This window comes from Cydia fagiglandana, chromosome 2 (genome assembly GCF_963556715.1).
Source record: "Cydia fagiglandana chromosome 2, ilCydFagi1.1, whole genome shotgun sequence".
NCBI lineage: Eukaryota > Metazoa > Arthropoda > Insecta > Lepidoptera > Tortricidae > Cydia > Cydia fagiglandana.
The window spans coordinates 4,597,794-4,723,804 of record NC_085933.1 but is presented as its reverse complement, the minus strand read 5'-3'; the positions used below and the strand labels follow the sequence as shown (position 1 = coordinate 4,723,804).

Genomic DNA, 126,011 nt, shown 5'->3' with positions numbered 1-126,011 from the left:
CGCGGGCAACCCCATTTCCCGCCGAGGTATGTATAGTGCTTTTCTCAAACATGCAATGAAATAAATAAAATAAAAAATCCACGAAACCCAAGTTTTATTTATAGAAAAAACTAAAAGTAAACTACACCCAAAATATAACCAACACGTACCTATATCATTATCACGCGTATGTTTTACACGAGTCGTGTATTTTTACTACCCGTATATATTTTCATATATCTTTTTAGTGTTCCGTACAAAACTTTGTTTACGGAACACTTATGGGATCACTTCGGTCTTGCAAATCAGTTAAATACGTTTTTCTCAGAGACCGTTTGACATAGATACCTAAAATTTGGAACAGTTATAGCAATTACCACCACTCATATTGTAAATAAGTCAAAACTGCTTATTTCTTATTAAAGGGGGAAATTTAGGGGGTTGAGAGGGTTAGGCTGAAACTTTTTTCATTTGTAAGAATCGTGTGGGGTACCATTAGAAAGCTTGCAAAAAATTGAGTCGATGGACTGATTTTGACTTCATTTTAGACTGCTTATTATCAGCTGCTTATCAGCTTAACTTTATCTTCATTCGTTTTTCAACTGCAGCTTGACCTTTGGTTGCTTAGGGCTAGCTAACTGATGCTTACACTGGTCAATTCATATTTAGCGAGAAACATCCTTAGTTAAAACTTTGGCATTGAAATTTATGACTTATGTCTTTGACACAAAGTTTAATCCTGCTTGCTTATTTTTGTGGGATATTTAATTTTATCTCAATAGCCTACTATAAGTATGAGAGACATCTACAAAATACGACCTTATTATATTGCAAATAAGTTTCAATTTCGAACGGGCTTTCCAACCAATGGACTAGGCATCTCAAAAATCTGAAAAATTCAAATTAAGAATTCCGTTCTTGACTGTCGTTGTGTTTTTTTTTCCGCAATAGGACACATAGAGTTAGTAAGGCGTATAGAGATAATAAAGTCATTTAATATTTATGAACAGCTTTGGCCTCATGTATAGATTTTATTGAGAGTATCTGATTCGTCGAAACAATATACACAATATTCCTTTTCATTAAGTACCATTACATTTCTGTATTAATTGTATAAATTATAATATCTATTAATTATATTCAGTACTTATGTACGTATATATTTTTGAACGGATCGGTGAGCAACAAGATTCAGGGCTATAACCGCGAAAATAGAAGTTCGCAAATTGCGAGCATTTTTCTCTGTCACTCTAATTACGCCTTCATTGGAGTAAAAGAGAAAGATCCCCGCAAATTGCGAATTTCGGTTTTCGCGGTAGCCCCTCAGTCCTGTTACGAGAAAATAATTTTGGAAGACATTAATAGTATATGACAGTTAAATATCACAGTTTTTAGAAACAAAGGTATAATTGACGAAATATTTAAAGTAAGCCGATCTTGTTTTTTAGCAGTTCTAAATAATATTAAAGTCTATATATGGCATAAAAAAATAATGAGTTCTAAATTCAAATTGAAGGAGTACCTATACATTTAAGGTAATGAGTTCTTAATTCAAATTGAAGGAGTATACATGTAAGGTATTATAGGCCAAGCGCGCACCACGATTTTAATTTTTGCGACACGATTTTAGAATCGCGCTGTAATATATCGCAGAAAATTCACTGCGCGCACTGCGATGAAAAACTCGACGATTTGTTCATTCTCAACATGGATTTCGTACCAGTCGCTTGTCATGAAACGTGTCTTTAATTTGCGATCGCTGTATGACTTTGAGCATTTATAGCAAAGGTGATCCCCGTCTATTTCCATAATTAAATGGTCAACATCTAGCGCCTCATTTTGAGACTCCATTTGAGATGCAGGTGCCGAGATGTTGGGTTTTGGAGAGCGAAATGCCGGCTGAGGTCCGGCCGGGGTGTGATTTTATTATCATAGTGCGCGCGGGGCCATACAACTCCGCATGCTGCAATTCACTTTGTGACAATCGCGTCGCGAACAATCGCGGAAAAATGTGACAAATCACAATTTTAAAATCGCAGCGATTTTTTTGTCGCATATGCGCGCACTAACATATAAACACATACGTTGCATTTCTGCGACAAAATTAACGCAGGACAAAAAATCGTGGTGCGCGCTTGGCCTTACTCTAAATTATTATAATACATCAAGCATTCGGGAGATGCTCGACTTCGGTATTCAAACACAAAGCAATAGTACAAGAATCTAACTAAATGCAAAGGCCGAAGGAGCGATTCGAAGATCCGAAGCGTCCGACAGAGTATTTTTAAGTACAAGTGTCTAAGTCGCAAGATCCAAAGGCTGAAGTCGCATTGGGCCGAAAGCCCGAAGCATCCAGGAGGTCAGTTCTAAACGCAGGTAATTAATACAAGTGTCTAAATGCGAAGGCCGGAGGCCCAAATCCTGCAAGATGTAAGTGGTTAAACACAGAACTGACAGCCTGGACGCTTCGGGCCTTCGGCCCTACGCGGAGCTCCGGCTTCGGCCTTCGCATTTAGATACTTATACTATTGTTCTGTGTTTAAGTACTAACATCCTGGACGCTTCGGGCCTTCGGCCCTACGCGGAGCTCGGCCTTCGGCTTTCGCATTTAGACACTTGTACTATTGCTCTGTGCTAAAGCGATGACATTTTGCTAATGCTCGGCCTTCGGCCTTCGCACTTAGACACTTTGTACTATTATTCTGTGTGTATAGTTGAATACGGTATCCTAAAAACAGGCAAACAACCTCTGTAAAATGTAACGATGCGAGCGGTACGGCTACCATCAGTTTGGCATTGACATAAACGTTACCGTGGGCGTGAACGTAATTTACTTTCTATGCATCTCGCTCGTACTGACATATTAGTGCGAAAGAGATATACCTATAGGAAGTAAATTACGTTCACGATATCGTTTATGTCAATGCCAAACTGATGGTAGCCGTACGGAACACTAAATGCCTCGAGCTATCTCGGGCTTGGCCAAATTATTTCGCCTTGTATCCGTCTGACTGTCGTTTTCGTCACATAAGTTTACATAGTCTTTCATGTTGATATCATGTTTCACATACATCTTTGCTTTATGCATGGAGTAAATAAGTATAATTTCCACAGTGTTGACGAATTTGTAGTTAAATTCATTTAAAATATGCCACAAAACTGTTTCTAATAAACTGTAAGCCATTTTTCTTCGTTTCTCAAATAATAAAATTGCCATAAGTAACCATATACATACTTCGTCTTTGTCTTGGCGGCAGAGGCAGCAAGTTATTTAAAATCAATTCTGCTTACGCTGCCAATTCCATCACCTACGATTACAATTAATATTAATTTCATTATTTCGTCGGAACTCATATTAAAGTACAAAAATGAACAACGCACCATAAATCCAATAAAACAGAATTAAATTTTTTCATCTTTATGATCTTTACCTCCATAACAATTTAAAAAAAAATAACTACGCGTGTTTGAGTAGACCTTTTTACCGCTAACGTTTAGATGAAATATTTTAAATGTTTTTATTTGTGTAGTTAAATTTATAATTTTAAATTATAGAATTTGGTTAATAATGTATTATTTATTAAGTTCATGTTGATTTCATACAAATAAAACTGCAAATTATAGCAAACATTGTTTTTTGTTTTTTTTTTTATTGGCGTAGGTGGCAGAGTGTCGACTTGTATGAAATTCCATTAACGACCTTTTGTCCTAGCCGCACCTGAAACGTCATACTTCGCACCCTATTATAAGGAACATAACATCAATATTTCATTGCATGTTTGAGAAATAGTACATTACTACAGAGGCCGGGACGAAAGGGGTTGCCGGCCGAAGACATATAGACGGCCGAGCGAAGCGAGGCCGATAGGTCTGAGCGCGGGCAACCCCATTTCCCGCCGAGGTATGTATAGTGCTTTTCTCAAACATGCAATGAAATAAATAAAATAAAAAATCCACGAAACCCAAGTTTTATTTATAGAAAAAACTAAAAGTAAACTACACCCAAAATATAACTAAACACGTACCTATATCTTTATCACGCGTATGTTTTACACGAGTCGTGTATTTTTACTACCCGTATATTTTCATGTATCTTTGATTTTTTCGCCTTGTATCCGTCTGACTGTCGTTTTCGTCACATAAGTTTACATAGTCTTTCATGTTGATATCATGTTTCACATACATCGTTGCTTTATGCATGGAGTAAATAAGTATAATTTTTACAGTGTTGACGAATTTGTAGTTACATTCATTTAAAATATGCCACAAAACTGTTTCTAATAAACTGTAAGCCATTTTTCTTAGTTTCTCAAATAGGTAATAAAATTGCCATAAGCAACCATATACATACTTCGTCTTTGACTTGGCGGCAGAGGCAACAAGTTATTTAAAATCAATTCTGCTTACGCTGCCAATTCCAACACCTACGATTACAATTAATATTAATTTCATTATTTCGTCGGAACTCATATTAAAGTCAAAAAATCAACAACGCACCATAAATCCAATAAAACAGAATGAATATTTTTCAACTTTACCTCCATAACAATTTAAAAAATATAACTACGCGTGTTTGAGTAGACCTTTTTACCGCTAACGTTTAGATGAAATATTTTAAATGTTTTTATTTGTGTAGTTAAATTTATAATTTAAAATTATAAAATTATAGAATGTATTATTTATTAAGTTCATGTTGATTTTATACAAATAAAACTGCAAATTATAGCAAACATTGTTTTTTGTTTTTTTTTATAGGCGTAGTGGCAGAGTGTCATTACGAACCATAAAGCAAATACTGCCTCTATGAATGCCACGATGCCGTGTCACAAATATCTGTGAAATGAAAATTAAAAAACCGGGCAAGTGCGAGTCGGACTCGCGCACGAAGGGTTCCGTACCATAATGCAAAAAAAAAACAAAACAAAAGCAAAAAAAAAAAAAACGGTCACCCATCCAAGTACTGACCCCTCCCGACGTTGCTTAACTTTGGTCAAAAATCACGTTTGTTGTATGGGAGCCCCATTTAAATCTTTATTTTATTCTGTTTTTAGTATTTGTTGTTATAGCGGCAACAGAAATACATCATCTGTGAAAATTTCAACTGTCTAGCTATCACGGTTCGTGAGATACAGCCTGGTGACAGACGGACGGACGGACGGACGGACGGACGGACAGCGAAGTCTTAGTAATAGGGTCCCCTTTGGGTACGGAACCCTAAAAAGAGGACTTTGCCGGCCTAGGCCTGCAAGATGTGTATGAATAGTACATTGTGTATTAAGGGCGGGAAATAAGAAATTACGAACGAGTGTCAATTTTAAGCCCGACGCGAAGCGAGGGCTTAAAATGTTCACGAGTTCGGAATTTCTTTACCGCCCGTGGCACACACAATGTTTTTCATCACACTTGTAAGGAAAAAAAGGAGAATTAATAAAAACAAACTTCTGTATAAAACACTTTTCCGCCCTAGGGCGAAAATTTCAATTTCCCGCCCGCAAGCCCTACGTGTAAATAAGTGTTTTTCATCACACTTGCTCGGAAAAGATTTTTTCCGCCCTAGGGCGAAAATTTCAATTTCCCGCCCGCAAGCCCTACGTGTAAATACATCTTTTCCGAGCAAGTGTGATGAAAATTCCATTAACGACCTTTTGTCCTAGCCGCACCTGAAACGTCATACTTCGCAGCCTATTAGGTATGTTCCTTCAATATTTCATTGCATGTTTGAGAAATAGTGAATTACGTTCACGCCCATGGTAGCGTCAACGCCAAACTGATGGTAGCCGTACCGCTCGCATCGTAAGACCGAAGTGATCCCATAAGTGTTCCGTGAACAAAGTTTTGTACGGAACACTAAAAATAAGCAGTATCTATATATATTACATATATATTATATTATATATATATAAATGCAAGTGTCCTGACCTCGGAGTAATTAACAACGGAGACGCCATTGCTAAAATTTTCGGTACAAAATAGTCTGCCGTTTTTTGCGGGGGAGGGGCACATCAAATGTATAGGTACGTCATGTCAGATAAACGTCAGTCCATACATATGGTTGACCATTGGCCGCCTATTTTTGACAGAGGGGAATGCCTGTTAATGGCGGCACCATTGTTAATTACTCCGAGGTCCTGACTGACTGACTGATTCATCAACGCAGAGCCGAAACTACAAAAGCCAGAAAGTTGAAATTTACACACCAGATTGCATTTATAAAGTGTACAGGAGATAAGAAGCGATTTTGAGAAATTCAACCCCTAAGGGGGTTAAAAAGGGGATGAAAGTTTGTATGGGGTGAAAGTTTTCTTTTAAGCTAGGAATTTATAACTTCGTAAAAAGATATATTCTTAAAATACAAGAAAACAAATTTCAGCGTTTTTGAAAATTCATCCCTTAAGGTGGTGAAAAAGGGGTTGAAAGTTTGTATGGATATCAAAAAATTTTTCGAGTGGTGGACTTGAATCTTTGTATTTAGGAATATTATTAGAAGACACGAAAAACAATTTCAGCGTTTTGTAAAATTCATCCCCTAACAGGGTTAAAAAGGGGTTGAAAATTTTAATCCATTATGCCTTTCTAAGAAGTTTCAAAGCATTTATGCTTTGAAACTTCTTAGAAAAGCATAATAGCCGATTACAAAAAAAAAAGTGATTGTTACGTTTTTGGAAATTCAACCCCTAAGGGGGTTAAAAAGGGGATGAAAGTTCGTCTTCGGGTGCAAATTTTATTTTAAGCTAGGAACTTGAAACTTTGTAAAAAAGAATCAAATTCAAATATAAGAAAACTAATTTCAGCGTTTTAGAAAATTCATCCCCCAAGGTGGTGAAAAAGGGGTTGAAAATTTGTATGGAAATCAAAATTTTATTCGAGCGCGGGACTTGAATCTTTGTATTTGGGGATATTATTAGAAGACAATAAAAGTAATTTCAGCGTTTTGTAAAATTCATTCCCTAACAGGGTTAAAAAGGGGATGAAAGTTTGTATGGGGTTAAAGTTTTCTTTTAAGCTAGGAATTTGAAACTTCGTTAAAAGATATATTATTAAAATACAAGAAAACTGATTTCAGCGTTTTTGAAAATTCATCCCCTAAGGTGGTGAAAAAGGGGTTGAAAGTTTGTATGGATATTAAACATTTTTTCGAGTGTGGGACTTGAATCTTTGTATTTAGAAATATTATTAGAAGACAGGAAAAGTAATTTCAGCGTTTTGTAAATTTTATCCCCTAACAGGGTTAAAATGGGGTTGAAAGTTTGAATCCATTACAAATGGTTTTGAAACTACTTAGAAAGACATAATAGCCGATTACAAAAAAAAGTAATTGCTGCGTTTTTGGAAATTCAATCCCTAAGGGGGTTAAAAAGGGGATGAAAGTTCGTCTTGGGGTGTAAATTAAATTTTAAGCTAGGAACTTGAACTTTTTGCAAAAAAAAGGTATTAAATTAAAAAACATGATAACTAATTCAAGCATTTTTGAAAATCATCCCCCAAGGTGGTGAGAAAGGGGTTGAAAGTTTGTATGGAGATCAGATATTTTGTGAGTGCGGAACTTAAATCTTTGTATAAGGGCATACGAGTAGGTACCTGTTATGAGAATACAAGAAAAGTAATTTCAGCAACCAACATCAAAATCCACTTGACTTAAAACTTCATATTACTTGCTAAAAAAGAAAAGTACTTAATTTCAACATTGCTTGGATATGAAAATTATAGAAAATTATAGGTACCTACTAAAGATGTAAAATGTTGAAGATAAAATTCCACGCGGACGAAGTCGTGGGCAACTAGTTTACAATATGAGTGGTGGTAATTGCTATAACTGTTCCAAATTTTAGGTATCTATGTCAAACGGTCTCTGAGAAAAACGTATTTAACTGATTTGCAAGACCGAAGTGATCCCCATGGCCATAAGTGTTCCGTAAACAAAGTTTATCTATACACATGTCATTTCATTAGTCAAGGCCCCTACGCTTTCTGTTCTCTTTGACGGCGCAGCAACTAGTATAATTTCTCTCTCCTCGCTATTTTAAAAATGCCATTTGTCAAAAAAGGACAACCATACTGTTGACAAGGTGAACTTCAAATCAAGTGTTGCCTTTTTTGATGCATCCAGGCTGTGTATGTGTGCGTAAAAACGTGTATGTGTGCTCTTTTAGGGATGTGAAAAGTCGATTTTAATCATGTTATATATCGATAAACGCTACACAGCGGAACGAAATAGCTATTAATTGAAGCTTCAATATCTACGTTAAACATATACATAATTGAAATGCTAATGAATAATAAATATATTAGAATATAATAAAATATTTCAATGATTGCGGAACACATATTTTAGTAGGTATTTATGTATTTTAATTAAATATCTGAACTTTCCCTTGGTTCCCTGCTGGGGCGTGACGATAAAATTGTGATCTGATAACCACAATAAAGAATAAAAGCATTTTTGTTCATTTTAGATATCGTCAAACCTTTGAAGTAAAATTAAAATTGTAAGAAATGTCGATAGTTTATCGATATGACTTTATCGACATGGCTACAGCAAGGTGGTGTTAAATTGTTAATCGTACACTAAACAAAAGTGGCAACAGTGACAGCTCGCTGTGACACCGTCTTTATATAATAAGTCTATGTCATTAGTGCTCTATTGCGTTCAGAAACCGTAGGAAATGACAAGCTTAATGACAACCAATTTTACTATGAGAACTTTTTTATCTGTGGTAGTAGGAAAATTTGTACTGTACATAACGTTACAGATTTTTGTAGGTTATGAGTTTAAATTTGGAACATCAGTCAAAACTCAAGTAGGTCTCTATTCTAGTATCCATAGATATTAAAACCGTTATCGATACGAAACGTCAATTTAGTGTTTTTTTAATATAAACCGCACGACATTTGATCTCGAGTGACATGAGAATAGGGACTTTATTCTTTTGTCTAGGAATTTAAAAAAAACTACGGATGTGTGACATGCGTGAAAAAAGTTTTCATTCACCGCCATTTGACGTACAGTTTATCTTTTTCTCTCTCTCTCTCAAACTCTTATTTCTTTGCTTTATTGGATGCCTATAACAATTGCTGTTATTTAAAAAAAATGCGAGATCTTAAAGCAGGTTAGATTTGACTTGGCCAGTTTTCATTACATCAGTCATTTTATAAAGTTATTCAACATATATATTTTGTAATTCTGATAAAAACTGGCCAAGCCAAATCTAACCTACTTTAAGATCTCACATTTTTTTTAAATAACAGCAATTGTTATAGGCATCCAATAAAGCAAAGAAATAGAGTTTAATAGTTGTTTATAATGTTATTTTGTTCCTATGAATACATATTTGGATTTTGCATAGAACTTGGCACTCATTTAGATCTCCATTCTTTTTGCGGCGAACCCCACAGTCAAGCATAATTTTTGTATTGAACTTGGCTCTCCTTTTTTACATTTATGTTTTTGATGGGATATCAATACTTTTTGTAAAGAAAACTAGGCAGGTATTGAGATTTAATGTTTTTTCTTGTGTTTCCGCTGCATGTTTTTTACTTCTGTTCTTTGTATTAATTATGTGGTGCCGCGCGCCGCCAACGACACACCGTTGGCCGGTTGTTTAGCGCGTATTACTGGTTTTTTGTATGGGGACCCCCCTATTTTTTAACTTTTTTTATTTTTAGATTTTTTCCTACGCTTACACACAATTACCGAGCTGGATTCCAAATTTCATCCTTCTAGGTCATCTGGAAGTAGGTTAGGTTTAGGTACTATATGTCAGTCACAATAAAAAAGAAATTTGTATGGGGACCCCCCCTATTTATTAACTTTTTTTTGTTTTTAGAGTTTTTCTTACGCTTACACATAATAACCGAGCTGGATTCCAAATTTCATCCTTCTAGGTCATCTGGAAGTAGGTTAGGTTTAGGTACTTATATGTCAGTCACAATAAAAAATGTTTTTTTTTGTATGGGGACCCCCCTATTTTATAACTTTTTTTTATTTTTAGATTTTTTCCTACGCTCTCACATAATAACTGAGCTGGATTCCAAATTTCATCCTTCTAGGTCATCTGGAAGTAGGTTAGGTTTAGGTACTTATATGTCAGTCACAATAAAAAATGTTTTTTTTGTATGGGGACCCCCCCCTATTTTATAACTTTTTATTATTTTTAGATTTTTTCCTACGCTTTCACATAATAACTGAGCTGGATTCCAAATTTCATCTTTCTAGGTCATCTGGAAGTAGGTTAGGTTTAGGTACTATAAGTCTGTCAGTCAGTCTTAAAATTTACGACTTATTGACCTTCATATCTTTATAACCGTTTGAGCTAGCTTCGTGAAATTTGGGCTTCTAGATGTCCTTATGGATATAATTAAACACACGTAGTTTTATGTGTTTACGTTAAAGATGTTTTGAGTTATAGAAGGGTCAAAAGTGGCACCAAGTGGTTCGTGTAATATTACACTTGGCGCTGGCTAGCCAGTTCCTTTGCTTGAACTTGGCTTGACACGCTGCCGCGTGTCTAGATAATGCGTTCAGAAACCGTAGGAAATGACAAGCTTAATGACAACCAATTTTACTATGAGAACTTTTTTATCTGTGGTAGTAGGAAAATTTGTACTTTAATGTACATAACGTTACAGATTTTTGTAGGTTATGAGTTTAAATTTGGAACATCAGTCAAAACTCAAGTAGGTCTCTATTCTAGTATCCATAGATATTAAAACCGTTATCGATACGAAACGTCAATTTAGTGTTTTTTTAATATAAACCGCACGACATTTGATCTCGAGTGACATGAGAATAGGGACTTTATTCTTTTGTCTAGGAATTTAAAAAAAACTACGGATGTGTGACATGCGTGAAAAAAGTTTTCATTCACCGCCATTTGACGTACAGTTTATCTTTTAGTTAGTTTTAAGTATGTGTTTAGATAAAGTAGTGTATGTAACTGTACATAATTAGGCATTAAAACACTCGTGTGATCCTATTAAGAAACTGACTAACGTTCGTTTCTTAAACCCACACTCGTATTTTAATGCCTCTCATTATGTAGCAGTCACATAAACTACTATTTGTACGGAACACTAAAAAACTATTTCCATTCCATACCACATTTTTTTTCAACATAATTTTCCCCAAAGAATTAATTTTATTTTATGTAGCAACATTATTGTGGAATATAAATGCATTCTAATTTGAACGTTACATCCATAAACACAAAGACTATTTTGTAACAAAGCAACTGTAAAGACCTTCTAACCTATAGCTATCTCAAGTTTGCGGCGTCAAACGCTGATGGTGGTTTAAATAATGTTTTTAGTCAACATTTTATTTCGTGTATGAAGTTTATTTATTTTTGGATTGCGCTTAATTGCTACCTTAGGAAAATATATGATTATGTAGCATGAAAAATAGCTTTACTGAGTGAAAAATCCATGTAGTGTCTCAATTATTATTGACAATTATTTAATTGTTTTATTTTCAATTAAGTTTTTTAATTGATTATCCCATACATATTTGACAAAATATAACTTGTTAGTGTTAGAAATGTTCACCTTTATTAATTTTGTATTCGTTTTATCATGGTGAGAAAAAAACAATTTGTTTAATAAGCCTCATTTCAATGAAAAATAAACAGAGTGCACAATAATTTTGGTAATTATTTTTATACGTCACTTTATAGATTTTTTTGTATGTTTTCTAAGGTCTCTCAGCCATATTCAATTTAAGGAATTTTTGTTTAACCTCGTCATCTCGGCGTTATATTAATTTAATAAGTTCCTGTATGAAAACCAATGTAAATGATTCATAATTAATCCATAATTAATAAAGTATTACTATTTACGAACTATAATCTTGAAAAATATAAATTCCTAAAAAAATACTTGTACCTCGTCCGGCTACAACCTTTAATCAAATGGCAGCGTTACATTATTTTATTTCAGGCTTTTTCTGTAGATTAAATTGTCTTATTTTATGTGGAAATTGATGTTATAACTATTGCACTACTTTGTATTAAATTTTAATTTGTATTTTAGCAAATTTCGATCAATTTCGTTTTCATCCCATATTGTGGAATCTCCCCACTCCTGTGACGACACAGTATACGTCGCGTTTGCGTCATCATACCGTGAACAGCGCTCAAACGGGGAGGACGTGGGATGAACAAGTGTGCAGTGCATTATTAGAAACATTGTTTTATTTTTTTCAAATGTTTCTAATATCGGAATTATAAAGTACAAAGTATTAGGATAGGTAAATGTCCATTATTTTTAAGTGAAGTTGCAGTTTGATTGCGTTGCGTCATAGTGGATTTGTTTGAAGTGATTTTGTATTAAATATTTTATTATTTGTTTCAGGGTTCAAGAAATAAACGTCGCCATCATGGCGTCGGACGAACAATTTTCATTATGTTGGAACAATTTCCACGCAAATATGTCAGCAGGCTTTCATGGCCTGCTGTCGCGTGGAGATTTAGTAGATGTCACATTAGCTGCCGAAGGCAGGCTATTGCAGGCACACAAATTAGTTCTATCAGTATGTTCTCCCTACTTCCAGGAGATGTTCAAAATGAACCCAACTCAGCATCCAATAGGTAAGGATTTTCTATTATTTGCCAATATTGTTTCAAGTGTTTTTTACCGGGACAATGTACTAATAATGTTTTTCTTTGTTTCAGTATTTTTAAAAGATGTTAGTCATTCAGCGTTAAGGGACTTATTACAGTTTATGTACCAAGGTGAAGTTAATGTTAAGCAAGAAGAGTTAGCGTCGTTTATTAGTACCGCGGAACAGCTTCAAGTGAAAGGTTTAACCGGTAATCAAAATGAAGAAAGTTCCACGCCATCCAAACCAAAGCCGACCTCAAGGCCAGGCCCGAGGTCGTCACAACAAAGGCAATCTGTTATGACTAAGTTAGAGACTGATTTAGATTCTAAGCCCTCCTCAACTCCAGTAGCAATTAAGCGACCAAATAGGCCATCAATAGCATCAAACAATTCGTCATCTTCACAATCTGGACCTGTGAAACGAAAATGTGTGGACCCATTAGAAGCCGGACCATCTGGATCAGCAAAAGAAGAATTTGTTACGATACCCGATGAAGATGAAAACAACGCTGTGGCACCCAAAATGGAACCCGAATTTGTTAACGAAAGTATGTGGGATGATGACGATGATGGGACGAATAATGATGAAACAAATTTCGGCGAAGATGACTCTAATATGGAAATGACTGGTAAATATTCTACTTTTATTATTCAATTTTATGATAAATTGGGGCATAATGTTAACTTCTTTTTATTGTTGCAGGATTCGATGGCTCAACGACTGGCGATGGCAATTTGACTGGTGGTGCGGAAGGTGGAGCAGTAGGTGATGCGCAAGGTAGGTTTGCACACTCCGGTTAAACTGGTCGGGCAGGGCATACTATCTTGCGGGCATCGTATGTCGCGTCCGATCGGCCTAGATATGATAAACCTATTCATCACTTGCCATTTTGATACCGTTAAATTTGCTCAAGGTTTATCATGTCTCTAGACGTAGAAATGAAATTTGTAAGTTAGCTTAAGTAGTTGTAGTTAGTAACGTAAATTGCCTGTTGCAGATTTATTTCCTATTTTTCAACTATTCTTCAATGTGTTATTGAACAATAGTTCGTATGGGTACGTGATATGGTAATCTGGTAACTTTTTGGTAATTATGTATTTGGTAAAAAGGTAAATGGTATTGGTATGGTCAACTTGTTCGCTGGAGTTCTGGTAACGAGGTTGGTATACTAGAAATGGTCAATTGGTTATTGTAAATTTGAGGAATCTCACGAGAGTTCGTTTCTCTTAGATTGAAAATGAGCCCTTTTGAAACTAAATTTTAATGGTAGTTTGATTTATACATCTAAACTTAATGTATAGATCAAATGGTTTCTAATCTTACTAAATTCAGCCAATGGAAAGTATTGGGGCTGATATGGACTGCATCTTGTATGAGGATGCTGACGTAGAAGCGGTCTGTATTTACCCTAAATTTGGTAACCTGCGAGCGGGACGGCTATATAGTGATGTTCCTCTCGCGGACTGGAGCAGTGGATGTTTACGGGTTATTTACTACGATGGCCCGGCGCCGGCTACCAAGGGCGCAGTCGTGCGGTAGTAAGAGCAATATCACTTGCTACATCTAACGCTTGGTTGCGTCCTTGGGAGTGGCCGGCGCTGGGCCATCGTGTAAAAGGAACCACTATATATGCAGCGCCGATTTCCGACGAAAATTTGTATACAACTGTTTTTACCAACGACTATAGGAACGTTCGCAAAGAAAATGCTTTCAGATCAACGCGCGAAGGGGTTCTGTGGACAACTTGCCGTTGCAGTTTGGAATGTAATTTGAATAACAGGTTTGTAACGGCGAAAAAGTACGCTATTGGCATCGCGTAGAAAATCTTTCGGAAAAGTGAAGAATGGCTCTAAACAATCGCGACACGGTCAATTAATATAGCTTTTGGACGGCAATGACCGATATGCACGTAGGTCTGTTGCTCTGAGCCTACCGCGAACCACGTTCGACGTGTTGCGTCTTTGTCGCACTTGAAAATTCGTACGTAAGTGTGACAAGGAGGCAACATGTCGGACGTGGTTCGCGGTAGGCCCTCTGTGGTCTGTGACAGATTAATCGGTCTTTGGCGTTGAACCTGCGGTGCGGACATATCGGTCATAGGCGTCCCAAAAGTTAATCGTGGTCCCACTTTGTACAACAGTGGGTTCACGGGTATGGTCCCGCCGCACTGTTTTCCAGAAACATTTCCTTCACAAAGCGCGCACTACGATTTTTTTGTCGCAGAAATGCAACGTGTTTGTCGGTGCGCGCACATGCGACAAGAAAATATGTATTACAGCGCGATTTTAAACTCGCAAAAATTAAAATCGCAGTGCGCGCAGGCTCTAAGGGCCCCCCCACATCTGGCGTCTTTCGAGCGTCGGCGTATGTCGGCGTCGGTCCAACGCTATGGAAAATGACGTCGCTGCGCAGTTGCGTCGACGCTGCGTCGACGTTTAGACGACGTCGGCCATAGAATTGTAGACGCCGACGCTCGAAAGACGCCAGATGTGGGGGGGCCCTTAAATTAACCATAACAGTGGTACTGCAAAAAATCGCTGTCATGGTTAAAAAAACCGGGCAAGTGCGAGTCGGACTCGCGCACGAATGGTTCCATACCATAAAGCAAAAAAAAACGGGAAAAAATGCAAAAAGAAAACGGTCACCCATCCAAGTACTGACCACGCCCGACGTTGCTTAACTTTGGTCAAAAATCACGTTTGCTGTATGGGAGCCCCACTTAAATATTTATTTTATTCTGTTTTTAGTATTTGTTGTTATAGCGGCAACAGAAATACATCATCTGTGAAAATGTCAACTGTCTAGCTATCACGGTTCGTGAGATACAGCCTGGTGACAGACAGACGGACGGACAGCGAAGTCTTAGTAATAGGGTCCCGTTTTACCCTTTGGGTACGGAACCCTAAAAATACTGTTTTTTTAAATTCCTCTTCACGCTTAAACTGCTGAACCAATTTAGTTAAAATTTGGCACAGAGATAGTTTGAGTCCCGGGGAATAACATAGCAAACATTTAATCTCAAAAATCGTCCCTTAAGGGTGTGAAAAGGGAGGAGGAAATTTGTATGGGGATTCAATAACCGCTGAACCGATTTAGATAAAATTTGGTATAGAGATAGTTTGAGTCCCGAGGAAGAAAATAGGATAGTTTTTATTCCGAAAAAAATACCAAATGAAAGGTAAGGTGTAGGATTGTATGGGAAATCAATGAACGCTGAACCGATTTCGATGAAATATATGTCTACATCTTTGATTTAGTTGAAAATGATACTAAACTTGACTTAGAACCTAAACTTAAATAATTATTAACCTCGGACGTCGCAGACGCTTAAAAACCCCCCCACCGGACCTGCAGCAAAAATCTGGGTGGCTCCACTTCTTAATTCCATCCTTGGGTCCTAAGGACCAATCCTGCCAAAGAAAATCTCTTGTTCATGCAACGCCGTGGTTGACCTTTTTATGCTCTGAGCAAACAACTATATTAAATATGGCATTTTGATTAGTTAATGACGGCCGTTCAAAGGATTGTTAATATGTAAAGGTAAAATAAATGAAATAAATAAAAATCGGAATTGTGAAAATTAGGCAAAATAACAAATATGTGATAACAGTTACAGCACATTACTTGAAATACTAAGATTTTCAACAGATGGCGACAGTGGTACCATACTGAGCCAAGTTATATGTTAAGCAATAAAAGTTACTATGTATTTGGGTATTAGAATAGGATATGATAAACATCACATAATTTATCATAAATTCATTATTTGTTTAATATTATACATATTGTAAGTTGGAATAAAATCAAATACTGCCCTGGAACGATTACCACGTTAAGCAATAGATGGCGTCAGTAGTTTCATAACTGGACTATGCACATAAATAATGTATTCTGTATTTTACTATAGGTAGTTCGTTTTTTAGCATTAGAAAGAACTTTCAAGAAGTTAAGCGACCTAGACATGTCTTTAAATTGAAAAACGCTTTGTAAAAATCAAAAACTTATGAAAGCAGAAGAATATAATATAAATGATCGTACGAGATTCATAATTGTTACATGTTTGCCGTAACTTATTTTTAAAATGTGTTTTTCATTTAAAAGGCACATCAAAATTGTTTACCTTATTTCTAATGCTAAAAAAACGAACTATAGTCCTGTGTATGGGAAATTAAGTATTTTAATATTAATGAACAAAATGTACTTATCCTTCTTAAGGTATATCGTGGGTTCGTGGGTGGTGGTAACTGCACCGTGTGAAAGGTACGTAAGTCTTGATGTCTGTATGTGTTATTACTTTGATTAAATACATGCATGTTTATGCTAATATACTATTGTTTCATTTTGAACCGCCTGTAATAGGTTCTCTGTATCAAATCAAGCTAACGACTTCGTCAGCGTGGAATGATGATGATGATGATGATTGATTGATTAAAACTACTATGCTCTTTCCCAGGCCTCAAACTACATCCCAAATTTCATCATCTAAATCCGTTCAGGGTTTTGGTTGTATACAGCTAACAGACGGTAGACGGTTACTTTCGCATTTGTAATATAGTAGGGATACAACTAGATGGCGCTACTAGTCTCATTCACAAATCACGTCTCTGTACAATCGGGGACAATCCCGGTGAACCACTTGAAAATTTTACCTCGATTCTTACGAGCGAGTTAAACTCCGCCTCCCATAGAGTTAACCAATTAAGGACTGTATCGTTTATTATAAATACAGATAAAACCTGGTCTAACCGTTGACGTGTGTAATATTTTGTATTACTATGTTCTTAAGGTATAATCTGGGGGTATTTTTAAGCCATATCTGATATAAGAAGGTTTTACATTTATTTTATTTTAGGGACTTTATGATGATTTTAATACCGTCTAGCAAATGTAATTTGGACAAGCCTATCGAGCTTAATTTGAGACTATTTCACCGATTCCTTGGTACGATTTAAAGAAACAAAAGGTTAATATGCTGCCAAAATATGCCATCTAAGTGTCCTTTTCATTATTGCTCAATTGAACATCAACAGAATAAATGTGGTGAATTTTTATCTTTACATGAAAACGACTTTTTATGCAACATTTTGGATTCCTGTCAATTTCTGACACCAGCGAAATGAGGGAAACAGCTAAAAGAATCTACCGAAATCCAAAGCCTAACGGACATTCATGGCGTTGAACCATGGCTAGAACAGGTCGATAGAAACACTCCATGATGGTTATATTGTATACCAAAGTCGGGGTTGTCGTAAGTAACATGCCATATTCTCTAAAAGGCCACCAAGCACAGATCCAAAACTTTTTTTTCCTACTAAAAGAAATTATTAGACTATGCCCAGATGTTTCGCTTTACGAATCATATGTAATTGCTGTTTACTTAGTACGATTTTTTTTGTGTAATATCTCGTCTTGTTCGCAAACCGTAAATTTTCTTGTAGTATTTGTCCAAAATCGTTGTAGTTACTCGGGAGGATTGGGTAAATATTGTCTAAACCATATGCTTTACGTGATCTCCCAGGACGAAATGTTACTTATTATTAAAGCACTAATTAAACTATATGTGTATTTTTTTAATAAAAATATAATACCAGAAAAAACGGCTAAGTAAAGTTGTATTCATAATAAACGATACAGTCCTTACACTGCATTTAGGATTATTTATCTTAATAATGAAACCAAACAGGTAGGTAATGAGACAAACAATAGGTAGTAAGGATCAGTGGCGGATTTCCCATAAGGCACAGTAGGCCCGGGCCTAGGGCGGCGAAATATTAGGGGCCGCAAATTCTGACAAAAAATTCGCTGATGATAACAAGAAATACCTAATTCAAAATTAGGCCAGGCAACGAATTCTCAAAAAAAGGCATAGAGAGAAATGCTTGGAATACAATTTTTGAATTCGTAACTTTGATTGAACTAGTTAGGAGGTGAACATATCAAAAGTCCCCGGCAGTAGCCCTAAGGCCGGGGGAAGGGAGGAGTTTGAGATTCCGTTTTTCGATTTTTTCACTTATATCTCGGAAACTATGCGTTCTAACGGCATGATCATTATACAAAATCGAAGCTGATTAAATTTGCTCCAAGTTTTACTCAGTCAAGTTTTTCGATATCTTGGTGATTTCGCAGTTTAGTTCGCGCCAAGATGGCTGAAAAGCATCAGCTGATCAGCGAACTAAACTGCGAAATCACCGTGAAGTTTGCGAGTGCGGAGTTAACGTCAAAGTTGAAAGGACATAGGTCTTTAAATATGATTAGTAATAAATAAAACTACCCAATAAACAATTAAAATCTTTCGGGTTCCTTTCCTCGTAAGCACCGTGAATATTATTGTAGGAAATGTAATGCAAAATTACAGACGTTCAAGACCGAATATCTCAAAAACTACACAAGCTAGGTACTTACTTACCGGTCTAAAAACTCGACTGTATCAAACTTGTAGCAAATTTAATCAGCTTTCATTTTGTATAGTGATCATGTGACAAGGACGCATAGTTTCTGAGATATTATAAGCGAAAAACCGAAAAATGGGACCACCAAACCCCCAACCGCCGCCCGCTCAAGGGCCTACGAGTCCAAACAAAGTTACGAAGTTAAAAATGTGTCCCAAGCATTTCCCTCTATACCTATTTGCTGCCTGACCTAAATGTAGTCAATATGCTGGGATTGATGGGTGCTGATGCTGAGAAAGGGGGGCGGCTACAGGGCTTGGGGCCTAGGGCGGCAAAGACTGCAAATCCGCCACTGGTAAGGACAGTTTATTAGTTGTTGTTTAGGCTAAGCTTCGCTTCCCCATAAATAACCAATTTTATGCATTTTAGATTATTTATCTTAATTTACAAATACTGGCCGTAACTTTAGCTTTACCTGAGCTAACGTCTGTTTCCATCACCTACATTTTTAAGTGCCATGCTATTGGTCATCACTTTTTTGATATCGCCTGACCGTCTGCAAGACGTAAACGATTTTTGCCCTTAAGGTGGTTCACCGCGAATGTCCCCGATTGTACCTCATATCGGATCAAGTTGTACCTACATATATGAATTATGGCCATTACGGGGTATGTATTTAAAACAAATGAGGCGGTAAGTGATAACCGGAAACTAAACATACTTAAGCTTAAAATTAGTTCTTGGAAAGTACAGTCGCCATCAGATATAGCGGAACGGTCAAGGCGCTCACAAATATCTGAACACACCTCTATTGTGAAGACGTTAGAGTGCGTGTTCAGATATTTTTAAGCAGCTCGGCCGTTCCGAATATCTGATGGTGACTGAACAAGGCTGATTTGGAGAAAGAAATGTTTTTAATGGATTTTCTGAAAAATATTTGTTTATGGCCTTAGGGCCAAGTTTTTGTCAACTAAATGGCAATATTTTATAGTTATCATTGGTGATTTTGACATTTTTAGAATCATTTTCTCTGTCTCCTAAATCGGACCTTGTGATTTTCTAGAACAGAAGCTTTTATATAGTTATTAGTTACCCTACTTTGAGAAAATCAGCGGTTGGGACTTCAAAAAATGTTGTGCTAATAGATCTGTCTAGATATTACTTAATGTAGCACAAGCGTCTGTACGGATTTGGTTGAAAGGCACACAAGATTTTATAATTGAGAAAGACAACAATAGGTACAATTAATTATATAAGAATTAATATTCTTATAAAGGGTTGAAATGGAGGTTACGAGTAATAATGATAATTTGTATGGAAACGGTGTGTAAGCCACTCGAGATTTAAGCTACTTATACAATTTATTATATACAGCTAACAATAAAAAAAACTTTAGACGGTGCTATCGGTGTAAGGGGTCATCCATTAATTACGTCACACGAATTTCTAGGTTCTTTGACCCCTCCCCCCCTTGTCACACTTGGTCAGATTTGGCAAACCCCTCCCCCCTAGTGTGACGTCACATTTTTTCTACGAAATCGCCAAATCGAATTAAGTAAGTACTTAAGTATTATTAATATTTTATCAAAATATTTTTGACGCTATAAATATTAGTAATTTTATAACCCAAAACTGCTTAGGAAAGAAAATTAAACGAATAAAAACGATTATCGTTTTAAAAACTTGTTATTTAAATGTACAGCGAATAAAATAATGTAAATAAATTTTCGGTTACTGATGAAGTTAAAGTGACGTCACAAAGTTTGTGTCTCCCCCCTCCCCCATGTCACAATATGTCACATTTTCTTGACCCCTCCCTCCCCCTAAACGTGTGATGTAATTAATGGATGACCCCTAAGTATATAGGCAATCCTTGGTCACTGTTAAGTATCAGTGGTCAGTGAGGGACGTGAAGCAAATTAGAAAATCTGCAAAAATATCAAGCATAAAAAAAACACCAGCTATATAAAATATGTATATATTCAGATTTTACAATATCATACAAAGAAACGTACAAGACACTAAAAAGGTGGTAAGTGATTATGCTGAAAAGCCACTGATGCAATCCGCCTGATCTGATGATCGAGATTATTTCCCGATTCACTGGATTCTTGTTTAAATAAATATTTATTTATATTAATGCAATAAGACCGGTCAGGCAAAGAAAGCGTTCGGATATAGTTTTTTATTATACTAAGTAATGCCACATTGTTTTTGTTGTTGCGCAATAGGACATTTTCTGTAACGGGGCTGTCCATAAATTACGTCATCGATTTTTGACCCCCCTTACTAAAATCATCCAAAAATCATGCCTCGAATGACCCTGTTTCCTCCTACCTCATGCTACCATCATCCGATGTCCAGACTCCCCCCCCCCCCCCCCCTAATTTGAAATGACGTAATCTATGAATAGCCCTAACTGAGAAATTCGGCAGAATTAAGAATCCGGCGAATCGGGAACTAATTAAGTATAATTATGACGGAGATCCGAGGTGCCATAGATTTAAAAGTACAGTTGGCGATAAAAAGTATTAAGAAAGACGAAAGACATGTTTAGAAGTAGAGACCCACTGGAAGTCAGATACCGTGAATATAGCCAACTTTGCCACCAGGGGAAACTTTGCCCAAAACGACAATTTTAAGCAAATTCGTTAATGTAGAAAAATTTAAAATATTTATGGCCACCCTGCTATTTTTAGCAGTAAATAGGTTAAATTTGGGACAAAACTATACACCAAACATGTGCACAACTTGACTTGGGAATTTTCAGCGAGTTGTCAAATATAGGGTATATTTCGGCGGGCAAAAAATTGTTAAAAAATGAATGCATGTAGAATTGAGAACCCTTTGACAAATATTTCCGGGTTTCAGTTATAAAACATGACGCACAGATTACGTCCATTGAGTTTTAATCTAAAAAGTCCTAAAGACACAAAAGTTTTGGCGGTGGGCAATGTAATCCGGTAATTTACAGACCTATGGATGCCAACATTGCCCACCACCAAAAACGACTTAGGGTTGTCACTTTTGACAAATTTACCCAACTTCGCAAGTAAAAGAAGGTTATGTTTGTACACTAAAGTAAATTTATAAATATATACTGTATTTGATTGGCCTTATTATCACTTATTTAGATGTTTTACCCCTTTTACGCATGAAAAATACAACAAAACTCATATTTTAGGCCATTAAACTATTGTAACAGGTTTTCTCTAAAGTGACAACCCTAGCCTTTGTAAAATGCTTCGGTAAGTCTTGTATGGAAAAGGGCAAAAACGGGTAGGCAACATTGCCCACCCGATTTATTCAAAAGTTTATATACTTATCGATAAGTCATTAACAGGGAATGGTAGGATTTCTCAAAAACTTTTTGTGATTCTTAGAAATCATCATAAGAGCTGTATTTCAGCCCCAAATTGACGTGGGCAATGTTGGCCACAACCCCGGATATCTTTGCCCGCCCTCTAAAACGCCAAAAAAGTGAATAAAAATAGGATTTAAAAATTTTTTCTTTAAGTAATCTGACGCGGTTGATTACAATGGACGTGCTGAGCAAAAAAAAGTCATACGATGTCATATATTTTTTTTGAGAAATTCGTGCTTTTTCGAAAAAAGCGGGCAAAGTTGGCTATATTCACGGTACATGATTTTTTTTACGCAGTTCAATGCAATTACGGTGTGTGGGACTTGCTACTTGCCGCTCCTTCCTTCTGCGAAAGGGGGGGGGGAAGATTTGGCCCTACTCACTAAACCCACTCCGGCGTTTCATCCGTTGGCGCACTGGGATCGATAACATTCCACCACGGCAGATATATGGCATGGATCCTGGAATGGGTAGGTATATATAGCAAAATAGATAGTTCACTTAATATTGGACTATGCAACAAGTAAACAGGTAATAATAAAGATTTTGAGTTAATAACATTGATAGCCTCCTGTAGTGAGTTAAATGCAGAGGGCGCCTATGTGCAAAGAGGACCTTGTTCAAGGATGCCCTCTATTAATGTCTAGCAGCTAATTATTGTCTATGCTACGTAAGTCTTATTTCGTGTTACGAAAAGCGTACCTATTATTTACTACTATCACCAAGTATATGAGATGAAAGTCGTCTACCTACTATGACTTTCTACTCAAATATAGCCCCTCTCTTTCCAGCGATAGAAGCTAGGGAATACATACGAGTTATGAGCCCATCAATGTGCACACTAGCGCCACTGCTAAGTAATCGTGGTTTTAACTTTGGACGCATACATACTTACATTGACAAATCCAGCATAAAAACTAGTTTGATGTATTCAAAAGGTACTTTAATATAAGATACGTAGCGGCCTCAATTATTAAATATCTTTCGTTAAATTTAAATAATCACGATTATTTAGCAGTGGCGCTAGTGTGCACGTTGATTTGCTCGTTTTTTTAGCATGAGAAAGAACTTGCAAGAAGGCAAGCGATCTTGACTTGTCTTTTAATTGAAAAACGCTTTTAAAAATCAAAAACTATCACTTATGAAAATAGAAGAATATAAAAGATCGTATTAGATTCATTATTTTTTAATTTTTGCCGTAACTTATTTTTAAAATGTGTTTTTCAATTAAAAGACATATCAAGATTGTTTACCTTATTTCTAATGCTAAAAAAAACGAACTATACCTCTATCTCGGATATCATTTTATTAAAATTATTGTTTCGCTGAAGGAAACATGGTGAGGAAATCTGCCAAAACTCTAGGCCAGTGGTTCTTAACCTTTTCAGTCCGGTCACCCCTATGACTAACTAGGGAACCTGATTTTACCCCTCCTCCCAATGGTAATAAAAAATAAAACGTGTACGTTTGTTGTATTAATATTAGGTTAGTTTATTACCCCCGTAAAATACCAGTTTTACCCCCACGGGGGTAATTACCCCCAGGTTAAGAACCACTGCTCTAGGCCGTTAACTCTTCACCTATTTTTTACACCACGTAGCTGGCAAACGAGCATATGGCTCGCCTGATGGTAAGCAGTCACCGTAGCCTATGGACGCCGACATCTCTAGAGATGTTACATGCGCCTTGCCGACCCGACCCTTTAAAAACCTGTTCATTCTAATCTATTATATAGTGTAGATTAGGTTAAGTTTTGCATAAATATTGTAAATTTTATTTATAATAAACAGTTTAAATTTTTGAAGTGAAAACTTCTTTAGCGGCGCTGCGCTAGGCTGCGCACTTTTTGTTGTGGGGAAAAAAATTTAAACTCGAGACAGCGTAATGCCGGCTACATACGTAACGATAAATCGTTGCGATAAAACTGTGCAGTCCGATTGTGCAGATAAATCGAACCGTGTGTATGACAAATCGTTGTCGAAAATCGTTGATCGGTGGCAGTTGCAAATTATATCAGAAAAATCGTTGTCGATGCGAACTGCACAGTTTTATCGTTACGTGTGGATGGCGATCGGTCATTTCGGCAGTACTTCACGTAGCTTGCTTGTGTGCGCACGTTCGTTCCTCAAGTAAATAATGAAAAATATAAAAATGAATCCATATTTCTCTTGGTCACGTCATCACGCGTGAACGGCTGGATCAATTTCGCTAATTCTTTTTGTCTTAAAGTTGGTCAAGCAAAAAATAAATAAATTTAAATTTAAACTGTTTATTTCAGTAAAATATGCACATCATATAATATCAAGCTTAACTACTAATCTTAACTTTAAAAGATTTTTTGAGTTAAGGAGTCTTATTTTAAATATTTATACATAATTAATATTTTTTATAGGTACATAATAGCATAATAGGTCATATAATTCGGTGATTTCGGTATACTGCCCTCTCATTTTAATTAGGTATTTTTTAATAATATTTCTTGCTTGTCTATTCGTCCGTCCTTCTATAAGTTTTAGTAATTCCTTTGAAAATCTATTCAAGATGCGCGGTAAGATGCAGTTCCACACTCTCTGCCTGTATACATTGTTTGGTTATTGTCAGGAGAAGTTTCTAATGACAGAAAAAAAATAAGAAAGTTGCGCGGAACGTAAGAAAATTTAAGAAAACTAAACTTCCATATTAACTTTGATGACATGGATAACATGTTTCTTGCGTGAGCTTCTGCGGAGAGTGCGGAGAACTGACGATCGACGCCGATATCGGAGGCGTGTGGAGGCACTAGGAACGTTCGATTTATCTGCACAGTCGGACTGCACAGTTTTATCGCTACGATTTATCGTTACGTATGTAGCCGGCATTAGTACAATAATAAAATAACAGACTACCGCACCACACCAAGGTCGCAGCGCGATAACGAGACTAAAACGTTTTACGCAACGTTGGAGGTTCACATGCTTGACACGACTTGTAAAAGCACGAATTTTGAAGAAACATTACTTAAATTGCTAAGTGAGTCAGATCTAGTAATTTAGGTCGAAAAGTTAAAAATTCTATTATGATCTAAATAAAAATCTATGGAATTATTACAAAGATATCTTAGTCCACTGTCCAGATTTATTTAGCATATAATGGAGCAGATAATTATTATGTATTTTCATGGCAATAAATTCTTTTTTTTAAATGCCATATTATATATAAGTTGGTCAAGCAGATCTTGTCAGTAGAAAAAGGCGGCAAATTTGATAAATGTAGGCGCGAAGGGATATCGTCTCATAGAAAATTTGAATTTCGCGCCTTTTTCTACTGACAAGATTTGCTTGACCGTCTATATGTCTGAAAATTAACACATCAAAATGAAATCATCAAGTGATTCGATTTTTAGTTGTCATATATGTTTGACCGAATAAAGCGTACTGCGGAACGACTGCGTTTTGTTGTTGTATCTGTGGTCGTTTACGCCGTGGGATCTATGGTTGCAATTGTGTCACTGGATGATTGTTTACTAATTCAAGAAATATTAATACATAATCCAATAATTGTGAATGATATTATGGTTTATATGACAACGAACAATTAAATCAGTGCCAGTAACTTCAGTGTTCAAAAAATGTTTGCTATTTTCGAGTAGCGTTATCGTTTCAGCCTTGAGCGTGTTTACGTCAAAATGTTTTAAATTATTTAATGTTTTGAAGTGATATTAGTGTGGGAAATGTGAATAATGAAAGTGCAGTGACGATTAATGTGAATTTGGTGTTATCTGTTTGTTTGGTTCAACGCATGAATACGGAGAAAGTCGACAAGTAAGTTAACACGACATGTAAACGATTGCAGGTTGTCATCTCGGCTACCACCGTTAGCTTTCAGTATTATACGAAAATCGAGTTTACGTGCCGTAAAATATTCTAAGGGGTTTACTTTAATTAAAATATCCTCGTTCCATGCCAGGTTCTTCATATATTGCGCGCTTTTTTTGCAGCTTGTAAACATAACCTACAAAATTCCACGGATCCTGTATTTACTTCGACGGAAAAACGACTTGTATTTTGATACTAATTTCTGTCACTGAATCTTAAAAATAATTTATTATTGTTATTTGTACATCTTCTCGTCGAAAACACCAACTAAATCTTTACTACTATGCTTTATTTCACGTAAACATCTCGCAAACTGTATTTAACGAAACGTCAAATAGTTTTTCTTAAATTGTTCGTATATTCATTATAAAATTATAAAATGTAATGTTTTGGGATGAGTACGAAGTACGAGTATCTTATGTAGGTACGTAATATTTTAGGCATATGAATAATTAATTCTAGGTCAGTTATAAATGTTTTCTGTAATATACAAATTTATTAGTATGAGCAATCGACTCACCTTTATGATACCTATACCTGTACAAGAATAATTATTACAATTCATTCATATGTTTTTTACTGACTTTGCATAATAATGAAGCGGTTGTGGAGTTTCGATGTGACTGCGATGTGACCTGCATGCATCTTGGTAGAGTTCTTTCAATGAGTACTTAATCTATTAAATAAATTTCTGTATATGTTTTTCTTTTGTAGGTTGCAATGCGAAGTATATTAGTGATTAGGCTTCCACATTTTTATTTTTGCACATTTTTGTTGTGAGTTAGTATCAAATTTCAATGGGTTTATTTATGTTAAGCTTCCAGGTCGTTTGAGCTGTAACTCAGAATATATAGCTATTGTACGCCCAAATGCAAAAGTGCAAGGCCACAGCTCGCTGTTCAGGAAAGAGTATTAATGGTGCATCAGAGATGAAAGGGGCATCGGATAGCTTGTTTCAAGTACCTGGTCTGATTTTTTGTTATTCTGTGTGCAAGTAAAACTTACACACATGGGCTTTAGCTTCCTACGGTATTAATATTGGTACTAATTAAGTCCGCCACAGACATAGCTATAATATGTATACATTATTATAACAAAATATAGATTATAGTATGTCATCATAGGATATACTTTATAAACGAGTTGACAGAGTCCACACTCACAGCTGTTAAGGTGGGATTCCATCAGTGTGAGGCACTGTGCGGCACAAGCATTTTTGTACTGAATATTTTGGTCTATTCCATGCCTTTTCTGATGTGACATTGTAACCGATATGTCTCTCTCTCCTCTCTAGGACAGCAACAAGCTTTATGATGGCAACAATACATGTTTTGGTATCTTTGTTAGTGTTTGGAGATTAGATTTAATATGTATTTCGTATTTTAGGTATTCAGGTATATTAATATATATTATAGCAACATCTGTGAGCGGCTTAACTTTCAATGAAAATTGAATAATTTTTTATATTAGAAGAATGTGAGTTCTGGATCAGAGTAGCATTTGATTTGGTTCTTCGCAGAGAAATTGTTAATGGGTGTGTATATCAAACTTATTTGGAATTTGTAAGGATGTAACAGATATGAGTTATTGATCACTGAAACTAACCCTACACTTAGTGATACATTGTACCGATTGTATGCTAGGCCTAGTACTATCTGCGGGGTTGTTTTCCAAGTACTAGGTATATTCCTATACATAGGGATGTCAATGACATTGGGCACCATAGATCAAAAGGACTGCGGGGAAGAAGTGGCTCCAGGTTGCACAAGACAGTGACAAATGGCGTAAAATGAAGGAGGCCTACACCCGAAGGGTAGAAAATGGCTAAAGAGAGAGAGGGAGAGAGAGAGTTTACTCTTGGTACTGGTTTAATATACAAAATTAATTCTGAAACTGGGAATTCTTCCATACAAATCCAGTTAGATATACTACATTATTTCCTATTTTTATGTCACATGGTCATTGTGACATAAAAAAAGGGAATAATTATGCATACAGAAACTAGAGTAGAGCCTGGTAACAAGTTGATGATCAGATAGGCATATTCTGGTCAGACTTTCTGGTAATTCCAAATCACATCCAAATTTGGGTCATTTCCAAAAATGGACTCTAAGTGAATAGAATTATGGGCCATTTTTGGAATTAACAGACATTTGGATGTACCCAATAATAACACTTTAGTCAATTTTCCTTCAATATTTTTATTTGTAATATATCATCATCATCATTATTGTGGCCCTTTGGTGAGCCACTCTTGTATGTAGGCCTCTTCCCTCTTCTTCCCCTCTTGTCGATCTTGGCCTGACTCATCATTAAAATAGTTAGGACCAATTTATTTTTTTGCGTGTGGTGTTGGCAACCATATAAATACATCATAAAACAGCTTGGAAAAAATAATAGAATTTCCACCCTTGTATGGAAGTGAAATACATATCTGTTTTAGAAAGATAATATTAATCTGCCACAAAGGCAACATCATTATCACAAAAAAGCAGTTGTCGTGTCATGGCCCATCATACATTTAGATTTTTTTTGTGTCACTGGTGTTACCTATCAAGTTTTCTAATGAATTATGTATGAACCAAATCAATTTTTTTGCAAAAGGGTTTATGTAGACAAGGGCATTTACAGCAGAACAAAATATATCATATAGTCATTCTGTTGCTGTCTGGCAATGAAAATTATATCGACATCACCATCATCAGCCTACATGTACGTCACACTGTCAAGTAGAGGAACAACTTCTCTCATACTTGAGAGGGATTGGTATGCCTATAAAATCCCCACGCTAGCCCTAACTGGGATTGAGGATGTCAAATACACCTTTTGAATATTAACTTGTTAGTTCTTTTTCTAATAGTATTAGTATTTCTATGTATTTCTTTTATTACTTATTACGTTATTAGCTCGCCTTTGCACTAATGATGTAGGTATTTTCCTATTTTATTTTTAAAGTACTTTACTACTACTACTACTATTACATATTTATTATACCACACTTGGTTATGGATCTATGTTTTCAATATATATTTTTAATTTTGGTCTACAAGCTCAAATTAGAACTAGGTTGCTTTGTATAAGATAGTCTGCAAATTTTATAAAATACATTTACTATAGTCTATATTAGTGTTTAGTCATTGGATGTCTGTACAGTCTGTACCACCGCCTAGAAGACATTTCTTGCTGTGCACAATAAGCGGATGAGAGAGATGTCTGAAATGTTACCAGAACCTTAAAAGAGAGGTTAAACCACTTATTAAAGTGAAACATGTTAGAACTGAATGCAAGAAGTGTTCAAAAGCAAATTGTCTGAGACAACTGCATATTTTATTTTTCCATAAGTGCAAACAATACAGTTGCATTTGCATAAATCATTTTTAACTAAGTTTTTAAATTTCAAATTATTATGTTGCTATCAAGTTCTCTTATGAATCTGGTGATCCTGACGTTTTAGTAAAGTACCTATTTATGTAAGTACATAACTATTTATTTACTTATAGCAGCGGTTCTCAAACTTTTTTGGTGACGGAACCCTTTTGGAAAGCGAAATATTTGACGGAACCCCAAATAAAAAATTTTTTTGTCCGTCACTGTGGACCAGATATACCTATAGAAGTGCTGGTTTTTTTCTTATTATTACAAGTTTTTTCGCGGAACCTCAACAGAGGCTTTGCGATTTGCACCCTAGGGTTCCGCGGAACACACTTTGAGAATGGCTGACTTATAGTATACTTATACTATAAATCATCTACTTCTCCTTTGTAAAAGGACTTGTCCAGTTTGAGTTAAGGTATGTCTGTATGAGATTGTCCCAAAAAAAAACACTAAAGTAAGAGGTCAGATACCTATTATGTTATTATTATATTAGCCTAGTTCTAATGCCAGATTAAGACATTTTGATGCCCTGAGCCAGCAATTCGTAACCGGTGGTCATTGGATCGCTGGTAGTCCCTGGGAGCACCAGATTGAAGTGGTCTGCAAACTGGTGGCTTTATTCTACATGAGTATTAAATTCCTAATATGTAGTGTTTAGTGGTCTTTGAAAGGTTAAGAACCACTGCCCTAAAGGTTAGCAGCCTTTAAGGCCCCGTCACACAGGCGCGTTTTGCGCCCGGAAAACGTGCCTGTGTGACGCAGCCTTAAGCATTCCTAGACCATGGTGGCACCCTCTCCCAGTTATTCATCTGATTCCTGAGAAATCCTCTCTAGACATGGTTCCCTCTTAAGATAGCAACTGCTTATTTAGCTTCTTGGTGCTTATGGCATTGCCAAGGTGCCAATTGTTTTTTTTTAGGGTTCCGTACCCAAAGGGTAAAACGGGACCCTATTACTAAGACTTCGCTGTCCGTCCGTCTGTCCGTCTGTCTGTCACCAGGCTGTATCTCACGAACCGTGATAGCTAGACAGTTGAAATTTTCACAGATGATGTATTTCTGTTGCCGCTATAACAACAAATACTAAAAACAGAATAAAATAAAGATTTAAGTGGGGCTCCCATACAGCAAACGTGATTTTTGACCAAAGTTAAGCAACGTCGGGGGTGGTCAGTACTTGGATGGGTGACCGTTTTCTTTTTGCATTTTTTTCCTTTTTTTATTTTTTGCTTTATGGTACGGAACCCTTCGTGCGCGAGTCCGACTCGCACTTGCCCGGTTTTATTTCAATCTTATGTTGAGGAGGATTCAAATTTGAAGGTAATTTTCATGTAAAATTTTACATGGAAACCTATTCATACAGTGTAGTAACGTTGATATTATGATATTAAACGAATAAACGAAACTATTCCCCAAATTATTTTATTTTATTGCTACGCTGTTTTATCCCAGATTATATGACAGTTCAATTGGCCTATCTGATAACAGTGATAATCAATTTATCTGGTTTAAATATAAACTAAAATGATAGTTGTGTTGGGAATGTTTGGGTGGTAGATTAGCCATTTGATCTGTCATTATAGTATGTGGCTTATAAATACAGTTAGTCACCTTTGTGCTCAGGCTCTTTAATTTAACATTACCAACATTAATTTTACTTTTGTTTCTGGAGTCAGTCCAAGCTAACTCTGCAACGACTTGTCAAGTGACAGAAGATGGAACGGCCACCATAATCGTCAAATTTCATCTTTGTCGCTGCCAAATCGGCGCAGAGTTAGCCGAGACGGACTGTGGACATAATTTATTAAAATCATTTTCTCTTTAGTTCTAGGATCAATAAATACCAACATAAAACGTGAACTGCATTTTATTCAAACGAAAAGTGGGCACCTGCAGTTGATACACGAGGCGTATATATTTGTGACAGACAGCGTGCGGAGTGGCAGGACGTTCTGGCGCTGCATGGAGTACGGTAAACGCTGTCGCGCCAGAATCACCTCTAAAAACAACGTCCTAAAGGTCACCAACCCCGTACACAATCACGAAGAGAACCACCTGGAGAAAATAACCCGAAAATATGACCTTGGGGAAGTAGTCACTTGCCCTTCGGTTTAGGCTTGCCAGACTCTAACACTATTTTGTATTTACATATTTTGTTTAATGTTTGCATGAGTAGTAATTATTTTTGAAGTGAGTGCATGTGTGAGGAAATTTTGTAATACTGTAGGAATTTTGTTTTATTGGCAATCATGCGTTTCATGAAATGTTGACGAATAGTAAGAGAGAGCTGAAATTTCACATAGTGATCCAAGGAATTAAGATTCGAAGGGATGCGGGTTTTAAAAACATACCTATTCCAAACTTTGTTATTAAGAAAATGGGCAAAGTCACGCAGTGTGTTTTTCAATATAAAATTTTGTAATTTTAATCAGCATTGTGATCCGTTAGCCTTAAGAGTGTAAGTTAGGACTTAAATAAATAAATTAAGAATTATGTATTTTTTACTTTCCCCTGGGGCGAAATAGCTGTGTATCATTCGATTGAGTCTGTTAAGTGGAATAAGCGTTTGATGAGTTTGTTCCATCGTTTAGAAGGGTTTTCCATCGACATAATAGAGTAGTGTAGTTACCTATGACTCCTATGCGAAAGGAACATAGTGTCAGGTAACGACAGTGATCTACTAGATGTCGATGGTGCGTAACCAACGTGCAATCGTTGACGTTCCGTTGCGAACGAAACGAAACTGTCACTGTCGCACTAATAGGGAAAAGTGATAGAGAGAGATGACTACGTTACGGAGCGTTAACGATTGGCACGTTGGCTGCGCGCCCCGGTCCATAGATATTTAGTTATGACTGATGGTCGTGTAGCGGGAGTATTTTGTTACGCAGTGTCGGAGGTGCGTTACACAGTGACGCGGCGCGGCGCGCCGTCGCTGCTGCTGGACGGGCACGGGTTCGTGGCGCGCAAGCGGCGCGGCACGCGCGTGTACTGGTCGTGCCGCGCACGCGCGCGAGGCTGCGCTGCGCGCGCGCTCACCGCCGACGGCCGCCTGCTGGCGCGCGCCGGCCACCACAACCACCCGCCGCACCCGCCGCAGCTCGACCAGCACGCCACCGTCGAAAGTCTCATTGAAATCGTTGCCACTCAATAAATGCCTCATGTCTATAGAAAAATAACAGTTCATTTGTATAGATTATTCAACAAAATATGCATAGGTGAGCGTTTCTTTTATATTTTGCCATTTTATATATTGTGACCTTTTTTGCCACTATGTTATTTCTAGTAAGGATCGCGAGCCCTTTTCATCCGTATAGGAGAAAAAGAGTGTCCTAAAATTTCCGTACATTTTTCAAACTTTCCTTTTTGTTACCACCATACAAAGTGTATGGGGAAATGGTAACACAATTAGGGAATGCAAATCGGTTATTTTTTGTATGGAAATAACCGCGGTTTCGGTTAAAAACCGATTATTTCCATACAAAAAATAACCGATTTGCATTCCCTAAACACAATAGGAAGAAAACTCAGGGACATTTTTTTATCCCATTAGAATCGAAAGAGCTCGTGATTCTGAGTAGAAGTATCACAAAAGTGGCTAAAAATGTCACAATAAATAAAAATGGCAAAAAATAAAAGAAACGCTCAGGTACTCTATGCCCATAGCCCCCGGCTTAAGTAGGTATTTAGTATCTGAAATATCTGTCTTCAAAACTATTATAATAGACACTATTTGTTTCAGTAAGAATGCCACTAACGGCGGCAGAAAGGCAGAAACGGTATAAACAAAAAATTAAACTTAATCCTGAAATGTACGAAATGTACAAATATAAGCAAAGAACGATTTATCACGCGAAAAAAAGGCTAATTAATGATCTAACTCCCAATGAAAAGTACCATACTCGTGAGCTATGGAGACTTAAGCAACAAATTTTAAGGCGTAAAAAGAAAAAAAAAAATTTCAAATAGACCCTAATATTTAATCAATTGGCAGGGGAGGCAAATAACGTAGGTAGGCAGGTACTAAGAAAATGTGTTATAATTAAAAGTTTGACCAATTCAGTTTTGTTTTATTAACTCCTTACGTTTTTTTTGTAACTTATAGGTGGTACGTTATTGTAGCAAGTAGTGACTAGCAAATAGCGTTCGTAATACGTAAGCATTTCAGTCTGAAATATAAGATATCGTGCTTCGGTGCAATAAGTAGATTCTAATTTTTTTTTACTATAAGGTTAGTTATAGGGGGGTCCATATTGGGTCGCATAATAATTGATTGTCCTAATGTAATATTACGCATAAAACTCATTTCGCATAATTGTTATTGTGCTGGAAATATTAACATTTCTGAAAAATTATAACACAAACCTAACCTAACCTACCCTATTCTACAGAACCTATGCAAAATATTTTCGAAAATACTTTCTGTTTCAGTTGGAGAAAAAATATGCGAAAAGATATTTATGCGTAACTTTACATTATGACAATCAATTATTATGCGATGAGATAGAATCCCGTTATAGGGTCCTCCATGTGCACAAGGAACCTTCTCTGTCGGAAAGCCACATTTAGTTAGAATTAGCGTTTGTATTAGCTTTATCAGTATGTACTTTAGTGAATCCCGTCTTGACTGAGGTTCTTAGGTTTACCCTTAAACATATTTTTCTTTCTACTTCATGCTTCGTTCGTTCATTGCCTGACAATTTTATCATCCATTAATAACTAACATCTAACTCCATTCTGCATGCTAGCATAACATAAGGGCGCAGTTAGTGACGGTGGTGGTATTTTCCAGTTGAGTTCGTGATATCGAACCGCGGGCGGAGGCACATGAAGCTGGGCGGGTTCTCGTTCTACGCGGAGAAGGTGTTCCCGGAGAAGAACAAGGTGCGGTGGCGCTGCACGCGGCGCACGTGCCGCGCGTACGCGCACACGCTGCACGACCGCATCTTCGCGCTCAGCAACGTGCACTCGCACGACCCGCCCCAGCCCTCGAGCGCCAGCGCGGCGCAGAGAGCCCTCGCCCACGCCGCTCTCGCTGCTCAGGCGAAGGCTCTTCTAGACGAATAATTTAACCAATCACGTAGCCTGCTTTCGAGAGTCGAAACTGAGAACCCATTATGTATAGGATTCGTCGCTAATAGTTTAACATTTATAGTAACGTAGTTCAGTTAATTAAATAATCTCATTAACATTGGTGCATGTAGTCCTGGTGCTGGGTTTTGTCTAACAGTTTCACATCTGACGTTGAAGAGAGTATGCGAGGGTGTAGTTGATGCCTTACCAGGGGTGCGAAGCTCCTGACTTCGGCCAAACTCGGCTCCGCTCGGCTCAGCATTGCTCCGAGCAATTATTAGGGTTGGCACCACTTGACTTCCTTTTGCGTGCACGACCACAGATAAGATAATCACTTGAATTTTGACAACCCTAATTAGCCGAAAGGGATAGTGCCATGTATTAGAAAGGGATAGCATGATTCGACCCTGAACCGCTGTCAAACTTCGGTTTTGTAGGAAGCTTCCTTTCTGTACGGTAGTACTATTATTTATTCTGTGGCCTTACCTACCAAAGTACGGCAGAAACGTCTGCTCGCGCATACTCTTATGTCGGGGCCACACTAACGGAAAACGCCGTTGATTATCGCAATAATCCCAGATTGTTTTATGCGATAAACGCGTCGTTGAACCCATTCGATAAACGGAATGTAGGAGAAATAACTTTTTACATGAGATAATGGAATGACACTATATGGGTTTTAAGCTGTAAACGCAGCGGTAAGCCCATTGTTATTTTTCATACATTACCTTATGACATGCCTTCAACGCTGCGTTTATCGCATTAAACAACCGCGCTTTACTTGGTTACTAACGATTAAAGCTGGTTACATCGTTTCAAATAAAGCCCCTGCCAGGATAAGCTAAGTGAGTCTGCCCCCAGCGAGTTTTGGCTTGTAATTTTTTTTATTGATTTGTCTTTCTATTAGTATCGAGTATATCAAATTTCAGCTCCCCAAACTTTATAGTTAAATAATAAAAAACGAAATATGATCTTTCTTCAATATTTTCTTTTCTAGTCAACCTATTTTAACGAGCTATGCCAAGCTCCATAATTATATTATTATATTTTCATTATGTCATAGAAAAAAAATTTAAAAATCCAATTAATCTTTTCAGATTTTTTTTTCTTTTACTTTGACGTTAGAGACCGCTCCAATTTTTTCACTGGTAATACACCCACCAACGTCCTATAATATGTAATTTTTTCCAAATTTTGGCTGAGGGAGAACATGGAGATATCTTTACATGAAATGCTTTAGGTACATTTCCTAGAACCGCTATAATTCAAATCAGAATGATTACAACCTCTTTAGAGAAACGTACATGTTGCATATTAAATACTGGCCACTTACATTTCAGCTTTTTAAAAGCGTTAAAAAAAACAATAAAATGTACCTAAAGCATTTCATGTAAAGATATCTCCATGTTCTCCCTCATCCAAAATTTTGAAAAAAATACATATTATAGGACGTTGGTGGGTGTATTACCAGTGAAAAAATTGGAGCGGTCTCTAACCTGAAAGTAAAAGAAAAAAAAATCTGAGAAGTTTAATTGGATTTTTTTTTCTATGACATAATGAAAATATAATTATGGTCATTTAATCATCTTTATTAAATGTACAATATATGCCAGGCTCGATAAAATAGGTTGACTAGAAAAGAAAATATTGAAGAAAGATCATATTTCGTTTTTTTTTTTATTATTTAACTATAAAGTTTGGGGAGCTGATATTTGGCATACTCGATACTAATAGAAAGACAAATCAATAAAAAAAATTACAAGGCAAAACTCGCTGGGGGCAGACTCACTTGGCTTATCCTGGCAGGGCCTTTAGATTAGTTCGTCAAAGGTAAAGTCACAAGATGACTTTTGAGCAAAAAAAATTTAAACAAGTTACGATCGATCCTATTGTTATTGACTCGTGTGGCGGGGTGCTCTGAAATGTGTCGCTTAGGCGGAGGCGGAACTAAGCGATTCTGGATCTCGTTGTATATACCTAGACATTTTAGGTAATTACGTAGCAAATATTTTTATTAGAGAAATAGGTAAGTGTGAGGATTTCAGTTTCTAGTCAGCTAGCAATAATAATGATAGCACTAAGTATAATTATTATCTGTTTATTAATTAATTTGAAGTTAAAAGAGCTTAATCAGCAATAATAAGCTGTTTATCTACGTCTAGTCAGTACCTATTTACTTGGGACATATTTTTCAATTTTAATTTGATAAGTACTTAGCAATATCAAAAAAGCACAATTATGTAAGCGTTTGAAGGATTTACAATGATCCATGGGTAAAGTACAGATGGACTGAAAGCAATAATGTAGCTAGAATATAATTAGGATGCAAAAATTTTGGAAAAATGGGGGTCAAAATACCGGGTACTATGGTTGTAATTCTGGCGTAATATTATAATGTAAATACATTGTTTGTGTTCAGTGTTTAAAAAAATAACCTCATATCCTATTATAAAGCTTTCATTTAACCTAACTGACAACTATTGCATGTTGCTTTGGGCGTAATATGGGTGAAACATAGGAGAAAAGGAATTTGAACTTGGAAGGAAAAACACATTCACATGAGATGATGGAAGTTACTGCAAGAAGCCTTTTCTCCTTACGTATAACCTATAGAGTTGCATTGCATGTTGTTGGTAGAGTCGAGGAGGAGGAGTAAGAATATGTTTTGTGTGTGTAGAGAAGTACGTGCGGCTGTGCGTGGGTCCGGGCGGGCGGCCGCGGCTGTGGGTCCGCGGGCGCAGCTTCTACGCCGCGCACACCATGCGCTCGGGCGTGGTGCGCTGGCGCTGCACCATGGGCGGCTGCGGCTGCAAGGCCTACACGCAGAAGGGCACGCTGCACAAGCTGGTGGGCGAGCACAACCACGCGGCGCGCTCGGCCCGCCGCCCCGCCAAGCAGGGCGAGCCGCCCGTGCCGCTGCTGCTGCCGCGCCCCCCTCGTTTGGACTTTGACAATTTTGACCCAAACGCTTGGGTTGTCAAATACTAATACTTTTTATTACATTATGTTTTTTAAAATCCTGTAGTGACCGCGTTCCTATTGCAGAGCGATTACTTCAAATTCTCTGAGTAATAAGTCCTTTTTCGTATAAGTTCATATTTTCATATTTTTATGTAAAATGGGTGAAGATAGCTATTTAATTTCTTCATCTTCTCTAAAGTGAGTAGGAATGGTATGTCTAATCGAGAACGTCGTGTGTTTAGTTATAATAGTAAAAGGGATATAAAACTGGTTTACAAATGAAGTCACAAAGTCACTATATTTTTATAGCATAATTTATCTGATATCCGTTACGCGGCGTTGTATCTATCATACCTATGTGGCGAAATGCCGGAAATAGTAGCTCGTCTACTAACGAATAACTAAATCAGTCAGATTTACCTTTGTCCAGTGCCAAATGGAACCTACAATGATTTAATTTGGTTTAGTTGTTAACCTAGTCAATATGCAAAAAGTATTTATTTGTTAATCATGGAAATTAGTGTAGATTTATACAAGGCTCACTGGTGAATGATCTCAATTTTGTAATGTAAAATAGGTGCCAAGTAGCTAATTTGAATTGTTATGTATGGTGTTAGTTAAGTACCAAACAACTTATTTATTTTAAGATTAAATTGGTACAAAGGTAATTTTTTTAATGTCAGTATTAAGTAAGTACCTAGGTGGTTGATAAGATAAGCGTAGGTAGTGTTCATCGAAGTTAGTCTTCCGTTATTTTGCATTGTTTTTTTGTTTTTGTGTTTTGCGTTACGACTTACGTCTCAATAATGCTATTTTATTTATTAATAGAAATCAACTATAACGCCATTTATTTAAGACTTTCATATTTTATACATTGTCTTCCTTTCCCTTAACTCGTGTTTTAGGGTGACGGGTGACATATTTTGTCCCAATGATTTAGGTATTGTGCCAAATATTTATTGCTCATTTAGTATTATTGTCTCATAGAGAATCATAAACTCTTTGCAATTATTTTAAATATTTGTAAAACTATCTAATGTTGAAACCGAGTGTACGTGTTATTTGTGCAAGTGAAATAAATAGGCCAAACCTCGAGGCGTTTTATTTAATCCATTAAAGTAATAAAATATACAATACGAGTATCAATTGATTGTTTTATTCAATATACTAAAATCATTTATCTACAACAATTTTATTACTCAAATTATAATATTAGTTCGCAAAATTATGTAATTAAGGTCAAACGAGTTCTACTCGTTTCACCTTTATGCATGTTAATCCTATTTAAGTACTAGATAACACAGTTGGTAGTTTTACAGGCAATACTAATGAATGAATATTTTTTAGCAAAATTCATCCGCGCGGGCAAGGGGCGGCTGCTGCTGCACCGCGGGTACACGTTCCGGCTGAAGAACAACTTGGCGCACGGCCGCAAGCAGTGGTACTGCTCGTCGCGGCTCACCTCGCGCTGCCTGGCCGACGTCAACACCGAGGGCCCCGAGGGCCACGAGCGTATCGTGCGCTCCCGCTACTCGCACAACCACGCGCCGCCCAACGTGCGCCGCTTCGCCGATGGCCGCTACGTGGTGCGCACGCCGCACCAGAGCGGCCATCGCGCGCCCGCGCCCATCGACCCCCACCACCAGCTGCTTCAGCTGCAGCACGCGCTGGCGCTGTACGCCGCCACCGCACACGCCACCGCCACCGCCACGGCCTCCGCCAACGCCAACGCCGCGGCTAACGCGGCACCCGGCGGCCCGGCGCAGGCCTCGCCCAACTCCCTGGCGCTGCCGGCGCCCCCGCAGCACAACTCGGCCGCCAAGCCGCTGCTGGTCGACACACCTTGCAATGAGGAGGACTAGGCGAGACCTACAAAATTGTACACGACTTTTTCGCTAAATTTAGATGCTTGCTCGTTGTTGAAACTTCGACTTGACTAAAAATCTTTGAGTCATATGATATGAACTATATAAAGTCGTGTATGATTTCATAATTGAAATAAAACTCTTTCTCACGGTAACGCTGATTGTTCAGCTGGCTCACATTGAAGGCGCTGTTCACGAAATTAAAACTATCGAAGTTTCGAAAATTTTCTGACAGCCTATTGGCACACGAAATAGCATAATTTATTTAGACTAGTGATTATATATAAGGGGATAAGGTGTCGTTTGCTTAAATAAGAGCGGTGGCTATTGTCAAGTTACTTAATGTTGGTAATATGGATGTATGTGAAACGTCATTAAGATCATGGTATATGGCTAGGTGTTTCGGAGTTGCGACCAGTGGAAGGATTATACCTGATGGAACCAGTGAAAGGTCATCGTGACGTGTAGGTTAGGATATCTTCGAGATCATTAAGATAGGTGTGGGCTATTTATCGAATCGTTTAGAAAGGCTAAGGGGTGTTAAATGTGTAAGAACTCTGAATGTTAAGTGTCAGCTCGTATGGATGTGAAGCTAAATACGTAGGTTTTTGTCAGGATATGGCCGTTTTTAGCGTTTCGTTTAATGTTGGCTCAATCGATCCGAGCATCATCGTCAAGGAAACAGAAACGCGTTGTAGCGCAGGACGAGGAAGGGGCGTATCAGGTTAGCAGTCAGGATAGTCGTCAAACAGGAACAGGATTAGGAATGGTAGGATAGAAGTCGGCACAGGTGCGAGGCCAGGCCGGCGGCCGCGGCCGTCGGCGACGCGTCGGCGACTGAGACACGTACGAGGTTCGGATTCGGATGAAAGCAATATGTGTCCCCGGACTGAATGTACTTAAGATACTTAATTTATTTTGAGAGTTTATACTTTACAATTTCGTACTTTTATAAGTATAAAAGCTATTGCTACTTAGAAAATTAGACGTCCGCCTCAATGAATATTATCCGGGCGTCCGCAGACGCCCGGGGAGAAGATATTCGCGCGCTCGCGCTCCTCGACACTGAGTAAGTCGATGCAATTGTGCTCTTAAATGGATCGATTTTAAGTACTTAAGCTCAATCAACTACCTCTTCACTTTTTTATACGGGTTATACAGTATATTAGTTTAATTATACAATTTTTATATACATGATTGAATACTCAGAAGCTTTACTCGAGTAAGGTGTGTAGCGTAGGCTAGGGTAAGCTAGGCTAGCGGGCGCGCCGGGACGGGGCCTCGGGCCGCCGCGCAGGGTCCGGCGCGCCCTTCATTTACCTATTATTGAAACTCAAATACCTCTTTACTTAGTTTTAACTTGTACCTACTCGATCGTTAGCTGTTAACGACCTAATATAAATAGACTCTTTTTTGTAACTGTTGTCTAAATATATTTTATTGATTGTTTTTTTAAATGAAATAAATAATTTGTTACTCGTCGAATTATTATTCAATAGGAATATGGCCACTTTTATGTCTACGTCTCCGATTCAAGTACAAATTTTTACTATTTTCTATTGTTATTTAGAAAACTTAGTTGCTATAGGGTCTTGACATGTGAATAAATTATATAGAACGTACTGTAGACTTTAAGGTGACTTCAAGGACGCTTGTATTCATGGGGCGGAGGCGCAGGTTTATGGGCTTCAGGTGACGTGAACGACTTCTCATTTAACTTACCAGTATCAAAGTATTTTGCTTGTGTTTTCGCGGATTCACTCATTTGTGCTATGATTCTAATAAATAAATAATAAATTTTAGATTTTCTCGGAATGCAGATTGATCATTTTAAAAAGTCGTTAGTTTTTACACGCGAATCATGAATGCAAAAGTACCGTTGCACCTGAATCCTATTTCTGCCCACCCCCATATAATAGATCGTCCACTCTACTTCTGTGTACCTGCATATAGCCAAGTGCGGACCACTCTCGCCATTTATTTTAAACAACTATATTTACAATGTTTTATGAATTATTATTACACGGCTCTAATGATTTATTTACACACATTTTATTTACCAGTTTCAATTAAGTTTTGATCAGGTTTGAAGAATTGCGATTGAACAATGATGGAAAAGTATAAACTTGGCTTTCTAATCTGATATCAACTTAATTGTTGCTATTGGAGCTTTAGAATAAGCTAGTGTATTTTAATTTGTATTTTCAATTTAATCGCAACAATCGTGTAAATACCTGGGAGTGGTCGATACCTAAAGGCTTGGCCACACACAGAGCGCGACGCAGCGCCGCGTCCGCGCCGCGTGATGCCGACGCGAAGCCTGGTCAAACAGGGCGCGCGCCGATCGCGCCGGCCTCACGCTCTCAACACGCCCTCAAGGCGCGCGTGAACGCGGCGCGGCCGCGCGGGAACGCGGCGCACCGCTCGCTGCCTAACGTCCGATCCTACTGATGTGACCTTGCGCGACGCGGCGGGCCGCCGCGTTCGCTCGGCGCAGCGCTGCGCACGCGCCGCGCGGACGCAAGGGGCCGCGCGGCTCGGGGCGCGACAGAAGCGGGGCGTGATACCGGCGGGACGCAGTCTGTTTGACGTCGGTAACCTGTTAGCATGTGCCGCGGTCGCGCGGCGTGGACGCGGCGCGGACGCGGCGCTGCGTCGCGCTCTGTGTGTGGCCAAGCCTTAAGACCATTGGTGAACATAATAATAAACTAGACCAAATACTTTAGGCGAATCGTTTGTAATCTAAAGAAGCCGTGGTGACAGTTTATAATAAATAGATTTAGATCTAGATGCTAATTAGGGTTAATTAAAGGTTTAACATTAGGTATACGTCTCTACTCTTTTTGATCACTACCTAATATTCGTCAATTATTTAAATGATATGAACTTAAGTTGGCACTTTCACTAAAATAAGTGTGTGTATTCGAATCAGATCAAATAAAAAAAGAAACCTACATATTTACTTAAACCAGAGTTTACAATAAGCACCAATTTAATGGGTACATGTGAATGTTATTCGTTTTTGATTATCTAATCGTCTTCGCCGTAATAATTTTTAACGTAGCTAGGTGTACTATTTATAATGTGAAATTACTAACATTCGCTTTTTTCGATTTATTAACATTATATTTGTGAATCGATGTAGGTAAAGTAATATTTCTATATAAGTTTTGGTCTGATCGGAGATTGCGGTAAGTGTGTTGAATTGCTCATGTTGTTAAATAATTTATGAATCTCGTAAGTGTATGATGTCGTGTTTTTGTCGCGCCCGCTCCGCTGTCGGACCCTCCGGCACGCTAGCGTTTATCGACGTTGGAAGACTATCTTGCTTTCGTTGCTCTTGACATATACATACACTGATGTAGTGCATAATTAATTTCCATCGTTTTTTCACGGAAACGTACGAACGTTTCTTGCCATGTCAGTCAGTCTCGGTACATAAAGTACTGAGGTTGACTGAAGTAGTATGACGAATACAAACGTTTCCGAGAAAATACGATGGAAAACAACTATGCACTACATCTGTATGTCGCACTGTGTCTTCGTGAGCGTGACAAACACTAGCCTGGTGGTGGGTGAACAAACGGGTGGGACTATACCTTTACCTCACAATTTATCTACCTCATTTTACTGTTAACTACTCGTAAATCTACAATTATTATTAATAGTGTAATTTCATACCTACCATTTTAATGATAAGATTTTTGTTCGTGTACGGGGTATTTTGTGGAATCATATTAAATTGTACTTATCAATAACCGCTAGTTTTATTTTATATCGTTAGCATAAATCCCGTGTGCATAAATAACAAGAAAAAAACATGTTTTATTTAATCTCCTCGTCCTTCTTTTATAGAGAGTTGGGTGGAGGTTGTTTGGTACCATCTAGACATTTTGCATATATTTTGACCGTGGTATGTTTCTCCGCAGGAATTAAATTTCTAAAATCACGGCGAGGGAAGATAATCATGATGGTAAACACGTTTCCGTTCTGCGAGGAGTCGAAGTTGCGGGACAAGGTGATCTGGCGGTGCACGTCAAAGAAGACGAACTGCAAGGCGCGGATCCACATGCTGGGGTCTAGCGTGGTGGCGGTGAAGGGCATGCACAACCACCCGCCGCGCGCGCTCGGCGCGCCCGCCCGCCGCCCCGCGCGCAAGCAGCTGGACGCCCCGCTGCACACGCCCATCGGCGTGAGTCTCGACGCCATGGCCATCATGGACGCCTCGCTCAATGAATAACTTGTTCTAGCTCTACCTGGATTTAAATATTCAGAAGTGTTAAAGTATGATGAGATGTCAATATCTGGACGTTCGGCTCTTTCTGATCACTCGACGAACGCACTGATATTGGACTCATATTAGCCTCTCAAATTAACGAGAATGCAGACTACTACCGAATTTAATACGCTAATACAATCTTTACGCATCGTAAGACAAGTGCGAGTAAGTCTTATTGTCGTATTTGTCGGTTCAGTTAGGACAAGGCCTAAGCTTTACAGAAGACATTATTACTAGGTTACTGTTACACTTAGATATAAACGTTCTTATGAGAGAAGCAATGTAGACAAGTAAACGCTAGTTTTTAGTTTAGAATATTGTGATAGAATGGCGAATTTCGTCTGATTGGTGACGACGTGCCTTACTTTCATATCATGTATAGATTTAAGGCCGAGCCACACCGGCTGCGTGTGCAGCACGTTGCGTGGCGTGCTGCACACGCCACGCAGGCGCACGCTGCAGCTCAGTCATGCGTGCAGTAAAATAAAATACTCCTGCGACAGTACCTATAGTTCGTTTTTTTTTGCATTAGAAAGAACTCCACAGAAGCAAGCGTGCAGTTTTTATCAGGCTCTTTAATTGTTAATAATTATTGAATTATCTAATGTAGCATGGTCAATACATATAATTTACTTCAAATTATTACCGCTAAAAGTGCCGAATTTGGAACCACAAGCTTACTTCTGCGAAGTTCTTTCTAATGCTAAAAAAAACGGACTATACATCATGTTATTATAACTCCCGTTGCAAATGGAAGCTGCTCACCTAATGCCGCCATTGCAATTAGAATATTTGAATCGAGATAGTTGAGAGTACATAATATTGTTCACCGACGCAAAATAGTTCACAATACAACAACCTTTTTTTCCAATAGTATCGTTAATACCTAAAATCGATTCTTTCCCACAGGCCAAATTAATTTTTTTTAAGACGTATTTGTGGTAATCTTTGTGCTATGTTGTAAATATACATTCATATTAACGAAAGATTTTAATTAGTTTTTCTTTTATCACTGAATCCGTATTAAAAACCAGCACGCGCACCGGCCGAGTTGTAAATAAATACAAGTGGCTGCGCGTGTACACGCACAGCACCTATGCAGCACCGAGCTGTGCGCGTCCGAACCTGCTCGGTTCGCCCTCTCATAGGGAACGCAGTTAAACACAACGTCATCACTGCACGCAACAAAGCGACGTTGCCGCTCCGCTGCGTGGACGCGTGCACGCAGCACGCAGCCGGTTTGTCTCGTCGGAGCTGCGTTGCGTGCAAGTCAGGCGTACGCGCACGTCACGCACACGTCACGCAAGCGGTGTGTCCTCTCTTATGAGTTTTCGTATTCTACAACGCAGCGGGACGCGTACGTGCACGCGCACGTCACGCACACGCATCCGGTGTGGCCTGGCCTTTAAGGTTATTTCTGACTCGAGTATTCTGATATCATTCCCCTAGTTGGAGTTGCCTTCTCGATATTGACTTTTAAGTTGTAGGTCGATTTGTCTCGAATGAATCTTTTGAAGATGATATATTATGTTTGCTTGTGTGGTGCCTTTGACCAGAATAAGCGATATAGTAAGCAGTAAACATGAAAAGCTTTATAATAACTACACAAGAATTAATTTTCTTGACAGTAGAGTCATGTATTGATGTGTTCGGGATCTTCTTCTTTTTGTGGATATTAACTATTTGCCACTCCCGACTGAAAATATAATAGGTAGTTGCTTCGATTTTGTTTCGGAGTAAAAGCTTTTAGCTAAAAAAGATCCAATAGCATAGCTCATAGAATAGGTACGTGAACCTTAACTTATACAATTATACTTTGCTTTACAAACATTAATGTAAAATTTCTTTCCCTTGCACACGAGACAAGACGCATTATAATTATACTTTTTAAAAGTACGAGGATAAAAACCAATCCGACCATGTATGTCTCTTGAAAAATTATACAGATAAGAAACTATCTTTATTACAAAACAAATTTTACTGACTTTTATTATGTACTTATCGTATTGTTAAGAATTGTATGAAGTAAGCATATTTATTCCATGTTGGTATTAAGTAGATGTATCGTTAAGAAAAAGTGCCTTTATTGTTAACAATGGGTCCATTATCAATTATAATAATTGATGTACTGAAACATTCCTTCATAAATTTACCTGGGCTTTACAAATTTACATATAAAATATATAAAAATAAAATGAAATTTTGATACCTTTTATATAAATTTAAAAGACATCGTTACATTTATCACGAGTATTACTCCTTATGGTTTAATTAAAGTTAAGTAATGTTTAAATTTAACGACTCGTTTTATTTCTGTAACTCTACAGATATCAGTGTACAGTTTCATTGAGACCCAAGAGGTCATATTCTGGTTATCTACCAACAGGGAGTGCTTTTATCCTGACCTTATCACTAATCTCCGTTACTGTTAACGACTTACAGTTCTACTTATTTATACATTTAGTTAAGAAGCCGAAGTCTTCATTCTGTCTCTCCACGAAAAAAAATGACAAGTACATTGAGGTAGAGTCAGTAGTACCTATTCTAATTCTGCAATAGCGCTTTATTGAAGTACTATTTTTTTTAAAACGGTACATTTAAACTCCAAATTTTTTATCAGTGAAGAAAAATATAGGTACCTGATAACAATAATTAATAATAATCGGTCGATTGTGAGTTTTTATTTTTGCCTCATTCAAGGTTTGATGACACGACAGTGTACTAGTTCTTCTTTGTAATGTTATGATTCCTAGGGCGACGTCGTCATCGTCGGAAGACAGAGAACAAGCCAGAAGACAAGCCAGTTGAGAACAAACCCAACGACAAGAAACCAGAGACAGACAACAATGTCCCGGACCTACAGTTCCGCTTCGGCAGAACCACGCAGCGACAAGATCCCGTCATCTACTCTGGCAAATTCTGCTTCGCCAAAGACAGGGAATTATCCAACGGACGCACTCGATGGAAGTGCACACACTCGTCGGGCTCCTGCCCAGCGAACATATATACTATAGAGAACGATGTTGTCATGCTTTATGATAAACATAACCATGATAGTGATGAAGTTTACGAGGTGTGAATTAGGATTTATGTGTGTATTTAATTCTGATTTTGATTTCTGTGTGTTGTGCTGTAATGACATAACAAACATGGTTTGCATTTATTAAGATTTAGAATTTAGTTTTATAACTTTATGTTCAACAGTCAATAATAAATAATAATACCTATTTAATCAGACGGAATTTGAAGTACCTACTGTTAAGAAATGTTTCTCAATTGGTTTGCTACCGGTACATAAGATTTATTCAACCAGTATTGGTATTTAGTAGTAGTAAGTTAAATTTAACTCCTAGTTCCTAGATTGTTTCAATAGGTTTGGCGTTTGACGCTTATATCATAATGTGCCATTATATAACTTTAACTGTATGTCCATTGTCCAGCGGTGCTGATGCAATGAATTGAAGAATTAAACCAGTATACGCCTACGTGAAATATGTGTTTTATCTTTTAGTTTTGCCCTGCATATTTTCAGAACCCGAACGGCCTAGGTAAAGTAAATTGGCAATGTATAACTTTTAGGTAAAATAACGGCAGCATACATTCCGACCGGGCGCGGCAAGAAACACCTAGTTCTGGAAGGGTTCTCGTTCATCGAGACCCCCCCGACGTACTGGGTGTGCTCGCGGCGCAAGGTGCTCCAGTGCCGCGCCACCGCGCGCACCAACAAGAGAGGGGAGGTCATCCAGTACAACAACGAGCACAATCACGAGAAACCCAAATTCTATCAGAAAACCACTAAAAAGATGATACAGCTGTAGATTAGCGAAGCAGATCTCGTGCATGGCGCCCACGTACACAGAGAGAATGCGTCACTGTCGCGCTACCGCGCTAGCAAGAAGAGCAGAATTATTATGCATATCGAGATTATCGAGCATAATCATATAAATGAAAGATTTATGAGAAAGATACGTACAAAAACTATGACACAGCTGTAGATTACAGTCAGCGTTGTTTTTCAGATTGATTTTTTAAAGGAATGTTTTTTTGCTTTAGGTAATTTTGCAATAAGATGATTTTATACCCAAAAGTTTTTTTTTAATATTTTACCTTAGCCTCAAGATAAAGGTTAACTATATTACGGTGGATTAATAACTGTAAAGTCAGGTCTTCAATTCCTCTACAGTAAAATTTATTATCCCGTTGCGTAGATAAGTTTTTTACGCAGGAGCATTCAATTGTAGAAGAATAAAGGCCTTGTTTTGGTTGTTTTATAACCCGTCCGGTTTTGGTACTGCCAATAATATATAAAATATCTATATTTATTTTCGGTATCGATTCTAAAGTGTTTTACGTTTTCAGAGGCATTTTTCTTACCTTCGCGAGCCGGTAAATCGGTCCTAATCTTCCGGAACAACAAGTTCTGGGTGAACAACCACTACCGGGAGAAGCTGAACTGGGCGTGCCGCGACAAAGACACCAAGGGCTGCCTGTGCCGGGTCCAAACAACCTTGGACGGCCGTTTCGTAAGGATCAAAGGCATGCACAACCATAAGCCAAACTTCACTCCTGAAAATTTTGACTCTCCATCACCTATAGAGAAACCATCCAGCCACCCAGTAGGTGCCTGGCATCAGGCAGTTAAAGTGGAATCATCTAAAGCTGTTTTCTAGCGTTGTCTCAAGTTTGATGGATTTTGTACGAAACCAAAACAATCCGCTAGTTCGTATTCAACCATTCCCGACTTATATTTGTAGGTAAGAAGTTCTAAACCCACTCTAACTTTTGTGGCTGTGATAGACGACATTCGTATTACTGTTCTGTTTTCAAGCATACATTCCGTCGTAAGTTTAGCTTAGTGTTGTATGGAAGTTATCGTTGAAGTTGAAGCGAACTGTGTGTAATTTGTATTTTCTTCGTTTCCAGTATTGTATTGAGACTTAATATTTTTGTATTAAGATCGGTTTTTACCATTAGCTTTTTTATTCTAATATTACCTTACTTTAATGGTGATAATGAGGTCACAAAACGACGAAAGGAATCTCATTTATGTGTCCACAATTCAGGGCTTTAAAGTATTGTGTCATAATGGTTACGATTTTAAAACAGCAAGTTTTATTTACTTTTGTCATTTAATTGTGTGGGTTAATTTTAAGCTAATTTAATTATTGTTATTTTAAGTTACGTAACAATTAACTAATCTTAATTTAAAAAGTAAGCCTTTACAAATATAAAATCAAATTTGACTTAAATATCTGAAGACAATTAATTACTAGAGATAAAAACAAAATCTAAAATCGCGATGTTAATGTTAACGAACTTGGCTGTCATATTTCCTAGAATTTGTTCTAGAGAGATTTGGTATATTAGTCGAAGGTTAGCTCGTGCTTCGGCTAGAAAACAGGAGTACCGCTACACGAGGCAACCTAGCTTGTACAAAAAACGTAAATTATTTCACTAAACATTTAACATACGAAGGTAATTAATATGCTCTACTCGTATAACTCAAGACCTCGATATTAGACGACAAATCGTTGATTCGGATTTCGGTGTTCGGCGTACCTAATTAAGGACTTTGGCATATATGTTCTAAATTTTTTTTAGATAATAATTAAGACACTAATCTTAGGATTTATTTTCGTAAGATCATGACACTATTTTTAAATAACTTTATTTTTGTATTTGAGCCTTTTATTTTACTTTAGATTCTTCATCCCATCCAATTTTTTTTAAATTAATTAATTTAAAGAGTAAAACGAAATAAAATTAATGTACCTACATCTTAAATGAATCATGGTATCACTAAGGCCCACTTGCACCATCTCGCTTACCCGGGGTTAAGCAGTTAAATCGTTAACCTAGTGTCAAATTGTACTGGTAACCATGGTAACTCCAGGTTTAACCGGTTAACTCCGGGTTAGTGGAATGGTGCAAGTGGGCCTAAACGTGATTGTGTTACGATGTATGTCATTAAATGAAAGCTGAATTTCGAGTAAGAAAAAACAAAGGTAGCGTAAAAGTGTGATTTCAGTGGAATGGGGCGTATCTCGGCACGGCAACCCGGTGGTGGTGGTGGACGGGCACCGGTTCCGGCGCTGCGGGCGCCCGGCCGGCGACCGCGCCACCTGGCTGTGCATCAAGTCAGACACGGGCTGCCGCTGCTACGTGGTCACGCTCTGCGACAGGGTCGTCGCGATGGGCTTCTCGCATATGCACAACGTCAAAAAGAGGAGGGCGAGGCTGCCTAAGATTCCAAAGGCTAGGAGGCAATCCCTGTCCCTTGATACCTTTTTTCAAGGATTGTTTTCCTAATTTTTTCGTCTACTTCATATAGAGCAGGCTCTACTATTGCGTTAATACCTATATTCTTTAATTATTTATGGAAGTGATCATTCGGTGCGTCTAACAGGTTCAATATGGTACCTATCGCCTGTAACAAAAAAAAAGCTTACCTTCTTATATTTTTTGTCGTTGACTGTTTGGAAAATTTTGTTATTCGACTGATGGTTCTTGGTTAATAGATTGTGATATTAGTTAAAATTAAACTTATAGGTACGTACGTAGTCAGGTAAAAATTTTGGTTAAAAAGTTCCTTGTTCCAAAAGCGAGGCTTGCCAATGGACGGGCTTGGTCCTATGCCAAATTTTAAAACTTCATTGCGGTGTCGAAATGCTCGACAGTAAAAAGTTTGTGCAATAAAATTTAGGAAATATACATAAAATATTAAACTTTTCGATTTATTTTATGTTTACACATGTAGTGCATAATCATTTTCCATCGTATTTTCACGGAAACTTACGAACGCGTCTTGTTATTTCAGTTAGTTTCGGTACAAAAAGTACCAACTTCAACTGACTGAACTAGCATGAGAAATACCTACGAACTGAGAAAATACGATGGAAAACAATTATGCATTACATCTGTACAAAGTATGTGCCTATGATTAGTTACATATGTGTGACAATTTGGGACATCACTGGTTGTCATATTTTGTTTCACTCACGTGGAAGTGAGAGAGAAATAGGCTTGGTGAGGATACGGCAAATTTAGTATATCCGAATCACATTCTATATTATTTACTTTTTTACTATTAGGGTGGACAATGGAAAATAATGGGAATGCAGCAAATATAAGAAATGATGTTTACTTAGTTTTACAAATTTCAACAAATATCGTGTACGCAATATTTGTACACAATACATATTAATAAATATTTCTTTATTGACTTGTATGAGCTTACTTGAAAGTATTTAATTAAAAGTTAGACTAGTGGAGTATTCGTGATGTTGTGGAATAGAATTCTAGTCTAAAGAATCCTATTTTTATGAAATTATATAGTTAGTACCTATTAAAAAGTTTTATTACGGCGTTTCATTTATTTCATCTATCCCAGTAGTTTATTGCTGTTTGGGATCAGGTTGTTCTCATAGTGCGGGTGTTAACTAGCGAGTATTCAGTTGCAGGCAACGAAGTGGCCACGCCCACGACGCCGACGCTCGGGCTTCCGTTCCCGTTCCCCTGCTTCCCTGGGCAGTTCCGCTACTGCCTGAGCAAGCGTGGCAAGCCGGCCATCGAGGTGGGCGCGCACCGGTTCTGCTTTAACGGACGCGCGGCCAGTGGGAAAGTGTGGTGGCGGTGTTCCCGCAACCCACGCTGCCGCGCCGCTGTGCACACCTTCGGCCTGCGAGTCGTGCAGATGAACAGCGCGCATACCTGTGGAGTCCGCGCCACCCCGCTCAGACCTATGTTCTAACCACGAGCTCGCCCTCATATCCAGGCGGATTATTATGGTCGCTTTAATGTTACTTATCGCTGCGGATAAACACGTCCCTTTCGTCGCTGTCGTCTCTTATCGGCCCGTGACGATTGTCCTGACAACGGCAATAAGCGATGAACATGTTAATGATCAAATTTAATGTTCAGTGCTGGTGACGTAACGTTGATGACTCAATTTAGCCAAGACCGTCGGCTTTTAAACAAAATGTTGGTTAGGCACAGATTGATGCTTTAGATGGCAATTCACAGTTTTCACCGTCAGTCAGCGATTTTATGGTGAATATATATTTGGATGGGTGAAATCTTGCTCTCGTGCCTTAAGCCGGCGGTCGATTACACACTTACTCTTATTGTAGCTTAGTCTCATCACATCATGTATACGAACATTGACATGCGAATTTTAGTTCGCTATTACCGTCTTTGATATTATTCTCCAAAGAGATCAAATGTGTATTACCTATATATTTAATTGAATACATTTAAATAGTAGATATTTTGCGCTGTGTAAAGTATACGAATCTTTTATAGGATAGAAAGGCCGTCGTGAACAAATAACTTGAGACAATTCTAGAGCGGAGGAGCTTCCATTGCTAAGGGCAGCGAATATAAACAAAATTAGTACAAAATGAATTATCTCTTGTATTATCAATATCTTGACAGTGTTTAAACAACTTGAATTTGTAACTAAACAAACATATTGTCTGAAAATTAGTGTAACAGTAATGGATCGCGCTCTCGAGTCTCAGTTCTGATCTTCCGCACACAACGGCCCTATTAGTTGTAGTTTATTGTACAAAGTGATAGTTCTCTTATGATATATTAGCCTAAGTATTTTTATACATTATTTTTTTTACGATTTTATTCGTATATTGCGAAGTAAATAAAAGGTTGCCGGAGCGTGCCGGCCCTCGGCAGCTCACACGGGTTGGTTTTGATTGCAGTCAGGGGTAGGAGCAGGAGCTGTGCTTGGCAGAGAGTTGATTATGGATCATACGTTATATAGGTACACGAGTAGGACTGCCTAACGACTTGTTAAAGTAGGAATCTGCATTTATTAAACTTGACTTATAATAATACTCATTGTATACGTTCTAGTTGTAAGTTTTTTTAGTGAGATTTTATTATTCGTAGTTATTTTTTTGAGCATTTTATATTTTTTAAAGTGAATAGGTACTTATTATACAGATTTTTTTATTTTGATTTATGCCTCGAACGTACTTTTGGTACGAGTATTTTACATTATCGGCAGGTTAACCGGATTATGACAGTTTACCAAGTATAACATAATATTTTACCCTGATTTTATTTTCTATTTAAGTGATAAAGATGTATACGATTACTTGTAACCTATGAAGTATTATATTGAAGTATTATTTTGTGTATTGTGATAAGATATTATTTTATGGGTTAGTCCAGAAAGTACTATGAATAACGGTAGCTCTAAGCGTCAGTCGTGGATCGGATTCGTCTTCCTGTGGAAAGAGTTGGGCAGCCTGTGGACACAAGTTATTAGTGAGAAACATTTGCAAAATGGGGTTACAGGTATCCCAACTGTTTTCGTGGGCAGACGTGAATTGTTTATGCTGTGTAGTGTACTGGTAGCTGGAGACTTGTGTATAGGTACAAAGAAGTGATTATATTGCGCTGATGTAACTATTTTGTCTTTTATTTATTTTTGCTATAATCTGTTTTTCTCTTTGTCATGTTTATAGCCTAGGTTTCATTACAATTCGTATAAAATGAACAATTTGCCATGGGACAGAATAAACTGTCCACCTAGAACCGAAGAAGATAACGGTGTGAATTAAAATGATAGGTATTAAGAAGAGTGAAGATACAGATATACTCAAATTGCTAAAATGTCTCGAACGGATAAGTTCAGTAAAGTATTTTTAAAACAAGAGACTACACATAAGAAAGCGAATAACTACGGATTAAATCAATAACTCTTTTGTTTTCCAATCTAGAAGTTCGGCCATCTAGATTTTGTGAAAAGGGTGTCATAATTTTCTAGGAAGGTTATCAGTACCATTGTCAAGGGTATTTCAGGAATAGCGATAGTGCTCAGATTTACTGAGGTACATTCTTTCACGTACATAAATTTGAATAGTTAATATTGTCGTAATTAAAGAATAGTTTACAACCGCAGACTTTTTTTTGCATGTGGTGACCTAAATTATATTCAATGTTAGGTATATAGTTGAATTTAGAGGCGAGTGGTATTTGTCAACGTTATTTAAAGTGTGGTACGTTGGCCCAGGTTGGTTCTACATCCGATCAGCGCGAGGCGGACTGCACCTGGTCGCTGAGGGTCATATATTCTACGAAGATGGCGGTTCTCACCCACGCAGGGTAACCTGGCGCTGTGCCCGTTCCTACCAGAAAGCGGAACGCTGTCAGGTGGCGCTGTGCCTGAGGGATGGAAGACTAGTCTACTTCAGGGGCTCGCATAATCATCCGCCGACGTATAACCCTTCGAAGCACGAGTCTCGGAAGTTCGAAGTGGATCCGATGGGCAAGTACAAGATAGTGGCGCACGCGCCGCGGCCGGCCGTGGTGACGGTGCCGGCGCCGCTGGTGCCGCCGCCGCCGGCCGCGATGCTGCTCTAGGCCTGGCGCGACCTCCTGGTGCGCGGTCTTCTTGATTCCCGGCAGTGACCGCACACTTGGAGCGTCGCACACTTAAAACTGGTCCAAACTAGGTTTGAGGGTTACAGTGACGCCCTAATTCGTGATGCCTTGCAGGTTAATAAGAAATCCTCTGATGACGTATTGTAACGACATCGTGACTAAAGTTTATTATCGGGGTCCTATCAATCTAACATCCATTTTTCACTATTTGTCCGATGTATAATGCTCATTTATTATACTGCATGGTATCAACGGATACGGGGAAGTTTTGACAGTATATAAAAAGTGATCATAACCCATTTTGATTGGACTTTACATCCACGTAAATAAACACTGGTTAACGTAAATGCATTGTATAATGTAGATTGTTGCGTTTGTACGTATACGTTTAGACTGATACTTTATATTGTTAATTATGCCAAAGGTCATGATTTTCTTTTATTGTTAGTTTTAAGTCATTCTTAATTAGTATGCTTATATTTGGAATTATCTTTAAATCACATATAATTAATATCTTCCAAACAAAGTAGGTTTTAAGAGGGGATAAACTACTATTATATTTATTTATTTTCGTAGGTCGGTTGGGCAGATGTTTGAGAATTGCCTGTTAATGACTGTAGATGAATGTCGAGCGCTAGTGTAACTAGTTAGGGTTCATCGAAGCCTTAAAGTCTCAAGCCGTACTATAGAAGGCTTCTCTTTACCTTTACGATTTGAGTCTTTGAGACTCAGTCGAGCTCTAACTCACAAGATTATCGAGCGCAGTTAGTAGCGATATGATATGAAGCTTTGGAAGTCGACGTCGGGAAGAGATCCCTCGTAACGCTTTAAGGTCGCCTTGTACCAATGCCTTAGCGGCTAAATTATATAAGACGCGACAATGACTATAATAATTATACTCATTGATATCGTCGATGTGCAATATTCTCTTAACAGTTTAGAAATTATGTATACAAAGTGTATAGCTTTAAGTCTAGCGTAGCCGTCTTGTTGAAGCTTTTTATAAAATTCTATTTATTGACCGCGGCGTAGAGTGCGGGTTGACTGATCCACGATGTTACGGAAAACTCCAATATTTATGACGAGTGTGTAGCGTTTCATGTTGCATCATTGCACACATTTCTGTATATTTTTGGTGTTAGGGTTGAAACTAATATATATTTTGGCTATTATTATTTAAAATAAAACCATATTAGTTGTCTTTCTTATCATTAAATACAATTTTGATCATAATATTATTTATAGGAAGGGATCGGCCGTTGCTGAGTGTTTATGGCCGAGAGTATACGAGACAGTTTAGTACATAGTACCTATGTACGAGCCAAACAAGTTATCCCTTGTCATAATATTTTGCCTTGTTTATTATATGTTCATGATATAAGGTATTTCGACGTCTGACTATTTAGTCAAATTTTCCTAATTTTGTGACAAGTGTTATATTATATAACATATTAAATATAGTAAGTACATATATGAAACGCTACTCACCGATTTATAACACGTATTTAGATGTAGTGTAGTGTAGGTACCGTAGGTGAAACTACAGACATGTATCTGCTTATGATTATTAATAATGAGCGATAGTTTTTATATTAGAGTCTTATGAATACCTATTTAATAGTGTAATAATACAGAGTACGGTTTGCGTAGCGAGAGGCAACTTCAGGTTTAGTCACAAAAGTACAACATCCGATTTCAACATTATGTTCTTAACTCTGGGCTCGACCAGTTTTGTCTTGTTGGGAATATATATGTATGTTATCTTGTAGGGGGCAAATTTTCTTACAGAATTTCATAAGACAATACATATGTCGGTAATATTTTTTGGAAACAAAAAATAGCAGATATATTAAATACATTTAAACGGGTCACTAACGTATTTTAAGTCGAAAATTGCTCGACATGTTTCACTCCGTTTTAATATTTTCAATATGTCTGTGTTTCACGGAAGTTGTGTTATTAAAAAATAGCAGCTTCTGCAAAAATAACGACGCTATGGATGGACTCAAAATATCTTGACACTGATTCTTCATCAACTTACTTGGTGTTTAGGTGTTTTTGAACGCGTTCGTTTTGCTGTGTTTCAGTTACTTGTGTACTACTGAGCATACATTTGCGCAAATCATAAAAAGGTGTTCATTGACTTGTAACATTATAGCCGCAGTGCAACATATATATTTTTCAATTTAGTTATTAAGTTAAAATGTATTAATAATATAGAAACAAGTCTATCTTATTTACCAAAACCAATACTTAATTATACATTTACGATAATAATATTATTTATCTTGATCTGAGTCATTTGTGAATCTAGTTTCCTTAGCCGTATTTTTTATTTGATAAACATGTTTATCCAGTGCCTGTTTTTTTATTAACATGCCTACACCTGATGATAAGTGGTTTTCAATTTTGTTGAGAGTATAGGTAAACACGTCAATTTGTTTGGCTAGGGAAATATTATGCTATTATGAAATACCATAGACTATTGCCTATTTAGCCTTGTTCTGTTATATTAATTAAGGTAAAGTATCAATTTCAACCTACCTTAGATTAAGGTCAGGTAGATACCTACCAAATAAAGCCCTTCGGAATGTAACGGCTTTGACTTGTTCCAATGATAATGCGTGAAGGGGCTCGATCGCTTCCACCTTCTATTGCGGTATGTTTGAAACTTTTTCATTGGATAAACTGGGCAAAAAAAAAATAATCTAATTTTCCTACGTTTCCATTTAGACTTTAGAGACATGCTTGGAAAATCTAGTAGAAAACTATTATCTGGTACCATCTTGCACAATGTTTTTGCACTATTTGAACATGTCTTCCGTGGAAACGTAGCACTACCATTTTTTTTTTTTTCCTAGCCTATTTCAGTGTCCCACTGCTGGGCAAAGGCCTCTCCCCTTAATTTCCACGACTCCCGATTTGGTGCTTCTTCCGGCCAGTTGTTCAGGAAGCTGTCCAGGTCATCTCGCCATCTCCGTTTGGGCCTGCCGCGGCCACGTCCCTCTACCGGCATCCACTTGGTGGCTAAGCTAGCCCACCTCTCCGGATGCATGCGGTAGACGTGACCGGCCCAGTCCCATTTGAGCCTAGCGGTTTTCTCGCCTACGTCAGCAATGCGGGTTTTGAAGCGCAGCGTGTTGTTTCTTATGTGATCAGTTAGTTTAACACCTAGAATACTGCGCTCCATGGCGCGTTGGCAAACCCTCAGTTTGGACTTCTGAATCTCTGTGAGTGACCAAGTTTGAGCGCCGTAGGTTAGAACAGGCAGAATACATATGTCAACGAGTTTGCGCTTCAGTGACATAGGAAGGTCGCCCTTCATCAGCTCCTTCATGGACCAGTAGCTCTTCCAGGCATTTTGAACACGGCGCTCAACTTCCTTGTCTTGCCTGTTACTGAAAGAGACTAGCTGGCCCAAGTAGATGTACTCGTCAACATAGTGTATGATCTGCCCGTCCACCTCGACACTACTACGTTCCTTGCTATTGGTCATCACTTGAGTCTTTGCGCGATTCATTTGAAGTCCAACCTGAAGGCTTGCGTTGCTCAGATCTTGGAGCATTTGCTGTAGTTCTGCTGCAGAAGGGGCAAAGAGAACAATGTCGTCGGCGAAACGAAGATTTGATAACCTTCTGTCACCGACGACTATTCCCTTAGCCTCCCAGGAAACCGCCAGGCTCTTGAAAACTTCTTCGAGGGTGCTTGTGAATAGTTTAGGAGACAGCGGATCACCCTGTTTAACACCTCGTTGTATAGGGAACGACGGACCGGAGTACTGAAGTTTTATATCGGCGGTGCTATTGCTGTATATATTTTTGATTAAGTTTATATAGGTGGGATGAATATTTTGATTTATTAGTGCGGTTACTATGGCAGAATGGGTTATGCTATCAAATGCTTTTCTGTAATCAACAAATGCTAAATACAGGGGGATCTTAAATTCATTATGCTTTTCAATGATTTGGTTGAGTGTGTGGAGGTGGTCGGTGGTGGAAAATCCGGGACGAAAGCCAGCCTGTTCGGGGGGTTGATGTCGATCGAGTTGCCCAGCAATGCGACACTCGATGACTTTAATAAATATTTTATAAATATGAGACACCAGACTGATAGGTCGATAGTTGCCTATGTCGAACTTATCGCCTTTCTTGTACAAGAGTATCATATTAGAAGCACTACCATAAAAACATAAAACTTAAAATTTGACTCTTATACTTTCCTACAGATCTCTCATTGGAGTAAGGTGACGTATGTTGTTTTTGTTAATCTCAATATATGTGTTTTAAGAATGTGGTATGTTGTCAGCACTGAGCGAGGGTCCGCTGCTCAAGATGGCGGGGTACTGGTACCGCCTGGATGCGTGTTACGGAGGCAAGCGGCGGTGGACGTGCGCGCGCGGCTGCGCGGCAAGACTGCACACGGCTGGGAAACGGCTCGTGTTCTCGGATCTCAGGCATCGCTGCAAGATCAACCACACGATTTGATCCACCGTAGGGCATACAATAGCGCGGTACTGGTTTGAGATCTTACCTACAAAGGCGAGGTGCGCTGCTGGTATACTGCTGATTTTCTGGGTTTTCCTGACTGAAGTCGTCGTTGCAAGACTGGGCACACACAAGTCTATTCACCTTTTTTATCGGATAAGTAAATTCGCAACATACCTACATATACATTGATCACGTCTGTTTAATTTTGGAGCAACATGACTTTGTGAAAATTTTGTCTTTTAATCTTTCACATCTGACAATTTGATTTAGCTAATCGATTAAAGAAATGTTGAGAGGGTGTCACAAACTTACCTTGGGGCATATTTTAATAAAAGTGATGTGTCTATGTTTTGACAAATGAGGAAGAAGAACATAGTATTTTATCGTATAAGACACGTGTAATGTATGCCATTATCCTTTTACTGCATGGCATATATAATTATTTGTTTAAATTTGAACTTGAATAGCTGTCAATAGAGTAGAATAAAATTTATGACGGCCATATATGGACCAATATGCGGTAAAGGTGAAAATGTATATTCCTTCATAGTTTTAATTACAAGCAGGACTTGCTGCATATTTTACTTAATCCTAAAATATAGCTTTTAGAATTTAGATCATATGAACGTGACTGATAGTATAAACATAATACATAAATAACACAATAAAGATAAACATAAAAAATATATTAAATATTACCTCATTAAGCCTAAATGAAAATGTTCTCTATTAGGTTGTAAGCCGCGTAGGTTTCTCTTCTCGGAAATGATTATTTTACGTTCCCGGCCTCGGCCGTAGAGTAGGCGTTGTGCTCAGATAAGATAAGGAAAATCAATTGATTTTATACGTATCTTCTTGTTGATATTTCATACATATTTGTAAATACATAGTTTGTTTAAGCTTTTAGAAACATTAGGTACATACGTTTTATACACGTTGGAAGTGGTAATGCCACATTTATATTTTATACTTGTGTACCTGAATGGATCAATCAGACAATTGTAAAGTATTTCGTTACATCTGAATACTCAACATAAAATCACTGATTGTTCTTTCATTAACCTCTACCTACCTAAATTTATAAAAGGTAACCAAATTTATTTTTATACATATTTCATAATCTATTCTGAACTTTTGTAGCGTAACTAAGGGTCGGTTGCACCAATCCGTCTGTCACCGTTTTAGCGTTCGCTGAATTTGATTGTACGGAATGTTTCATAGTTCTCTGCTGCTTGCCGTTGATCAGTCTGTTAATTGTGGTTGGTGAAACTGGCCCTAAGAGTTCCAAATTAAAAAGCCAAACAATTGCTTCTGGCTCATGAGGCTACAGTTGTTTAGTAATTTGTATTAACGGTTGGGGTTTTCCAGTGCGCGTTATATACAACGAGACGGGGTACCCGAAGCTGATGCTGGACGGGTACCTGTACCGGCCGCACAATGCGTACCGCAACCAGCCCAAGGTGCTGTGGTACTGCGCGGCGCGGGGCCGCTTCCAGTGCACGGCGACGTTGAGGACCTTCCATCGAGAGGTTGGTATTGTCTAATACTAATACACCTGTATAGTAGACTCTGATCACATTTACTTTGACTTGACTGTAACAATGCATATAAGATGATATAAGTAACTATATCCCATAAGAGTGCCATACTTGACAGGAAAATTTAGCGTGGTCCGATTCTAGTTATTCGCCCATTACATTATGGACTATAGAGCGCGAGGTCACCAGAAAGGTGTAATTTTATTTTTTAATGCTTCGCCGCGAGAATGTACCTACTCGTACTGAGTTACATCCTACACCATGTTATACTATCCTCCTGAGATTGTGAATTATGTACAAAACGAGGGTTGTACAGTTTTTTTGTACATAATTCACTGTATTTTGAACTTTTATTGTGTTATTAGAAGTTCTAAATACAGACAACAGTGTGATGTATAACGTTAGATAAAGTTTGTCTTCATCTATGTGCAGGTGGTGGCCGTAGGGGGTGCGCACAACCACGCCGCCTGACCGCCGCGAGCGCGGGCGCCCGCCGCCTCGCGCCAGCTGTCCATGCGCCATCTCCATGAGCTGTTCCGATTGTACGGCGAGCGGCTCGCTGCGCCCGCCACTGGCTCCAGTACTTCATAGCTCATACATTCCATGGCCGTTTCAGTCGTGTTAGGGCGTAGAGACATACTCGCCCAACGGTCCAGATAATGCCTCAGTCACGAAACGCACTCTTTCGGCGTCAGCGTCGAGCATGTGTTTCGGGGCTCAGGTAAGTCTTTCAAGAAATGGTAAGCTTTTAACGGTTCGCTTGACGTTCTTCCATAATCGAGCTGCCTTGTAAGTTAATAGGATAGAGATGGTCGTCGAGTATGTCTCTATGCCTGGCGATGTAAAAGGAAATTTCAGCGATATTGGCGTCCTAATAGTGGTTCCTATAGTCAAATCCATATCCTATAAAATCAGGGTACGGTTGTATTTAAATGTCACAAGTTTTATTACAATATGAGATATTCTCAAAGAATATCCTCATTCTATTTTTCTCAAATTACATTTGTAATTTATATGACATGTCTCTCTAATTGGTATACTTTACGCAGTCCCTAAAACCAACGAATAAAGAACTAGATTCAGCCGTCATTTTATAGTTCGTGTTGGGCTATCGATAGGTAGGTAGGTACTTTAGATCACTTGACAGTTCCTATCAATATTTCATGTCGTGTGTCACTCCGCAAAGATAAATTATGTGCCACAAATAATAAAACAATATTAACATTTAACTGTGTATACAATAGGTATTATTAGTAATTTAATACCAAGGTCTCGTTTTATCTTGTATCAAAATAAAACCATTTATTATATTTATATTGTAATAATCATATGATTGGATTATCAGATTTCAATTGTCTATTACCTACTAGAATATTGTATATTTTGTTATTCTTGATTGTCATCATTATTTGTTTTGTTACCATACAGTTTTAGACGGAAATCTATTTATTACTAGAAGAATATTTAAAAAGACCCGATACTGGATGGACATGGTTTTACTTATACTCCTTTACTACCTTTTCAGACACACGCTTTATATCTACATATATTAGATGCTAATCTTCTCACGAAAGTAAACTTGCATTCACCTTTCATTCGTATACTTAGTCAACTTAATAATGACTTGTATAGTAATGTAGAGTCAGTAATTTAAAATTCATTAGCCCTTACACGCCCACATGCCAGGTTCCCACAGCCATCTGTAGCCGAACCCGAGAGGTTATTGACTGCTCAGATCAGGTTTTAGGCACCCGGCATGGTCACTAAAACCGTGACCAATTTATAAAATGGACTGATACGGTCGCTTGATACAGCCCCGGCGATATACGTGCCGTCGAGGACGGGGAAGAATCTGCTGCTGCACGACGGGTACACGTTCTACCTGAAGAATCTACAAGCTCACGGGAGGAAGCAGTGGTACTGCTCGTCTAGGGACATGGCGGGGTGCCGCGCGGACGTGATTACGGCGCCCGCGACGGGCCGGCAGGGCGACGTGCTGTTCCTGGTGCGCGGCCGGCACATACACCGCCCGCCTAACTACTACTTCACGCCGGACGGCAAGTACGTGCGCCGGAAGGACGTGTACCACCGGTACAGGTAGCCCGGACTAGCAGGGAATTAGACCCCTTATAAAACAGGCCTAGGACTTACTGCTGGTGCAAAGGCCTTTTTTATAAGCTGACGGCTTGGATGCTTTGGTATATTTAATATGCCATTGGATGGGTACATTGATAGAAGTTCTCAACGTTGATTGCTAGGTAGCTGAAACTGTATTTTCATTTGTGATATTTTTATTTTATATTTTTTTTTACGTTTACGACAAATCGATGTTTTGGACGGATTTTTTTATTAGGTAAGTAGTTTAAGGACAACAAATTTTTTTATTTGTGTTTTTTATTACTTTTTTTTATATATGTCCATCATTACGAGATTTTTATTGTTTTTTTTTTCTACCAAGCAGCTTCTGATATTGTGATGAAAAATATTGTTGAAGTTTTCATAAAATTTAGCGAAGTTCCTATGAAAAGAAAAGATTTAAAAGAGAAAAGTGCTAGGGTATTATACTTAACTAATTAATTAATACGTAGGTACTTAACGTTTTGTATTAGGTACTTAATAATTAAATTATAATTTAGAGGCAGACTCGAGACGAAACTGTTAAGTTTTTTATTAAATGACATGACCTGTATTTTTATACGAGTTCGAAAATGTTAAGTTAAACAATGTATTATTTTGTGTTACTTCGCTCATGTGACAAGTTTCAATAACATAAATATTATCATTAAAATATCGTTGAAAGCGTTTCAGTAACCCCTAAATTATAATAGCAACAGAAGCCGATTCGCCGTGGGAGCCACGCGGAGGCGAGCGCCGAGCGCGGCCTACAAAGCCCCAGAAACATAATATAGATCTGTTTAGGCACAGTTTTCCTGATACTGCGTTGCAATACCGTATCCGGGAGCGACATGATTTGCGCAGTTGTGTCGGATCAATACGACCTATAAAGTTATGAAAGAAGAAACTTCGGCAGGGCACGGGATGTGGGCGTGCCAGCCTTCCGGGTGCAGCCTAGTTACGTTGAATGCCCTAATTTTGATATTTAGGTTGCCGGTTGTTACGTCCCCCCTCGCTCCGCGCCGCACGTGCGCGTTGTTTACTTGTTTAGCTGCTAAGATCATTGGCATTCTGTAGTTGGCGTATTTACCGGTATCTTACACGCGTATCGTATTATGTAGGTAGGTATCTACACTAGTTAACTAGATGCTGGTTTTTTATGTTTATGACGGAACTCGATGTGAATGCCCGATGTTTTGGTAGGTATACTAGCTCGGATGACGTGGCCTACAAATAACTATTAGTTGTGCCTACACAAAAAAAATAGGTAGTTATGGTAATCGCTAGTTAATTTATGATACGTACAGGGCCTTTATACTCTTTATGATTCTGATTCTGATTATAGGCCGGCTTTTTATTTAAAACATGGATGTGTTTTTCAATTCGTAAGGTTTAATTAAATGTTTTGTTAGAAACATAGGTACTAGTAACAAGCACTACCTAATATAAAAAAAATCGTTAATAATGTACACGAGTTATTAATGTTCAAAAACAGCTCTTGGTGTAAGGTTTATTTTTATAGAAGCAATGCGTGGCCCAACATCTAAAAACATTTTGATACTACGTAGTGCGTACAACGTACGATATCGAGTAAATACAGGCGTGCTCGAACCGTGAATGAATGACAGTAGCCAACGCCAACATACTCGGAGCCCTGTTCGCACGGCGCGCAGTAGAGTTGCCAGGCCGTTATCGCCCCGTTGCTGACGCTCTGGGACCACGCCACGTGAGCGAGTAAACAGCTATTTTTACGACACATTTCCCCCCGACAGTAACCTCTTCTCTAGTATAATTTGACCTTTAGATCTGTAATATCTGCGTAATCGTCGATCACGCATATACTGGTTCGCGTATAACGCAGTGATACGAGATATAAGTGAATATCAACTCTGCTAGGAACTGAACGCTTACCTAACGACTTTGACGAACCAGCGTAAGGGTGATATCAGATTACTCGCGGTTTTTACAGACCTAGAGTTCAAGTTATACCAGGGCCATATACAGTCGAGAAAAAAACTTCTTTGAATTTGGTAGCAGGGCTTTAGGACTAGGGAGTAGGTGTAGGGTGCGTAGCGTACTGCGTAGAAGATGCGTAGGGCGTAGGGAGGAGGGTGTAGGTACTATATAAATTATGTAAGTCTATTTTACGTTAGGGCTATATTTAGCGCTACCTATATCAAACTGTGTTGCTACAAATTGAATATGATGACTAGGTACGTCTTATGTATATTGTTGTGGTCTTCTTATTTATTTGTCTTGTTTGGCATCATTTGCATACACGTGGTAGAGTTCCAGTTTTAATTTGCATTTTTAGCCTTCTATTTTTTGTGTAGGTTTTTAGGCACAGAACACGTTTTTGATTAGCTAACGGTTACTAGAAACGTGCTTAAAGAAAAAGCTCTCTATTAGGCACCTAGATTCAAGTGGTTTCGCTCTGGTGCAGAGCTCATAGAGTATATTAATGAATTGTAAAGATATAAAAGATAGAGCTATATTTAAACGTAGAATATTTTTAAACACGAAATACGTATTTAAGCCTATGTTTATGTGCAATACACGTAATGTAGGTATTGCATTTGCCAGTGAGTCAAAGTCCGCACAGTCGATGTCAAAGATATGTATACATTTTATCAACTTTGACATTATTGTTATATTTAATCCTGTTTAAAAAAAACAACGAGACTGAAAGACTATTTTCGTTCGACCACGAACGCCGACAATATTTGTACCTACTCGTATTATACTATGGGATAATCGGTTAAGTACATAATATAAAAAAAACTGGAAAGAACTTATTGCTGTATTGTTTCAGTTAATCCCCGTACTGTGACGCTAAAGAAAAACCATACGTTGGAAAAAAAAGGTGATAAGCGAAGGAAATGTGTAGGCTGCTACGTAAATCTGCGTATCACTCTGTGCAGTCGGGAAGCCAATACAAAAGTCAAAAAAATTAAATCTTACTGCCGTGATTGTAATAAGCCACTGTGTATTAAATGTTTCTATGACACTCATATGTAATTGAACGACATTGCCTTTTTATTAGGAACACTATCAATCAATGGCAGTGGCTACACAGGTGTAGGTACCTTGAAAGAAACCGGCCAAGTGCGAGTCGGTCTCGCGCTAGGGCTCCTAGTACAGTCATTATAGATTTTGACCCGTGAATAATTAGTTCTTGGATTTTTTTTTCGTAGGTCCCTCGGGGGGGTCACTGGGAGTGTAAATTCAAAAAGTAGGCTTAATCAGGCTCCTGCGTATATTCAAAAAATGGTTTTTTTTTCCAAAAAACGGTTTTTCTTCAATAACTCGGCCATTTTTGATTTTACAGTAAAACCGTAAGGACAAAAATTGTAGGAAATTTGATTCTCTACAAGTTAGTCCAGTCATTATATCCCAAAAACCGACCCTTCCCGGGAATAATCAGTTCTTGGATTTTTTTTCGTACTTCCCTCGGGGGAATCACTGGGAGTGTAAATTCAAAAAGTAGACTGTATCAGGGCCCTGTGTATATTCCAAAAACGGTTTTTCTTGAATAACTCGGTCATTTTTGATTTTACAGTAAAACCGTAAGTACAAAAATTTTAGAAAATTTGATTCTCTACAAGTTTGGTCCTCATAATTTTTCTTCTAGGATCGATAGTTTGGAAATAAAATTTGAAAAAAGCGACAAATTCAAAATATTTTCAACATATCGTTTATTTTCAACTTTACGACATAAATGAAGAGGACTAAACTTGTAGAGAATCAAATTCTGAACAATTTTGGTTCCCACCATCTTTCCCCCAAAATCGATATTTTAGAAATTAAACCTGAAAAACGCGACAAATTCAAAATATTATCATTATCTCCTATGTTCCACGCTTTACGGCATAAATGAAGGGAAACAAAGTTGTAGAGAATCAAATTCTGAACAATTTTTGTCCTCACGGTTTTACTGTAAAATCAAAAATGACCGAGTTATTCAAGAAAAACCGTTTTTCGAATATACACAGGACCCTGATTCAGTCTACTTTTTGAATTTACACTCCCAGTGATTCCCCCGAGGGACGTACGAAAAAAAATCCAAGAACTGATTATTCACGGGAAGGGTCGGTTTTTTTTGATATAATGACTGGACTAACTTGTAGAGAATCAAATTTCCTACAATTTTTGTCCTTACGGTTTTACTGTAAAATAAAAAATGGCCGAGTTATTGAAGAAAAACCGTTTTTTGGAAAAAAAAACCATTTTTTGAATATACGCAGGAGCCTGATTAAGCCTACTTTTTGAATTTACACTCCCAGTGACCCCCCCGAGGGACCTACGAAAAAAAAATCCAAGAACTAATTATTCACGGGTAGGGACGGTTTTTTGGATATAATGACTGTACTATCCGTACATAAGTCCGACTCACGCTTCTAATAGGTTTTCCTATCATCTACAGGTAAAAAACTCTTAAATAACTTCGAACCTATGTATTTTAAAATTATAAAAAAAAACATGTTCATCTTTGGGTCACTAATTTACATAGATGTACCAAATTTGAACTTAATTGGTCCAGTAGTTTCCGAGAAAATAGGCTGTGATAGACGGACAGACAGACAGACGCACGAGTGATCCTATAAGGGTTCCGTTTTTTCCTTTTGAGGTACGGAACCCTAAAAATACCAAAATGTGTTTATATAATGTATAAAAGTATGTCAGTTGTATCGGTCGGTCATAAATGTCTATCCATATTTGACAAACCGACACTCCGCTACAGCTGTGAACTCCATTCAAAATACGCGCTAGGATTCGAGAAAGATGCTGCATAAAAAGCTTCATGTAATTACAAGAGCCGCGAGCCTAAGGCTTAGGTTATGTCGACACTGTGGTGGTACCACCCTACGCGTGCGCGAGTGCCGCGAGTGGTGATGGGGCCCCAAATCGATAACGACCCAGAATCCCCAGCCCGTCTCCACGCGTCCCACGCGGGAGGGCCGTCTCGCGACTATAAAATATAACATCCCAATGCAATAATAAAGTCCTTTTTACGTTACTCTTGTCGTAATGTCTCCCCGCGAAAGTTTCTGAATGCGAAAATATGGCACTACATGTGTTCAGGAAGGAAGCGCTTGCTACCTAAGTCACGTAGACATGGTTTTATTTTGATGCGTTTTCCTGTTACAAATTTTATTTAAATGTAATAACATGTTTTGTAGCGGCGGCTTTATTTATGTTATGACTTGTTTCCATATTGTTATTTTTTGCTGATATTTGACTCCAATTAATGATGAAACTTACGATTTTTTTGTTATTTTTGTAAGGATTTGTTTTTGATATGCTTAAATAGGCTATGAGTGGAATTTATTGCTAAATTAATCGGATAACGAACCTAATACCTACTCAATACGGTATTGTATACTAATTATAATACACTCATACCAGTTTGAATGGATTGATTATTGACTGAACTTTCCCGCAATAGTTATCGGCTGAAGAGATCTTCTAATAAACTAACTTAACTCTTTAGCAAAGAGAATTTCAAATCCTCGCCTCTGAAAGCCATCGCTCGAAAATATGGCACCATAAACCTTTGGCTTATCCTCGAGTAGATGGCGATACTTTTTGACATTTAACAAATTTAACACAATATATCAGTGAAAAAAAAGGATCTAACTCAAATGGCGTTCTAAAATTACTTGATAATATTTGTTTTTGAGTTTACTTGATAATAAACATTTTATAATTGATTAAGGACTTGTTTTATTTTTATGCGTTTCTTATTAAGTTGTCTTGTAAGCCCATAATATCGTCTCGAGAATATTATAACAGTCATCAAATATTTTACTAAGAAGCGAACGTTTTGCAGCCAATACAAGCTCAGCCCCAACCCAAGAGGAACCCGTATCTGAGGGGATCGTGACTGTCATCCCAGACGACGTAGTGAACTGCCTTCTGACGGCGACGGACCAGAAACCACGCAAGATGACCCGCGCCGAGCAACAACGACGCTACATGCAGAAAATCAGGGAAGACCCCGCGAAAGAGGCCGAATTGAGACGTAAAAACAAAGAAAGATACCACAGGACCAAGAAACTCGTAAAGGACATGAGCCCCGTCGAACTCAGGCAGCAGAGAAACAGGTGGAAAGCTAAGGCGAAACGGGCATATGAGAGACTGCAAAAACGTCGGACCTTGTGACTGCGATTCCCAAACTTTGTCCCAGTTAGGTTAGACTCGGACTCTACTGACACTACTGACAGTCAGGGGTTAACCGTTGACCCAGACCTAGTAAATTCCATACTAAACACTAGTCACCAATCTGCGCCAGGTCGACTCGAAAATTGATTATCATCCAAGAATTACATTCATCCAACTCTAGGTTCAACTCAATAACCACTGATTGCGCAAAAGAAATTTAAGTTACACTTAATGTTGGTATGACTATGAGTACAATTAAATGTTCCTTTAGTATTTCATGGCCGTAGTAGAGGTACTATACTTTTTAAACTTAAATGTATTACTTATTTTACTAGGTAGGTACTATTACTATTATTAAAAATTGTTTTTAAGTAATGGGACAAAGTTATATGGGCATCGGATATGATTTTTGTTATTAGGCAATTAAATATATTTTTTTTATTTTTCCTGAATTAGCGAATCGCGCAGTGTCTAAATCGAACCGAGAAAATATCAACTTTGAAAACCGAGTCGTTATTCGTACGGAGTGGAAACCATTTTTAAACAGTTTTAAACTATTATTATTTGCGCGTTATCATGGAAACCCATGAGATTTGACAGTTCGTGAATAAATAACATTATTATTCTAAGAGAACGTTCGAGAAATGGACCCCTGGAACAGGTTTCCATCTCTAACTAAAATAACGTTTAGCATGGCATCATTTGTGTCACGCAACAAATGGCATTGTTATCGTTCGTGTCGGTCCCGCTGTGAAACAAGTGTTTTGGCCGGATATTCTAAGGCTGGGGTCGTTCTTATATTATACAGGATGTTAATTCAGTTACGGAAATCGGAAACCAAAAGAGACTAATCGGTTCTTAAGAAACATTTCGTAGGTTTTGGAGAAAAACTACATTTTGAGGATTTTCAAGAGCTTCACGCCCATCCGGAAATCAAACATACTTAGTAAATTCTGTAACGTAACTTCAAAATTCAAATATGCTTTATTTATGTAGGCCTATCAACCAGAACTTATGAATAACTATAAGATTAATGCATGTACAACTAATTGAAATTACCTACCTATGTCATTTTGTTTACCGAAACGCTGTTTTCTCGGACAATTTGTAGGTTTTGTTATCTCCAAAATCGACCTAGTGGCGTCTTAAAACAAATACATATAAGGATCTCTTTTTTTGTTCCTTCATTTGAATATTAAAAATTAAACACTGTATTTAATGCGATTGGTAACTGGATGTCAATTGTAATTTAATAATCTTCAAGGTCGTATCAAAATAATATCAAAACCGTACCAAGTTGTTATAATTGGATCGGACTCCGGGGCGACGGATGCGGCGGCAGAAGCGGTCAGCCGTACCGCACACCTGTCATTACATTTTATAGGCGGTTAAGCATAAATACATACATCTATGTAGACTAGACTTTATTTCGGTTTTTTTCTCTGTGATTTGGTTCGGACATTGTGCGTACAATCTTTCTAAAATTTAATAACTCCTTTACTGTTAGGCCTTATATTTTGAAGTTTACGATTTACATTTCGTGATTCGGTTACCTATATGATTATATGTTACGATTAATGAATAAGATATTTGTTTTGTGCTTTACTTCGTAACTTAGTACAGTCATTATATCCAAAAAATCGACCCTACCCGTGAATAATTAGTTCTTGGATTTTTTTTTCGTAGGTCCCTCGGGGGGGTCACTGGGAGTGTAAATTCAAAAAGTAGGCTGAATCAGGCTCCTGCGTATATTCGAAAAATGGTTTTTTTCCAAAAAAAACGGTTTTTCTTCAATAACTCGGCCATTTTTGATTTTACAGTAAAATCGTAAGGACAAAAACTGTAGGAAATTTGATTCTCTACAAGTTAGTCCAGTCATTATATCCAAAAAACCGACCCTTCCCGTGAATAATCAGTTCTTGGATTTTTTTTTCGTACGTCCCTCGGGGGAATCACTGGGAGTGTAAATTCAAAAAGTAGACTGAATCAGGGTCCTGTGTATATTCGAAAAACGGTTTTTCTTGACTAACTCGGTCATTTTTGATTTTACAGTAAAACCGTGAGGACAAAAATTTTAGAAAATTTAATTCTCTACAAGTTTGGTCCTCACAATTTTTCTTCTAGGATCGATAGTTTGGAAATAAAATTTGAAAAAAGCGACAAATTCAAAATATTTTCAACATCTCGTTTATTTTCAACTTTACGACATAAATGAAGAGGACTAAACTTGTAGAGAATCAAATTCTGAACAATTTTGGTTCCCACCTTTATTCCCCCAAAATCGATATTTTAGAAAATAAACCTGAAAAACGCGACAAATTCAAAATATTATCATTATCTCCTATGTTCCACGCTTTACGGCATAAATGAAGGGAAACAAACTTGTAGAGAAGCAAATTTTCTAAAATTTTTGTCCTCACGGTTTTACTGTAAAATCAAAAATGACCGAGTTATTCAAGAAAAACCGTTTTTCGAATATAGACAGGACCCTGATTCAGTCTACTTTTTGAATTTACACTCCCAGTGATTCCCCCGAGGGACGTACGAAAAAAATCCAAGAAATGATTATTCACGGGAAGGGTCGGTTTTTTGGATATAATGACTGGACTAACTTGTAGAGAATCAAATTTCCTACAGTTTTTGTCCTTACGGTTTTACTGTAAAATCAAAAATGGCCGAGTTATTGAAGAAAAACCGTTATTTTGGAAAAAAACCATTTTTCGAATATACGCAGGAGCCTGATTCAGCCTACTTTTTGAATTTACACTCCCAGTGACCCCCCCGAGGAACCTACGAAAAAATAATCCAAGAACTAATTATTCACGGGTCAAAATCTATAATGACTGTACTAACTACACATTTTTAAAAATCTAAATATAGATTTTAGAAGCGAAGCATCATTGACATCTGGTTAAATACAACTGCGAGATGAGAAGTTATAGGTATCTGTTGCGTTTAGCATTTATACATAATGACTACATAATTGAATAATTTATTTGATTATAGTCTACATTCTCTACAAGTAACCAATTTGAACCGAGTGCAAAGTTTACGTAAGATTTTTTTTCTCATTATATTGTTTATTAAATATTAATTTCAAAATCAATTATTAACCCTCAGAGAGCACATAAATAATTTCAAATTGGTTACGTGTATTTATTATATATTTTAATTTAAGGCAAGAATTAATCTTGAGGATAGCTGGGCCGAGGATCATATGCACCATTTATGATTCGATTTTTTATTCAGCTTTATTTAACGATATAGCAATGTTACTAGTTTAAGTTCCGTACATATTTCTTATGACAGCAAAAATGTAACTCATCGTCTGCACCTTCTATGCATTTTAGAATTTCTTGAATCCTGACCTAGCATAAGTAATACTTACAAAGTGACTTTTGCAAATTGTCTTTTTTTTTGCGTTATTTTAATAACGTTAGTTGAATGTTACACTTACTTGTGTTTAGTTTGAATTTAGTATTAATATGACATGTGACATGAAATAAACATTTTCATTCATGATATGAGAGTAGTTTTCGATCATTTATCCCATTTCATTGAAAATTCAAGTTTAAATAAATATTCGAATAAACAGGACAGGATTAGACAAACCATACCGTCTTTGTTGTCAAACTGAGAAACTTCTTATTTTAAAAACTCGTACTGCAACACGACGATAACTGTATAGATTTAAATCTTAGCTGGGTGTGGTTGGACACCGTAATGTCCTAATGTAGTGGTCGGTAAACTTTTGAAAAGAAGAGCCAACCGCAGTAGAAATGATCGATTTTAAGAAGCTCAAGGAACCGCAAATGTTGTTATCAGTGGTCTAGGAATGATTAAAGCCGCGGTTTGAGGATCCCTCTCTAAATCCAAATACCGTGACTGTGAGATGCTTAGGTTACATACTTATACATATTTACGACTAAGTCGAAGCTTGATGGAAGGTAATTTTGGCAGGGGTATAAATGCAGCTTGACTGTTGTAGAGGTGGTGTCATGGCGCGCTTGCTGGCTGGTCGCGCGCTGCCGCAGCACGGCGCTCAAGCACGCCCCGGCTTGCCGGCTCTCCGTGCGCTCCCGCCGCTGTGATTGCCAGCTCAGCAAACTTGCCAACGGTTTGGGCAAAGATTTGTTCGAGAACATGTAAGCCCTAAATGTGATTAAGGGTGACGGTGGGGTTTTGTAGCAAAGGTGAAGGTTGATTGCCATCGTCATTGCGATCATGGAGATAAGAGTGTTGTTATCCACATCGTTTACTGGAGACTTACTGGAGAAACCAGCAGGCGCAGCACGGTTCCATTTTTATCGACTATCACTATGCGCGTCCCTTTCGCACTTACATATTTGTTAGAACGTGACAGGCATGGTGACAAGCGATAAAAACGCGACCGTGCCACGCCACCAGGGCGCCTAGCCTAGATGACAATCATACTTCGAAAGAACAAAAGCATGGAAGTGATCAGGATCGGAATGACCGATGCTATTAAAATTCACCTGACTATTTCCATACATTAGTTAAGTTTCGGCTGGCGTTTTCTATCAACGATTGTTATCTTGGCTAGCCCCCAGTACCCATGCTCGGATGTTTACATCTACTACTATAGGTACCAGTACCGGCCAGGTATTGTTTTTTGTATTACATACCGAAATTGTACTACTTGTCCGAAAGTAAAGAGCTCAAGATGACAATAGCAACTAGCTGGGTCACTGCACTGATTGTTAGGCTTTAAAAAGTACAGTTGGGCTTCAGAAGCCAAATAGGTAGTGAGCATATTATGCAAGTTAAAAATACATTCCATGATAACTCAACCGTCCTATTCTATGTTTAGGTTGCGAGTGCTTAGCACTCGATAATATAGTAATTTTATGAACTGTTAGCATTGGTTTACTGAATTACTGCTATCCGATACATCACAATGTGATAAATAGGTATAAAATAAAGTAATTAATATCAAGTTTTCTGCTTATCTTCACGTACGAAAGTTAGGCTATTGGAATTTGGACGATAATTCCAACGGTTTGACCGGATCACTCGATGAAGTTTTGAATTACGTAACTCGTATCTGGTTTAAGGCCTGAACCCAATTCCACTGTTTATATCAAACGAGTACTTTCACGTTATTTCTGGTAGATATTTACATCACTTAGTTAAATTGAGATTGGATATTTGTTATAAACGATAAAGTTATAGACATCTTCACAGGCAGTCATTAGACATAATTGGCACAGCCACGTAAATGCACTTTCAATCGATAGCGAGCGTTCAAGTAAAATAGTGGAAACTTATCTGTATTTGCCTTTTATTTGTTCCTTAATCCGTGTTATTAAAATTAGTAGACGGTGAGTTTTTTTTGTTATTATTCGGAAGTTGAATGCCTACGTATGAGAACGATATTACAGTATTTGTGCATTGGTTGTGTGTAGGACGGGCCCGCTACCTGACGACGGCGCGCGGCGGGCGGCTGCTTTTCTACGAGGGCAACACCTACTTCATCAACTGCAGCCGCCGGCGCAGCAGCACGCGCCAGCTGTGGTACTGCTCCTCCCGCAAGTCCCGCAACTGCCCCGCCTCTGTGCTCATCATGAATAACACCGTGCTCGGCCAGGCGCCCATACACACACACCCGCCCAAAATATCCAGCACATACTTCGGCGCCAAAGAATACTGCTGAGCTGCCAATTTGTTCATTGCGCGTTAAACGCAAATTAAATTGAGCGGGGACCCCCAATGTGTTTATGTCTGACTGACTCTATGCGAGGAGTCTCTGGGGAATTACAATCCTTTATTTAAACACATTACGTATTTCCATGTTTCGGAGTTTATGTTGTTGAAGCTAAAGGTTTAAAACTAGTGCAACTTATGTGCCAAATTTAGTTGTGAATTTTAAACGCAATATAGTAGGAAATGTAGGTATTTAAAAATCTGCCAAACGCCTGAGTTAGTCTAGCTGTTTGTAAAAACTTTCATTATTACCGCCTCAAGCATGACATGTTTACGAGTATGCCATAAATTATTAAACAGCTAGACATTGAATATGTAAGATCAATAAAAACATTGTATTGAGATGCGCTGAAATAATGTTATCATTTCGCGAGGGGAGAGACCGGGGGCGTGGCCGCAATGTTCTAGTCTTAGTCGTAAAAATAGGAAAGTACAAAATTTATATTAGCCTATCTATCTCAATATCTTGATAAATATTTTATTGACAGAGCTTAGTAGAGAATTAGTTAATGTGTCGATGCTACAGTAAGTGCCAAACTGTTGCCAATATGTGTATTGTTGTTAGTGATCTTATTGTAAGATAGTATTAACATTAAAGTCCTTAAGGGTAAGGCAAAGCGCATGTTTTTATGTAAGGCAGATCCCTACCTGCGGGTTCTGGGAACTAACAAAAAAGAACGTCTAGACGTCCTGTCTTTGGGCGCTTTTTCTATTTAAAAGGTTTTTGTGAAAGACTTCGATCGCATACAATGATCTAGGCCCAGCCCAGGGCAGGTAGTCGAATCGTCATTGAGCATTAAATAGTACTTTATTCAGTAGATGTAAAGCTTTCTTTTCGTATAATGACGATCTCAGACGCTTAGCAGGCTGGAAGTAGTCACGTTTTTTGTTATCCCAGCCCTTATTATTGTTACCATTTCGTTAATGTAAAAAAATCGATACACCTGCCGTACTTCAAAAGTACTTATAGGTATCGTTAAGTAACTTTTAGGGCTTTGTTGTTTTTTTGTATACAATTTTAAATGATGTTTTTATATTGAGCATTCCGTTAGGGTTTTTACGTTCTTGTCATTATGAGAATGGAAGTCATTTAGGGCATTTAAATATTACATACTTATTTAAGACAAGCATGTTGTGTTACTTACAACATGAACATATATAAAAAAGATCTCTGTTAAGCTGTGAAAGTTGTGGTATAGCCAGTGTGTATACCCGTCCGCATTTGCCCACCAATTTTGTGTTAAAAATAAGTTAATTTGCCGCAGCGGACTTTAACCTAGGGCCGGCCCGGCCGTGACACAGCGCTCGCTGGGTTTCGTTGGGAACCGCAATTACTAGCAAGTACAAGATCTACTCGACGTACTCTACTGATATGTATACTCATGATAAATCTTACGCTTCGTTAACGCTCCCTTGTTCTGAATGGTTTGTGGCAATTCGGTATGGTGTGTTGTGGCTATGATTTTAATTTAGTAAACGAATTTATGTGATTCATGTGATGATTAAATGTCAGTATAAATTAGAGCTTAGACTTCTCTCTCTCTCTGATCTAAATGTATTTTATTAATATATACACAGGTTGGTCCATACACCTTGTTTAAGTTGTAAACGGAAAATTCCATATTAAACTTGAAATGTGACGTTCCATGGCAAAAGGTACCTTATGGCGACTGGCTTTTAAGTCGCTTAGCGCCGCGATAATATTGGAGAGGCGTTAATAATAGTGTAAGCGCCAACCGCCATAAGGTACCTTTACCCGTGGGATGTCACAAATATCGTTATCAAAATGGTATCTAAATAATGTCACAATGTACCTAAGTGTAAATTGGCCCTCGAAGTTGTGGCTAAATAGAATACAACAACATAGTATTTTAACGACCCCGACTAACTACATGTTTTGATCATATTTAAATTAGTAATTGAAAATCAGTGGATTAAGTAAACGTAACTAGGTACCTAGTTGAGTTTTAAATAACCTTTGCTAGTCACTTGACTGTTCACCTTGTGTTAGTTACTAATTACAATAGTTATTGTAGAACTTAAGTTTTTTTAGTAATAAGTAATAGCGGAGTTGTTAAATTTTAGTCCTTTTTAGATTTTTTTTTGAGATGAAAATAAAAATTTGAATATGACTGATAACATACCTACCCATTATTTACACAACACATTACATATCATTATTGATATTCTGCTGTTGTCATTTGAGGTGTACCTACAATAAAGAGTTGTTTTATTATATTCTACGTATCAGGTTATCTTATAGATTTTCCAAAAATCTCCGAGGTTCACGACACGATATAAAAAAAAGTTGTACGTTATCGGTACCTACATAATTTGGATAAGTTAAAAAAGAATTATAATTTCAATACGATCACTTGTTACGTTCCAAGTAGGTACATACTTTAAATAAAGCAGTCAACAGCTGTATCGGAAGCAAGGGCCGAGAACTGGTAAACATCTGGTAGATAGTACTCAGGCATTCTGTACCGTTACGGTGAATAAACTATAATTAGTGCGTGCCACCCGTCATATTTAAATGTTCGTAACGTTTTTTAAGTCAGAATATCTATATTATACCCGATTTAATATTGATGAATACGTTGTACGGAATTTAAGTACGGGTATGTTATTTATTTGTGACACATAAGCTATACAACTTAGCGTCGGTTAAAGTCGCAAACCTCATATCTCTGCCAAAGGATATATTAGATCTCTTATTAAGAGATTTGCAATTTTCGGTGTTGTTGGAGAGGAGTTGGACCAAGAACTCTACATGACATTTGTTATGACATAGTGTGGAAATGTCATAATTTATGTCAAATTTCTATGACAATATGATGTTGTAAAATGATACTCCCTCAATTTGTTCTAGTCAAATCCGTGCAAAGTTAGCTCAGTCCGGACTCTACGAGGTTTGCGACTTAAGCCGACGATAGAATTCTGATGTGTACGACACGCGACGAACGAATTGAACGTGAATCGGAACGTATTCTTGTACAGTCAGTTTGCAAAGTCGCTATGTGTGTTGAGTCCAAAATTATTTTTACACTATTTTATTGTTAAGCAACTTGTGTACCATGTACCTATTATTAACTATATTGAAACAATACGAACAGAAGAAAAAATACAAAGAATATGTTATCCCTTTGAGTCGAACTTTCCAATCTTGTCGTAATTAAAATATTAAGTGTACGCAGAAATATGTATAATTAATCTCAAACTTGTGTATAAAATCGTTATCGGATTATTATTAATTAGTCTAATGAAGCAACACTTTGATAACTAGTTATTATAAACTATGATGTTTATTTCCTGTTGCCTAAATGACTGATAAATGCTATTTGTTGTACAATACTTACTCTGCCTAAGGTTTTTTCTGTATTAGTAGCGTAATGATTTAAATATATGTATGTATATAATAGTTGTAGTTACCATGTCAATATTTTCGATTGAATTTTGATCTCATTATAGTGTTTTAATTTTCCGTTTTTAATGTCGTTTTATTTCACCCTGTCCCTTGTCTATGATGAGATAAAATATAAAATAGAATTAACCGAAATATCTATCAAATTGAAAGTTTCTCATTTATTAATAAAATTTATTAGTAAAATCTTAAGTAGTTAAATATTTCGTTTCTAAAGCATGTTTGATTGGAGTTAACATTTTTGTCTTATGTCAGTATTGATTAATTTTTTTTCTATCGAATTAATCACTTTCTATGTTTTCTATGTTTAGGTGTTATACATTATATATGTTATATAATGCGTATCTAATTATTAGCCTCTCTTATCCAGTATATGAGTCGATTGGCAAGACTCTCATGTATGCATAAAAGGGGCCCAATGTGTGTCCGTGTGTGTGTGTGTGTGTGTGTGTGTGTGTGTGTGTGTGTGTGGGGGGCCAAATGTGACTTCTGACATTATACATACATGGATGTAATTATCAGCTTTTTAACTTAGGGCTCCCCTAGCTACTCGTAGGTAATGTAGTGATGTAGTGTGCTAAATACCTTGTAATTTAGTACCGACCCTCTCAAAATCAATCAATCACCTGTACTGAGGAAACGGAAGCGTGTAAAGTGTTTGTGTAAAACTATATTTGAGAGCAACTGTCATGTTACGTGCTTACTTTGATCAAAAATCTTTGTCCAACATAGGTAGGTCGTTTCTTATCTTTTCAACGGGACACAAATGCACCGTATTTATGAAGTTATGAACAATAAATTCATAACATAGACCGCATAGTATTGTCAGCGTTGTATTCCGATCTAGCTATCACAGAGAAATCAATATAATCAGTTCAGATGAAAAGTAGAAAAAGTATGAGTAGGCATGTTAATTGGGAGCACATGCGTGAGAAAGCGGTATTATCAATATGTAGACTATTCTAGCTCACATGGCTTGCACAGTTACACAGCTGGGGCTGTGTTCTTATTACTCGCCGAGGCGATTACTGAAGGAAACCAATGTAACTGCTACTTTGAGATTCAATATTAACTGCCTCTCGCGTCGGATGATGGTCCCCATGACAGTTCATTTTATATGGAATAACTGTCACTTCTTCTTCATCATCATCATCATCATCATGAGAGCAAAGGTCTCTTTTCGTGTACGCCACTTTATCATAACAATGTTTGTAACATTGTATGATGTATATTAAACTGTTACGAATTTTGCGTTATGTAATGTAAAGTGATGTTAACAGAAATAAAAAGTTATCAGGATCATCATTGGACGCGCAAGGTATGCGGTTGGCGTCTTTGGAGCTTAAACACGAGCTGTGCCACTCGCTAGGTAAGTTATTAGCTCATACTTAAATTATTTTTATAAGTAAGTATTTTGGCATCATACCAAAGCTTAGTAATACATTTATCTACACACATATCATAAACTGTCTATGATGCCTTCAAAATTCGTAAATAATGGCCCACATTACGATAAACTGTTTTGTTACAGCAAATTTCTTATCTGTGAAAATGTGGTAATAGCTCATTACTATATCAAAATCGATTTGGTAATGCATTTCAAATTTCGAACATCTCTGAAAAAAAAAGCAATTTGATTTGACCCCTATTCTAATATCCGTTGAGATGACGTTTTATTCGAAATCAAATGACAATTGCATACAATATTGACAAATCTCGCACGTAAGTTGGTATCGGACGATATGGTAATCGACCCCGACTCTAGTTTGTCTCTGAATTAAAAAAAAAACTACGGATGCGTGACGTGCGTGAAAAAAGTTTTCATTTGCCGCCATTTAACGTACAGTTTATCTTTTAATTAGTTTATAAGTAAAAAATAATTTGTTTTGTTGTTTTTAAAGGAACTATAACAAAAGTTTCGTGTAAAATGTGCGATAAAGATATTTCGGAGACGCCATCATGTCATATCCGCGAGTTCCGCCAGAGAGCAAAATCGGCTGTAATATCAAGTTAGTGAATATATCATAGAAAGTTTATAATATGTGTGTAGATAAAGCAGTGTATGTAACTGTACATAATTAGGCATTAAAACACTCGTGTGATACTATTATGAAACTCATTTCATTCGTTTCATAAACCCACACTCGTATTTTAATGCCTTTCATTATGTAGCAGTCACATAAACTACTATTATAGGCTTAAAGTTACATTTATAAAGTCTCGATTATGAATGGACCATGCTTAAGAATTATTTCTGGAAAGAAACTACGAATATTTCCGCATCTATTTAAAAAAATCGTATATATGAAATTGGAGTACCTATCAATAATTTTGAGGTTGCCCAAACATGGTTCTAATCATCATTGGTTTGTTTTTAAAATTGCAGGCAGGAATGAAAAGATTTTTTATATAGCTGGAACTCCTATAGCTGGAGATGGCTTAGTCCCGCTGAAGCTCAAAATAATCGACGAAATTTTAGAAGTGTCAGCAGTATACCTACAATAAACTCCTTGCTATGGTGCCGAAAGCTTTACAAAATTCTGAGGCTTTTAGGCAAGAACATTTATTCACAAAATGATATGAATTTTAGTATCGATTTATCGCATTGGCTGTGGCTGTGGACCACACACAAACTTTGTTTTTAAATATTGGCTTAATTCGATGGCAAATAAACTAATAGGCATTAGACAAGGGCACCGAGGTGCTGCCTTATCACCCCTAGGAACATATATTATCATTCGTTAATTTTTGAAATTGCAGGCATGCTGGAGCAAATAACATTACAAGCAGTAGGAGCATCGACTTATAGTTTAGCCGGGCACACGCCCCAAAGGATCGACAAGTATCAAAGATGCAAGCATTGCGCGATTAACAGAGAGCGCAAGATGACGAGATTTGCGTGCCAACATTGTGAGGTCTATCTGTGCCTTGGGTGCTTTGAGGAATTCCATAGTGGATTTTCCAGTGCTTATTATAATCCATAATACGATCAAATAATAAATTATTACAAACACAAATCTAATTAAATTAAATTTGCATAAAATAATTAAATTAGACACAATACTTGTGTTCTGAGTTGTGAGATCCATAATGAAGAAAATACGCTTCTGGTGGTAGAAAAGTGAACTCAGAAAGATCCTGGGTTCTGTGAGAAGAACACTTTCAGAGACCGCCAAAACGCCGAAATTGAGGATCTTGTGGCTGCGCCCAATATTACCTACCGCCGAGTCAAAAGCCTACCACAGCCTCTGCTATCTCGGCGACGTTGTGGAATGAATTTGGTTCGCGGAGCTAGAACTAAGTATAACTTTAATATGCCTGGAAATAGAATCTTGAAAATTTACTGTCGATATTCTCGTAGATGGATCGACTGTATTTCTAATTGAGATACCAGCCGGCCTAGCCAAGGTTACAATCGCTATCGCTTCGACAACGAAAAGCATTATGTCTCTCTATCACTCTTCCTTATTAGTGTGACAGTGACAGTTGCGTTTCGATCGCTACAGAGCGTAAGCGATTGACATCTTGGCTACGCGGCCTGTTCCTAAATAATAATAAAATAAAGGGACACTTTCCCGCCCTCACCCTCGTGCGTAGCGATGGCAACTAGTCTATCATGGTGGGCTTGATACCAACCAGCGGCAAAAGCTAATTAGAGCAATCTGACTCACGAAGAAGGAAGGTAATGTTTTCAGTGTATGTTGCAATTTCTTTGGTATAGCCATACTCAAATGTGCTGTAGCTCAAAATAATTTTAGTACGTGATGTGTCGTTTATATGCATTAGACCAACTTGCACCATCCCACTAACCCGGGGTTAAGCGGTTAAACCGTCAACTCAGTCTCAAATTGTACTAGTAACCATGGTGACTCCAAGTTTAACCGGTTAACTCCGGGTTAGTGGAATGGTGCAAGTGGCCCTTATGTTTCTAATCAGTTGGATATGATGTAGTTGTAAGTACGTCATTTTCAGACAAGTGGAGCAATAAGCTTCCTAAGAAATTTACTGTAGGTACATATACAATTCAGTAAAACTTTTACAAACACAGTAATACATACAGTCAGACCTGGAAAAGTCTGCAGCGATTTTGATAGCCCACGCAGTGCAAGTGTTATTTTTACGTCAAAATTTCATAGATGTTTGACGTTTGAAATAACACTTGCACTGCGTGGGCTATCAAAATCGCTGCAGAATTTTCTTGGTCTAACACTATAGTCCTTAAGTTGACTAAGGAGTTATATTTCAGAACAAATGAAAATAAAAACGCCCTTTTATATAAGGGCGTTTTAAGGCATATGCCTTATTTAATTATTTTCGTTAGAGGTTTAGGTTAGGCTTTATCTTAACAGTCATATCGGAAAGTTTTACATCATACGAATGATATTATAAGTAGGCATTTAATTTTATTGCTAAAATATAGATAGTAAAGTAAAAACGTGGTTTTAAACATGCTCTACATACCAGCTGGCAAACTGTATTGCGCTTAAGGCTTCATCCTAAGCATTGATCTCTTTCTAAAATCATGCCACTAAAAGACAGGCCACTGACTGGTACATTGGCATTCCAAAATCTTGGAACAGGTGCTATTTCTACATATGTTTTATTTTTAAGTTTTATTCTATTACATTATGTGAGCCTTTACTATTAGGTAAAATTCGGTTACAAATATATAGTTACAAGACTAATAGCTTATGCTCGTATAAATAGGTACCAAAGAATCTGAGTTGCACCCTATACTCGTATGCACTGATTCAATAGACCACATACTTTTTAGGGTTCCTTACCTCAAAAGGAAAAAAGGAAACCCTTATAGGATCACTCGTGCGTCTGTCTGTCTGTCAGTCTGTCACAGCCCATTTTTTTATTTGCAGGCGACACAGAAACCTTTGATTCATGTACAAGTAAATCAGTAAATGAACGTGTTAGCACAAATGAGGAAACGAAGATAAAGGCAGGAAGGGAAGTAGGAATGACTATGCTTGGGCGGGAATTGGCAAAGCACATGCCAGTACTACAAACCAAGTTCCAAAGGTGCCGACTCTGTTCGAGCCAAAAGAAACGCAAACAGACCCGATTTACGTGTGTCACCTGTAGAATTCACTTATGTGCTGAATGCTTCAGGCCGTACCATGAAACGATGTCATGATTGCTACACACTGCCGAGTCGAGAAAAAAGGGAGGCCTCAGCCCAGGCAGTAGTGGAATAGGTACTAACTACATCAAATAACTCACATTTATAGACGGATTTCTCGCGAATTTATCTTGGTCAAGCAGATCTTGTCAGTAGAAAAAGGCGGCTGATGTGAAAAATGTAGGCGCGAAGGCATATCATCATATCATCTCATAGAAAATTTAAATTTCGCGCCTTTTTCTACTTGCAAGATTTGCTTGACCATCTATATTTTATTACGTTTAGAGTCGCACCAAGAAAAGTCTGTAGCGGTTTTGATAGCCCACGCAATGTAAGTGTTATTTATACGTCATAATTTCATAGATGTTTGACTTTTAAAATGACTCTTGCACTGCGTGGGCTATCGAAATCGCTGCAGACTTTTCACGGTGTGACTCTATTTACCGACGTTTCGACACAGGTGTCACTGGTCGTGGTCGCGTCCACGCCGCCGGTAAATAAACTTAATAAAATTAATTCCCGATAGAACCTTCTGTAAATGTTTCATACATCAAATAAACTTATAATGAAATATAAACAATTCATGGAGCATACTGAAAAGTTATGCGTAGGTACCTGAGCACTACAGAATTTATCAAACGGGCAGGGCGGTATAAAACGTGAGGTATGCACAATTATTAAAATACCTTTTCTCCAATATGCTCGGAAATGTTCACCTTACTGTAGCAAAAATACTACGGGAAGTTCTTCGTTAATGTCAAACTCTAATTAAAAAACATCAAACTATCGCTGTCCTGTTCTAGCGGACGGGAAGTAAAAAAACACTACAGTAATAACTTATTACTGTAGTGTTTTTTACTTTTTAATAATAAAAAACGCAAACGGCCAATTATTATTGCCGTGAGCCGCTTCTACACGACCCGATCAGCTATGATTTCACGTGTATGATCGTGCGAATACTGCTTAATAAAATCAAAGATTATTTTTATATTTTTTTTTAATCTCATCCGTGTTCATAAATCTTCAAAGCAGGGAGAAAATCATATAAGACAGTGCCTCCAGTGACGTTGGGTGGTGTACAACTCAACGTCACTAAAACTTTCAAGTACCTTGGCCATTGGGTCACCGAGGACCTAAAGGATGACCTCGATATAGAGAGGGAGCGCAGAGCGTTAGCAGTGAGGGGGAACATGCTGGCTCGCAGGTTTGCTAGGTGTAACAAAGATGTTAAGAAGACATTATTCAAAGCGTTCTGTCAATCGTTCTACACCTGCAGCCTGTGGGCCAGTTACACCCACAGGTCATATAACGCTCTGCGAATACAATACAATAATGTTTTTAGGATACTATTGGGCTACCCACGGTTCTGTAGCGCGTCTGGAATGTTTGCGGGGGAACGTACAGATGATTTTTACGCTATCATACGCAACAGGACAGCGTCGATCATGCGAAGGATAAGTAGCAGTGACAATGGTATCCTAAAGATATTTGCTGTAAAGTTGGATACTCCGTTAGCGAGACATTGGAACAGTCTACATTGTACTGGATCCTTTGACGACTGACGGGGTATCCAACTTTATATATAATTATAATAACTCATTTTGTATTTTATTTTTAAAATTACTATGTTACTAACCATAGTTTTGATAAGTCTTAATAGATAAGTGTAAATATGTAATCACTAACAATTTTATGGATATGTATGTCTGAAGTAAATAAATAAATAAAAAAATAAAATAAAGCTTATATAGTTTGTCAAAGGACTTTCTCATTTCAAACATAGACAAAGAGAATCATACTATCTTTGTCTTACCCTAGTACTAGCACCCAAAAGAAAAGGATGGGTATAGTTTTCCTGGTTCTTACTGACTGAAAAGTTGGTTTGACCAACTATATTGCACAATTATATTGAATGAACGAATACTGAATGGCAGAATAAGTTTGTAACTTAAACTTTTAAAAATTAATTAAAGAGGGAAATTGTTTTTGACATTTTGGATGTGAAGGTTTGATTTGAGTGATGCTTGATGGTTAAATAATAATTATTTTAGCTTATTTCCTCGCATGTTTGGAGAAAAGCACTATATATGCCTCGGCAGGAATAGCAATTCGTGGATTCGTCTTCTTTGTCGGACTCCGCTTCGCGTCGTCCGACAAAATCGAAACTCATCCACGAATTGCCCTTTCCCGGCCTCTGCAATAATGTACTAATTCTGTCGCCTTATTAATGTATCCTCGTCATCATTAAATTTAACACTACAGTTTCTACTGTTTAAGAAAGCTTATCTACTTCCAGAAATGTTGATATTACTTATATGATTAAATAAATGTAGGTATATAAAACTAGTAATTATTCAGATTATTGATTACATTCGGTAGCCAAAGATCTGTGTTTAAAGAAACGTTTAGATCTCACGATCACTGAAATTCAGAGAAAACCTTCAAGAGGTAGACATGAGTAAAGTAGGCTTTGAAATTTTTATAAGTAGGTGGTAACACATTTCAAGAAAGTTACAATTTACTTACTATTTATATTTTTATGTTACATTTAGACATGTGCTAAGCTACGAAAGCTATTGAATGTACTTATAGGTAGGTATAGTTAATATACCTAGTAGACCGTTTTATAGTTCGTTTTTTTTAGCATTAGAAAGAACTTCGCAGAAGTAAGCTTGCGGTTCCAAATCCGGCACTTTTAGCGGTAATAATTTGAAGTAAATTATATGTATTGACCGTGCTACATTAGATAATTCAATAATTATTAACAATTAAAGAGCCTGATAAAAACTGTACGCTTGCTTCTGTGGAGTTCTTTCTAATGCTAAAAAAAACGAACTATAGTAAGACTTAATGTTTTATATATAATTTATGTTTGCATCATTTATTCCTCATTTTTTATGTACACTAGTTTTTTTTTAAAGTGTGTTGTACTTTTTAGACTGTTTGTTTTTTTTATGTTACTCCATTTATTTGTTCAAAATATACACAGCAGTCGGTTTTTATTTCCTCAACTTTTTATCCTTTATTATGCCTCTCAGAAAACTAATCATGGTACCTAATTAGTGTAATTTAATTACTCGTATCTATCACATTTCAAAGATACAGATTAAGTGTTGTGTTCCTGCTGCCGGTGAGGGTGCGGAGTGTCAGGGTCGACAACGCGCATAGTAACACCTCTGGAGTTGCTGGCGTCCATAGGCTACGCAGACTGCTTACCGTCAGGTGGGCCGTAAGCTTGTTTGCCACTGACGTAGTATACAAAATATCGTATAAAATTACAATATATCCTCCATTCCTTCCTGTCCACTATGAGTCCCAGGTTCGGGAGACTAATGCCTCATTGTTAGTGTGCTGATAATGTAATAATTCAGGTATTTAAATCTTACATTATATTACAGATGTTTCAGTGTGGAAATCTACTGAAATTATTTCTCCACGAACATGAAAAAGAGGCCCATTTTCACATGGGCCACGTCGAAAATCGAAATACTTAAAAGCGAAGCCAGGTTACCTCTGCTCTCGCAATAGGTTCACCATTAGTTAACCCACGGATAACACTTGGAGAATTTTATGTTTAAGTTGTTAGATGTTGTGTTGACTTAATATTTTACTGCAAATGTATTAGGCGTGATGGTGTATTTTTAGGCGCAGGTTGGCGTTGGCGGCATAAAGATGATGATAATGATAAGTAAGTAAAGTAATACATATATCCGTGGCTCTGAAAAGGGGTCCAAGTATCGCGCAGCTCAGATGAAAAAGGTAACTTACATATAAATATATAGATGTTATGACTTATAATATATTAAACTTAAACCCTTTTTCACACCAGAGCTGCGCGAGTTGTAGTACCTTTTTCACTAGAGCCACAAATATATGAGCAATATCACAATAAAAATAAGTACCTAAACTAGAAAATATGTGGGTACGCAAATCAAGTTGGTACAGCCAATAAAATTATTATCGTAAAGAACTTTTCTCTGGCAATTAGATAAGTTCTTCACTAGTCTAGAGTTCTAATTCGGACTGTCTGATATACCTAAGTAGGCATAAGTGGCGTCCATAGAACCGTCATCAATTAAGAAAATTTAAAGAAAAGAGTGTTTGTGAAGATTAGCGAGGCTTCGCTTTTTATTACAAAAAATTAGGTAATGAAATAAATGTTTTTCATATTTCATCTGATATTTAACTAATGACGTACAATTACTATACCCACCCACTTGCAAAAAAATACGTCACGTGCTATATATAATTAGTGACACAATTTTCTGAAAATAATGACAAGCAATGATTCGGACCCTTGCATGAATTATAAAATGCACCGAAAGTGCATAAATAACAATAAGTAGGTGAAGCTACCTACATAATTCATGCCTTGATATACATAGTAAGTATGATAACATATTCGAACTATAGTTTTAATCAAATTAGCTAAGAGAATTTATGATCAATCATTCCTAATTTTAAAGTATCAGACATGAAGCGATATAAAACCGGTAGGGCTTAGCTAAAGGGCATACCTCAAAGCATCTGCCCAGTTCAAGGCAACGATGTAAAGATAACGACACGGGCGATACTAGCTCCATCTGGTTGCTGACTAGTCATCTTAGTAGGTACGGCACATGTACGGCAATAGCATGGATGTCGGCTCCTTCCCACGCTGGTGACGTCTCGCGCGAGTTTCCCGATAGATGGCATTAATAGTCTCGAATATCATCTGAAAGATAATGCATTCAAATGAGATAAATATACAGTGAAACCTGGTTAATTGGCACCTGGATAAATGGAAAACCTCAATAATTGCAAATAAAAGTCCGGTCCCGGTCCCTTAAGACCAAAAGGCCTCTATAATTGAAATTTTGGAACCTCTATAATTGCAATTTAGATTTTAGTGCTTTTCGTAATTTTGCCTCTATAATTGACCACATCGCAACTTAAGACCTCTATAATTGACACTGTGCTAAAAAAAACGTTATTTTTGCTCTTGTTTTTACCTCTATTATTGAAACGAGTCTTGCTTATTGCCTCTGTAATTGAAATAATGTAGTTGTATACAGCAGAAACAATATTTTAATAGCAATGATCATTTTATTTATATCTCCATCCAGAATTTAATTTATTTATTGGGTATCTATCACAGCCTGTAGTAGGCGAAATAGTTTTGATCAATAAAAAACAAAGTATGCTTTTTACATTCTAATAAAACTTTCTTCTACAATTCAAGGGAACTTTTTAAACCCAAATGATAAGAAAATAAAGTGGTAATTAATGTAGTGTAAAAGTGCAAGTATAGACGGAAGCAATATATAGAATGTAAGCGTGTAAATCTACTTAAAATGGTTATTTGCACCTCCATAAAAGAAATTTGTCAGAACGCAACCTCTATTAATGAAAACCTCTATAATTGACACAACGATTTTTTGAACCTCGTTAATTGACACGACCTGCTTAAATGAAAAACCTGGTTAATTGACAAAAATTGGCCGGTCCCTTGAGATTGCAATTATCCAGGTTCCACTGTAGTTGTAGAGTCTGTTCGGAAAAAGAAGAGTTGCGGAATGTATTGGGCCCCATACATTCCACGACTCTTCCCGCATAGACTCTAGATGCTTTTATATTTATAGCCATTTGATTCAAAGGCATTATTTGTTTGTAGGGTTTTCACTATGATTTAAAAACTCTTATTGATTATATTGTTTTTAATTTTCATATCACCGGGCGAAATATAGGTAACCCGAATGCCAGCCGGAGCTTATTAAGGCTTAAAAGAAACAAGCGCGCAAAATGAAAAAAAGACTAGGTACATTCCAATCAATAATATCATATTGAATACCCATGATTTAGATTTTAGATTATTAGTTAGGTATCAAGCTTAGAAGGCAAGTTCTGGCAACCGATAGTGAAGCCAATTGGATGCTGTTAAGCAATAATGTGTCAACCCACATTAATTTTTCAATAAGATGTCAACTCAAAAAATTGACGCTTAAAGTTGACATTGCATTGCAAAATGGATGTGGGATGACTAATTTTTGCTAAACACCATCCAATTAATCTATGACCTTCTGTTACAATTACTCCCATTACTCGATTATTGGAAAAGTAGTGATAGCAATGAAGATTTTACAGTACAATTGACTTTTCAGCTTTATGAAACTAGGTTTTTCAGGTAGTTTTTTTTTATCTACAGTAGGCATTAGGACTTAGACGTACACGTAGGTATCTACTTAACTTTATAATGTCACGTTTTTATTTATTTCAACTTAATTGCAAATTTAATAACAACAAATGACGAGCTTAGCCTTGACTCTTAAGGCATGGCGCCTTGGTATGGCGCCCTCTATGATGAAGTTTTTTTTAATTTAAGATAAAGGAACACCGAGGTCTTCACTGCGAATTTCTTGACACATGTAGGTACTTATAAGAAAATAGTGAGAGGTTTCACACAATAACTTTATTCTCTTATATTAACTTCATTAATTCCAGATTTCCGTTTCGTGCTGTCGTGCCGAGGCAACCCCATGATCCGTATCGGCGGCAACAACTTCATCAAGGAGAAGTCGCGCGGGCCGCGCACGCGCTGGGTGTGCGGGCGCAAGCGGCGGCTGCAGTGCATCGCCAGCATCACCACCATCGAGGGGCGCGTCGTCAGGATGTACGGGTTCCATAATCATAGCTAACAAAGGGAGAATTCTGCATTAGGTACTTCATAAAGGGGATGCCAAGCATTACCTGCGTAAGTGCACATCGACAGCATGCGAGTTGTACGGGTTAAATATTTTACATAACCGCTCTTCATTAAAAATAAGTCAAGCACCGCTTGTAATCTCCAGTAGCACCATCGAAGACAAACGTCTGTTACTCCTACAACTTTAGCGTAGGTAGACTGACTATAGCTGGGCGATTTGGACCAATAATTATAAATATACGATACGTATTGATGTGTTGTAAGCAAGTAATGCAAGTATGTGACTGAAAACTTTGGCAGAAGTGGCCGTTCGCTGACTCGACCGACAGAATCACCAGTCGGTACGAAAAGCGATGAAAAGCGTAGACCTATGACCCCGTATGTGTATTAGACGTGCCGATGCTGTTATGTTATATATAACGAATTCTATAAAAAGTCAGCAATATTTAAGTTGTTATAGGAATTGTAGGTAGGATAGAGGAACTTTTTTAAACTGACATTGAACTATAATATATAATTTGTAGTGATAGTACTCTCCCCAGATATGGCACCACAGCCACACCCTTTATTTGCTTACAGCTTTGCTTAAGCTTATTCAATGATGAAATTATTTCTAATTATTATTATATTAATCTCAATACATTCCGCTTGATAAAACGACAACCGCCGGTCGGTGCCGGTTGGATATAAATTGGTTAGTATAAGGCGCCCGTAATGCTTCGGCATACGGATGATTTTTCGTCTTACCCTTAATGAAAATCCCTTTCATGAAGGCATCTCAGATTGACAGCAATCTTACTCCAACGAACTTTAGTTATATTTTATGTTATTTACCTATTTTCTGCTCTCGTTATTCGTATGACACTATATATACACGTAATTTTATTGTAACTTATAGAACAATTCCATTAGCCAGTATGTTATAATGAGTCTGAAATTTAATCGGTATATGGACTTTTGGCGAGCACAAAAATAATGTGTACGTATTAAAGCAACAATTTTGACACAGTAACTTTTTAATACGAGTAGTACTTAAGTCTGAACTATCGTCTTATTAAGACAATGACAAACGGTCATACGATCGGTATCGTATCGCTGTGACATCTTATATAAGCATTGTTCGAATTGGGCCGTTAAGTAAACGCAGGATTTTTTATTTATTTATGGTGCTTTCAATGTAGGTATTTTTTTATTGCTAGTATATTATATAACTAAGTACCTAATGTATGAGAGTGACTTAAAAAAAATTAGGTGAAGTATTAAATGTATGTAGGCCCAGGGATAAAATGGATTTTGTGTGATAAAATAATGATTGTTCTATAAACAACGTATCATTTAATGATACGCTTTTACGTTTTGGTCAAACATATAAATGGTTTAGGTTAGGTAGATAATTTGTTAAAACTAGGAATTATTTACTGTAAACATTTACTAAGTATATATTTTATCATGTTTTCATAATACAGTGTTTTTTTTTTACTTTTTGGTTTTATTATACCTATATATATATAATACCGTTGTTTATATTGGTTTGTTTTCTCTATTAGTGGGTTATTTTCCTTCTGACCGACTGCTTACTTAAAAATTATCTTTCTTCTTCAAATTTTTGTTACTAATTTAAATTATCTGGCTAATTATATTAAATTCTTATAAAGCTGTATGAGAGGACTGTTTAAGGTTAAGAAAATACTGGAACTTATATCTATAATATAATTAACTGGTTTGGTTTGACAGCAGAAGTGGAGTGTGTGTATGAGCGGCGCGGGCGCCTGTTCTCTTTCCACGACCTTGAGATCGTACTGCACCAGTGCTCCAGTGATTGACCAGCTACATAAAGAACCTCTGGCTGTTAGGGCTGAAAGGTCCTTGATTAGCAATCACCTACCGGAAAACGCAGGTCCCCCACCACCGCATTCCGTGTCCTATAAAGGGGCCCACTGATTACCAGTCCGCTGGACGATATCGGCCTGCCAGTTAAACGAAAAATTTGACAGATCCGAACAACTGACAGGCTGATATCTGAACTGGTAATCTGTGGGCCCATAAAGGACTATCTGATCAAGATCGTAGACCTGTTGAATGATGGGAGCATGCATTGAACGTGTTCCGGCGGATATAATGATGTTTGTCTTCATTGTTTGTACCTGCGGCATAGACGCAAAAATCAATGTTTTATGCTACACAAATAAAAGAGGATGTTGATTCATTATGAATATTATGATTGACGGCATCCTAGTCTAGTCGGGAGTGCACTTATTAGTGTGTTTATTATTTATTTACTCAATAAAAATATTCTATAAGTCGCAAAGTTTTACGGGTTTGTTCTTAATTTAGATTATTTTAGATTAGAAAGTTGTACTAGTGCTTTTATAATATTAATCATGAGCATCACTTTAGTTATTAGTAGGTACCTAATTTATTAGTAACGATATTATAAAAGTTACGATAGATTAAAAGGTATTGGCACTATATAGGTACCTGTATATGGTTATAGGTACAGAAAAAAATTGTCTATTCAAATAGGCGAAATAATGTTTAGAGGCCTTAATCGCGACAATAACTAAAAATTATGAAATTACCTATTTTAACAAACTTAGTGTAAAGTTTGAGATAAAAGCTACAAAATGTAATAGTTTTAAGAATAAGACAATATTAATCATTGTAGAAACAGGTACAGTTAGCATCATAAGTAACGGATCAGACTACGCGTCAAAAGTAGTACCATTCTCGTATTTAACAAAAATATATAAAGCGCCTGTACTTATACGGAAAGATTAGACTGTAACAGATACATAAACAAGCAAACCGTAGAGATACGTCTCTTTCTGGAATTCCAGGAAGGCATGTACTTTTGGAACGTTATTCCATCCGCTTTTATTGATGCTGATTCTACAGTATTACGGTGTACTGACATTTAAGTGAACTAGGGTTGTGACCAGCTCGATGGTCGTGACTTTGACTAGGTACTTGCCATGATAACTATAAAACGCTATTAAAATGATACAATAGGAAAGGCAATGTAAATATGTGTATAGTAAAATGTAATTTTAATAAATAGTACCTACATTTTTAGTTGAAGAAATCGCAGACATCGATTTTTGATTGATTAAACTAACCAGTACCTGTTCATCTATGTTTATATTTTCCTTTATGTAGCTTATAGTACCTACCTTGTAAACAACCTTTAGGTAAGAAAAAATGGTCGTGATTACATAGGTATTTTTTACATACAATTAGGTCAGTAACATCCAGCAGCAAAAGTTAAGCAGATGAGTTGTTCAAAATATGCACACACTTTCTCTTAATATTAAGGTTGTTTATGTTGAACAACTTGGCCGCTTAGCAACATTCACTGCACTATACGCCAGAAGTTGTACAGTTATATGATTATTACGATTTTTATCTAGTCTACAAGTCAATTTACTTAATTATTAAGTTTTTGCATTGTTAAATCGCGTGTGATAATGGAGTGCTTCCGAGCTTTGCTCTATTTTTAAGTCCGCAAAGTGTCATATTCTATAAGGCTATATGCGGTGGACTACGTAGGTACCGCTTTATGAACCAAATATAAAATGTTCCTTTTTCATTGATTTTGTTGCTTACGTTGTGTGATATCTTTAAAAGATGTATCGTTAAGTATTCCCAAGTGTGGTTTTGGTGACAGATTGTTTGTTTTTGATTACACTAGAATAATTCGATGTGCTAATATTGCTTATTATTTTACTCAACACCTATGATATGACTTACATACGTCATAATTACATACATTTACATTACTCCGTCTATTAAGAATTAAAAATACTTACCTGCGTAGAATTATAATATCTATACCCAAACTGAAATATTTCAGTAACTCGCCGTAAAAAGAAGAAGATTAAAAGAAAGACAAAAACTGTAACCCAGAAATTTGGACCCAAAGAAAGGCCTGACGACGGCGTTCGCCTCGACAATTATGGCCATTTCGCCGTTCACACCACGCCTGGTCGCTGTAAGCTGTGCGTCCAAAAGATAACAACAGTCAAGTGCAAGAAGTGTGAATATAGGTTGTGTTTCACTTCTAAAAGAAATTGCTTTCTTTTCTATCATAATAATGAGTAAATGTTTATGTTCGTTTTTATTACAAGCTTTTATTTAGTTTGACCTGACCGTTGCCTGTCTGTCTGTAATCAAATCTTGCAAGTTAAATTTGATCCACTTCCCGATTTCCGATTGAGCTGAAATTTTGCATAGGTACATACGTAAGTCGGGTGACAATGCAATATTATGTGTCATGGAGCTGATCTGATGATGGAGATCGGAGGTGGCCATAGGAACTCTGAGATAAAACAACGTAACCTAATTGTGGTTGGGGTTTTTAGAATTGTCTCGATAAGTATTAGTTGCATGTGGAAAGAAAAGTACAGTCAGGGATAAAAACTTGTACCAAAAATGAAATTTTTGCCAAAAACTTATTTTAACATGCAATAAAATTCCAGTTTATAGTCGTTATTATGTGTATTCAAAGTCAATCACACGGATTCGATATTTGGGGTCAGTATTTAATGAATGGGTATTTAAAAGTAGCAATTTACCATTTCAGTAGAACAGCTTAACATTTCAGCACATCGACGAAAAAAACTGACGAAGAAAAGAAAGAAAAATAATCCGACTACTAAATGTCACAATCGTGACACGAAGCTTGTTTCGAAGGCTGTCACTACCGTGGTTTTTAAACGCCAGCCCTTACCCGAAGACGGGACACGTCTCGATTGCCACGGACACTTCGCGATGCATACTTCCAAGGGTCGGTGTCGTTTGTGCAAGCGCAAACAAACGATTGTCATGTGCGTCAAATGCGAAGTTAGACTTTGTTTTGTACCTAAAAGGAATTGTTTTCTTTCGTATCATAACAATCAGTGATGGTTGCTATAAATTACTGTATAAATAATTAAATATAATAAAAAAATATTTCTAAAGAAGAATTTCACTTGGATCACTTTATAACGCACAACAGATTTGTTACATTCTCGTTAGCTCATGAAGTTATGACTGAGGGCCACGATTATATGGTTGGGAATGAATGTAAAAAATACATGATTGCGATTGTGATTGTAAAAAATATGTATAGTAAAATGTAATTTTAATAAATAGTAAATGTTTAGTTGATGAAATCGTAGGCATAGATTTTTGATTGACTAAATATTTATATTTTCCTCGTAAACAACCTTTAGGTAAGAAAAGATGGTTGTGAATAAAATAGGTATTTTTTACATATAATTAGGTCAGTAACAGTCAGCAGCAAAAATTAAGCAGATGAGTTGTTCAAAATATGCACACACTTTCTCTTAATATTAATGTGTGGTGGTTGATGTTGAACAACCTGGTGAACCTGGCCACTTAGCAACATTCACTGCACTATACGGCAGAAGTTGTACTGTTATTATGATTATTACTATTTTTATCTAGTCTTCAAGTCAATTTACTTAATTATTATTAAGTTTTTTTTTTATATTAAGCTTTGTAATATCGTGTGTGATAATGGAGTGCTTCCGAGCTTTGTTCTATTTTTAAGTCCACAAAGTGTCATATTCTATAAGGCTATTTGCGGTGCAGTAGGTAACGCTTATGAACCCAATATAAAATATTCCTTTTCATTGATTTTGTTGCTTACGTTGTGCGGTATATTTAAAAGATGTATGGTTAAGTACTCCCAAGTGTGGTTTTGGAGACAGATTGTTTGTTTTTCATTAAACTAGAATAATTCGACATGTGCTCATATTGCTTATTATTTTACTTAACACCTACGTTATGCCTACATAATTCAATTTACATTACTCCCTATATTATGAATTTAAAATACTTACCTACGTAGAATTAAAATCTCTATACCCAAATTGAAATATTTCAGTAACTCGCCGTAAAAAGAAGAAGATAAAAAGAAAGACAAAAACTGTAACCCAGAAACTTAGACCCGAAAAAATAATGATAGATTCAGAAGTTCGCAGCTCCAAGCCTGACGACGGCGCTCGCCTCAACAGTTACGGTCATTTCGCCGTCCACACCTCGTCTGGCCGTTGTAAGCTGTGCGTTCAAAAGAAAACAACAGTCAAGTGCAACAAGTGTGAATATAGGTTGTGTTTCACTGCTAAAAGGAATTGTTTTCTTTTCTATCATAATAATGAGTAATTGTTTATGTTAGTTTTGTACTGTGATTTCACATGCAATAAAATTTCAATTTATAATCGTTAAAATGTGTATTCAAAGTCTTATAATAATTATAATCACACGTATTAGGTATTTAAGGTCAGTATTTAATGAATGGGTGTGTAAAAGTAGCAATTTACCATTTCAGTAGAACAGCTTAACATTTCAGCACATCGACGAAAAAAACTGACGAAGAAAAGAAAGAAAAATAATCCGACTACTAAATGTCACAATCGTGACACGACGAGGTTTGTTTCGGAGGCTGTCACTACCGTGGTTTTTAAACGCCAGCCCTTACCCGAAGACGGGACACGTCTCGATTGCCACGGACACTTCGCGATGCATACTTCCAAGGGTCGCTGTCGTTTGTGCAAGCGCAAACAAACGATTGTCATGTGCGTCAAATGTGAAGTTAGACTTTGTTTTGTACCTAGAAGGAATTGTTTTCTTTCGTACCATAACAATCAGTGATGGTTGCTGTAAATTATTGTATAATAAATATTTAAATAGAATAAAAAAATATGTCTAAAGAAGAATAAAATTTCATTTGGATCACTTTATATTGCGCAACAGATTTGTTACATTTTTCTTCGGTGTTTGCTCATGAAGTTATGACTGAGGGCCATGATTTATGGCAGGGAATTAATGTCATAAATACGTGATTCCGATTGTGCTGTCTCAATATTTTATATTGTAATTAAACTATTTAAGTTTTCAATTACCTATTTAATAAGTCACTGTCTCTATTTATGTACTTACCTACTCAGGGGTTAATCCGGTATTCATTCTCAGTTAGTTGAATCCCTTATTCACAAAAACTTTTCAGTACTTTCAGTAAAATACAGAACATGAATTTCAGTAATACATCGGTAAGAACTGACAAAGAATACCTAGTGTGAAAATAATCTTACCCACCCAAATTTTACCCACGAGAAACTAAACTTACAGAGTTGGGCCGATTAAGGGCCAGTTGCATTAACCTCATTTAACGGACTGAATAAAAAACTACCTACCTAAAAATTCCTCAGAGGTTTTCACTTTACAACCCAAGCCTCAAAAGCTTTAATACTGTCGTAACATAAAATGTTAATTGAGCACAACATTTGCAGAAGTGATAATGATCCCATCCCGCAAAGGCAAGCAAGACCTGCTCATGCTAGACGGGTACACCTACTCCTTGATGTTCGAGACATCGCGCGGGCTGAAGTACTACTGCTCTTCCAAGAAGTCGCAGGGCTGTCGCGCCGCCGTGTACCGGCTTGCGGACGGTCAGGTCCAGCGCCAGGACACCACGCACTGCCATCCGCGACCGAACTATGTTTACAAAAATGGCAATTATATTAAAATTTAAGATCAATACTAGTCACACGCTCTTGGCGATTGTAGTTACAGATATTTTCCACCTGTTACTATGTGCAAACTAACTCTAGGGAGAAGGGTGTCCCCCATAAATGATATCTCTAACTTGTGATTCAATGTACCTACTTCTTCATGTGATGTTTTCAAACTCATATCGTTATCGTTCGGATATCGTTGTATTTGTACCTAAGATGAGTTTGTGTATTTGCAATTAATAATTAAGAGAGTAAAGCATGCCAAAGTTGTATTTATTGTAAGTTCCGTGATAGTGGTACTTAGCAAAAATATTTGTAGTAAAAAAACGTTCTAATAGCACTGCTAAAAAATACTTTCAGATGTGGTGCTTCTACCTACGAAGTCCGGCAAAAAGTTTCTCCTCATGGTAGACGGGTACACATATTCCCAGGTGCACCACACCACCCATTACTTATGCTCGTCGAAGGCAAATGGCTGTAAAGCTCGCGTGCAGTACTTAGGGAACCTGCGCGTGCGCCGCGTCTACACCGAGCACATACACCCGCCGCCCAAGTATATTTTCAAGAACGGGAGTTATTTCAAGATTTAACGATCCCGATGGACCGGTATACATCATAATAACTACCTGGAATTTTGTAAATTGTAGGATAGTTGTTCTTTAAAAAAATATTTTAGGTTACGTACCTATATATAATATTTGCAATATATATTGGATTTTGGAAGCAAAAATCATAGGTAACAAAATAGTTCTATTATATAAGTAATAAAACCTTTTATAGGTGCATATCGGGTACATTTTTATTGCAAAACAATCAAAACTTTCCAAATATAAAAAAGTTAGGAATCAAGTTAAAAATACTACTAAGGCTAGCAAGCTAAGTATACCATATAGTACTCGTACCTACCTAAATGGTTACCGGAAAGACGGACCGCTGGATTCCAGTGATATTTACTACATTATGTATGTGCCGGACCTGTAATCGCTATTTTTTTTCTTCATTAGTAGGACGCTATTTTTGACATTATTTTCACTTTTGCTACCCTAGATGTCACGCCTGGAACCAAACGTCGGCTATGGACGGAAAATATCTTCGCCGAGGCTCGCACAAGAATATTCAATGGAGAGTCCATAAGAAAAGTTGCTCGTTCGTTTAAACTGAGTGAAGCGAGTCTTCGTAATCGTCTAAAGAAAGGAAAGCCAGCAATGTGTGCCGGCAAACCTATGACATTTAATTTCGATATGGAGAAAATCTTTTGTTTTTACGTCAAGGATATGGCTGGACAAGACGGCCTAACTTCGATAAGATTACGAGAATTGGCTTACGAATTTGCCGTCACACATAATATAAAACATTCATTTAATAAACAAAACAAGATGGCAGGGGTAACATGGGCTCGTGAATTCTTCCGAAGACATCCAGAGATTATTCGGGCAACGTGACTACCACAAGACAGACAGTTAATGTTAGTTAAAATAATTGAATAAAAAGGTTATTTGGATATAAATTTTATATTTTGTTTATTTTGAAGATATCGTGTCGTAGTGGGGTATTGTAACCTTTCAATGTAGTAACAATTTTCAATGGAGAGTCCATTAGAAGAGGTCTCATTCAAAATGAGTGAAGGGTGTCTTCGCAAACGTCTTAAGACTGGCCGGCATGCAACGTCTCTCGGTAAATATATGACGTTCTCTCCTGACATGGAAGAAGACTTTTGTACTTACGTCAAGGCAAAGCTGGTGACAATCTGACTTCCGGAAGGCTAAGAGAATTGGCTTATTAATTCGCTGAAATACATAACATCAAACATACAGATAAAAAGTTAGCAGGGTATGTGGTTTCGAAAAAAGGGATGAGGAAAACAAGTCTACTGACAACAAACAACTCATTCAGCGCTAATCACGACACGGTGTCGAATACCGGGAAACCCACGTTACGACGTAGCGCTACCACCAGTATAGATAAAGATAAAGAGATAAAAAATAGTTTATTCCAGTAGGCATATTCATATTACAATGCGCTTATGAACGTCAAATAAACCTTTACCGGCTCCAACCGTACACCTCTGCCCCGAGAAGATTTAAATCCCCCCTCAATTGGAGGAGGGTATCCCAATATGGGACCGGCAACAAACTCGGCGGGACACATCTTTTCAAAACATTATTACATCTTATAATTAACATGCATTACGAGTAATTAAGAAAAATACAATTTAAATTACTATATAATTCATGCAATTATACTCAGTGAGTACATAACTTTATACAAATACGTAGCTCTTTCAGAAAACATATCAAATTCTTACAAAAGGAAAATAAATAAAATCAATAAAAGAAATGAGAATACATATTATATGAATCTGACTGATTGTTATGAGATGCTTTCATACAATTTGATGTGCTTTTTACCTGAGCTGAGTCACCTTTAACTCTACACATAATACAATGCTTTTAATTGCTACTTGTCGTTATTACAGTTTCTGGTTTGGACCATGCATGTTTGTCTGTCAAGTAGTCCTCGACTCTGTAATAAGCCTTCAACATCAATGACTTTTTTAAGTAATTCTTAAGAGCTGGAAGGGGTAATCTTAAAGCATTCTCAGGTAACTTGTTATAAAAATGAATGCATTGCCCAACGAATGACTTCTGTACTTTCTGATAGCAAGCTTGTTTTTATTTCTAGTATTATAGTTATGGACATCAGAATTCTTAGTGAAGGAGTCTAGATTCTTAACAACATAAATAATACTATCATATATGTATTGGGAAGCTACAGTTAAAATATTAATTTCTTTAAAAAGTTCTCTTAATGATTCACGCACCCTTAAATTATATATAGAACGAATGGCTCTCTTTTGTAAGACAAATATAGTCTGTATGTCAGCTGCTTTGCCCCAAACCAGAATACCATATGACATTACACTATGAAAATAACCAGTCTATATATTCTAACCAGTCTATGTATGTTTTTCAGACGAAGTGATAATGATTCCGACGCGAAGCGGCAGCAAGTACCTACTGATGCTAGAAGGCTACACGTACTCGCAGATCAACGACACTCCGCACTGGTGCTGCTCGTCGAAGATGCGCGGCTGCAAGGCTCGCCTGAGACGCAGCGGCGACGTCGTTCTGCGCATACATACCGAACACACGCACCCGCCTCCTAAATATGTCGTAAGAAACGGACAGTATTTCAAGATTTAATTAAACTGTGGAATAATCTTGTAACGATGGTTTTAGTTATAAGTTATTTCTTGTAATATTTTATTAGGTACTTTTGACAAATTATAAGACTATAATAAGTCGGTCGGATTAAAACATGTAATGTTTTACTGTGTACCTATTTATTTACTTGTGTATATGGGCAATACTAACTACAAATGCATATCTAGTTATATAAGGTTAAAATTAGGGCATGCTCCCGGGAATTCCCGGTTCTCATATTCCCGGGAATTCCCGGGAAATTTATGGTGTCAAAAGAACCGGTACTGAAGACCCGGTACCGGTACTTCCCGGTTCTCATCATATGACTGTTATTCCCATTTCAATAGTAGTAATGTTTTAGTACTTTAGCTCGGGACATTATATAACATTTAATAATGGTGCTATGAAACGGGGGACCCAAATAACCCGACAAACTAACCTAGTTAAGGAGGCATTCGTGCAGGCAGGCCGTGCTGTCATATAGTGCTGAGTGCATCGACTACGCTACGGCGGTGTGGCTCGGCCCAGGCGGAGGCAATGTGTGCCGGTTAATTTCGTAACATAGGTTGGCACGCCAATTAAGTGTTTGTTTATAATAAAATAAGTTATTTTTTAATTCTTATACAATTATTTATATGAAAATAAGTCATTCATAAAGATTGTACGCTAACAGAAACAATTTCTTAAAATTAATCAAAAGATGCCTTGAGAACCGGGAAGAACCGGGAATCCCGGTTCCGGCCATGCCCAGAACCGGGAAATGAAATTCTTGGTACCGGGACCGGTACTGCATGCCCTAGTTAAAATACGTTATCATTATGCCGTAGACTTTAGTTCATTGTACATGAAATCACTAATTAATTGTAATTATATTTTGCAGATGTCCAATTCATACCAACGGAGAAAGGCAAATACATTTTGGTGCTACGTGGATACACGTACTCGCAGGTCGGTGGGCGTTTCTTCTACTGCTCGTCCAAACACATGGGTTGCCGCGCGCGCGTGCGCCTCTCCAGCGGCAAGCTGGTGGCCTCCGGCGACAAGCACAACCACGTGCCGCCGTCCCACGCGCGCTGCGGCAACGGCGCCTTCGTCCAACTGCGCCCACGCGCGCTCCCCGCTCCTGCCACCACTTCCACGGCCACCGCCACCTCCAGTCTCCTCGCCACAGCAGCAGCACTCCTTCCCTCCCCCCTCTCGTCGCCCCGGGCAACCTCCCTCGCCCTTCCCTTAAACTTCCCCAGAATACTCCCCAGAACCGATCTCTGGCTCCGACCCCCCAACCCTGAAGAAAAGAAAGATCAATAGAATTTAGTGCCAGAATAAACAATGATACGTGATACGTTGATATAGCCCAGACACAAGTAGAATATGAATCCAGATATCGCCCAAAATCGCCTGGAATGGAGGAAACGGATAAGGAGAGCCGATCCCAAATGATGGGAAATGGCGCAGGCAGATGATGATGATGACGTTGATAATGAGCAATCATTTATGACTATCCCCTAAGATAGTAGATAAGTCCAGTTATACATTAGGTACCATCAGTCGCAAAAGTGCATGGCGAGTTTATCAATGAATTCATTCATAATTTCTCCATGCAATTTTGCAGCTCACTGTACGCGAATAATGATATGATTATTGTTGATATATTTAGACATAGCTTACTTTTAATTGTTGATCTCTAATTATCTCAAAATCTATGTATATTTCGAAAATTGTGCTAAGTATAAGCTACGCTTAGTGATACTTTTTACTCAACGCGATACGTAAATCGGTGATATTTTATATAATTATATTCGAAACGAGCCTTACTATAGTTACAAATCTGTTAGGATAAATTTATTATCTATTATTTTAGATTTATTTTATTTTAGTTATTCATTTTTAAATAAAAATTATTTTAACCTAGAGCAGCTCTTACGAGAATTAAACGATTTTTGCTTTAGATCATGTTCCTTTCACTTTTTTACTTCTTAAGTTGAATGTTAGTCATTTCAAACCGTAAATTTAAAATGTTATTTTATTTTATAACTTTTTCTTTGCTGCAGGTAGCACTGCGAGGACTACGGGCGCCGAAAAAGACCCATTAGCTGGCTGCAATCAGAACAATTATCAAGTCCCGGTAACCCATGCCGCTTTACAACAATCGAATAAACAACAAAATCATGTCACTTTACAAGCAGATAAAACCTTATTAGATACTCTTATTGCTAATCAGTCGAAAATGATGGGCCAGCTATCGACAATTCAGTCTATTGTAACCAGTTTAAAAGTCACTGTCTCTAGACTAACATCATCTACGTCTGAAGAACAATCTTCTAATGAACGGGCTACGTCTGTGCCGCTTTACCGAAGCCGTGAGCCTGTTAAAAATGTGGAAGAATTAGCTGAGTTGGAAGCAAATTTAGGCAATAACGAGTTTTTCGCGCAGGTAGTTGCTGAAATGGGTGTTATTTGTGGTTCTAGTGGGACATGCAGGGGCCTCGCGGCTTGCCATAGACTTATTGACCATTTTATTACTCGTCAATGCCTCTTTCATTGTTCGTGGGCGGGAAACAGTAAAAGTGACATCCAAAAGGTTCCTTTCAAATGTTTTAAAAACTTTAGAAATTGTTTCCTTACACTTGTTAGAGAAACTGACTCAACCTTCACCGAGCATGACTGCGACAATTTTTTCAAAATCATTTTAAAAAATTCAAAGAAGCGTCTTCAATGTACAGGACAAAAAATGTCAGCGCCTAAAAAGCGAGCGAAGAAAAGCGACTGGAATTTAAAGAAGGAACTTATTGAACACATCACTGGTGGTCATAATGTAATGGCAATTATAGAGGAAGATGTTGAAAATTTTCACAAATAAGTACAGTGGCAGACGATAGCGAGGAAATTAACACAGAGACCCCTGAGAATACTGAATAATATTTAACTAGCATTAGATAGTACCTAATAGATCCTTAATGTAATAAATATTAGCACCCTTTTCATATTGCGGTCATGATACCAGGAACTGGTAATAACTGACTAGTATTTATTTATGATAAAGTATGTCGTTAATTATGAGGTACATTAAAGTACCTATGTTGTAAAGTTTACGTTGCAGTTTATAGCTTTTCGCCTACAGATAAATAAATAAATATTACTCGAGTTGGTTTATTGTCACAGATTACATCGGTAATGTTTAACTTTTGTGTCCAAGTAAGTAATAAATACCTTATCACTACTATAACTAAAAACACGAATGACGCGTATCAAATCTTGACTAATCCTCATCGTAAACCTTTTAGGGGTGGTGTTGTTACCGACGAGGTCAGGCAAGAAGTTCATGCTCATGGTAGACGGGTACACGTATTCGCAGGACCACCAGACCAGGCACTACCTGTGCTCGTCGAAGGCGAGCGGCTGCAAGGCGCGCGTGCAGTATCTGGGACACCGGCGAGTGAACCGTGTAAACACGGCCCACACGCACCCGGCACCAAACTATGTTTATAGGAACGGCCGCTATATTAGAGTATAGTCTTGTGTTTAACTTGTGTTTGCAATCTAGTTAAGCATGCAACGATACTGGTAAGGTTGAGCGAAATATAAATTAAGTGAGCCGATCGCTCTCAAACTAGTTTGAACAAGATCGGCTCACTTTATATTTTGTCAACTTTAACACTGAAACAAAAATAGCAAACACTCTGTAGTAAAAGTACAAGAAAAAAAAAGTATTGCAAAATTGTACAGGTCCCTTTTTAGCGATGAGACTGCCTTTTGTCACAAATTTCTGGGTTTAAGTTATTTTGTACCTATTACCTATTACTAATATTGTATTGTAATAAAATCATGTAGTTTGTACATAATATATTTAACTTCACTTGGACGAAACTATATGTTGATAATATACTAAACCTTACACTTCAATCAGTCACAACTCACAAATGTCACTCAGTTTCATGCGTTTTTACTTAAGATTGGCATATCAGTTGAACTAAGTAAATAGATGTATTTTTCATTATAAGAATAAAAATAATTTATATTGATATGGTTACTCATTCTTATTACTAGAGACTAAAGGTATTACAGAACCTCAGTTTGCGGAAGTTCAATTTAAATTGCCGTGAGTTATAGGTACTGACATTATATGATTTGTGCAGTATAATAACTCACGTATTTTTATTTACTCGCATGACATTTACAATTCCGGTGTGTCAATATTGTTGGAATCAACGAATCACGTTAATGTCCAATTGTCCATTTCTTTCAAGATAATTCATCAATTTTTTTTATTTGTCCTAGTGCGAACTATTGTTGGAAAATCTACTGCTGCCGAAAGGGATCCATTAGCACCAAATAGTACACGAGAATATGAAGTTCCGGTTACACACAACGCTTCAGATGGCAAACGGCATTCGAAACAACAAGAGTCAACTTTAAAAAAATCAACAGATAAAGATTTATTACTGGCACTTCTTTCAAATCAATCGAAGATGATGAGCCAATTATCAGAAATACAGTCTACTCTAAACACTTCAAGAGCCACTAGAACTAGACCAAGTGTACCCGATAAATCGCCTGTTGATCAACAACCATCCGTTCCTTCTTTTAGAAGAGTGGCACCGGCTAAAACTTTGCAAGAATTTGATGAATTCGAAGTAAATTTAGGTAATGAGGAATTTTTCACTCAGGTAATATTCGAGATGGAAGTCATTTGCGGATCTAGCGGTACATGCAAGGGCCTCGAAGCCTGTTACATACTTATTGACTATTTCATAACCCGCGAATGCATCATGAATTGCTCGTGGGCGGGAAGCAGTAAAACTGATGTCCAAAAAGTTCCGTTTAAATATTACAACAACTTTAGAAAATGCTTCTTAACGCTTGTTAGAATAACTGACAATACCTTCACTGAGCACGATTGCGACAACTTTTTTAAAAATATTTTGAAGAATTCGAGGAAGCGCTTCCAGAGTAAAGGTTTAAGACGGTCCACTCCTAGAAGAAGAATGAAAAAAAGCGATTATGATTTGAAGAGGGAACTTATTCAACATGTAACTGGCAACTACGATGAACCGGAAACGCATGTTTTGTCGCTCTTAGACGAAGAAAATGACAATTCTGATGAGGGAGATGCGCTGGAGGACAATAATGAAGAAATGGATGCAGTAGATGAGACAACTGAATAAAGTAATGTTGGTATGCTGATGCATCCTTCATTCCGTGTTGGTGAACTAAGTATTATAAACGATAAACAAAATAATAATAATGCCATTAAGTGCGTTTCAACGCTCATAAATATATTTAATTTAAAATAATCTTACTCCTTTACTCGTATTTATAGTTGTCGACATGTCCTAGTTAGTATGCCAAACATCGTAGACAGATAATTCAAGATAACTTTGTATGTAGAAAAACCCCTTTTGTCATTCATGAATAAATTGTCTTTAATGTACCTAATGATGTTCACTCAATTAATTCCTTTTTCTGTTCTCTCTCATATATTAATGTTCACTCAATTAATATTTGAGATATAAGAAGTAGCAGAAACATACTAGTTCTTGCACTTTATTCGGTAAAGGATATATTAATTAAAGTGAACTAAATCATAATATAATTTTTCAGGAGATGCCGTATTTTACCATACACAGAAAGGTAAATTAGGAGTCAAATACAACAACAATACATACCACAAGAACTACGAAGGAAGCAACGGCGTCATATCTTGGAGATGCACTTTTAAAGGGTGCAGAAATAGGATCAGGACGCAGGGTTTGGCGGTTATAAGTAACTTTCGATCACATATTCACGATGAAGAATAGCTTCAATACATTGATTTGTTTAAATAATAAATTGTGTGAAATATTAACTATTTCTTGAAAGGAACAAGTTGATGGATAAAATTATTGCGTCTCGGATATAAATTTTTTTAGCTATAAGTACCATTTATTTTTTACGACTCCTCAGTTATTATATAATGAGTGTTATAAAATGAATATTTAACTAAAATTAACTAGAATTAATACAACTAAAGCTAAAAAATTAAAAATAAGTACCTATAAAATTTTGCGCCCTTGGTAACCCTGCCCATTTATTTTTCATTTCATTTTTTAACTCTAACAATATAGTGATAGTTACATTTTTCAACTGTTTCGTCGGTCTGATTGGTATTTCTGATAAAATTTATGGTTAAATAAAAATTATGGTTGATAAAAATTTAAAAACTCAAAAATGTTCATAATGATTCACTTGTAACATGGATTAAAATGCTTTCGAATGCGCACTCTAGTTGATAAATATAAAACAAAATGTCCAACACCATAACATATTTTTTTTTAAGTTGAATAGGCGTCAGTATGTTATCTACTACTACTACTATACTGATGGTGATGTCTGCCTGTATAATAACATCGTATTATAATTTATTTTAGGGGAAGCCGTATTTTACCATACACAGAAAGGTCAATTAGGAGTCAAAATTGAACAAACATTGTTAATCGTTTCAGGTGTCAACCAGTGTAGTAAGTTATGTTGTTTTTGTAAACCTCCTTCAATTCTTCATTTCTTTCGAGATGATTCATCAAAAACGTTTTATTTGTCCTAGTGCGAACTGGTGTTGAAAAATCTACTGTTGCCGAAATGGATCCATTAGCTCCAAATTGTACACGAGAATATGACGTTCCGCTTGCACATGACTCTTCAGGCAAACAGCAATCTAAAAAACAAGAGTCAACTTTAAAAAAATCAACAGACAAAGCTTTATTACTGGCACTTCTTTCAAATCAATCGAAGATGATGAGCCAATTATCAGAAATACAATCTACTCTAAACACTTCAAGAGCCACTAGATCTAGATCAAGTGTACCCGATAAATCGCCTGTTGATGAACAACCATCCGTTCCTTCTTTTAGAAGAGTGGCACCGGCTAAAACTTTGCAAGAATTTGATGAATTCGAAGTAAATTTAGGTAATGAGGAATTTTTCACCCAGGTAATATCAGAGATGGAAGTCATTTGCGGATCTAGCGGTACATGCAAGGGCCTCGAAGCCTGTTACATACTTATTGACTATTTCATAACCCGCGAATGCGTCATGAATTGCTCGTGGGCGGGAAACAGTAAAACTGATGTCCAAAAAGTTCCGTTTAAATATTACAACAACTTTAGAAAATTCTTCTTAACACTTGTTAGAATAACTGACACTACCTTCACTGAGCGAGATTGCGACAACTTTTTTAAAACTATTTTGAGGAATTCGAGGATGCGCTTCCAGAGTAAAGGTTTAAGACGGTCCACTCCTAGAAGAAGAATGAAAAAAAACGATTATGATTTAAAGAGAGAACTTATTCAACATACAACTGGCAATTACGACGAACCAGAAACGCATGTTTTGTCGCTCTTAGACGAAGAAAATGACAATTCTGATGAGGGAGATGCGCTGGAGGACAATAATGATGAGAATAATGAAGAAACAGATGCAGTAGATGAGACAACTGAATAATGTTGGTATGCTGATGAGATGCGTGCTTCATTCCGTGTATACTAAGTATTATAAACAAAATAATAAAAATGCCATGAACTGCGTTTCAACGCGCATTAATATATTTAAATTAAAATAATCTTACACCTTTACTCGTATTTATAGTTGTCGACATGTCCTAGTTAGTATGCTAAACGTCATTGACAAACAATTCAAGATAACTCTGTATGTCGTGAAACTCCTTTTTTTCATTCATGAATAAATTGTCTTTAATGTACCTCATGATGTTTACTTAATTAATTCCTTTTTCTATTATGATTCCTTTTTATATTTGAAATATAAGAAGTAGCAGAAACGTACATGTTCTTGCACTTTATTCGGTAAATGATATGTTAATTTAAGTGAACTTAATCATAATTTTTCAGGAGAAGGATAATTTTACCATACACAGAAAGGTAAATTAGGAGTCAAATACAACAACAATACATACCACAAGAACTACGAAGGAAGCAACGGCGTCATATCTTGGAGATGTACTTTTAAAGGGTGCAGAAATAGGATCAAAACGCAGGGTTTGGCGGTTATAAGTAACTTTCGATCACTTATTGACGATGAACAGCGAAATGCTATACATGGAAGTATTCTGTCCGCTCAATTATGACCCAACGCAAACTACCCCGCGATAGGCGGTACTTACAAACTGCTCGATTGGCAATCTCATTACGACCGAGATGACAGTCAGTGACAAATGGCTAAATTGATTTATAAAAACAACGTTTTTTTGTAATTAAAAATATATTCATGTGTCGTGAAGTGGTGCAGAAGTTATTTTAGTTCATACCAAGGACAGCGGAATCACTTTTCACTTGTAGTAAACAGATAACTTCAGTAGAATTTGGAAAAAACATGACGATTTGTTTTCAATACTACCGTGCTAAGCTAAAACGTAACAACTGCATACGACTTTCATAACAACATACGACTTTTTAAATTGCGAGGATAATAGGGATGGTGTTATGCTAAATGAAGTAGACTATTTTATTAACTTGTGTTTGGTTTAGGTATTTTCTATATAATTATAAATGTAGTAATAAATTCCTTCTTACAGATTTGTATTTTCCATTTTTATTTCATGAGATGGAGCTATAATAAAACTACCTAGTTATTTCAAATTAATAATCAAATTTGGTATTGTCATTTTACATTACTTTCCATTCAGATTCCCACAAGATGCTATTCGTAGAGAACTATGAAAAAAAGCTGTCCAATTAGAGAGACATGAAATTGAGTGGATGCCTGGCAAGATATCTAGAATATGTTCTATTCATGAGATATAACCCGTGAGATAATCATACGCGGTCTCCTATATGTAGATACATTTTTCCTATCATGCTTTCACTGAATTAATTTAACAAATACACACATTATCTGAAAATGTTGATCATTTGAATCCACCCTCTACTGTCACATATATGTAGGTATGTTCTCTCTCAAGCCGTTTCCGTCAGTAGAAAAGAGCGGCAAACATATTAACTCACATTATAGAGGGGTCTAACGCGGATTATATTCAATTACCTTGATTTACCGACGTAAATCAGTTTCGTTTCGTATAATGTGAGTTAATATGTGTTCAAAACGCGAAAGTTTAAAATATTATAAGAGCGGCAAATTTAGAAAATGTAAGCGCGCGAACGGCTGTGGTCCTATACAAAATTTTAATTTTGCACCTTTTTCTACTGACAAACTTGCTTGACCGGCTATAAACATATAAAATATTCTGAAAAGTGGGGATTTATTGTGACTCCGCCTGTTCAAATATTTTTGACCCGATTCGTGTACCCATGTAAATTTTGCAGACTGTATAGCCAGTCCGATTTCTAAGATCAAGTTCGCCATACATTTACTATGGCGTACTTGATCTTAGAAAAACCGACAGACTATACCTGAACGTGACTTCGCACTGCCATGCAGATTGATAATAAAATATACAAAATACTTATTATAGCGGAATACATTTATACAACAATGATATATTTACTTATGTTGAGTTAGTCTGTCATGTCATAACAACATTTTAACTAGTTATCTTTTAATCTGCATTAAATTATTATACGTGAATTATTTGACTGGTTCTTCACTGTATGGCATAAACCTATCCCTGTCCAAGTCATATTCTAATCAAATATGAACCGCGAACTCTCAGCGGCCAGTACGTACAGCAAGAAGGTTATTAGCGGATTAATGTCGCTGATTGGTAGTTATTGACATTATATGCATTTCATCTACACTTAGCTATGTACCATTAGTGTAATAAAGATGACTATTATTTCGTTTACCAGCTTTGATTACAGGCTCTGTAAACGCGTCGTCTTATTTGAATGTAGGCGTAATTGTGTATGTGTGCTAATTTGGTCCGAGAATTTGAACGGTAATGTTCCTAAAGGCGGTATCCATGGTTATATATGATCGCAGACGATGAAGAATAGTTTCAATAAGTACTTTGGTTTGTTTAAATAATAAATTGTGTGAAATATTAACTATTTCTTGGAAGGAACAAGTGACAATTGATAGATAAAATTATTGCGTCTCGAATATAAACATTTTTAGTTATAACATTTATTTTGAGACGCCTCATTTATTATATAATAAGTGTTATAAAATGAATATATAACTAAAATTAACTACAATTAAAATAATCAAAAGCTAAAAAATTTAAAATACCTGTAAAAAATTTGCGCCCATTTATTTTACATTTAATTTTTTAACTCTCTGTTTCATCGGTCTCTTGGTATTTCTGATAATTATGGTTGATAAAAATTTAAAAACTCAAAAATATCATAATGTTTCACTTGCAACATTGACTAAAATGCTTTCCAATGCGCACCCTGGTCGATAAAAAAAATATCCAACACCATAACATAATTTGTTTTTAAGTTGAACAGGCGTCAGCATGTTAACTGATGTCTGCCTGTATATTAACATCATATTGTATTTATTTTAGGGGAAGCCGTATTTTACACGACGAGCAAAGGTAAATTAGGAGTAAAATACAACAACAACAACTATCACAAAAACTACGAAGGAAGCAACGGTGTCATATCATGGATATGCAGTTTTAAAGGATGTAATAATAGAATCCGGACACACGGTCTAGCGGTTATAAGCAGTGCCCGAGCCCATAGTCATAATGAGGTATCATAAACAGGCTTAAGCTTACTAAAGCTGGCCACTGACGAGCCTTCCAAATGGATGCCGTTGCAATGGATTCATCCAAATGGACGGCATCCTAATATTAAACATTGTACGTTTTTGACATTCACGGACCGATTTTGGATTGCAGCCACGCTCTTTGGACTGTTAGAAGGCTCGTCAGTGGCCACCTTAAGAAACCATGAAGTAATGACCCATGTTATGTATAATCATTATGTATGCGTAAATATGTGAAAATGCTTTCTTCAAGTGATGTATTTTCTTGTTTTTATTTCTTGAACTAAGTATGTGCCATAGAATATTACGTGATGTTAGAAGTCTGCCTGAGATGCGAGTTTTTTATTGTTTCAATATCAAGATACAATTTGTCAGGTACGAAATCTCAATAGTCAATATTGTAAGTCATATCTGACGAGTAGAAACGTAACAACAAATATAAACTTTTCAGGAGCAGTATTTTACACAACTAACAGAGGCAATCTAGCTGTGAAATACGACCATAGCGTATATTACAAGAATTATGAAGGCAGCAACGGTGTTACATCATGGAAATGCAGTTTTAAAGGATGCAATAGTAGACTTAGAACCAATGGTTTAACCGTTGTCAGGAGCATCGGTACTCATGAACATTTCGAGGAGTAGACAAGTATTGGTAGCAAGTTCACCACCTTATTGATTTGTATGTTAGTCGCGAGTTTATTACCTGGTGGTTTGTGATGAATACAGTCGGCTTAATTTATTGTCTGAAGTGTGTTTGATAGATGGTATAGCAAAATAATTTTGATTTTATAGCAAACTTTTTCTTCTTTCGTCATACTTTTTGATAGTCGGTATTAATTATCATTATATGCAATTCTTATAATGTTTTCCTATTTCAGCGTTGGCCAGGTTCGTCCGAAGCACCAAAGGAACCTTAATACTCGAGTATGATGGGAACCGTTATTTGAAGAATTATCAGAACAGGGACCGGATTTCGTGGCTCTGCAACAAGTACAAATATGGGTGCAAAGCCCGCGTGTGCACGCGCGAGGGAATGATTGTCAGTGTCAAGAATTACCACACTCACGAGGACAAGCGCTACACATCTAAACTTGGTGGTTTTTAGAAGAAGGTTTAACAATTTTACTAAATATATCTCTCTTCAATCGGTCCCTCATCGCTGAGGATCGCGAATATATACTAAATATATACCTACGCTTAAATTACCTTAGTACTTAATCACTAGTCAGATGGCAACTGTATCAAATTAAAAAATATTTTTGGTTTGTAAAATTCGACATCAAATAATGTAATTTTACTGTCGTAGTTTCGTAGTTTCAAAAGTGTAGGTAATTGACATATTTGCCCTCAAGGCGTCTTATTTCTGAAAAAAAAAACTATCTTCTAATAAGTAGTAAACGCGTAGATACTTAAAATTTAATATTTTCTTCCCTCTTTCCCGCCACCTTAACGTATAAATAATGAAATGTTTAAAGCTTCGTAATCCATTGTTATATTTTTACAATTTTTTGATTTTTGAGAGCGAGTCAGATGATCCATGTGGACTTTAAAATAAGTTTTATTATCACTTTTTATACCTTATTTGATAATCATATAAATTTTTTATATATATGCAATCTATCTTATCTTAATTATATCACTACTTCTGAAAGTTTAATGTGTAGTTGATATTGGTTTGTTCTTTGTTTTGTCATAAATATTAAGCGGTTTTGGTGGTCTTGACTGAATGGAAAACAGATTCACTTTGGGAGCGTAGGTTCTTATCCTACCGACTGCGCCATGTAAAACATGTATTGTAACGGAGGGATGAATAAAACACGTAAGCTGGTTGCACGATTGATCTTTATTCCACTGCCCACATATATGAAAGTAGGTATATATATATATAACAGGTTTCAAAATGATTCTTAATAGATTGCAGGTTTATTCAGACAAGTAAAGGCACCACGATGCTGGTGTGCGGCGGTTTCCGCTTTTCGAAGAACTATCAGAACAATGATAGAATCTCCTGGAAATGCAACCGGGCTGCTTGCAATGCGCGTATCTGCACAATCGGAGGGCAGATTATTGGTATCATGAATAATCATAACCACGGTGATTAATGTTTGTAAGAAAGAAACATAATTATGTTTTTAAAGAACTATCCAAAAAACTGGTTGATACCACCGGTGACCAGAGAGCTGGCAGCTTTCTCTCGCAGCGCATCAGTATTGCGATTCAGCGAGGAATGCTGCCAGCATGTTTGGCACAATGCCGCGGGGGCCTTTTTTAGATTTGTTTTAATGTAGATTAGTTTAGTTTTTAATTTTAGATTTAATTTTAGCTTTTAATTATAGTTTTAATTTTAATTTTTAATTTTAGATACTGTACCCTAATATGTAGTTTACATTAACCTTTTGTATATTATAATTAAATCCAGATGTGTTAGCAATATGATTTATAATATGGTTGGTTAATTATGTCCTGTTTTTTCGTATGTACCTATTTGTGTTGTGTGATGAATAATAATTAAAAAGTAGACATCTAAATGTGCGTTTTTAAGTGTTCATATCCATTCAGCTTCGAAGGTGTTCAGATAAGTAATTTTCTCAGTTTTGCCGTGTCTAAGCTCTTCAGCCGAGAATTTCAAATCTGTGCATAAAAGGTATGTCGCATTTCTACCAGTTATATTCTCATATTCCATTTACCTCTGTATTATTATACAACTTCTTTCTTTGTAGGTACCAGTGTGCCCTGGTTTCGGACGTCAAGGATGGGGCGGCCCCAGCTGTGTATGGGGCCGTACCGGTTCTGCGAGCGCTCCCGGCTGGACTCGAAGGTGACCTGGAGATGCACCAACCAGCCGCGCGGCTGCCGCGCGAGGCTCGTCACCGTCAATGATGAGCTGGTTAGCGCGGATAATGAACACAATCATTGAGAAGATTTAAATAGGAACCAATCTGCCGAAATTTCGGACATCAAGGATGCTAAAAAGAGCTTATATCTCTTATTTGTTTTTACCTCCCATCGTAAATAATAAGACATTTCAAGACTGAAATGTTCTTTCTAGTAATGACTCAGATTGAATGTTTTAGAAAAAAAATTGGCTAGTGGCTAGGCTAGCGATATTGCCGCCGAAGTAAAAAAATCCGGACAAGTGCGAGTCGGATTCGCCCACCGAGGGTTCCGTACTTTTTAGTATTTGTTGTTATGGCGACAACAGAAATACATCATCTGTGAAAATTTCAAATATCATGGTTCGTGAAATACAGCCTGGTGACAGACGGACGGACGGACGGACAGCGGAGTCTTAGTAATAGGTACCTATAGGGTCCCGTTTTACCCTTTGGGTACGGAACCCTAAAAATGAACATTACTAAATGTGTTAAATAAATTGAAATCAATAGTTTAATGTCCTGTAAAATATGTAGAATTACGCAAGGTTAAGGAGAAGTGTGTCTATTAATGTTGGTACAAGAGAGAAAAAAAATGTAGTTGCTACTTATGTTAATTTCTACCAAATGCAAAGCATTTAAATATCTATAGACTTAATTTTGTGTAATTTATATTTCATAGTGAGTTTAACGGTGCTGCAGGCTCAGATTTCTAAATTATTTGTTAGAATTAAATGATTATTTTGGTTCTAAATTATTATTTCCACATATGCCACTTTGGAGGTCCTCGGTTAAATACTCGATAGCCTTATCACGAATACCTATTGTTTTCGAGTGTTAAGGACGTACGTGTGTTATGTATCTATGTATTTATCTGTTTAAGTACCTATATTTTATCGTCGGCTTATATTAATAGTACAAGCTGTTCTCAGTTTGCGGCTACATCCCTCATTTCCCTCAAATATTTGTTTAATACAGAAAAAAAATCACCGCCATAAATCTTAATACGCTGCTCTACCAACTGAGCATTTTTACCTTAATTTTTCAATATATTTAAGTATGTAACAATATAAAAAAATCTGAAAGAATTCTTTCAACCATATCATTGGATTGAAAAAATCTTAAATAATGTGTCTGTTTCAGGGATGTCACACGGCATCAAATTTGAGACGACAATATTCGGCAACCCGATCATCTGCTGGGGCACCCACCGGTTCATTAGGAAGCTGGGGCGGCGGAACAAGACGTGGTGGGAGTGCACGGCGAGGAAGACCCGCAAGTGCCGGTGCGTCGTCGTCACCTCGGAGAATAGATTGGTTAAGGTCAACGGGTGGCATAATCATTAGAAATGATCTAATGGCTTTAAGCCTGAGTCAGTTCGCCATATGTACCGACAATTACGTTGAGCGGGATCTAGAGTTTAGGGGCAACTCGCGTAATAGCTCGATGTTTTTCGATTAATGTTACATTTTGTAACTTTTATCTATTTCTGTTGTAATAATAAAGATATCAAGGCAGTTCCATATTCTTGTTGATCTCAAGATTTTTAAAGTTTCTATGTGTCATGGAACATGATTAGTGTTCGTACCTTTACAATCATATTTGTTGTTTGAATGTTGGCCTTCGTCTTCGGCTGTAGTTTAATCAAAAGGTTACACCACATTTATGAATTTCAACATTTTGATTTCATTTATGAAATTTAAATAATTTTATGTTTTTCTCACGTGCTTCAATTCTCATTATTATATAAGTACGTATACCTAATTGTTATGAAAAAACTACATTTTAACCTAAACCTTTATTACTGCCAGTATTTTTGTGTTTTGGGTAGTAGCAAATCTATTTCCTTATACATACAGAATCATAGTCTTAGACATTTTAATTAATCGACGTTACAAAATTATCTAAAATCCATTTTAAAAAATATAGAAAAATAAAAATATAGAAATATAGAATATTAAGTATAAAATCTAGAAAAAGGAAACAATGTTATTCAAGCCATTTAGACGTAGATAGTATTTTTTTTAGGAAAATGGTTTATTGGTAATTCTTCGAAATATTCTAGTCGTAATTTCTGACAAATTAAAATATACTCTCCACATCTTATTTCATTAATTCTGTTCCTCGAGTGAGCATTATGCATGACACATAGCAAACTAACTGGAGCGTTAATTCGATTTTTAAAACATTATTGATATTAGTAAATTTAAAATTAAAAGTGAACCCAGCTTTAACCTATTATCTTTTCCAGAACCTCAGTTCGGGTTGTCGCAGCGCGGCAACCTGGTGGTGCAGATCGGGGAGTGGCGGTTCAACAAGCACGCCTGCTGGGGCTCCAAGGTGCGCTGGACGTGCATCAAGAAGAAGAGCGGCTGCACAGCGGCCATCACTACTATTGACAACGTCATTGTTAAGACTTTGGGTGCCCATAACCATTAAATACTTAGCTTGAGTTGGTTTCAGTAAGTTGCTTGGTTGGGCTTAGGTGTAGGTAAAGACCGTGTGGACCCGGTTTTATGTGGTCACTTTAAAATAAGTTTACCTGTTAAAATCGTCGACCGTATTGTTTTTAGGACATAGCATTTTTCTGTAATTAATAGCTACTTAAAGGTAACTTCGTTTATAGTTTTCTTTAGAGAACGATGAAGTTTCTGTGCCCTGAGTTGAAGCTCGATCCTAAAATGACCTAGACCTAGGTTTTGTAGTAAATCTTGCTGTAGTTAAAATGTTCTATAAGAAGTATAAAGCGATATCTACAGACTAATCATCTACACAGTACACTTTATTTATGAATCTTTTAAAAATATTGTTTTATACACACTTTTAAGTTTCCTAGTTGTTATTCCTTACTCCTTAATGAAATTTGCTATAATATTTACAGATAATTCAAGTATAATTTTACCAATAGACAGGTTGAAACCATTTATTATTTTTTTAATTTACACCACACACACGCTGTACTTATCTGTTTTAGATTTAAGCTATATTATTGAATTTATTACTAAAGTATAATAAGGTGACAAAATGAATGTAATACAAAAATGATGTAGGTATTTCATGTTCCAGTTTATGTAAACGCGAATTTTAGATTTTAGAAGTAGTAGTTCTTTATAAGAATGTTATAATGTTCTGGTACTCGAATTTCTCTTACAATTTTAGATAATAAATAAGATAAATAGTAGCTCATGTTATTATGTATCGTTGGTTATTTTTGATGTAGCAGTTTTAGATTTTCATTCAATAAATCATGAATAACACCTTTGTCATTATTTAGAACGTCATTAACAAGCAAATATTTGTATCTTAAATAGTAATTTGGCTGATACTTTTTACAATTGCTTTTATTAGCGCTGCTATTAATTATGTACCCGGGCAGGCATTTAACCAAGATTATATTTTTAGATCTGAACCCTGTGTTCGCCCAATCTCAGCGCGGCAACCCAGTGATCATGATCGGGCAGTACCGGTTCAACCGGGTGAACAAGTACGGCAGTCGCACGCGCTGGGTCTGCGTCAAAGCCAAGGCGGGTTGCCGGGCGTCGCTGCACACCATGGACAACGCCATCGTACGCGTGTGGGGTTTTCATGATCCGATGGCGCATACTAGCGCTAATCGATTTTAAATTTTAGTTACAGGTCCACAAGGTATAGAATCTAATTTACAGGCTCTTATTGTGTAGATATTTAGTTTTAGGAGATCGTTAGAAATTTTACACGCTTCGATGGATTAGATAGTTATAATTAAGCTTAGAGAAAACCGATCAGTATATTTATTTTTCTCAAAAATGGACGGCAAAGTCGACTTTGCCGTCTAAAAAATAGGTCGCGAAGCGCGTAGTTTATGGTCAGTCAAAAATTAAAAAGTTAAAAACATTGCAGTCTCGATTTTGGGACTGCAATGTTGCATACAAATTCCATTATTTGTCGAGTTCCAAACTTTTTAAAAGTTGAAATGACCATATCAAATGAAGGCACAGGCCCATTAAACAGCCAAAAAGATGATTAGTACCGCGACTATTTAGATGTCTCAAATAGGTTGGCGTATTTTTGGCAGAAAAATACACTTCTATTTTTTTATTAAAAAAAATGAAAAGGCGGCAAGGGCTTTTTTCTTTCAAAATATATATGTAAGAACGTTGCTTTTGTAAAATATTTCTATGATATTTATATTTCTTGCACCATTTTTGAGAAAAGCACTATAATGACTCGGCTGGAAGGCTACTTGCTGGCTTCGGATTCAATTAAACGGACTCCCAAGGTCGTCCGTTTAAAACGAATCCTCAGCCTGCAAGTAGCTACTTCCGAGCCTCGACAATAATGTACTATTATCTCGGTAGGTATTTATGTTGCACCGTTTGCTACTGTTTTATGGAAGTTTCTTAGAAGCATAACCATCGTTGTTTCATCAGTCATCACAGAATAAAACCTTGACTTTGATATTTTGTCTTTTATGCCTTGTGGACCAGCTATAGGCCTTCTAAATATCTATTATGAAGCTAAATGTTTCTATCTTGTTGATACCTAAGAATTCATTTTGACTTTAAACATTTGTCGATACCTAAAAATACACTCCTTACATTATATACAAAATTAAACCGTAGCTTCATATTGGTATTGGGCCTAGAGCCACAGAATAAATAATAGTACTAGGTACAGAAGTCTCACTCTCTAACGAAACGCGTCTGTTACGATCAGCACAGATATGGCCGCTAGGTGGCGACAGCGCCACGCGCGGCTCATGGCTTTCCCCAAAATTGGGGTAGAACGGATGTACTTTTAGCTACCTGTAGCAAAGCGACGAAATCGCGGAGTGAGACACGCCTGCTAGAACTAATGATAAAATATAATGATCAGAAATGTAGCTATCTCGCACACAAGTTAATGCATATCGCGTGCATTTGCAATAATACATTTGACATATTTTAAATCATGATACATTCATTCATATTTATTATTTTGTTTACAATCAGATGGAGGAATACTTATAAAAAAAACTTATTTATGCAATTATCTTGTATGAAATAAATTTATAGGCCTCACCAATTATGTCATTAATTTTTAAGTAACGCTTAAGTATTAGTTATATACTTAGACTTGACTACCTATATTATATTAGTTTTTTTTTAAATGATTTGTATTTGTTTTGTTATGTTATATGGCTACTTTACATGGCTCTCGGACAAAGTATTTCAAAGCCTTAGCCCAAATAATCCTTTTGAGTTGAATGGTTTAGAATCTCTAATCAAACCATGACATCGGTGCTTTCCATTATAATCGCAAAAGATTTTATACACGGCGAGGCTTAAGGCAACATATTAATAGATAGGAAGTTAGTGTTACGTATCACATAATAAATTAAGTAGTTTTTTATTGGAATAAATTATGCTAGGAAATAAGTGTTATAGTGTAAGGCAATCCGAGATAATTATAGGGCAATAAACTGTTACATTTAACTAGATATTACAAAGTTACTATCTTAAATTTTGTGGTGGCGGTAAATAAATGGGTTGCTTTACTGTCAGTATCTAAATAGTAAATATACTTGGTAATATACTTGATGACAGATAACTTATATCTTGACTTACCGTATCATAGCCTGTACAAACGCATGGGGCACCTAAATACAAGTATAATTTGAATGAGTGTTTTATTTCATACCCCGTTTCTATTTTGTCGTTGTTGATGTATTTCATGAAGGGAGTAAATTCAACTTGGCGTAACAACAACAACAACAATAACTTTTTGGCAAAAATTTCATTTTTGGTACAAGCTTTTATCGCTGACTGTACTTTTCTTACGACAGGCAACTAATACTCATCGAGACAATTCTAAAAACCCCCAACACAATTAGGTTGCGTTGTTTCCTATGGCCACATCCTGTCTCCATCATCTGATCAGCTCGATGGTACCATAATATTGCATTGTCATCCGATTTATACATGCATGCAAAATTTCAGCTCAATCGGAAGCCGGGAAGTGGATCAAATTTAACTTGCAAGATTTGATTACAGACAGACAGACAGACAAACAGACAGACAGACAGACAACGGTCAGGTGAAACTAAATAAAAGCTTGTAAAAAACCAGGTCACATTTCTTCGACATAGTTAAACAAAACAATCCGATTTTATTGCTCCATACGAGATAGTTTCTACACCCTGTCGTAAAAGTGCAAACCACTTTATGAATGAATTCCATTCATAACGTGTCCATGCAATTGTGTAGGCCGCTGTACGCAAAGCACACTCAGTACATACTATTTCATAGTGCTGTTAAAACTACGGTCGAGTTCATAAATATGCATTTCGTCGCCTTCATTCAATGAAATATCTGTATAATATCTCATCTGTAGCTACCTAACGGTCGTGGTAATTTTAGCTTGGGTATTGTGTTGGTTTACATTCTGTCCAGGAGAAAATGATTTTTTTATGTTTGTGTATTGTTCAACTAATAGATTTTGGTTACGATAATTTAATCGAGTAAAATGTTTCAGCATATGATCAACAAGTTCTCTTCGGCATGACTCGAGCGGGTAACCCAGCGTTGCACGTGGGCCCGCACCGGTACAACCGGGATAGCGGGTACAGGGGCTCCAAGATGCGTTGGCGATGCGTCAAGACGCCGACTGGTTGCCGAGCTCATGTGATCACCGTCGAGAGTACCGTTGTAAAGCTCTTTGATGAACACAATCATTAAATCGTGCTTGTGATGTACCGATGTATTCGAATTTATACATTTTATGGCCTTATTAGCAGTTATTATTAATATTAAAATTAATGGACTTAGAATTTTTAGTACTCATTTTATTACATTTTAAATGTGTTTTTAACATAAGTAGGTATATATTTGTTTATATGTCTTCTGATTATGTTACTTAATTTACAGGTTCATAGTTCATGCATATTACAATCTGTTATGTGTATACATACGTGTTTTTTTTCTATTCGTATTATAGGTGATTTGGATGCAATATGTTACCTACAGTACCCACACATAAGTTTGAGCAATCACTAGAATGGTATCGTATCGACTTAGCGCCAGTATTCATGACTACCCGTTCTGGCAACCCGGTATTGCAGATAGGGCCGCGTCGCTTCAACCGCGTCAGCGGATATAAAGGCCTGAAGAAACGCTGGAGATGTACCAAAACACCTCAAGGCTGTCGCGCCAGCATAATTACTAGAGATGCCATGAATTTTCGGCAACTATTCGGTATTCGGCCTATTCGGCCACTTTGCCGAATATTCAGTATTTGGCCGAATGTTGCCTACTATTCGGCCTAGTACCGAATATCTGTGGCACCTACTTAAAAAGAAAAATTACACAAAAAAATTACCAAAAACTAGGTATATATAATATTTAAAACGTATCCTTGGAAAGTACCTAAATATGAAGGCACTTTTTTAAGCATTTGTTGATTACAAAATATTTATTTTTATCATGGGTCTGATTTGATTGATTCTAACTACATTTATTAATTCTGTTCAACATAAAAATATAAAACTTAGCAAACGTAGTGCTTTGTTGACGAACAGTTTTCATAATAGTTGTGACTCATAATGTTCGCATGTCATGCCGAATATTCGGTATTCGGCCGAGAGAGGGGCCGAATATTCGGTATTCGGTATTCGGCCAAATTCACTAATCGGTGCATCTCTAATTATTACTGCCGGAGACGATATCATTCAGATGTTCACTGAGCATAATCATTAAATGTATTACAATGAAAGAGTAATGAATTTAAAATACACACAACTCTATTATAGATATGATTACAGGGGTAGTATTTACCACAACCCGAGCCGGTAACCCCGTGCTCCAGATCGGGCCGCACCGCTTCAACCGGCAGAGCGGCTACAAGGGCCCCATGTTTCGATGGAGGTGCATCAAGCACCCCAATGGCTGCCGCGCTGTCGTCAATACCTTCAATAATGATATACTCAGAATGTTAAATGAACACAATCATTGAATTTGTAAATAGAACTTACAATAATATGATAATGAATAGTGAATCGTTTCAGATTCAGTAAACAAAACGAAAATAAAAACTTGAGATACTATATAAGATTTTTAATATGTCACAAGTAAATTGCTCCGCTTGTTGCATTTATGTTTTTAAATTAATTAATAAAACTAGAATAATTTAAGGACTTTCTTGGGTTATGTAGAGCATGGACTATACTTAAAGCCTGAATAACAAGAAAAACTAAGTTAATCATTTATGAATGAAATATTTATAACAGTGGAGGCAAAGGCCTCCCCTGTAAAAAAAAGCAAAGGCCCAGCAGTGGGACACCAAAGTAGGCTAATAAAAAAATTAAAATTAATAATAACCTAAGCTGTCCCATTGGTTTTATATGTCCGCTAGGCCAGCTATGTCTAGTTACACGCCCTATAGGGTAATGAATATACAAAATGTTAAAGCATGCATTACTTTATTATTCTCTTAATAACTTCTTTAAGTAGGTACAACTAAATATAATACTGACTTTTACAGGGGCAAGGATTCATTACACCAAAAAGGGTAACCCAGCACTTACCTTAGGTCCTTACCGGTTCAACCGGTTAGGTAACGCCAAAGAAGACAAAGACGGGAAGACGCGTTGGTACTGGTACTGCACGAAGAAGGTCGGCGGCTGCAAGGCGAGGATCATGACCGAAGAGAGCGAGGGCAAGTACTGGCGCTTCGTGGAGATATCCAACGTGCACAAGCATCCCCCTCCCGGGACTCGTGGAAGAAAAAGGGGGAGGCCCATGTCCAGCTGTGAGACATCTGAAAATAAAATTAATAAACAATGAAGCATCAACAACAACCAAAATCCGCGACAAGCAAAATTGTTAGAAAAAACTAACGGGTAATTTTGCTCAAAATATATTCAGATTTTTAATCGTATCGTATAGTTAATATTGCATGTTACTGGTAACGACATTGTATAAAATATTAATTGACAATTGTTTTTACAGTATAAACGAATTTTTATTGCATACGTTTTAAAATGTTAAGTTGACATCTGAAGATCTTTTATAATTTGATTATCCTATTTATTGTATTTTTTTTGTACTTAATTTTCATTTTCATTTCAGTATTTTCATGTTTTAAATATTGTTAGTTGATGATTATTATAATTAATCTTGTAAATATAATATAATGAACTTTAAGTGACAGAGTGATCTAATTACTGACAACTGCTTTCACACGTCTACCTGGACTGAATGTATCATGGGACGCAACGCTTGTAATTTAAGATCTTATAATACCATATCATCATCATCATCATCTCAGCCATAAGACGTCCACTGCTGAACATAGGCCTCCCCCTTTTTTGGGGGGTGAATGCCATAATCGCCACGCTTGGCAGGCGGGTTGGCGATCGCAGTCGAGTACTTACACCGAATTTGAGGGACGCTGCTGCCCGTCCACCGGTGGTCTTGGACGTGGTTTAAGGACATACCCGGGTCCATAATACCATATGTTCATTGTGAATAAACGATTTCATTCATTCATTTCATTCATGGTAAATCATATACCTACCGTATGGACCGTATTTCATTGTATCGTGGTTGGTATACATTTATTAAAATTAATAGTTGTTAATTGATCGTGAATGAAACAACAATGTATGTAGTATTAGGTAGACGATTTAATAATTGTGGCCATAAAAAAGGTTTCCGTAATTTAATCTAGAAATCTGATTAACTGCAGACCTACCTCAGAAGTCCTAGTCAATTTCGGCCATGTAATTAACTAACTGATAATTTGTAAGATTATTATATAGAATTAGGTAAGTTTTTGAGGTTAAGGATGTACCGGATCCCATCATAGGGATAGGCGTCTTTGTCTTTTTTAATGCGCCGTGCAAAAACTGTATAACTACTAAATATATTTGTGTTTTCAGAGGCGAGAATTACTTACACCAGACAGGGTAATCCGGTAATGATTTTAGGTCCGTACCGATTCAACCGCGTTGGTGCAAAAGGCGCCGTAGGAAAGTCAAATTGGTACTGCGTGAGAAGGAGGTACTGCGGATGTAAAGCCAGGCTCCAGGATAAAAATGGTGTATTTGGTGAAATAAATAACGTACATAATCATTCGTAGCAGACTGCTTTTCATACAACAAAAACTCAATAATCGTAAAGTTCATCAGGTGATCCGTCTGCTCGTTTACCTTTTATATCATAAAAAAAAAACTTGTTTCTTGCAGATATTGAATCTATTAAGTTCATGTTACAACTTTAGATGTACACATCTAACAAGTTGCAATACATTGCATGACGTCAGTCGTCAGACGCACATTGCACAAGACTGTAAAAAAGATTAACCTTGACGTACCTTTTTGTATAGTCTGTTTTCAAAAAACAACTAAGCGTTCCATATCATTTCATGGTTAAAAAAACAGGCTGTGGTTACAAACAATATTATGCCTTATTCTTAAATATTCTGGCTTGACACGTTTGTCCGTAAAATTAAACCAACATAAATACGTTAGGTACTTATACACCGTGAAATTTTAGTGGTTGTTTTCCCGCAACGAAATGATTCTGCTATCGATATACAGTCGATGTGTAATCTTTTTTTTTAATAATGTTAAGAAATGCCAGATTTATAAATGTGTCGAACGAAACTCGAAAGTGACCTAACACCAGTAGTAGCACTGCAGCTACTACCTAATTCTTTTGAGTGAACGAAACAAAATAACCTAAAAAGTAGTTCCATTTATTTTTCCTTCACACATTTTACGTGCAGTTAGTTTGCAGATCCTTAAAAGTAAACATAACAAGTTAAGATCAAGCTTTTAATGATCAAAAACTTAAACAAACACTTAAACTTCCCGATACCGCAATAATTGTTTGAACTGCAATCCGCCACGTTCAATACACAATCACCTCTGCCCTGTGCATGTGCTGGCGTTTGAAACTGCCCGTGGTTAAGCAGCCGCTGTGTTGCGGCGACAATTGTTCGTCCGTGTGGAACTTGGGGGTTTAAAATCCCCCGAAGACGCAGCGACTGTAAATGGTCCGGTTCCGCGTAAAGTCGCCGGGCGGCGTGGGAGTCGTAGTTAGCCCTAGCGTACAGCTGCACCATCGCGACGTACTCTAAATTAGAATATTCGTAATATCGATCCATTTTACTAGACATAGCAGTGATGACATTGACAGGATCTGTTATCACATTACTCATGACATTAGTTTAATAAGCAAAGAGGATGTAATTATTCGATTTACCAAAGTTGACACAACGTAAAGGCAATCATCAAACTAATAAAAAGGTTTTATTTCAACTGTTAATCGTGAAGGAACAGTCTAAGTAAATTTGAATTTCAGTTGTCAAACAGTAAAGCACTCTAGCCTGTTACACAGTTTAAAAAAGTAACATGTGCTTGTTTATTTGTTTATCTGTTTGACATAATCGGGAACTGTCGTCGACTTGCAGTTTTAGTGCGTTACTATTGTTTTTCGCTTGTTCGAGTTTAGGTTTTTTTATTGTAATTTTTTTTATTGGAAAACAGTTTATTTAAAAGTTTGTCTATCATAATTCGAAAGTACTACCGATAGCAAATCGCCCTGCCGCGGGAAAACAACCACTAAAATTTCACGGTGTATAGGTACGTCAGTTGTGTTGCATTATTGCATTTTAAACATTAATATGAACAAATAATATAATCAATTTAGCTGATGTGTTTTATTTAAAATAAGGTCCATTACAATTTATTGATCTTGCTAGAAATTCGTATTGTGTAAGATATTATATATTTATTTAATTTGTTTCTTTTGTTTTTAGAGGCACGACTTAGTTACACCAGCAAGGGTAATCCGGTACTCATTTTGGGCCGTTATCGGTACAATCGGTCATGTACAGGTAAAGGTCAAGACTCGAAAGCGCGGTGGTATTGGTACTGCACAAAAAAAAAGTATGGGTGTAAAGCCAGAATAATAACTGAAGATGGAGCATTCGTCGAGATGACTGACCATGTACACACCAAGCCCGAGAAACTACCCATTTAAATGTACCGGAGATCTAATTAAGTGAAGGTAATATTTAAATTTAGTATTTAGTTACCGGACAGGATTACTCAGCGAAACGCAGATGCGTTGGTATTGGAATTGCAGCAGGCGTAGGTGTAAAGCCAAAATAGTGACTGAAGACGGAGTATTCGTCGAAACGAGGAACGAGCATGTTCATAACAAGACTAACAGGCCTATTCGGATTCCGAGATAATCACAAGATCTAGAGACGATTTAGAGATCAACTAGATCTACATTAGATATCAACTAGATGCGACTTGGATATCTAAGTCATAACTTGTCGAAATCGTTCAAGAAGACCTCCAAAATCGCGGAAACGTCAAATTTGAT

At 37.1% G+C, this 126,011-nt stretch overlaps 2 protein-coding genes across 20 annotated transcripts; both read left to right on the top strand.

The window, feature by feature from the left end:
- The first annotated feature begins 12,060 nt into the window (after positions 1 to 12,060).
- LOC134673718 (protein tramtrack, beta isoform) lies at positions 12,061 to 105,300 on the top strand. 19 transcript variants are annotated; one of them, XM_063531778.1, is made up of 6 exons: positions 12,062 to 12,220; positions 12,325 to 12,560; positions 12,645 to 13,202; positions 13,277 to 13,351; positions 72,428 to 72,584; positions 73,866 to 74,046. In XM_063531778.1, exons 2-6 carry the CDS (start codon positions 12,350 to 12,352, stop codon positions 74,029 to 74,031), a joined length of 1,167 nt encoding a protein of 388 aa, XP_063387848.1. In that variant the 5' UTR covers positions 12,062 to 12,220; positions 12,325 to 12,349; the 3' UTR covers positions 74,032 to 74,046. The 19 variants fall into 19 exon arrangements, with proteins under 19 accessions (XP_063387790.1, XP_063387798.1, XP_063387848.1 ...); XM_063531720.1 differs by lacking the exons at positions 72,428 to 72,584; positions 73,866 to 74,046 and adding an exon at positions 104,399 to 105,300 and having other exon boundaries at positions 12,061 to 12,220; XM_063531728.1 differs by lacking the exons at positions 72,428 to 72,584; positions 73,866 to 74,046 and adding an exon at positions 38,937 to 39,466 and having other exon boundaries at positions 12,061 to 12,220.
- Positions 105,301 to 106,562: 1,262 nt separating this feature from the next.
- On the top strand, positions 106,563 to 107,852 carry LOC134674089 (uncharacterized). The gene is made up of 2 exons (XM_063532146.1): positions 106,563 to 106,617; positions 106,701 to 107,852. Coding segments are annotated over exons 1-2 (897 nt in total). The 5' UTR covers positions 106,563 to 106,616; the 3' UTR covers positions 107,597 to 107,852.
- The last annotated feature ends 18,159 nt before the right edge of the window (positions 107,853 to 126,011 follow it).

What these genes read in the sequence shown, in the direction of transcription:
- LOC134673718 (XM_063531720.1), top strand. Translation starts at nt 12,350, where the DNA reads ATGGCGTCGGACGAACAATTTTCATTATGTTGGAACAATTTCCACGCA. An exon ending in CCCAACTCAGCATCCAATAG is followed by an intron (nt 12,561 to 12,644) that starts GTAAGGATTTTC and finishes TCTTTGTTTCAG; the next exon opens with TATTTTTAAAAGATGTTAGT. An exon ending in CTCTAATATGGAAATGACTG is followed by an intron (nt 13,203 to 13,276) that starts GTAAATATTCTA and finishes TTATTGTTGCAG; the next exon opens with GATTCGATGGCTCAACGACT.